This window comes from Ranitomeya imitator, chromosome 10 (assembly GCF_032444005.1).
Source record: "Ranitomeya imitator isolate aRanImi1 chromosome 10, aRanImi1.pri, whole genome shotgun sequence".
In the NCBI taxonomy this organism is placed as follows: domain Eukaryota; kingdom Metazoa; phylum Chordata; class Amphibia; order Anura; family Dendrobatidae; genus Ranitomeya; species Ranitomeya imitator.
In genome coordinates, this window is record NC_091291.1 from 122,266,465 (window position 1) to 122,410,643 (window position 144,179).

A 144,179-nucleotide genomic window follows, 5' to 3' on the forward strand; every position below is an offset into this window, starting at 1 on the left:
ATGGAGATGAGAAAAGTGAGCATCTTTTTCCCACAGAGAATGAATGGAGTGGTATTGTCTGACCACCACAAAAGGGGGCTTTGTCCAGCCCTGTTCTCAAGATCAATGGGAGTCTCAGAGGATGGATCTCCACGTTTCAGCAAGTTATCACCTATCCTACATAGGAGGTGATAACATCTAATGATGAGAATAAACCTTTAATGCAGACCCCCAATACAAATCCTCATATATTTTCATTGGGAAGAGGGGAATAAGCCCGACACTGGTGATAGAAATCATCGGGTTTGCATTTAAATATATATTTGAATCTAATATATATATATATATACATATATACAGTGGGGCAAAAAAGTATTTAGTCAGTCAGCAATAGTGCAAGTTCCACCACTTAAAAAGATGAGAGGCGTCTGTAATTTACATCATAGGTAGACCTCAACTATGGGAGACAAACTGAGGAAAAAAATCCAGAAAATCACATTGTCTGTTTTTTTTATCATTTTATTTGAATATTATGGTGGAAAATAAGTATTTGGTCAGAAACAAACAATCAAGATTTCTGGCTCTCACAGACCTGTAACTTCTTCTTTAAGAGTCTCCTCTTTCCTCCACTCATTACCTGTAGTAATGGCACCTGTTTAAACTTGTTATCAGTATAAAAAGACACCTGTGCACACCCTCAAACAGTCTGACTCCAAACTCCACTATGGTGAAGACCAAAGAGCTGTCAAAGGACACCAGAAACAAAATTGTAGCCCTGCACCAGGCTGGGAAGACTGAATCTGCAATAGCCAACCAGCTTGGAGTGAAGAAATCAACAGTGGGAGCAATAATTAGAAAATGGAAGACATACAAGACCACTGATAATCTCCCTCGATCTGGGGCTCCACGCAAAATCCCACCCCGTGGGGTCAGAATGATCACAAGAACGGTGAGCAAAAATCCCAGAACCACGCGGGGGGACCTAGTGAATGAACTGCAGAGAGCTGGGACCAATGTAACAAGGCCTACCATAAGTAACACACTACGCCACCATGGGCTCAGATCTTGCAGTGCCAGACGTGTCCCACTGCTTAAGCCATTACATGTCCGGGCCCGTCTGAAGTTTGCTAGAGAGCATTTGGATGATCCAGAGGAGTTTTGGGAGAATGTCCTATGGTCTGATGAAACCAAACTGGAACTGTTTGGTAGAAACACAACTTGTCGTGTTTGGAGGAAAAAGAATACTGAGTTGCATCCATCAAACACCATACCTACTGTAAAGCATGGTGGTGGAAACATCATGCTTTGGGGCTGTTTCTCTGCAAAGGGGCCAGGACGACTGATCCGGGTACATGAAAGAATGAATGGGGCCATGTATCGTGAGATTTTGAGTGCAAACCTCCTTCCATCAGCAAGGGCATTGAAGATGAAACGTGGCTGGGTCTTTCAACATGACAATGATCCAAAGCACACCGCCAGGGCAACGAAGGAGTGGCTTCGTAAGAAGCATTTCAAGGTCCTGGAGTGGCCTAGCCAGTCTCCAGATCTCAACCCTATAGAAAACATTTGGAGGGAGTTGAAAGTCCGTGTTGCCAAGCGAAAAGCCAAAAACATCACTGCTCTAAAGGAGATCTGCATGGAGGAATGGGCCAACATACCAACAACAGTGTGTGACAACCTTGTGAAGACTTACAGAAAACGTTTGACCTCTGTCATTGCCAACAAAGGATATATTACAAAGTATTGAGATGAAATTTTGTTTCTGACCAAATACTTATTTTCCACCATAATATGCAAATAAAATAATAATAAAACAGACAATGTGATTTTCTGGATTTTTTTTACTCAGTTTGTCTCCCATAGTTGAGGTCTACCTATAATGTAAATTACAGACGCCTCTCATCTTTTTAAGTGGTGGAACTTGCACTATTGCTGACTGACTAAATACTTTTTTGCCCCACTGTATATATATATATATAGTGAGGCAGTGACCGGTGTTATATGCCAGGGTCGCTATGTGTCCCCCAGGATGTGCAAAGAAGCATATGGAGGCCGTGAGAGAGCATTGCAGTCACAGGCATAGCTGTGATTGTAATGCAAAATAAAAGTAAGTATTGGTCTTGAGCTTGCTATGTGTCCAGGGCAGATATAATAAAACTTTTCTGGGCTTTTATTTTTGAAATGGACTACAGGATGGCAGTGGGGCAGTACATTTCCTCCCCGGCCATGGGTTTTCCATGTGGCCAACGGCCACAGGTTCTTTGGAAAAACCAGTGCAGCAGAGGGTTGGGTGTGTCAGTGTAGAGTTTGCAGCAAGCAGAGCAGATGGCTCTGCAAAAGCTCAGCCTGTGTGAGGGAACACAGAGCCAAGCAGAGTGAACTACCTGGCACCTCACAGCGTGATACGGTGGTGCAGTGCCCTCGGCAACCAGATGCACTTATGGACTGTCGTGTTTCCCGTCTGCGATCCGAAGGATACCGTGTACTGTGCACTATGTGAATTTGGACATTAAGCACGTTTTGCTTTGAACTTTAATGGGTCACTGACTCATCACTGCACAGCGTGGATACCGCTGCACTACAATATATATACAGTATATATATTATTTCAGGCTCAACATAGGATAATAGGGGGCACATAGAAGCTCATGAGGTCCACAATCATAAGTGATTCAGAGTTTTCACAGAGTTACTTAACAGAACTGAATTAGGTATGGTGTTTATATGTAATATGGTTACAATGCCAGCACAAACAATGTTAGTGGGTTCATGTATGTACAGTGTATGAACTCCATGCCCACCATAAAAATGTAAGAGTAGCCGCATAGGCGGTGAAGAGCAGCAGATAGGCTCTGAACATAACACTGTCTAATTTATAGCACAGATTCAGCCATTGGCTGTGCCAGGTTTCTTCTGAGTCCATCTCCTGCACATAGGAACGGATCGAGGTGACCTCTTGTAGGATCTGCTCCATCAATGGATCATCTGGTATTGCTTCACTCTGAAACACTTCGTCCACGCCACAGAGGCTCTCTAGAATACAAAATAAATAGGTTGTCCTATCAGTCAACATTAGGACATTAGGACATAAGGACATCATAAAGGGTGTTGTCCCATTGGAGACATCGGTGACACCATGTGTGAAGTGGCTGTCCATTGATTTGAATGAGTGTTGCATCATAATACACTTCTATAGGGAACATATATGGCCACCGGGAGCTTTTATAGATGATCTGATACCAAATTTTAAAGTTATGACAAATCCATGGATTAAGAGATAACTCACTGATTTCTGGGGTTTAACTGGTGGGATCCACACTTATCCCAAGAATGAGACACGGTAGAGCTCCATCTGAATGGGATCATCAGAGATAATAGAGCACTGTACTCAGCAATCTCTGGCAGTATGGTATATGGTATGAATGGTGATGGTAGTGATTGTATGAATACTCAACCACTACTTCATTTAGTTGGGATTTTGCAAAGCCCTACCCTCAGGATTGATGAGGCTCCTAGTGAACAGACCTCCAGTGATCAGCAAGTTATTGACACATGAAATAGAAGTCATCTAAATCTGCTGATATCAATGGAACCAGCCACCATCTGATGTGCATGAGAGCCTCCCGATTCTCCTCCGATCAATCATGTAAAGGATGGATATGGCCATTGGATTCTCAATGGCTGATTCTTTTTACTTTCAGGGCCCAATGACAAAGAAGTTTGGCAGTGGCTATTTTTTCTGTTGAAAGCACAAGAACATTGGCCAAACTGATGTTCATCAGACAGTTATCTAATGTATAGCCAGCTCTACAGTAATCAGGTTAATTCCAAGAGAAGCTTGCTTTTTAAGGAAGTTTCCTGGTGGACAACTTCGTAATACGTCTTCTGGCATGTTGAAGGGAAGTGATTAAAAACTATAAACCAGTGAAGTTTTCCAAGAACCCATCCAAAGAATTATATATTCTCACTAGTGATTATTTTATTAGTGAGCATGTAGTATACACTTACTCCTCTCCACTTCATTGAGAACACAACCTTTGTATCTACTTCAATGCCATCATACCATTTGCCGTCTTTTTGAGAGTATTACCCAACTAGATGACCTGTTTTCAGTGCAGTTTTAGGTGGTCTCCTCTTAGAAACGCACCCTCACCAATAAAATTTATAACATCAGATTTTAATGACATCACATTTTCAATTTTGTGTTAGCTGACAACCCAATAATCTACCTGCGGTTTCATTGGTGGAACCCATGGAGTTATCTTCTGTGTTGTCATCGTATTGACCGTGTCTTCTCCTGGTCAACATAAGACATTGGGATATCAGAAGAACGCCAGGTGCATCTTTGTCAATGTGAAGGAACTTTATCACCACAATGGATTTTCCAAGGCTTAAAACCATGAGGGCCATGCATACAAGAAAGAACACACCTATAGAAAAACAGATATTGCTTTACACATCTCTCCATTTAGTAGTTTTCCAACCTAGGGGGTCATATAAAAGGTCTTTCCAACTAGTCCCAGTTTATTCCTCATGACTTTTGGCTTTAAAACAAGAGTAGAGAAGTAGAAGTAGGAGATACAGTTATTGGAAATTAGAGATATTTACAATGTCATTACTTGCGATTTGATGGACTCACCAATCAATGGGACACTTAAGGTGGTAGCTGGTAGTTCACCGGCCATGTTGACCCTGAAGACCGTGTACCCAACAAGAATGCTGGTTTTGAACATTATCCGAGTCCCACTATCAGGGGGCAGGTAGAAGCTCATGAGGTCCACGATCATAAGAAGGATGCTAGGAACAAGAATCCCTACGATGTACAGTAGTGGGCGGCGGCGGATAACAAGCTGGAAAACAATATGATATCAGATGGTGATAAATTAACACAAGGTTGAGCATTGCAACTGGGATGGTGCCCTATAAAAGTGGTCACTCACCTCCACGTCTTCCTGACAAGCGGCTAGTGTGGGTCTGCATATGTCTTCACCCACAAATGACAGACTGCTATTCTCTCTTCTGAACAAAAGGAAAATGTACTGTCCCAGAATATAAATGGTGTGAGGGTGTGAACCTCAGACAACTTGGCTCTTTTTTTGGGGAGTCTGTATTTTTATATGGTTAGGTCCAGGGTCTGTATTGATGTATGATAAAGAGGGTCATATGTACTAGTTTTTATTCAAGTTCCTTATGTTAGGGCGTGTCCCATTAAAATGACTGGGTCTCAGAAAAATTACATTTTGCTCACAGTCCCCATGGTGTCACATCTGGTATCTATAGACACAATGTCAATGGTGTCACTCCTCTCCCAATGTAGAAGTGTGTGACACCAAAATGAACCTTAAAGATGTCTCTACACCCTTGAAAATTATCAGCCAAAAGCATTTGGGGGACAGCTATTTCTCCCGACTTCCAGACTCTTAAGTCCCTCCATACACACTGGATGGCTGTCGGATGAACAATGCTTCTGCTGCCATCTTGGCCAACTCCTCCATTCACAGGATCTCTCTTTCGGCCAAGTACTCCTATGTTCTGAATGATTAACATGAAGACCAATGGCTTGTCTCTGGGAAAATAATACAAAGCGCTCGGCAGTCCAAAATAGGATCTACCCAATATCTCCCCCACAGTTGGCCAGTGCCCCCATACACCTTAGAGTGTCGGCCAAACCCCTCAATATTAGTCTAATGCTTATTGGGGTCATTACTTGCTTAGAGAACAAAAGGATTGAGCATTACCCACAAAGATTAGTTGGTCTGACAATCTCTCTAAAATCTGCAGGCCTGGATGACTTTCCTCTAGTGTGCATGTGGTTTTTAGTAAGTGACTCTTCAGATGTCCCTTTTCAAAAGTTGTCAAGAATGATTCACATGAAGGCGACAGAACAAATTACATTGTATTTATCAAAATACATAGGCAATACATAATACATAGGATTAATTAATTTTCAAACAGAATGGGACACCAGAGTAAAGATTAAGAAATCCAACAAAACCCCAAATCAATTTGTTGTATTACGAGAGGAAAATTAAATGTTGGCTATTATCTGCCATTACGCTGGCATTAAAAAAGAACTCCAACAGGGAGCCATAAAGTCCCCTGCCGCGGAGCTTCCATGGCCTTCTTCCAAACTGAATTTTAATTGAAAAATATATATATATAATACAAAAACATCCATCTCGCTGCTTTGGCGGCTGCAGTCACAGAGAGCTGGTGGGGAATATTAATTTATGCAATTAGTCCTTCCCTCTTAATCAGTACCAACAAAAGAAAACTTTTTTAAAGTTTCCATTACATAGCCCCATGTACAAATCCCCCCAATAGCCCAACAAACCCCCCCCCACACAGTCCTGCAACCTCAACCATACCCCCCCATATAGCTCTGCAATCACTTCACAGGTCCCAACTTCAGCAAGACTGACTAACCACCCATCCCTTTTTTCAACACTCAGTACATGTCAGGGATTCTTCATACATTAATTTACGGTATATATAAGGTACTGATCAGCACTCCCCAAGGACTTGAACTCATATCTCCACGTTCATAGGCTGCTGCTCTACCACTGAGCCACAGCTGATAATGAGAGCCAGGGGAGAATTTGGTTATTTTGACCTCTTCTTGCAGGCACTGAACCCAGTAACACAGGATACATATCCATAGAGATACATTGGATATATAACAATGTATTTCTATGGTCCCTGTATACTGAGGTGAAGAAAAATAATTGTTTTTCCTATAATAGTAGTAAAAATAATAATGACCAATGGTAAAAGATATAATTTAATTTATATATCTGTTTTTCCATTGTGATCCGGACTCCACAATGAGACTACTAGACCTCACGTCTCAATGTTCATAGGCTGTTGCTCTACCACTAAGCCACCAGATTTTCACGACAGCCAGGTGAGAATTTGGTTATCTTGACCTCTTATTGCAGACATTGAACCCAGCAACATAATATACATATCCATAGAGATATATTGGCTATATAACAATGTATTTCTATGGTCCCTGTATACTGAGGTGAAGAAAAAGATTTTTTTTGCCTATAATAGAAGTAAAAATAAAAATGACCAATTATAAAATATTTATTTTTTCTCCCGTGACTAGGACTTGAATTCATAGGGTGTTGCTCTACCACTGAGCCACAGATTATCATGAGAGCTGAAAGAGAATTTGGACATCTTGACCTCTATTGCAGGCATGGTCCCCAGTAAGACAATATACATATTCATGCATTGGATATATAACAATGCATTTCTATGGTCCAGGTCCATCTCAAGTGCTCTTTAATGGACTGTATGGGCTGTTCCCTCTTTAATCCATCATCAGTTAAGCAGGTAAAAGGTCTGCAGCTGATTCCAGGTGTGGCATTTGCATTTACAGTCCAACATCATACAGGGAGCAGGGAAAGGGATTAGTGGTGCCTCACCGGAATCCAAATGAACCAAGGTGCCAGGAACAAGTGCCTGGATGCCACTCAATAGCAATAGATAAAGAAGAAAAAAAAAAGTTCCAGCACCAGGTGTCTCTTCATAAAATCTTCAGTATTTTATTCACATGTCAACAAAGAAAACATCATATGGGGACGCAGCCGCTAAACGCCTGACGCATTTTGAACAAAGTCGACCCGAGTATAAGCCGAGACCCCTAATTTTGCCACAAAAAACTGGGAAAACTTAATGACTCGAGTATAAGCCTAGGGTGGAAAATGCAGCAGCTCCTGGTAAATTTCAAAAATAAAAATAGATACCAATAAAAGTAAAATTAATTGAGACATCAGTAGGTTAAATGTTTTTGAATATCCATATTGAATCAGGAGCCCCATATAATGCTCCATACTGTTCATGATGGGTCCCATAAGATGCTCCATAATAAAATATGCCCCACATAATGCTCCAAAAAGTTTATTATGGGCCCCATGAGATGCTTCATACGAAAATATGCACCATACAATGCTGCACAAAGGTTGATTGTGACCCCATAAGATGCTCCACAGAATATTATACCCCATATAATGCTGCACAAAGGTTGATGGCCCCATAAGATGCTCCACAGAAAATGTGCCCCATATAATGCTGCATAAAGGTTGATTATGGCCCCATAAGATGCTCCATAGAAACATTTGCCCCATATGCTGCTGCTGCAATTAAAAAAAAAATGAAATACTCACCTCTTGTCCTGAGCAGACCCCCGGCACTTGCGATATTCACCTGTCCCCGTTCCACTGCTGCGCCGCTTGGGGTAGGGTTGGGATGGCAGTAGATGGGGAAGGGACTTCAGGACTTACAATGAACAGGGGAGGCGGGAGGAGGACATTAAATATGGATTTATGATGAATTGGATGGTGGGGGAGGAGGATAATTTTCCCCAAGAAAGTCCTCCCCCACCCCACATTTCATTATAGAGCTCTGATAATATCATCCCCCACCCACCCCAATTCATTATGACGCTATTAGGGACTTAAAATTTATTCAGGAGTGGGAGAGGAGGCGGTAAGGTGCATAGGACACTTATAAGATGCTATCAGAAACTTGTAATGAATTGGGAGATGGCGGCTCATGCCATTATTCATTATAAGACCCTGATAATGTCTTCTCCCTCCCAATTCATTATGACACTTATCAGGTGCTTATAATAAATTGTGGGGGTAAGGTCACAGGACAGGGACTAAGGCTATTTGCACACATTCACGTTTAACTTTTATGTTTCTGGAGAATAACTGCTATAAGTCTTTAAATCATGTATCAATGCTGATACAGCCATATTATTGGGGAATGCTTGGGTAAAAACTAATCACATCACAACTTAACCATATACATGATTTAGACTGTTGTTCTTTTATCCAGAGAAAAGATTACATGTTTAGTGTCACCATAGTAGGACTGGCCTGGTGGGGTCTTGGGGAAATCCCCAGAGGACCTTGTGACCCCGGCCTATTACATGTACACTGACACTATATACAGAGCTCCTGTATATAATGTCACTGGTGGTCACTGTATTACTTGTACACTGACACTATATACAGAACTCCTGTGTATAATGTCACCAGTGATCCCTGTACTACCTGTACACTGACAGTATATACAGAGCTCCTGTGCATAATGTCACCAGTGATCCCTGTATTATCTGTACACTGACACTATATACAGAGCTCCTGTGCTTAATGTCACTGGTGATCCCTGTATTACCTGTACACTATATACAGAGCTCCTGTGCATAATGTCACCAATGATCACTGTATTACCTGTACCCTGACACTATATACAGAGCTCCTGTATTTAATGTCACTGATGGTCACTGTATTACCTGTACACTGACAGTATATACAGAGCTCTTGTGTATAATGTTACCGGTGATCACTGTATTACCTGTACACTGGCAGTATATACAGAGCGCTTGTGTATAATGTCACTGGTGGTAAAAACAGTGTTGTTAGAATTGTGGCTTGTATTCATGATCAAAATTGTAGTATTCAGTCACTATGTGATGGTAATATGTGGTCTTGTCACGGTATGGTGGTATTTGTCTCCTGTATGTGGTATTATTTGGTCACTATGTGGTGGACTATGTAGTCTAGTTATGGTGTGGCAGTATTTCTCCTTGTATGTGATATTATTTGGTGCCTATATGCTGGTAATATGTGGTATTATTCGGTCACTATGTGGTCTGGTCATGGTGTGGTGGTATTTCTTCCCTGTATGTGGTGTTATTGGTCTTGGTATAGTGGATTGTGTTGTATATGGCAGTCATATGTTCTCTCTGTTATTAATTAGGAGAAGATTCTTTATTTCCATTAGAGATTAGATACTTGGATCACAGCGTCAGAGGGGTTCTCCTGTGAAAAAAGTAATAACCCCTCCACAGAATTAGTGATAACGTATTGATTGGTAGTGGTGGGGGGTCTGACTGCTGGGACCCAGTCGGCAGAAACTGGAACTTTTATCCCCATTAGACTGGAGTGGCATGTCCGACTTGACCACTGATCCATTCATTCACTCTATGGCTGCGAGCGCTGCCCTTGTTATTTTCTGGAAACCCCAAAGAGAATGAATGGAGCTGCGGTCAGACATCCCACCTGCCGCTGCATTTTAAAATGGGGATAAGTGTCCTGTCATGGATAAAACTTCCCCATTCTTCCAATCGGTGCACTTTCTAATGGTCGGACCTAAGCGATCACCTATCCTGTGGAGCCCATGGATCGGTGAACCTTTAATGTAAAATACTGTAATTGTACATATTGAAAATAGGGGGGAAAAAAAGAAAAAAAAATTGCATATAATTTAGCACATTTAATTTTTTTCTGGTACTGTTAGCTATACACAGTGGGGAAAAAACTGTACCTTTAAAGGAGGGTTTTCTGTATACACTATTGTTTTGAAATCCCATTGATGATAATGAAAGGAATAAATCTAATTGGGAATTTGTACATGATGAGCACACAGAAGATGAAATAGAGGCCCTACGGTGTTAGCCTAATTGCTCTGCTGCTCGTCTAACCTTCTGCTGGTTCATTTGATAAGGTTCTCTTTATGATGCTATGAATTTCGGCAGCGCTCATTTATTCCGCACATAATTCTCCCCCCCTTCCTCTTTATTTCACCCTCTGCTCATTTGTGAGCCATTGTCGCAATGATAATGATTTTGCCATTAAAGCTGAAATCACTGCTGCATGAGAGAGCTATGTCCCACGCCGGCCATTCATCTCCCCGCGTTTTCCTCTGGTTATCTTGTCCTGCCAGGGTCGTTGTTAGTTCTGGACATGCCAAAGCGGAGGGTAATAAAGGGGTGTTAGCTTGGAGATGGGTTATCATGACGGGCAGGGGCATCGGGGTTAATTATAATGTAATGGAGAAAATGTATGAATGCCCTCGGCGCTGATGGAGGAAGTCTATTGTGCAAGTTTTGGAGACAGAGTATGGCCATGTTCATGGCAAGACCCAGCGTCCTGCGTGCCATATTGTGTTCTGCTCATCTCATCTGCGTGGGATGTAAAGGGACGTTCCAGAAAAAACACATTTGGGCGTCAATGAACGTTGGTAAGCCCATGGTTAATTCATTGTAAGTGCGGTGACCAGATGCATTCACTCTCCGCACATATGTGCCGCAGGCGGCCATAGACGATACTGGGGCATGTAACATAAAGGCAGCCTTATGATTACGGTATATATTGATTTTTAAAGGGGCTGTCCAAGACTTATGGTAGGTTATAAAGCATCAAAGTGGTAGGGGTCCAACATCATGGATCCTCAGTACTCAGCTGATGCTTATCTGACACCCAGGATCCCTACTATTTAGCTGAGATTGTCCAAAGGACCCCCACTGTTCAGCTGATGCCTGTCCGACACCCAGGACCCAACTGTTCAGCTAATGATTGTTCAACACCCAGAAAGCTATTTCTTTAGCTAATGCATCTCCGACTCACAGGACCCCTACTGCTCACCTGATAATTTTCTAACAGCCGGGACCCCAACTATTCAGCTAATGACTGTCCGATACCCAAAACCCTATTTCTCAGCTAACGGTTGTCTGACACCCAGGACCCCCATTGTTCACATGATGTTTGTCCAACATCTGGGACCCCAACTGCTTAACTAATGACTGTCCAACACCCAGGACACCATTGCTCAGGTAATGCTTTTCCAACACCTGGGAACCCCATTGCTTAAATAATGCTTACCCGACACCAAGGATCCCCCCACAGATCAGCTAATGCCCGTCTGACACCATGTAACCCCACTGTTCAGCTAATGACTGTCCACTACCAGCACACCATTGTTCAGTTGATTCTTACCTGACATCCAGGACCCCCACCATTTAGCAGATGACTGCCCAACACCTGGGACCCTAGTGCTCAGGTGATGCCTGTACGACATGTGGGACCCCCACTGCTCAACTACTGTAATGACTATCCTACACCCAGAACCCCCCGTCACTGCTAATCTGATGACTGTTTGACATCTGGGACCCCCACTGTTCAGCTGATGCCTGTCCAACATCTGGAACCCCGCCACGGCTCAACTAATGACTATTCAACACCCAGAGCCCCCACTGCTCATCTGATGACTGTTTGACACTGGGGATCCTCACTACTCACCTGATGATTGTCCGACACCTAGGACCCTTAGCTGATACCTGTCCAACACCTGGGACCCCCACTGATCATCTGATGACTGTATTACACCGGGGAACCCCACTACTCACCTGATGCCTGTCCAACACCTGGGACCCTCACTGCTTAGCTGATACCTGTCCAACACTTGGACCCCCACTGTTCAGGTGATGCCTGGAGCCAACAGGAGTTCACAGTATATGGAGCCAGAACAGCTCAATACACCACGTAGTGGTTCTTCTCAGGTACTGCAGCTCAGCTCCTATTGATCTGAGAGGCAGTACCGAGAACGGCCACTGCACAGCACCTGGAGCTTGGAAATTGTGGAGTGGAAGTTCCAGATATTTGTAAGAACTAGGCCTTCATATAAGGCTGGCGCCAGCTGTTTTATACAAGTTCGATGTGCCAAAATATAAAATTATTTTGACCACATGTTAAAACGTGATGATTGAGGATTATCAGTTGCTGAACATACCCACAAAAATGAAATAAAAAGAGATCGAAATATTGTATGTACCCCAAAAGGCTATCAATAAAAACTGTTCATCTGAAGAAAGAAAAATAGGTAGCACTTACCAATCCTTAAAATTTATCATTTATTCAGTTATGATTAAAAAGTCTTCTTGGCCCGGGAGTGTGAGGGCAGGAGTGTGCAGGTGCTGACGACGGCCGTTTCGCGTTGGTATATAGTGCTTCTACGGGTCAATCAATAAAAACGCTAACTCGATGCGCATAAAGCAAGCCCTTACACAGCTCTATCGACAGGTAAATAAAAAAGCGACAAGTCTCAGAAAATGGTGACGCAAACCTAATATGTTTCTGCAAAGTTCAGAATTTTTTTTTAACCACTAAAATATAGAGAAAAAAACCTTATAACTTTGGTGTCGCCATAATCATACTGATTGGGAAAATAATATCATGGGGCCATTTTACTGCAGAGTGAACCACAAGAAAAAAAATCCCCAAGAAAAGGACAGTGGCAAAATTGCACCTTTTGCACCATTTCACGGCACTTTCAAAACGACAACTTTTCCCAAGTGAAAAGCAAGTCTTGGACAGCTATCTTGATGGAAAAATTTTAAAAAACTATGACTCTTGGAAAAAGAGGAGGAAAAAAAACAATGATACACCAATGGCAATGGAAAAATTCATAGAGGACGGAAAAGGGAAAAATAAAATTGAGTTTTGAACCCCTCAATTTTCATTTTTGCAATGTGAACAAGACTTAACATTGCCATTTATAGAAAGATAAAATGCTTCTGCTAGAAGAATACGTACAGTACGGTCTGGCATCTCTATCTCCCTGGCCTCCCACTCCTCCATGAAGCCGCGTATTTCCGTGCAATCCCTCTGACAGGTAATGGTGTGTGGCCTAATAGCTGATTCTTGCATTACTTGATGTGCAGCTGCGGACTCCATACAACACTTGCTAGCCTGTTTTGCAGTAATGAGGCTATATGGCTCATATGCAAATTAACGAGCTGTAGCATTTCAGCTTAGAGAAAGACGACATCTATTTGTAATTCAGAGCTGAACCACCAATTCTGGTCCTACGGAAAGTAGATAATAATGGCCTCTATTTGTTTTCATGGTTAACACAGTCTATAGATCGTGAAGGGCTCGGATTACCAAGACTAGGAGTTTCCCGTCTAGTGCAAATCCTCATATTCTCTGTTGTCTAGATACAGTGACCAAAAACACATGTAATTCATCTATTCATACTATCAAAAGGAATACTTGAAATTTCCATGGCAACTTTTAACTATGCGTTTCATATATAAATACAGTCTAGGGATCATGTTTCGCGTAAGTAGACTTATAGGCCATGCCATGTTCTTCAAGTATTGTGTGGCTTACAAGTCTCTATGCATTGACTTGGCACTCTCCAAAAGTTGAAACCTTAACCCTGACACCCCTTTTCTAGAAGCCTCTCATGCAGCCAAATAAGTTATCCTACTTTGCACTGAGGAGGGGCAAATATCCCGAAACATGTGTCTCAACATGGAGTGCCTGGATTGGCTCCTTATCCTAAGGGCTCATTTAGACGCCAGTTTTTCTCGTACTAGTTCCAGTCCATGGTTTTCACATATACCACTTGTAGCTGTGCTCATATATGGGGCTGTTCACATGTTTCTATTTTTCTCGGACGGAGTGGTCGATTTAATAATATGGAGACTTGTCCTAATTTGATCCAAGGGTTGAATCAAAATCGGCAGTGTGAGTTTGATGACATACAAGTGCCGTCCAATTTTCACGGACTGTCAGAAAGAAGGTGGAGAAACCTTTGTTTTCTCCACATAAATGAAAAACTGATGACACTCATCAAATTCTCATCAAATTCTTAGAGTTCCTGTCCTCTCTTCTGAAAATCTGAAGATGATAGATAGATAGATAGATAGATAGATAGATAGATAGATAGATAGAGTGAGTCATCTGACCCAGATTAGCTTAGCATCAGGTCAGACCATGACATGCAAGCATTTCTCCAGGATCAGAATATGCATTTTTTCTGCTGGTTCACATAACAAAAACTTCACTCCTATTCCTGGTGAAAAAAGAAACTGCATATGGTTCACTGTCCCCATCTCTATGAAGAAGACTCCTTTTGCTGGTTAGCAGCTCCAATTTTTGCTACGTATGCACTGCGCATTGACAGTTGATCAGAGAATAATCTGAAATCTGAGAGGGGCATCTGATACAGCATTAGGTTATGAAACAAACCTGAGATGGGCATTGGGCCATAAAACTAATCTGAGATGGGCATTGGGTCATGAAACTAATGTGAGATGTTCATTGGGTCATAAAACTAATCTGAGATGGCCATTGGGTCATGAAACAAACCTAAGATGGGCACTGGGTCATGAAACTAATCTGACATGGGCACTGGGTCATAAGACTAATGTGAGATATGCATTGGGTCATAAACCTAATCTGAGATGGGCATTGGGTCATAAAACTAATGTAAGATATTCATTGGGTCATCAGACTAATTTGAGATGGGCATTGGGTCATAAGACAAATATTATATGGGAACTGGGTCATAAAACTAATCTGAGATCAGCATTGGGTTATAAAACTAATGAACTAATGTGAGATGTGCATTGGGTCATAAGACTAATGTGAGATGGGCATTGGGTCATAAGACTAATGTGAGATGGGCATTGGGTCATCAGAGTAAAATGAGATGAGCATTGGGTCATGAGACTAATATGAGATGGGCATTGGGTTTTGAGACTAATATGAGATGGGCATTGGGTAATGAGACTAATATGAGATGGGCATTGGGTAATGAGACTAATATGAGATGGGCATTGGGTCGTAAAACTAATCTGAGATGGGTACTAGTCATAAGACTAACCTGAGATGTGCATTGGGTCATACAGAAAAACTTATCTGAGCTGGGTATTGGGCCAAAAAATTAATTTGAGATGGCCATTGGATCATAAAACTAATCTGACATGGGCATCGGCGTTGGTTCATGAAACTAATCTGAGATGGGCATCGACATTGGTTCATGAAACTAATCTGAGATGGGCATTGTGTCATAAAACTAATCTGAGATGGGCATTGTGTCATAAAACTAATCTGAGATGGGCATTGGGTCATCAGAAAAATCTAATCTGATACATCAGTGTGTCATGAAGCAAACCTGAGATGGGCATTGGATCATAAGACCAATATGAGATGGGCATTGAAAAGTTAGACAAATGTGAAATGGTCATTCGGTCATATGACCAACCCGAAATAGGTGTTGGAGACATAAGACAAATCTGAGATGGCATTGGGTCATGAAACAAAATTTAGATATGAATTGGGTCATAAGATAAATTTGAGATGTGCACTGGGACATGAGACTTGGGTCTTCAAAAAACCTTGAGATGGACACTGAGTCATGGGACAAACCTGAGATAGGCTTTGGGATACGAGCCAAACTAAATGGACAAAAAACAGAGCTGGAGATCCATGGACTCCATAGAAGCCATAGGGGCTGGCCCAATGGTATACTTGTTCTTGGGGCCGGTTAACGATAATGACATATTAATTTTCATAGTGTTACTTTGTAGTATAATTTAGGCATCATTTGAGAATAATATCGTTTGTAAATGGATCTGTCACCAGATTTTACATTGCCAACTGCATACATTGTTAAATAGATCTCTTAGTCCTGAAAGGGTCACTGTAAGTACTAAGAAAATCTATATCAAAATGGTTGTACACTCATTTTTGAGACTTTAAGTCCAGTGAGAGTGAAAGAGCTCAAGAGTCCAATGGATTTGTGAGCCAAACTCAGTCTCCGCCCACCCAGCCTGACTGACAAGCCCCTCCTTCCTGCTGGGTGGGCGGAGCTTGAACACACATATGATGTTTCATTAACTTGCTAGACTTTGAAAAAGGATTATACAGCCATTCTGACATGGATTTTCAAACTAAGTTCATCAATTTCATCAGGTCGAAGAGATATATTTAATAACGTATGCAGCTTGTATTGTGAAATCTGTGGACATGTCCCCCTTTAAGAATTTTTTTCTTAGTATTTAAGATGATTAAGTTGACTAAAAGATGAAAAATTTTGACATACGTTAAACTGGACCTGAGCGAAGCTTCCGCCATGGGTATGTAAGATCTCGTAGTTGGAGGGAACAGACAGGAGTTCCCACTCCCCATCATTTAGGAATATACTCTTGTCATTGCTGATTTCCTCATAGCTCCTCCAGATGGAAAGATTGAGATCATTCACTAAAACAACAGGAAACTGACATGTTGTATAGGTTCATACTATTAAAAATAGCAAATTTGGTTGATTTTCTTCAAAAATATTTGGGGATTTTGGTGAAATAAATTCCAATGCCCTGGTTATGGAATATACTTTTTTTGCCCCAGGGATCATTACCTGGCCTATAAGACTGCCTATGCCTACAGGCGGTCCCAACAAGAATAAACATCACCCTCCTTAACCCACATCAAATATCTCTACCCCAGCTAACCAGTAGGGCAAAGCTGTCTACAGATGGAGTGAATGGATTTGTTGCAAATCCAGTTTGCATCAAATTTTTAGGAATTGCTCTAACATTTTGAGTTTCACTTTGCATGAATAGTCTTAAATGGCGACCAATATTTTTCACATTGTTGAAGAATGCACTAGCCAGAGAAAGCTCACATGATCTCAGGCGTGTTTCCCCATGAGGCTTTGCAGCTATCACATCACACGTTCTAGCACAAGCAATCAGGAGAGATTATCATAGCCTGTATAAAAGCTGAGGCGGGGAATGCAGCAGCCAGAGAAAGCTTACATGATCTCAGACATGTTTCCCCATAACGCTTTGCAGCTATCACATCACACGTTCTAGCACAAGCAATCAGGAGAGATTATCATAGCCTGTATAAAAGCTGAGGCAGGGAATGCTGCAGCCAGAGAAAGCTCACATGATCTCAGACGTGTTTCCCCATAACGCTTTGCAGCTATCACATCACACGTTCTAGCACAAGCAATCAGGAGAGATTATCATAGCCTGTATAAAAGCTGAGGCGGGGAATGCAGCAGCCAGAGAAAGCTCACATGATCTCAGGCGTGTTTCCCTATAACGCTTTGCAGCTATCACACCACACGTTCTAGCACAAGCAATCAAGAGAGATTATCATAGCGTTTATAAAAGCTGAGGTGGGGAATGCAGCAGCCAGAGAAAGCTCACATGATCTCAGGTGTGTTTCCCCATAACGCTTTGCAGCTATCACATCACATGTTCTAGCACAAGCAATCAGGAGCGATTATCATAGCCTGTATAAAAGCTGAGGCGGGGAATGCAGCAGCCTGAGAAAGCTCACATGATCTCAGGCGTGTTTCCCCATAACGCTTTGCAGCTATCACATCACACGTTCTAGCACAAGCAATCAGGAGAGATTATCATAGCCCGTATAAAAGCTGAGGCGGGGAATGCAGCAGCCAGAGAAAGCTCACATGATCTCAGGCGTGTTTCCCTATAACGCTTTGCAGCTATCACACCACACGTTCTAGCACAAGCAATCAAGAGAGATTATCATAGCGTTTATAAAAGCTGAGGTGGGGAATGCAGCAGCCAGAGAAAGCTCACATGATCTCAGGTGTGTTTCCCCATAACGCTTTGCAGCTATCACATCACATGTTCTAGCACAAGCAATCAGGAGCGATTATCATAGCCTGTATAAAAGCTGAGGCGGGGAATGCAGCAGCCAGAGAAAGCTCACATGATCTCCGGCGTGTTTCCCCATAACGCTTTGCCGCTATCACATCACACGTTCTAGCACAAGCAATCAGGAGAGATTATCATAGCCTGTATAAAAGATGAGGCAGGGAATGCAGCAGCCAGTATATGGTGAATCCTTATAGTGAGAGGATGTCACAGATCATAGCTTAACCAGAGCTAGGGTTAGACAGTCATAAAATATGGAAGACACTGCAAAGATAGCGTGTGACAGCACAACAGTGAAAAAGATTAGTGTGTGTGGAAAAGAGAATAATGTTATACACATCTTTTCGAAGCAGTGGAAGTTGAAATTGGGTTAATAGAAACATCTCACCCAAAAAATGACAGGACATCAACTGGCGGAAATTATCAAGCAGATCAAATAGAGGAGTTGTCCACAATGTTCTGAAGATGATGAAGCTTTTATCGCGTCTTGGAAATACAACGCGTTTTGAGGCTATGGGGTTTCTTTATATAATTCTAGCCTTCTAAATCCAGCATGGTTCTCACCGTGCTACATCCATTACCTGTATGTAAACAGCTGGTGAAGGTCAGGCTGCAGTTCTGTATATCGAAGGGAAAAGCATACGTCTCCAGACTGCACGCCGACACCACCTGCATTGGCTTGTAATTCCTGATGGTTCCAGAAGAGCTCACATACACATAGGGCAAATCCGGTGACTTCCCATCTTCTACACTATAGAGCAAAAATAAACTTTGTTATCCTGATGTACTTTATAACTATAAAATAATCTCATGGATCAAAATAGCATTTTTATATGGACCAGATTATAAATTCCATGTGTCTATCCTTACTGCATTATCCAAAATTATTAAGGATGAGCAAATCAATTCTAAACTAATTGAATTCATGGTGAATCTTTAGGAGTCCATTAAAGGCAGTAAATATGAACAATTTGTATTTCGCTTTGTGCAAATTGCCTAAAAGAAGGGACTACTGTAGCCTGTATAAAAGCAAAAGCAGGAAACGCAGCAGCCATTTTATGGTGAATCTTAATAGTGAGAGGATGATACAGCAAACAACTTAAGGCCCCATACACATTAGACTAATGTCGGCTAAACTTACTAATATTGACAAGTTCGTCCGACAGTCTAATGTGTATGCGGGCGCCAGCCAAATTATGGTTGGGAAAGATGTTGATTGCTCATATCCGATTTTGAACTGCCATTCGTGTTGTACTCCCTTACATAAGCCACCGGCGAATGAAGATACTATACCGAAAGTGTGACAGCAAAGCAGTGAAAGAGATTAATGTGTGTGTGCGTAAAAGAGAATAATACAAATTTTATTGATACACACGTCTTTTCAAGGTAATTGGAGGCTTTGGGGTACTTTTGATTTGCGGTAAATCAATTAGATGTAAATCTAATTTTTAAGACAAATTTGACCGAGCTGTTGAATTCCAGAAGATTTGCTCATATTCATTAATGTTTATTCATATACTGGGCGCAATGGTTTAAACACAGTGTAGTGAAGAAGCATTGTGACGTGGTAATAACTGGGACATACAATTCATTGATGACAATGTCTGGAACCCAAATAGCATTGAGTGGTAGGGAAATTTCTCCAATTCCATCAAACTGACTTGAATTCCAAGCTAGAAATTCATCTTTCCACATCTAGAATAAAGAAAAGTAAATCGGGAAAAATAGAGTTCATTGTTCAGTTTGTCTACACATTTACTAAAGTATTTTAAAGAATTAAAAAAAAATTCTACCAGTACTATAGGTGCTAGATCTTCCTTTCCCTAATTCCCAGATTGCACTGCACAAAGGAGGAGGAGAAAGATGAAGAGACCCACCCCAACTTCTTATAAAGGTGCAAAGCTCCACCCCACTTCCTCAGCTTCTCTGCCTCTATAGACAGATTACACTTGATAACAGGCAGTGGGCAGCAAGTTAGACACGAGGGAGACATCTTGTTGCCAGCACTTAGGGATGATTTTTCAGGGATAAGAACATCATTTTTAAACAAAATAATTTCAGAATATTTAGTTATCACAACTTGCATGAAACTGCAACAATCATTTAAAGTGGTCACCTTTGTGCACATCTTATTAAAGACGTTGTCCAGTACTTTAAAATTGATGGCCAATAATTTGAATAGGTTATCAATACAAGATCACAAGGGAACCCCCACTGATCAGTTGTTTTCTGTGCTAGTGGATCATTCAAATAAGGGGGTGTGCATTGTCCAGCCATGGCCAATGTGAAGTGGATGGAGCTGTGCTGTTCGGAATTGATCACATCTGGCCATCAATGAGAACAGCTGATCAGTGGTGGTGCTGGGTGTTGTACACCCACCAATCTGGTACTGATTACCTATCCTAATGATAGACCATCAGTAATAAAGTACCGGACAACCCTTTTAAGGGTAATTGAGGTAAAAAAGGAGACCCCTATTCAGTACAACCTGTCTATGTACCATTATAAAGAGCCAGTACGTTAATGTTACCTTCATTGGAGCTGAACGGTAAGTTTACGCCATAGGAGAGAAAATATCTGCCCATACGTGGCTTCCCAGACAATCACATCTGATTTGTAAGAGTTAGAGAAGCCAAACCCTTCAATTTATATATTTAACAGATGAGAATGTCGTCTACATACCTGTCGGTACCATATGCTTGTTGTCAGCTTCTGATTTTGCCCATCCTGGAAAACAAGAAAAATCTCACCTTCTTTTCTACTGTGCATTGGAGTTTAGTATCCAAGGAAAAAAGCAAACTAAATGTGTGATCACTGGGTCCTTGGTGATGGGATGAAGCAGTAGTGAGCATGTGCGACCACTGCTCCATTCCTGTTTATAGGAGTGGTGGTCGCACATGCTGACAACAGCTCCAGTAGACCACCAGAGACATATTTCATCTTTGCAGTGGAAATATAACATATATGGCACAGTTTGGGGTGTTACTATATACCAGGGCTTGATTCTATTTATCAAGTTGCCCTCGGCAGCGACATATCCGTTCTCTGCTCCACTCATCTAGTCCAACACTGTAGGGAATATTATATACTATATAATTATTAAATAAGAGGGAGAATAGGAGTCAGTGATCCCAAGCCAGACAAGAAAGGATGCAGAAGAAGGAGGGAGCTGGTTTAACATTGCATGGCTCTTGCCATCGCAGTCTCATTTGAGCCAACCTATTCTGCAGCGCTGTACAGGGATGGTCATCACCATCAGTCCATTTCCTTAACGGAGTACTTACAGTAGATGCACATATCCTAGGGCCAATTTTCTAAGAAACCAAGTAGCCTACCAGCAAGGATATATGCACATGTTGTTTATTTGCAACAGATATTTGCTGCACCAAAAAACAGTATCTTGACAGGAAAAATGGTGCATAAAATGTGTATTTTTATTGCAAGTTTTTATGTGTGTTTTTAATGCATTTTTAAGTGTGTATTTTCCCTATTTACATTTACAGATATACAAGTCTGGAAGACCAATGTTGACAAAAAGTTTAGTATTTAGTTCCATTTTTGGAGCTTAATCCCTTTCTGCCATCGGATGGAATAGTACATCCGATGGCAGTATTCCCCTCTTTGATGTAGGCTCTGACGCTGAGCCCACATCAAAGCTGCGACATGTCAGCTGTTTTGAACAGCTGACATGTGCCCGCAATAGATAAGCAGGTCAGGATTGGTGCACTCTATGAAGGAAAATGGTGCTCGAAGGAAAAAATAGCAATATAAGAAGGAAATAACCTCCGGCACTCAACAAGTCCACACTCAAATGTCCTTAATGCAGATAAATTTATTCATAGGTAGCCAGAAAAAATGGATAACAGACAACATTTTTTGTCTGTTATCCATTTTTTCTGGCTACCTATGAATAAATTTATCTGCATTAAGGACATTTGAGTGTGGACTTGTTGAGTGCCGGAGGTTATTTCCTTCTTATATGTGCCCGCAATAGGCGCCGGCAGAATTGCGATCCACCAGAACCTATTAACTAATTGAATGCCGCTGTCAAACTCTGACAACGGCATATAACAAGCACTTCCGGCCATGCGGCCGAAAATGCGCGCCCCGGTGACCCCGTGATTGGGGTCATCGGTGCGTTGGCACAACAACCAGAGGTCTCCTGCAGACCTCTATGGTTGTTAATGCTGGATTGCTGTGGGCGCCACCCTCTGGTCAGCGTTCATATCAATGCTGTAATTTAGCTACATAGAGGCGATCTGAGCATTGCTCCTATGTAGCTGAGCCGATCAGGCTATGCCAGCTTCTATTCTCCCATGGAGGCTATTGAAGCATGGCAAAAGTAAAAAAAAAAAAATGTTTTTAAAAATATGATTTTTTTTTTCTTTAAATGTATAAAAGTTCAAATCACCCCCCTTTCGCCCCATTCAAAATAAAACAATAAAAAAAAAAACCTACACATATTTGGTATCGTTGTGTTCAGAATTGCCCGATCTATCAATAAAAAAAGCATTAACCTGATCGCTAAACGGCATAACAAGAAGAAAATTCAAAACACCAGAATTACATTTTTTGGTCGCCGCGACATTGCATCAAAAGAGAGTATCTGCACTGAAATGTAATCATTAAAAACGCCAGCTCGGCACGCAAAAAATAAGCCCTCACCCGACCCCAGATCACAAAAAATGGAGACGCTACGGGTATCGGAAAATTGCTCAATTATTTTTTTTTACCAAAGTTTGGAATTTTGTTTTATCACTCAGATAAAAAATAAGCTAGACATGTTTGGTGTCTATGAACTCGTAATGACCTGGAGAATAATATCAGGTCAGTTTTAGAATTTAGTGAACCTAGCAAAAAAGCCAAACAAAAAGCAAGTGTGGGATTGCACTTTTTTTTACAATTTCACTGCACTTGGAATTTTTTTCCCTTTTTGTAGTACACGACATGGTAAAACCAATGATGTTGTTCAAAAGTACAAATCGTCCTGCAAAAAAATAAGCTCTCACAGGGCCATACTGACGGAAAAATAAAATAGTTATGCTCCGGGAAGCGGAGCGAAAAGGCAAAACAGGAAAAAGCTCCGGGGGTTAAAGGGTTAAGGGGTAATGTTTCTCCTTGTGGAGACTGACAAGCCAAGCCTGGCATTTCAGACCAAGGAGACTTATAAGCCATGCATGCTCTTCTGGGGTAACGTTTCTCTTTGTGGCGAGTGATAATCCAAACCTGGCATGTCAGAATGAGGAGACTTGTAAGCCATGCATGCTGGTCTGGGAAATTAAAGGGCCACTGTCACCCCCTCCAGCCGTTATAAACTAAAAGAGCCACCTTGTACTTACCTTGCAGTAATGCTGCATTCTAACAAGGTGGCTCTTTTAGTTTTTGTTTCTGTTATTGCCACAATAAATGTATTTATAATTCTGCTGAAATACCTGTCTTTGTACCTGGAGGCGGGACTGAAGCCTCCTCTTAGAAGCGCCCAACTGCCGTCAGTCATCTGTTGGGTTGATTTTCGCCGCCCCCTCAGCGCTAATATTGTGTGAAATCCGGCGCCTGCGCTCTGCTCTTCTGCCTTGCGCAGGCGCATAGAGCATTATCCATCCGAGCGCTGGTGCTGGGTTCCTTTCTGCGCCTGTGCGGTCAGTGCGACCAGCCTGTTACTGAATCCCCGCCCCGCACTGCGTTATGCAGTATGCACAGTGCGGGGCTGGGATTCCTGGGCATGCGCACTGCGCTTGTCAGACGCTCCACAGGTCCCCTGCCTTCCAGCGTTGTTCTGTGCGGCTGTTCCAAACGCCGGCAAGGATACCTGTATATTCCGGCAACGCTGAAAGGCGGGGGACCTGGGGAGCGTCTGAGAAGTGCAGTGCGCATGCCCAGGAATCCCAGCCCCGCACTGTGCATAATGCATAACACAGTGCGGGGCGGGGATTCAGTAACAGGGTGGCCGCACTGCCCGCACAGGCGCAGAACGGAACCCGGCACCAGCGCTAGGACGGCAAATGTTTATGCGCCTGTGCAAGGCAGAAGAGCAGAGCGCAGGCGCCGGAATTCACACAATAACAGTGCTGAGGGGGCGGCGAAAATCTACACAAGAGATGACTGATGGCAGTTGGGCGCTTCTAAGAGGAGGCTTCAGACCCGCCTCCATGGACAAAGATAGGTATTTCAGCAGAATTATAAATACATTTATTGTGGGAATAACAGAAACAAAAACTAAAAGAGCCACCTTGTTAGACTGCAGCATTACTGCTGCACAAGGTGGCTCTTTTAGTTTATAACGGCTGGAGGGGGTGACAGTGGCCCTTTAAATATGCAAATTGTCTCTTTAGAGAGGAAGTGAAAAACAACTCTAGCGCCACCTATAGGAAGCATCGATCCATGTATGAAATTGGAACCTGTTACTATGAGAAAATGCTTGTGTAGACCAACTCAAAGCATTAGTATGTAAATGGTATAAAATACTAAAAATACTATTAATAGAAGAAAAACATTTCATTAATAATAATAATAGTTGAAAAACAATAAGAATAATAAATAATCTCATCTTGGAGACATAAACCAGTGGCTAAAGAAGTTTGTCAGAAGTGAATTTCTTGGAAACTTGTGCTCCTGAATTGATTACTTGTTTTCTGTGTAGTTGTTTGCGGTTTATCTTTGATTAAGTGGGACGTCACCTTCAGATGACACATTAAACAAATCGCCGGCTCCTCGCACTATTTTAATTAGTTGCTGAGTCATTAATCAGGAGAACGATGTTATTCAGGGGTGCAGACAACGGATCTTCATACTTGTTTTCTACCTGTGACTACATGTTCTCCTTAGGATATTAATGGCGCCATTTTTGTTTTCATTGTTGGGCGTCTTTAGAATGATCCACTTAAATGGAGTCCAGCCGCTCCGTGAGAGGTACAAAGTTTCACTTGTAAAATTAAAGAGCCTTTCCTAGCTATTTTTCAATTTATCGATCCCCATCTTTCAAGAGTTAGAACTTTTTTCATTTTTTATTTTGGGGCTTTATTTTTTTTTTCTGCAGGCTAATAAATGTTCATTTTATTTGCCATATGATATTCTAAAAACTAAAAAAAAAATTATTTACGGGATAGAATGTGTAAAAAGTGTAAATCCATTATTGAAGTTTCGTTTTTAAGACAAATACTATGCAGTGAATTTTATTCTGCGCATTAGGACGGTCATTACAAAATTAATAGATTTGATTGATTTTAATACTTAAGAAATTATAACAATTTTATGGGCATATTATTATAAGAATCAGAACTTTTTTAAATTATTCTAATGCAGTTAGAAAAAGACTTTCCGGAGAAGTTACATCCATTCTTCGTCAACTTACGCAAGTTATAGTTTAAATCATAGAAGAAAAAAAAGATTCAGCAAAGACGACAAAACCGGTAGGGAAGCCGATCCAGGAAAAAGACCGCCCTGTTCTTTCTTAAAGTAGCTTCGCCTTGGAACATCATGTGCTCATACCCTAAGACTACACAGGGGTTTAGAATGTTGCCTCATCCATACTAGGATGTCATACCGGGGGTTATGCTACATGAGACCTTCCTCTATAATCCAGACTGATGAGTAGCCCCCCGCCGACCCAGTCCGTCCGTGTATTACATCACTTGATCGGAACATTTAAAATGTTTAGATCCCTTAGAATACAAGTATTTATTCCCTTTATATCAACGTTTTAGTGGAGCTTAATTGTAATAATCAGATTTAAAAAAAAAATATGACTTACAACATCCAGCACGGCGTGGACAAAGAGGTCAATGTACACCATGGTGGCTTGGCTCCAGTTCTTCACGGGTCTGACACTTTTTCTGTAGTTGATCAGAAGGTTCGTTGTCAGATGAAGTAAGCTGGAATTCTTTATTTGTGGAACATCGATGGCAAATGTCTGCAATGCGGCTGCTGGAAAAAAAAGAGTAGTGGTATTTGTATTACACAAGGCTGGATAATAGATGGAGTCGTTGTATAGGGATTTCTAGCTTTAGTCCTCAACACTGAAACTGCAACACCAAGAAGGAAACGTTGTGGAGTTATGGAAATCACGGGCTGGAGATGTTACTGATCTGCACAGGATGGGAAAAATGGAAACGAAAATTCTCCCACCAAATCAATGTAACGCCGAGCTGTTACTGTACTTGGAATGAAGACTGGAAGGGTCCGGGGTCACCCAACAGCATAATACCGGGAGCTGGACCCGTGTGAAGGTCCTTAATGAAGATGTTCCAGTGACTTCACTTCACCGCTCTCATGGCGCAGAGTAAGATGGCAATGGAGGCTGGAATGGAGGTCTGTCCTATTCAGCGACCAGTCCGGCTTTTGTTTTGGATGCAATGATAGCAAGATATTGGTCTGTAGACCACGTGGGCATGAATAGCCCTAAGGGTTCATCACACCTACTCTCAATATTATGGTGTAACGTACAGTGGCTAGAGCACTAACGTTTTCATTCCAGGTCTCTAACCACTTGGCGTTACATGAACTTGGTCATGAAACTAGTGGTGCGGCCATTTCACCAAAGTGTCCCAGGAGCCATTTTCAACACAACAAGACTCATGTTGTTCGTGCTACTGTGAGCAGCCTGCATGGCCTAAACGTGCCACCATGTTCTGCAGCATCTTCTGCTTTGCATTTAATCAGGGAGCAGCCAGCAGTGGATCTTGATGATTTTCCCAAGAGCATTCAGCATGGAGAACCCTCCTCAGATGATATAATAACCTCACTGACCGCAGCCGAAGCTGTAAGTGCAGGGATTTCTGCACATGGCTCTCAAATGCCAGAATAAACCGAGAAGCTTTGACCATTTTGTTTACATTTTTCTATCATTGGCAGGTGAGTAAGAGCTCATCTTGTGTTTTCCATCATTCCATGACTTTTCCTTCTTAGGGCAGGTGCAGATGATGGTTCTCTTTCCTTCTAGGAAACTTCTAAGAGAATCGGTCCAATTATGCCAATCCCAGTCTGATCAGACTTTGATCAGAGGTTGATCAGAGTGAGAGGTGAAGAGAAAAGAAAAAGAAAATAAAGTTTCTCCACTTTCTGGTTCTATAAGTCTGTGAAATTCGAACCGCACTCGAATATAATCCGAGCGTGGTCCGATTTTTTTCACGGACCCATTGACTTGAATGGGTGATTGTCATTTGATTCTGGGAGGAAATTGTGCATCATGCGATTTTTTTTGTTTGACCACTCAGACATGTGCATAGCCCTATAGAGTAACATGGGTACATGTGTGATTTGTCAAACCCACGGATAGCCCTTAGTGATACAATTTCAATGTTGAGAAGTGTAGTTCTGGAAAGATAAAGAGGTTGTCTAGGAATAAGATTTTTTTTTAATCTTGTAACTTGGATTTTGTAAACACATATTAATCACACTCTGCCAGGAGAGTGTCACATTCCCCTGGAAGACCTGGAGTTAGATGGTCGTGTTGGGTAATGAATGGCAGGTCTTTACAGATGGTGTGATTTGTGTCCCATATTAAATGGATTTAGTTTCTTCTGGTGCTTAAGAGGTTAACTACCCTTTCTATGCTGGTCAGAAACATGCAGCTCCATTTCAGCTGCTTCTGATCTGGTCATTACCTCTTCCTATAAAATCTGGCCAGACCTTCTTGTCCCTGCCGGTGAAAGATTTTTCTTGCTGTGCTGTGTGCTAAAGCTAAGTGGTTGGAGTAGAGTTGTTGTAGTGTTCTGTGGTTTGTACGTGTGTTTATCTCCTGGTCCCTGTTCCCATTTAGTTTATTCCTCCCTGTCCCTATCCTCTTCCGTATTGTTGGTTAGTGCTTTTGTATAATACAGGTTTTCTGTTATCCCTGTTTTGTCTTTGTGTCTTGTTTACCTTACATTTCTGTCCCATGCCTCATGGGGTGGGGATGGGGACAGATCAGAGTTTATCAGGAGCATAGTAAAGTCAGAGACTCAGGCCTCTCTACCTTCAAGAGTACCTCTGGGAAAGGGATAGTTAAGGTCTCAGTTCCATGGACAGTTTGAGGCCCCCCTTCCTTCCTGAAGACCATCACGTTTCCGTCTGCTCACATACTCACATACTATGTATTATGTATGTGATTTTCCAACGCTCTGGCTTCCACCGCTGTCTCAGTGACCACACATGACATCAGTTCCTCATAGGACATGCACTTCAACCAGTGCGAATGCGCTGTGGGAAAGAGTGCTTCAGCCTGCCCATGTACGCAACATCTTTTACAATGACACGTGCAATGTGGAAAGGCTCGAGTGTGGGAAAATCACATGCAAGATGTGCGGGCCATGATCGGGCATATCGCCCAAAGGCATGACCAAGCGATTAGTGTATTCACACTGCCTCATTAGTGAGTCAGAGGACAGGGTGTCCATTACCGACTATTGGATGTAGCAATTCTTGAAGTCAATATCGACCCTCATGACTGAGGATATAAAAACAGAATCTCCATATGAAGGAGGCTGTGCCTGGGTTTCTGACCCCTCATCAGTGCAATGTAGGAGAATGGTTGCCTTTAATAGTGTTCTAGTGGGTACAGTTTACCTTCAAGGAGAACACCAAAGGGGTAGGGAGAGTTAATGTTCCCCTGAGATAAAACTCCTCCTAAATAAGAGCCGCTGCAGCAGCTGTAGTTTTATATTCTGCAGCTGCCAGAGCAAGGGACTGTAACATATACACAGCAGCTGCTTCAGAACCTCTTCCCAAAGTCAAACAGTGACTGGCATGGGACAAAGGAATGTCCTATCTAAAGTAATCCGTGACAGAGCCCTAAAACCGGGAGAGCTGGCATTACGAGGTGATAAGTATCATTTATAGATTTGCCAAATACATTCTTTTCTTGATGTTTATGAAATTATCAGCAAATGTTACAGATATGTATTATAGTGTTACATTTATAAAATATAGTGAGAGTAATAGTACAGCACTTACAATATTGGAGGTAGTAGTAGTAGTTTGCAAGTAATACAATGTATCTTAATAAAATATTACACGGCGATAAACCAGATCAGATTTTCAATATACGAAGATTTAAAAAAAACGTTACAATTTAGCTCTTAATAGAAATGTATTGTGTGATGAAAAGTGAAACAGTTTGGGACATATTTTGTGATTTTTCTGCCTGTGTTTTCAAGACTTCTGCTTGGTGTCTGTGAGTAAAATATTGTATATTGGTAAAAGATCTAAAAAAAAATATTATTATCATTTTTTATTAGTTAATAATAATAATAATAATAATAACAATAAAACAGTATTGATAATAACAATAATAATATAATAATAAAAGACAATAATAATATTAAAAAGGAAAAAAATATTATAAAAATCATAAAATCAAACAATAATAATAATAGTAATAATACAAGACAATAATAATAGTAAAAATAATAACATTGATAATAACAATACTAATAATATGATAATAAAATAAGACAATAATAATATTAAAAATGAAAAAAATATTATACAAATAATAAAATAATAATAGTAATAATAATAATACAAGATAATAATACTAATAATACAAGACAACAATAATAATAATAACATTGATAAAAATAATAATAATAATAATAATAAAATAAGACAATAATATTAAAAATGGAAAAAAAATATTAATTATAACAATAATAATAATAATAAAATAATAATAATAGTATCAATAATAATAATACTGTGATTAGTGATAATATTAGCAATAGTGTATCATTGTCATCAGCCGCAAGCATCGCCAGTAGTACAATTTAAAGGGACAGCTCTCCTATAACTACAGGGCATTTTATCACATAGATAGGCCACAAAAGACAATTTTGGAATCTAATAATCGTATTGATTGAAGGCCCATTACTCACATAAATGACTGTATATTTATATTTCTACATCTAAAATATCCCAAATATCAAAGAAAACCAATATTTTCCGATATATAGTCACATATAAAACTTTTCTAAGTGTAAAGGTAAAATAAGTGAATGTGATTTTCTGTTACCTCCATATAGAGCACATACCTGATAGCAGGATCACGGTCACTGATACGTCCGCCATCGGAGGAGTTAGTTCCTGGACCAGGCTGGGGTCTCTCTCTCGGTATTCTAGGGGCAGCTTCTCGCTTAGTTCTTCCACCACACTTTCCCATATACAGACTCTCCAAGGCCGCCGCGCTCCTCGTAGGAAGCGTCTACGGTTACCTGTAAATGAGCAAACTCCCCTTCTACCCTCCTCATTGTGAGTAATCCTATTAAAAGGCAGATTTGATCTTTTCTAACAGAATCTCTGATACCACAAGCTCTCGAAAAGCTCCAAATGAAGAGCTAATTGGATTTGGTGCAGATCTTTTACCTGCGGCTTAGGTCCAGCCTGTATACGTATGACTTTCATGCCAGGCAAATATAGCATCTGCTACAGAAAAGATAAAGACATCTGGGATCAATGTGACCTAATGGAAGGAGCGAAGGACGATCTTAATGGGGGAAGAGTGGAAACAAAATCTATATCTCAGCCTCCAAAATAAGAGGTGGAATCAGGTGTCAACATTTCCTCCATAAAGACAAGGCACCATAGATCATGTACATATATATATGGAGAAAAGTGTAGACGCACGTCTTACTCACTGAATTCAGGTTTCCCCTTCAGTCGCATTGCCCCCCAGTGTATAACATCCGACCCCTCACCCTCCAGTGTATAACATACGGCCCCATTGCCCCCCCAGTGTACAACCTCCAGCCGTCAGTGTATAACATCGGACCTCTCGCCCCTAGTGTATAACAGCCGGCTCCTCACACATGGCATATAACATCCGACCTCTCGCCCTAGTGTAGGACATCCGGCTCCTCACCCCTCAGTGTATAACATTCGGCCCCTCTCCATGGTGTATAACATCTGTCCCCTGGTGTATAGCATCTGGACCCTCACCCTCCAGTGTATAACTTTCAGCCGCCAGTGTATAACATCCAACCTTTCACCCCTAGTCTATAACATTCGGCTCCTCATCCCTGGTGTATAACATCCGACCTCTCACCCCTAGTGTATAACATCTGGTTCCTCACCCCTCGTGTATAACCTCCGGCCCCTTGCCCCTAGTGTATAACCTCCAGCCACCAGTGTATAACATCCGGCTCCTCACCCCTGGTGTATAACATCCAACCTCTCGCCACTAGTGTATAACATCCGGCTCCTCACCACTGGTGTATAACATCCAAGCTCTCGCCCCTAGTGTAGGACATCCGGCTCCTCACCCCTCAGTGTATAACATCCGGCCCCTCTTCCTGGTGTTTAACATCTGTCCCCTGGTGTATAGCATATGGACCCTCACCCTCCAGTGTATAACCTTCAGCCGCCAGTGTATAACATCCAACCTTTCACCCCTAGTCTATAACATTCGGCTCCTCATCCCTGGTGTATAACATCCGACCTCTCACCCCTAGTGTATAACATCTGGTTCCTCACCCCTCGTGTATAACCTCCGGCCCCTTGCCCCTAGTGTATAACCTCCAGCCACCAGTGTATAACATCCGGCTCCTCACCCCTGGTGTATAACATCCAACCTCTCGCCACTAGTGTATAACATCCGGCTCCTCACCACTGGTGTATAACATCCAAGCTCTCGCCCCTAGTGTAGGACATCCGGCTCCTCACCCCTCAGTGTATAACATCCGGCCCCTCTTCCTGGTGTTTAACATCTGTCCCCTGGTGTATAGCATATGGACCCTCACCCTCCAGTGTATAACCTCCAGCCGCCAGTGTATAACATCCAATCTCTCGCCACTAGTGTATAACAGCCAGCTCCTCACCCATGGTATATAACATCCGACCTCTCACCCCTAGTGTATAACATCCGGTTCCTTACCCCTCGTGTATAACCCCCGGCCCCTTGCCCCTAGTGTATAACCTCCAGCCACCAGTGTATAACATCCGGCTCCTTGCCTCTAGTCTATAACATCCGGCTCCTCACCCCTGGTGTATAACATCCAACCTCTCACCCCTAGTGTATAACATCCGGCTCCTCACCCCTGGTGTATAACATCCAACCTCTTGCCCCTAGTGTATAACATCCGGCTCCTCACCCCTCAGTGTATAACATGCAGCCCCTCTCCCTGGGGTATAACATCTGTCCCCTGGTGTATAGCATCTGGACCCTCATCCCGGTGAATAACATCTGGCTTGTCGTCCTCCCGATGCATAACATCTGGCCCCCTCATCCGCCACCCTCCCTGGTGTATAATATCTGGCCCCACTGCCTCCACTATATTCCAACCAGTCCCTTTGTGCCTCGTGTATATCCTCCGCCCCCCACCTGTCATCTACATTTACTAACGTGACAGATCGGCCGGTGGTTCAGAGCTCACGGATATCGGCGCGGTACTTTAATAGGAGCCACTGAGGTAACAACTCCGTCCATGACATTTCTTCCTCCTGAATCTTCCCCATCACCTGTGAGTGATATTATTGAGAAGTGGAAGGAACCGCAGCAACTCAGCCACAAAGTGGAGACCCCGTAATGTTACAGAGTGGGGGGCCGAGTGCTGAGGTCGGAGCAGAGGGAAGATAAGTCACCAACGCTCTGCGCTAGGACTTAACATTGGTCAGTGTGCAGTCCGTCCATGGGCAGCTTACTGGATAATACGGTCACGGCCGGCCTTAGCTATGTGCGACCTGCGCCATCACACGGGGCGTCATCTGTCAGACTGCAGTGGGGGCGACTTCCCGACTTCCTCCCGTCATTGCCTAAGGGGTAGATGTCCTCCATTTGGCCGCAGGCCCCCAGGACGAGCACACACCTCACACTGACATTTGCGGTATGTATCTGTGACGTAAACCTTCACCATAAAACCTTTTTAGGATGCACATAAAGAGCTAAAAACAAATCGGCTTCTATCCAGTAATCTTAAATGCCTGATTGTTTTTTAAAAGTAATTAAACAGTAATGACCCTTCTTCTCCGGCATCTTCGCTTGATTAATTGCTGAAATGAAAATGAGATTTTTAATCAATTTTTAGGAGATGCTCCTTAAACCCCTGAACTGCAGGATGCACACGTCGCAGAAGTCACCGGAGAGCGGGCAGTGGTGATATAGGTGAGGAGACATGGAGGGAGCAGAGACTTCCCCGGCATGGTAAGACTTCGGTCACATCACATCTGGGGCGTCCGCCGGGAAATCACCCAGGACTGAACCTGAGACATTGACTTACACTTCCAATGTACATACATCATGGATAATAATAACAATAATTTTTATTTATATAGCGCCAACATATTCCGCAGCACTTTACAATTAAGCGGGGACATGTACAGACAATAAATTCGGTACGAGTTAAGACAATTTAAACAGTGACATTAGGGGTGAGATCCCTGCTCGCAAACTTACAATCTACAAGGAAATGGGGGGACACAATAGGTGAAGGCTGTGTGCACACTTTGCTGTTTTTTTGCGTTTTTTTCATGGTTTTTCCCGATAAAAACGCTATAAAACCGCAAAAAAACACGCATACAATAAGCATCCCATCATTTAGAATGAATTCCTCATGTTTTGTGCACATGATGCGTTTTTTTTTACGCAAAAAAAAGCATCGCGGTAAAAAACGCAGCATGTTCATTAATTTTGCGGTTTTTTTTGCGAATTTCCAACTACAAAACACATTGGGAAATGTCCAGAAAAAAACACATCAAAAACGCACCAAAAACGCATGCAGATTTCTTGCGGATTTCTTGCAGAAAATTTCAGGTTTTTCTCAGGAATTTTCTGCAAGAAATCCTGAACGTGTGCACATAGCCGAAAAGTGCTTGTTATTTCAGGTCTGGCAATTATAATAAATAGGGAATTTTCATACAAAGCTGCATGATCCGGTCATCAGCCCGTGTGTTTAAGTGCAATAGTCAAGTATCAAGTGCAGTTATCGTGTGCATGGAGGGTGTGGAGTCAGATGAATAGTAGGGTGCAGATTCACATGCAGATAATATTTGGAAGGAGGGAACAGGACAAAGTTAGTTTACTGAGTAGTTGATGTGGTAGGCTTGTTTGAAGAGATGGGTTTTTAAAGCGCGCTTGAATAAGTCGGGGCTAGGTATCAGTCTGATCGTCTGGGGAAGTGCATTCCAGAGAGCTGGCGCAGCACGAGAGAAGTCTTGGAGACGGAGGTGCGAGGTTCGGATTACGGGGGATGTTAGTCTTAGGTCATTTGTAGAACGGAGGGCATGTGTAGGGCGATAGACGGAGATGAGAGAGGAGATATAAGGCGGTGCAGAACTGTGGAGAGCTTTGTGGGTGAGAGAGATGAGTTTATACTGGACCCTGTAGCGAATGGGTAGCCAGTGTAATGACTGGCACAAGATGGAGGCATCGGTGAAGCAGCTGGACAGAAACATGACCCTGGCTGCCGCATTCAAGATGGATTGGAGAGGAGAAAGTTTGGAAAGAGGGAGACCGATCAGAAGAGAGTTGCAGTAGTCCAGATGAGAATGAATAAGAGCGACAGTAAGAGTCTTAGCAGTTTCAACGGTGAGAAAAGGTCGGATTCTGGAGATGTTTTTAAGATGCAGGTGACAGGAGCGAGTGAGTGATCGGATATAGGGAGTAAAGGAACGTTCGGTGTCAAATATGACCCCAAGACAGTGGGCATGTTGCTGGGGAGTTATGGTTGAACCCTCCAGGGTAATTTCGATGTTGGGTAGAGTGAGGTTAGTAGAAAGGAGAAACACAAGTAGTTCCGTTTTGGAGAGATTTAGTTTCAGGTAGAGGGAGGACATGATGTTAGAGACAGCAGACAGACAATCCTTGGTATTTTGAATTAGAGTGGGGGTGATGTCGGGGGAAGAAGTGAATAATTTGGTATCATCAGCATAGAGATGATACTGGAACCCAAATCTGCTGATTGTTTGTCCAATAGGGGCAGTGTATAGAGAGAAGAGGAGGGGGCCTAGGACTGAGCCCTGCGGAACCCCCGATAGTAAGAGGACGAGGAGAGGAAGAGGAGCTGGCAAAAGATACAGTGAAGGAGCAGTCAGAGAGGTAGGAGGAGAACCAGGAGAGGGCTGTGTCCTTGAGGCCTATGGAGTGGAGCATGGTGAGGAAGAGCTGGTGATCCACAGTGTCAAATGCGGCAGAGAGATCCAGGAGAATCAGCAGAGAGCAATGACCTTTGGATTTAGCTGTTATTAGGTCATTAGAGACTTTAGTGAGGGCAGTTTCAGTGGAGTGTAAAGAGCGGAAACCAGATTGTATGCGGTCAAGAAGAGAGTTATCCGAGATATAGCGGATGAGATGGGAGTGGACCAAGCGTTCCAGGAGTTTAGAGATGAAGGAAAGGTTAGAGACAGGTCTGTAGTTAGCCGTGCAGTTCTGGTCCAGGGATGGCTTTTTAAGTAAAGGGGTAATGATGGCATGTTTAAATGAGGAGGGAAAGATACCTGAAGAAAAAGAGAAGTTAAATATTTTAGTCAGGTGAGTGGTGCCACTGGTGACAGAGAATGCAGGATATGTGAAGGAATGGGGTCACTATTGCAGGTTGTAGGCCGAGCAGAAGTGAGGAGCTTGGAAACTTCTTCTTCTGAAACAGGCTCAAAGATGTCTAGTGAGCCTGAGGTGCGGAAGGAAAGGGGATCCAGGCACTGAGGAGATTGGGCTGAGATATTCTGATGGATGTGGTTGATTTTTTTCTGAGAAATAAGAGGCCAGATCGTCACCGCTGATGTTGGTGATGGGGGCCTGTACTTTAGGTTTCAGGAGGGAGTTTAAGGTTTCAAAAAGTCATTTTGGGTTGTTGGAGAGTGAGGTGATGAGGGTGGTGAAGTAGGATTGTTTGGCCAGAGAAAGGGCAGAGTTATAGGTTTTGAGCATGAACTTATAGTGAATGAAGTCTTCTGCTAAGAGAGATTTTTTCCACTGCCGCTCTGCACACCTTGAGCAGCGCTGAAAAAAGCGTGTTTGCATAGTGTGCCAGGGCTGCCGTTGTCTGTGTCGGGTCTTTCTGCGTGTAGAAGGTGCTGCTTCATCCAGGGCATTCTTCAGTGTAATATTGAAGTGTGACAATGCTAAGTCTGGACAGGAGAGGGAGGAGATGGGGGCTAGAGATGTGTGGAGGTTGTCCACAAGCTGCTGGGTATTAATGGTACGTGTATTCCGATAAGTGTGGTAAGTGGGGGTGTCCCGGGTGATGAGACAATTCTTGACAGAGAAGGAAAGAAGGTCGTGGTCCAAGAGCGGGAGAGGGGAGTTAGTAAAGTTATGCAGCGATCCGGGACAGGAGAAAATCAGGTCCAGAGTATTCCCGTCCTCATGCGTAGGAGAATTAGTAAACTGTGAGAGGCCGAATGAAGAAGTTAGAGAGAGAAGATGAGAGGCAGATTGGGAGAGGGGATCATTGATGGGGATGTTAAAGTCTCCCATGATGAGGGCAGGGATGTCACAGGATAGAAAGTGAGTAAGCCAGGTGGTAAAGTGGTCTAGAAACTGGCAGGAGGAGCCCAGAGGGCTACATATACCACGGATATACTGTGGTTGTAAAATATTAAGATGCAATATTTGACTATTAGCTCCTCATAATAATTCATTATCTTGTGTTGCATGGACAAATTAAAGGGGTTGTCAATTTTCTTTACTGAAATGTTTGGCTAAAATTAATTTATGCAGTTGGGTTTGATTCAACATTTTGCACCGTTTCCCTTCTAGAGCGTCTGTGTTGCACTGTCTATTCCTGGATGAAGAATGGGTTAACTGAGAACCTGTCAGTGGGCTCATTCTGACAATCCATGAGAACCAACTCTCACCTCTTGGAATACCCAACTCCTCTTTTGAGTAACCGTCCCGGTGCGCCCTCTCACTCATGTCGCAAGAATGATGTCATGCAAGAATGGCTAATCAAAGGAAAAGCCTGGAATGCTCGGAGGTTGGAGGCAGATCTCAGGGATCCCATCTGATGGCCATAGATTACTAACTTGGCCAAAGGACTCTCTAACTCACTGTGTAATGCTTCATTTCTCCTATGGTGGCGCTGCAGATCAACTGAACGATCTCTGGCAGAATCCCTGACAGACATCAGGTCATTGGGGATCTCAGAAGCAAGACATGCTGTGGGCAGCTTATCATTGAAGCACGATTCTATGCAGATGTATGTGTCTCCATGGTTACAGAATACACAAAGTGTCATTCTACATTCTATATTTCCTCTACTTTTTGCAAAATCAGATTTGGCAGGAGCAGCATTCACAAACTAGTTGGATATTTTTTTATTATAAATGTCTTAGCTTTTTTTAATTAATTTTTGATGCACTGAAGCAATGTAGATGGACATATCATTTAAAGGGGAATTATCATCAAGTAAAAAGTGCCCAGTTTTTTATTTTATTCCATTCCCGTTGCTCTCACTGAGTATTACTTTTTTTGCGTTTTTAAAATCCAACGTAAGGAACCAGAGATATAGGCTTTTCCGTTTAGTGCTAATTCTTATGGTACTTACTAAGAGGGCGTGGCTCACAGATCCTCTGGGGCGTGTCTTTATGCTGCCCTGCATAATGACCCTGTGAGCCACGCCCCCTTAGTGCAGACCATACACATTTTCATCAGATACAAAGGCTCGTATTTCGGGAACCGTATGGCGGATTTAAAAAATACAAAAAGCGGAAAACTCAGAGGAGCAGTGGGAATAAAAGTAGAAAAAAAAAACTGGACACTTTTGATCTAGTGACAGGTCTCCTTTAAGATGCAAACAGTATACCTTATAGGAAATGAGTGTAGTATTATCTTACAATAATATTGTTATTAATATTATTTAGTTATTTAATTTGTTAACATTTATTTTTTCATATTTTTTTTAATGTTTTCGAAGTCATGTAATAGGTGAGTAACACATCTAGCCGGCTTCTGAGAATCCGAGACAGTCAATCAATTCACTTGGCCCAATTACTTGGAAAGATTGTAATGGTAAACAGATTATAACAAAGCTAAATGCAGCGGTGTGAGCGCACAGACACTGCCACGTTGTAAGCGAGGCACGCAATCTCAGCCGTAACTAGGAAAACAACATGAAATCGATCGGAGAAGAAAATCATTGCACATAACGTCTGAGATTTGATTTAGCGCTGAGTAGATTATTACTGATAATTTGAAAACTTTAAATCAGTTTAGGGACTCACTGCCATTTTCTCGTTTGAAGCCGATCACCAACTCGAGAGTCCGTCACGTTAACATCAGGGACCGGTTATTGATGTGCTGCATAGTATACATGACATAACTGGACTTGTACAAGGGCCATTTCATGTAGATATACCTGGAGTCCAAGGGGCGCCGCTGCAAAATTTGGGCCTCGGCCCACCTGCATGTTGGAGATATGTTTGTGCCCTTGTCGTGTTCTAGATCCTATAAATAAATAGGTGTTCGCCCCCCATGTAGTAATGTCTCCTGTCCTGCATCCTTCCTGTAATAAATTCTCTCATCCTTACCGCTTCTTGTAATAATGTCCCCCATATTTACCCCTTCTTGTAATAATGTCTTCCATCCAGAGCCCCTTCCAGCAATACTATCCCCATCCTGGCCCCTTTCTGTAATAATCTCCTGCATCCTATATTAATGTTCCCCATCCGGAGCCCCTTCCAGTAATAATGTCCACATCCTGGCTCCTTCCAGTAATAATGCCCCCATCCTGGACCCTATCCTATACTAATGCCCCCATCCTGGACCCTATCCTATAATGCCCCCATCCTGGACCCTATCCTACAAAAAAGCCCCCATCCTGAACCCCATCCTATAATAATGCCCCCATCCTGAACCCTATCCTATAATAATGCCCCCATCCTGGACTGCATCCTATAATAATACCCCCATCCTGGACCCCATCCTATAATAATGCCCCCATCCTGAACCCCATCCTATAATAATGCCCCCATCCTGAACCCTATCCTATAATAATGCCCCCATTCTGGACACCATCCTATAATAATACCCCCATCCTGGACCCCATCCTATAATAATGCCCCCATCCTGGACCTAATCCTATAATAATGCCCCCATCCTGGACCCCATCCCATAATAATGCTCCCATCCTGAACCCCATCCTATAATAATGCCCCCATCCTGGACCCCATCCTAAAATAATGCCCCGCATCCTGGACCCCATCTTATAATAATGCCCCCATCCTGAACCCTATCCTATAATAATGCCCCCATTCTGGACCCCATCCTATAATACCCCTATCCTGGACCACATCCTATAATAATGGCCCCATCCTGAACCCATCCTATAATAATGCCCCCATCCTGGACCCCATCCTAAAATAATGCCCCTATCCTGGACCACATCCTATAATAATGCCCCCATCCGATAATAATGCCCCCATCCTGGACCACATCCTATAATAATTCCCCCATCCTGAACCCATCATATAATAATGCCCCCATCCTGGACCCCATCCTAAAATAATGCCCCTTTCCTGGACCACATCCTATAATAATGCCCCCATCCTGAACCCCATCCTATAATAATGCCCCCATCCTGAACCCCATCCTATAATAATGCCCCCATCCTGAACCCCATCCTATATTAATTCCCCCCCATCCTTTCTTCTGCAGTACATTTGTAAAGCAACAAATACTTATTCTTACCTTCCCTGCTCCCATGACATATGGCATCTTCCTCTATAGCTGGAGCAGAAGCCTGCAGTTGATTTTGGGAGCTGAGATCCCAATCTGCACATGTGCCCATTTTCACACAGTCCACCGCAGTGAAAATGATAGGAAGTGTAGGGACTCCACCAACATTTTATTAAAGCTTGGGGCCTGCGGCAACCTCGCACTGCCGAACACCCCCTCCTCCCAGCTCGGGGTCCGCAGCATCACCCCACTCCTATCACTGCCACCGGTGCCATGATCCTGCAGTAGTGACTCAGCCTCCCGGGAACCCGCTCCACCGCAGCCGCCCTCAAAGTGTGATACCGAAAAATCGGACTATAAGACGGACCACTATTTTATGAAAAACTATTTTTTCCTATTTTCCACCCCAACATTTGGGGAGCGTTTTATGGTCCGGTGCATCTTACAGTCCGCAAAATGAGGACATTTTTTGGCCACATGAACATTTCAATAAAATGCAATAAGAAGCATCATATCTACCTAAAAATTTTATCAGTAAAAACCTAGCCCCATACCCCAACAAATTAAAACGTTATGGGTCTCAGAAAATTGCCACTAAAGCACTTTTTGTTCTTTTTTTTTTACAAAAACTTAAAAAAACGATTGTGAAATTGAACTGTTTTTGCAATTTCAACGCACTTGGAATTTTTTTTTTCCTGTTTTCCAGTACACTTTGAGGTCAAATGAATAGCGCCATTTAAAAGTACAACTCGTCCTGCAAAAAAAAAAAAACCCTTATACGGCTATATTGACGGAAATATAAAAAGGTTATGGCTCTGGGAAGAGGGGGGAGGAACAAACAAAAATGAAAAAAAAAAAAAAGGAAAATGGCCTGAGGGTCAAGGGGTCAAAATCCAGCGTCCCCCCAATCCTTCATTTCCTTGACATCTTATTCTGAAGACCCCTATTCACATGAGTTAGTTGTCAGCAGGGCTCGCTGTTTGTTTCAATAGGCAGAAGAAAGTGGGCCGTTGTCAGACCCCTCGGAGGTTAGTTTATCTCATCCGGTAACAAAGGGTCGGCCATTTTGAATTCCAATGGTGGGCAAACCTTTCCCATTTGAGGACATTGGTCGCTTTGGGTTTTTCGTGACTTATCTAATGACTATTGATGGCTGTAGTCAAAATCGGTGATGGAAGCTCCAACACGGAGAAGGACGGGGGTCATCTCTCCAAAAAGAGGAGACGGTCAATGACAGCCACAGCCGCCTCCGACCATGTCTCCGTTATGATTTACCAGAAATAATATCTGGTTGCACATTAGGGGACGGTCATTAAAAATCACAAATGCAATTTTAATACACAAATGTGATTATCGGCCTGGAAAGCTCAGCCGGCATCGACGAGGGATAAGTACCTGATTAACATTTGCTATTATTCATGATCACATTTTCTTTCATTTTTATTGGAGACCCCTCCCCAACCCCCACCCCCATGGGAATAATGATTTAACTACACATTATTCCTATTTATTCCTAGTTATGTTGCATTAACCTTGAAAAATATACTGGGCTCAGTTCTAATTAAGTCAGCGTGGTAAGGGTCAATGATTACCAAATAATGGAGACAGCGCTAAGTACATTCAATCAATGCTAACTGTGTGTACGGGAAGGGGAGCTGACGTCTCCAGCGCATGGGAAGACGACGAACCCTACAGCTAATTAGGAAAAAATACAAAACTAAACATGGGTTTACAGAAAAAGATATATCCACCTCTACTGGGGGTCCTACCGCCATACTGGACACGGTATATCAGAGGAGCTATGCTAGCACTTGGGTAGTAGGGGCCTCGAAAATCCACTCTGGGAGTGAGGAGGTTGTCACATGAAAACGGTATTCCGTGCCAAGTCTCATTACCAACCGTGATGTCCATCAGCTAAAAGTGAAATCTCGGAGACTTTTCTCTAGGACTTTTATGTGTTTTTTATTCAATTTCATGCAGTATTTGAGCGAAACACAGAAATAGAAACACATAACGGGGATTTGTTGTCTCCCTAAGTCACAATTTAATTGTCTCCTCCATACATCTGTGACCTCGTCTCCCGGTACTTTCCTGCACGCAACCTCCGATCCTCACAAGATCTCCTTCTCTACTCCCCTCTTATCTCCTCTTCCCACAATCGCATACAAGATTTCTCTCGCCCATCACCCCTACTCTGGAACTCTCTACCACAGGGGTCCCCAACTCCAGTCCTCAAGAGCCACCAACAGGTCGTGTTTTCAGGATTTCCTTAGTATGGCCCAGGTGATGGAATTGTTGCCTTTCTAGATGATGGAATTCTCACCTGGGCAATACTAAGGAAATCCTGAAAACATGATCTGTTGGTTGCTCTTGAGGACCGAACTTGGGGAACACTGCTCTACCACAACATATCAGACTCTTGCCTACTGTGGAAACCTTCAAAAGGCACCTGGAGACCCACCTCTTCCGACAAGCCTACAACCTGCAGTAACTACCGATCAACCAAACCGCTGCATGACCAGCTCTACCCTCACCTACTGTATCCTCACCCATCCCTTGTAGATTGTGAGCCCTCGCCGGCAGGGTCATCTCTCCTTGGGGACCAGTCGTGACTTGTTTTGTTCCAGACAATTGTACTTGTTTTTTATTATGTATACCCCTCCTCACATGTAAATCGCCTTGGAATCTTCATTGTGCATCTCCTAATCCATGCTCTGCTACGTTTTCACAGAAAGTCTATTAATCTACTCCACTCTGCTATAATGCTGGTCTCTGCTACCTCTCCATAGTGAGGATCTTAATCTTCTCCTCTTTGTTACATTGCTGAGCTCTGCTACCTCTCCACAGTAAGTCTCTAAACCTACTCCACTCTGTTACATCGCTGGGCTCTGCTGTTTCTCCATAGTAAGTCTCCTAACCTACTGCATTCTGTTACATCACTGGGCTCTGCTACTTTTCTATAGTGAATCTCTTAACCTGCTCCACCCTGCTACATCTCTGGACTCTGCTACTTCTCTATAGATGGAGTCATTATATGAGGATGGGGGTTATTATTACAAGAAGGGGCCAGGAAAAGGGACATTATTACAGGATAAGGGACTTTACTACAGATAGGGGCCAGTATGGGGGGGGGGGGGGGGGCATTATTACAGGATGTGGTACAGAAAGAGGCCAAGATGGAGAAAATTATTACAGAGAGGGCCACAATGAGGGACGTTATTACCGGATTGGGGCCAGGATGATGGACATTACTACAAAAAGGGTCCAGGACAGGGGAAAATATTACAGGATGGGGTTCGGGACAAGAGATATTACTACAGAAAGGGGCCAGGATTGGTGGACATTATTACAGAAAGGAGCCAGGACGTGGGGCATTATTACAGGATGTGGTTCAAGGACAAGAGACATTACTACAGAAAGAGGCCAGGATGGAGGAAATTATTACAGAAAGGGCCAGAATGGGGGATTTTATTTCAGGATGGGGGCCAGGACGAGGAACATTACTGCAAAAAGGGGACAATATTTGTTATGGCTGGCAATCAGGCAACACAGCGTGCAGTAATCAGCGCACATACAGAGATCTGGCAATAACCAAAAACAATAGGACAAGCTCTGAGACGTGGAATCTCTGTAGACTGCAGTACCTGATCTATCCTCACACAACTATAAGCAGCAGTGGATTGCGCCTAACAACTACCTATGCAACTCGGCACTGCCTGAGGAGCTGACTAGCCTGCAGATAGAAATACAAGCCTGACTTACCTCAGAGAAATACCCCAAAGGAATAGGCAGCCCCCCACATATAATGACTGTTAGCAAGATGAAAAGACAAACGTAGGAATGAAATAGATTCAGCAAAGTGAGGCCCGATATTCTAGACAGAGCGAGGATAGCAAAGAGAACTATGCAGTCTACAAAAAACCCTAAAACGAAAACCACGCAAAGGGGCAAAAAGACCCACCGTGCCGAACTAACAGCACGGCGGTGCACCCCTTTGCTTCTCAGAGCTTCCAGCAAAAGTTAATAGCAAGCTGGACAGAAAAAACAGAAAACAAACTAGAAGCACTTATCTAGCAGAGCAGCAGGCCCAAGGAAAGATGCAGTAGCTCAGATCCAACACTGGAACATTGACAAGGAGCAAGGAAGACAGACTCAGGTGGAGCTAAATAGCAAGGCAGCCAACGAGCTCACCAAAACACCTGAGGGAGAAAGCCCAGAGACTGCAATACCACTTGTGACCACAGAAGTGAACTCATCCACAGAATTCACAACAGTACCCCCCCCTTGAGGAGGGGTCACCGAACCCTCACCAGAACCCCCAGGCCGACCAGGATGAGCCACATGAAAGGCACGAACAAGATCTGGGGCATGGACATCAGAGGCAAAAACCCAGGAATTATCTTCCTGAGCATAACCCTTCCATTTGACCAGATACTGGAGTTTCCGTCTAGAGACACGAGAATCCAAAATCTTCTCCACAATATACTCCAATTCCCCCTCCACCAAAACAGGGGCAGGAGGCTCCACAGATGGAACCATAGGTGCCACGTATCTCCTCAACAACGACCTATGGAATACATTATGTATGGAAAAGGAGTCTGGGAGGGTCAGACGAAAAGACACCGGATTGAGAATCTCAGAAATCCTATACGGACCAATAAAACGAGGTTTAAATTTAGGAGAGGAAACCTTCATAGGAATATGACGAGAAGATAACCAAACCAGATCCCCAACACGAAGTCGGGGTCCCACACGGCGTCTGCGATTAGCGAAAAGCTGAGCCTTCTCCTGGGACAAGGTCAAATTGTCCACCACCTGAGTCCAGATCTGCTGCAACCTGTCCACCACAGAATCCACACCAGGACAGTCCGAAGACTCAACCTGTCCTGAAGAGAAACAAGGATGGAACCCAGAATTGCAGAAAAATGGAGAGACCAAGGTAGCCGAGCTGGCCCGATTATTAAGGGCGAACTCAGCCAACGGCAAAAATGACACCCAATCATCCTGGTCAGCGGAAACAAAACATCTCAGATATGTTTCCAAGGTCTGATTGGTTCGTTCGGTCTGGCCATTAGTCTGAGGATGGAAGGCCGAGGAGAAAGATAGGTCAATGCCCATCCTACCACAAAAGGCTCGCCAGAACCTCGAGACAAACTGGGAACCTCTGTCAGAAACAATATTCTCAGGAATGCCATGTAAACGAACCACATGCTGGAAGAACAAAGGCACCAAATCAGAGGAGGAAGGCAATTTAACCAAGGGCACCAGATGGACCATTTTAGAAAAGCGATCACAGACCACCCAAATGACCGACATTTTTTGAGAAACGGGAAGGTCAGAAATGAAATCCATCGAAATATGTGTCCAAGGCCTCTTCGGGACCGGCAAGGGCAAAAGCAACCCACTGGCACGTGAACAGCAGGGCTTAGCCCTAGCACAAATTCCACAGGACTGCACAAAAGCACGCACATCCCGTGACAGAGATGGCCACCAGAAGGATCTAGCAACCAACTCCCTGGTACCAAAGATTCCTGGATGACCGGCCAGCACCGAACAATGAAGTTCAGAGATAACTTTACTAGTCCACCTATCAGGGACGAACAGTTTCTCGGCCGGACAACGATCAGGTTTATTAGCCTGAAATTTCTGCAACACTCTCCGCAAATCAGGGGAGATGGCAGACACAATGACTCCTTCCTTGAGGATACTCGCCGGCTCAGATAACCCCGGAGAGTCGGGCACAAAACTCCTAGACAGAGCATCCGCCTTCACATTTTTAGAGCCCGGAAGGTATGAAACCACAAAATCAAAACGAGCAAAAAATAACGACCAACGGGCCTGTCTAGGATTCAAGCGCTTGGCAGACTCAAGATAAGTAAGGTTCTTATGATCAGTCAAAACCACCACGCGATGCTTAGCACCCTCAAGCCAATGACGCCACTCCTCGAATGCCCACTTCATGGCCAGCAACTCTCGGTTGCCCACATCATAATTACGCTCAGCAGCAGAAAATTTCCTGGAAAAGAAAGCACATGGTTTGAACACTGAGCAACCAGAACCTCTCTGTGACAAAACCGCCCCTGCACCAATCTCAGAAGCATCAACCTCGACCTGGAACGGAAGAGAAACATCAGGTTGACACAACACAGGGGCACAGCAGAAACGACGCTTCAACTCCTGAAAAGCTTCCACGGCAGCAGAAGACCAATTAACCAAATCAGCACCCTTCTTGGTCAAATCGGTCAATGGTCTGGCAATGCTAGAAAAATTACAGATGAAGCGACGATAAAAATTAGCAAAGCCCAGGAATTTCTGCAGACTTTTTAGAGATGTCGGCTGAGTCCAATCCTGGATGGCCTGAACCTTAACCGGATCCATCTCGATAGTAGAAGGGGAAAAGATGAACCCCAAAAATGAAACTTTCTGCACACCGAAGAGACACTTTGATCCCTTCACGAACAAGGAATTAGCACGCAGTACCTGGAAAACCATTCTGACTTGCTTCACATGAGACTCCCAATCATCAGAGAAGATCAAAATGTCATCCAAGTAAACAATCAAGAATTTATCCAGATACTCACGGAAAATGTCATGCATAAAAGACTGAAAAACAGATGGAGCATTGGCAAGTCCAAACGGCATCACCAGATACTCAAAATGACCCTCGGGCGTATTAAATGCCGTTTTCCATTCATCTCCTTGCCTGATTCTCACCAGATTATACGCACCACGAAGATCTATCTTGGTGAACCAACTAGCCCCCTTAATCCGAGCAAACAAGTCAGAAATCAATGGCAAGGGATACTGAAACTTAACAGTGATCTTATTAAGAAGGCGGTAATCAATACACGGTCTTAGCGAACCATCCTTCTTGGCTACAAAAAAGAACCCTGCTCCCAATGGTGACGACGATGGGCGAATATGTCCCTTCTCCAGGGACTCCTTCACATAACTGCGCATAGCGGTGTGTTCAGGTACGGACAAATTAAATAAACGACCCTTAGGGAATTTACTACCAGGAATCAAATCGATAGCACAATCACAATTCCTATGCGGAGGTAGGGCATCAGACTTGGACTCTTCAAATACATCCTGAAAGTCCGACAAGAACTCTGGGATGTCAGAAGGAATGGATGACGAAATAGACAAAAATGGAACATCACCATGTACTCCCTGACAACCCCAGCTGGTTACCGACATAGAGTTCCAATCCAATACTGGATTATGGGTTTGTAGCCATGGCAACCCCAACACGACCACATCATGCAAATTATGCAGTACCAGAAAGCGAATAACTTCCTGATGTGCAGGAGCCATGCACATGGTCAGCTGGGCCCAGTACTGAGGCTTATTCTTGGCCAAAGGTGTAGCATCAATTCCTCTCAACGGAATAGGACACCGCAAAGGCTCCAAGAAAAATCCACAACGTTTAGCATAATCCAAATCCATCAGATTCAGGGCAGCGCCTGAATCCACAAACGCCATGACAGAATACGATGACAAAGAGCACATTAAGGTAATGGACAAAAGGAATTTGGACTGTACAGTACCAATAACGGCAGAGCTATCGAACCGCCTAGTGCGTTTAGGACAATTAGAAATAGCATGAGTAGAATCACCACAATAGAAACACAGTCTGTTCAGACGTCTGTGTTCTTGCCGTTCTACTTTAGTCATAGTCCTGTCGCACTGCATAGGCTCAGGTTTACTCTCAGACAATACCGCCAGATGGTGCACAGATTTACGCTCGCGCAAGCGACGACCGATCTGAATGGCCAAGGACATGGACTCATTCAAACCAGCAGGCATAGGAAATCCCACCATTACATCCTTAAGAGCTTCAGAGAGACCCTTTCTGAACAAAGCCGCTAGTGCAGATTCATTCCACAGAGTGAGTACTGACCACTTTCTAAATTTCTGACAATATACTTCTATATCATCCTGACCCTGGCATAAAGCCAGCAGATTTTTCTCAGCCTGATCCACTGAATTAGGCTCATCGTAAAGCAATCCGAGCGCCAGGAAAAACGCATCGACACTACTCAATGCAGGGTCTCCTGGCGCAAGAGAAAACGCCCAGTCCTGTGGGTCGCCGCGCAAAAAAGAAATAATAATCAAAACCTGTTGAGTAGGATTACCAGAAGAATGAGGTTTCAAGGCCAAAAATAGCTTACAATTATTTCTGAAGCTCAGGAACTTAGTTCTGTCACCAAAAAACAAATCAGGAATCGGAATTCTTGGTTCTAGCATCGATTTCTGATCAATAGTATCTTGAATCTTTTGTACATTTACAACGAGATTATCCATTGAGGAGCACAGAGCCTGAATATCCATGTCCACAGCTGTGTCCTGAAGCACTCTAATGTCTAGGGGAAAAAAAAGACTGAAGACAGAGCTAAGAAAAAAAAATGATGTCAGGATTTTTTTTTTCCCTCTATTGGGAATCATTGGTATGGCTCCTTTTACTGTTATGGCTGGCAATCAGGCAACACAGCGTGCAGTAATCAGCGCACATACAGAGATCTGGCAATAACCAAAAACAATAGGACGAGCTCTGAGACGTGGAATCTCTGTAGACTACAGTACCTAATCTATCCTCACACAACTATAAGCAGCAGTGGATTGCGCCTAACAACTACCTATGCAACTCGGCACTGCCTGAGGAGCTGACTAGCCTGCAGATAGAAATACAAGCCTGACTTACCTCAGAGAAATACCCCAAAGGAATAGGCAGCCCCCCACATATAATGACTGTTAGCAAGATGAAAAGACAAACGTAGGAATGAAATAGATTCAGCAAAGTGAGGCCCGATATTCTAGACAGAGCGAGGATAGCAAAGAGAACTATGCAGTCTACAAAAAACCCTAAAACGAAAACCACGCAAAGGGGCAAAAAGACCCACCGTGCCGAACTAACAGCACGGCGGTGCACCCCTTTGCTTCTCAGAGCTTCCAGCAAAAGTTAATAGCAAGCTGGACAGAAAAAACAGAAAACAAACTAGAAGCACTTATCTAGCAGAGCAGCAGGCCCAAGGAAAGATGCAGTAGCTCAGATCCAACACTGGAACATTGACAAGGAGCAAGGAAGACAGACTCAGGTGGAGCTAAATAGCAAGGCAGCCAACGAGCTCACCAAAACACCTGAGGGAGAAAGCCCAGAGACTGCAATACCACTTGTGACCACAGAAGTGAACTCATCCACAGAATTCACAACAAATATTACAGGATGGAGGCCAGGACCAGAGACATTACTACAGAAGGTGGCCAAGGATGGAGGACATTATTACAGAAAGGGGCCAAGGATGGAGGACATTATTACAGAAAGGGGCCAGGACACGGGCATTATTACAGAAAAGGGAAAGGTCGGGGACAATATTATATGGGGGGTAAACTCATATGGCTTTATAAGCTCTAGAACCCTACGAGAGCCCATACATCTGACCAACATGCAGGTGGGGGCCCAGGTCCAAAATTTTCAGTAGGCCCAGCAGACTCTAGTTATGCCACTGCCATAGACAAAAGATGCAGTTTTCCATAATCTATATAACAAAAAAATATATATAAAAAACCCACAAGTGATAACACTATATATATATATATATATATATACATACTCTATACTTCATTCATTTTATAGTAGTCAAACTTTTCTCTGAGTTTCCGCACACGACTGGCACATGGCATTGTGGGAAAACACATTGGGTGGTAACACTTCGCTGCTATTCCCGACAGTAAATGGGCTGAATGCACACAAGTGTTGCTTTTATGGCATCGGCCTCCCCTCGCACCGTATAAAACGATCGCCTGGCATGAATATCAATCAGATGACTACCTGCATTAGAGGGCAGAGCGGCAAAAATCATTGCTAATTTACACTAATGCCGTAAGATCCAATTTCTGCTGCCCGTCAACCTGTAACTGAAGAGATTTAACATATTCCAAACCCAATTAAGTCTCATTATTTACTATGAATAGCGTTACCGGGATGATGTCTATGACCAACGTTTTTAGCACAGAGTGGTTTAAATGACTTCGAAGCCACAAAAACAAAGTCATTTAGCGGTTTCTAAGTGTTAGGAGACATATGAGACGCCTCACGGAATATCATAGACATGGGGACGGGTCATTAGCCCGATATAATGTATAGGACTTTCTGAGGTCAGTGCTTACTATGGAGTATTGAATGACGAGTCTGCCCTTGCCGGACACTTTATGGTGTCCCATGTGTCTTCAGGGTCTTCCAACACCCCGACCCCTTGTCTCAGCAGGGTCCTAATTATTTCCCCTTGTAATCTGCATTCTGACATGTGCATAGTAAAGTCTAGAATTGGACCATTTTTTTCCTTGTGCCAAAAGTTTGTCAGGAAAATCAGGAACTTACGATCTGTAAAAGCTGTATGAAAAAAAAAAGCAAAATGTTTCTATCGGAGAAAATCCAGCACTTTATTTCCAGTGTGAGTAAAATCCCAAAATTTTATTGAAAAATCCAAATTAAATACACTGCTCAAAAATTAAAGGGATCACTAAAATCCCACATCCTAGATATCACTGAATGAAATATTCCAGTTCTAAATCTTTATTCATTACATAGTGGAATGTGTTGAGAACAATAAAACCTAAAAATGATCAACATAAATCACAACTAATATCCCACGGAGGTCTGGAGTTGGAATGATGCTCAAAATCAAAGTGGAAAATCAAATTACAGGCTGATCCAACTTCAGTGGAAATGCCTCGACAAGGAAATGATGCTCAGTAGTGTGTGTGGCCTCCACGTGCCTGTGTGACACCCCTACAATGCCTGGGCATGCTCCTGATGAGGCAGCAGATGGTCTCCTGAGCGATCTCCTTCCAGCCCTGGACTAAAGCATCAGTCAGGTTCTGGACAGTCTGTGGTGCAACGTGACGTTGGTGGATGGAGCGAGACATGATGTCGCAGATGTGTTCAATCGGATTCAGGTCTGGGGAATGGGTGGGCCAGTCCATAACTTCAATGTCTTCATCTTGCAGGAACTGACACACTCCAGCCACATGAGGACTGGCATTGTCCTGCATTAGGAGGAACCCAGGGCCAACCGCACCAGCATATTTTCTCACAAGGGGTCTGAGGATCTCATCTCGGTACCTAATGACAGTCAGGCTACATCTGGTGAGCACATAGAGGGATGTGCAGCCCTCCAAAGAAATACCACCCCATACCATTACTGACCCACTGCCAAACCGGTCATGCTGAAGGATGTTGCAGGCAGCAGATCGCTCTCCACAGCGTCTCCAGACTCTGTCACGTCTGTCACATGTGCTCAGTGCAAACCTGCTTTCATTTGTGAAGGGCACAGGGTGCCAGTGGTGAATTTGCCAATCCTGGTGTTCTGTGGCAAATGCCAAGCATCCTGCATGGTGTTGGGCTGTGAGCACAACCCCCATCTGTGGATGTCGGGCACTCAGACCATCCTCATGGAGTCGGTTTCGAACAGTTTGTGCAGACACATGCACATTTGTGGCCTGCTGGAGGTCATTTTGCAGGGCTCTGGCAGTGCTCCTCCTATTCCTCTTTGCACAAAGGCTGAGGTAGCAGTCCTGCTGCTGGGTTGTTGCCCTCCTATGGCCCCCTCCACATCTCCTGGTGTACTGGCCTGTCTCCTGGTAGCACCTCCAGCCTCTGGACACTACGCTGACAGACACAGAAAACCTTCTTGCCACAGCTCGCATTGATGTGCCATCCTGGATGAGCTGCACTACCTGAGCCACTTGTGTGGGTTGTAGAGTCATTCTCATGCTACCATGAGTGTGAAAGCACAACCAACATTCAAAAGTGACCAAAACATCAGCCAGAAAGCAATGGTACTGAGATGTGGTCTGTGGTCCCCACCTGCAGAACCACTCCTTTATTGAAGGTGTCTTGATAATTGCCAATAATTTCCATCTGTTGTCTATTCCATTTGCACAACAGCATGTGAAATTGATTGTCAATCAGTGTTGCTTCCTAAGTGGACTGTTTGATTTCACAGAAGTTTGATTTACCTGGAGTTATATTCTGTTGTTTAAGTGTTCCCTTTTTTGAGCACTGTAGTATACACATAAAAAAATACAGGACATCCTGGAGATAGTAGAAAAACCTACGCGTTTCGAACTGACATTTGCACGTGGTTCTTATTTATGGCCATGAATAAGGATATCCACGCGTTTTGAACCGGCATTTGTGTGTAGTTCTTATTCATGACCATGATTAAGAATCCCTTTGCGCTTCAAATCCAGGACTCGATTTCCAGTGTCAATAAAAACAAAATGTTTTATTGAAACTTCCACATGACCGGGAGATAACAGCAAAAACTTACGCATTTCGATCCAGCATTTGTGTGCAGTTCTTATTCATGATCATGAATAAGATCCCTATGTGTTTCGAACGGCATTTACGTGCAGTTCTATTTCACGGCCATTAAACACACGCATTTTGAACCAGCATTGTGTGTGGTTCTTAGTCATGGCCATAAATAAGAATCCATATGAGTTTTTCATCCAGTGGAACCAGATTTCCAGTGGGAATAAAAACAAAAAAAGTTTATCGAAACATCCAAAATAAAATAGTAGAATCATTAAAAATAAAACAGGACATTCTGTATATAGCAGCAAAAACCATCGCCATTCGAACTAAAATTTGTTCGGTTATTATTCATGACCATTTATAAGAACACCTACGCGTTTTGAACCGGCATTTGTGTGCAGTTCTCATCCATGGTGACGACTAAGATCCCTTACGCGTTTCGAATCCAGCACTTAATTTCCATTGTGAATAAAACCAAAACCTTTTATTGACGTATTCAGATTAAAATAGAAGAATCATTAAACAGGACACCCAATGCTTTTCGAACTGGTATTTGTGTGCATTTTTTGACTTATAGCTATGAGTAAGAACAGCACATAAATGCTGGTTTGAAACGCATAGGTTTTTATTATTATCTAATTTGGTTGTTTCAATGAAAGTTTTTGCATTTAATCAAACTCGAAAACCAAGTGCTGGATTGGAAACGAATAGGGGTTCTTGGTCATGACCATGGATAAGAACTGCACACAAATGCCGGTTCAAAATGTGTCGGTATTCTTATAAATGGCTATGAATAATAACTGTAATGCTGCCGCCATGCAGTATCGAAGAACCTTCACCACGAGGTGCCGGTGGAGTAACAAAAGTTTGCACAAACAGTGTAGCACCGCAGTGCGGCAGCGCAGGCGCCACCAGTTGGCGAGAGAGTGGTCAGATGAGCCGGGTCAGAAACGGTCAGGAAACGCAGTACCAGAGGAAACAGCAACACATGTGGTCAGGTACAAGCCAGAGAAGTCGGAGCCAGTCGGGAGCAGAGAAGCCAGAAATGTGAGACAGTCTAACAAGTCAGAGGTCAAGCCGGGTCAGATAAAGAAGCTTAACCCCCTCATGACCAGACCGGGGAGAGAATAACAAGAAACAAACCCCAGCCTGGATCATGACAATAACCACACACAAATAACAGTTCGAAATTCGAAGGTTTTTTCTACAAGCTACTCGACTATTTCAATTTGGATGTTTCAATAAAAGTTTTTATTCACACTGGAAACTAAGTACTCGATGCAAAGCGCGTAGGCTCCTTAATCTGAGCCATGAGTAAGAACCACACACAAATTTTGGTTTGAAACGCGTAGGTTTGTGATACTATGCTTTTTTAATGTTTATACTATTTTAATTTGGATGTATCAATAAAAGTTTTGGTTTTTATTCACGCTGGAAATCAAGTGCTGGATTTTTACTAACGTTCTAAGTCCCATCCATTCCCTTTTTTTTCTGAGCACTTCCCTCGGATCTATCTAAGCATTTGAGAGCTGAGCTGAAATCACACTTTTTTTTTCTATTTGATAAAGTTTCTGTATAATTTTTTATACAGTTCCAGCATTTGTTTTCCCTGCATTTGTTAAAAATGTGAGTATTTGTCTTTCTGTCTGGAGAGGCTGCACTGCATGGCTTCATTTCTATCACTCCTTAATAAATAAAGCTTCATATTTCATAGACTCGTTCCCCAAATCTACGTGTGATGCTGATAAATATTCCCTGTAACATGGTCCTTGGGTGGAAAATGTAGGTGGAAGAGATCAGGGCCATGGAGGGATGGATTCTTTATCAGTGGAAGCGTTACAGTAGACGACCCCATTCATCCCCTCTCTCTTTACACACTTTTACCCTCCGACAATTTAACATTTGGAAAAGTAAACCAAATGTATAATGGAAATTTAGAAGAATATTTGGCTTTTGTAATGTTCTGTAGTCTGTTCACACCACGGATGACTTGGAGGAGGGTTTACTGAGCGGATACATGGCATGACTGATACACCTTTACACTGGGGTGACCCATCCTGGAGAATCGGGCGAGTGCGATCACAGAGTGAGAAGATGGAAAAAAAATGTCCGAGAAAACTGCACCACAAGCCCCCAACAACCTAATATCATATTCCGATATCTCTGGAGGAAGGCGCAGCTGCTGGGGACAGATTCACTCCGAGAAAAAAGAGCCATGAGCCGAAGATTGTGTGTGAAGACTCATTACACGCGAGATGAATGGAGGACGTCCGGGGACAAGACTCTGCTCCGAGACTCCTGCTGTAATCCAAGAACCCGCGGTCCATCGCTGATGGGAGCGAAGTGCAAAACGGCCAAGGAGGCTGCAGCAGTGTAAAGTCACCGCAAAAAGGAAGAACTCCCTCCTCCGAGTCTAGGATTTTATCAGGGCCCATAAAAAATGGGGCCGGATGTTATGCACCGGGGGGCACTGGGGCAGGATGTTATACACCAGGGGGCGAGGGGCAGGATGTTATACACTAGGGGAAATGGGGCCGGATGTTAGACACCAGGGGGCGAGGGGCAGGATGTTATACACTAGGGGAAATGGGGCCGGATGTTATACACCAGGGGGCGAGGGGCAGGATGTTATACACTAGGGGAAATGGGGCCGGATGTTAGACACCAAGGGGCGAGGGGCAGGATGTTATACACTAGGGGAAATGGGGCCGGATGTTATACACCAGGGGGCAATGGGGCTGGATGTTATACACCGGGGGGCAATGGGGCCGGATGTTATACACCGGGGGGCGATGGGGCCGGATGTTATACACCAGGGGAAATGGGGCCGGATGTTATATACCAGGGGGCAATGAGGCCGGATGTTATACACCCGGGGAAGTGGGGCAGGATGTTATACACCAGGGGGCAATGGGGCCGGATGTTATACACCGGGGGGCGATGGGGCCGGATGTTATACACCAGGGGGCAATGGGGCTGGATGTTATACACCAGGGGGCGATGGGGCTGGATGTTATACACCAGGGGCAATGGGGCAGGATGTTATACACCAGGGGGCGATGGGGCCGGATGTTATACACCAGGGGAAATGGGGCCGGATGTTATATACCAGGGGGCGATGGGGCCGGATGTTATACACCAGGGGCAATGGGGCAGGATGTTATACACCAGGGGGCGATGGGGCCGGATGTTATACACCAGGGGAAATGGGGCCGGATGTTATATACCAGGGGGCAATGAGGCCGGATGTTATACACCCGGGGAAGTGGGGCAGGATGTTATACACCAGGGGGCGATGGGGCCGGATGTTATACACCAGGGGGCAATGGGGCTGGATGTTATACACCAGGGGGCGATGGGGCCGGATGTTATACACCAGGGGCAATGGGGCAGGATGTTATACACCAGGGGGCGATGGGGCCGGATGTTATACACCAGGGGAAATGGGGCCGGATGTTATATACCAGGGGGCGATGGGGCCGGATGTTATACACCAGGGGCAATGGGGCCGGATGTTATACACCAGGGGCAATGGGGCAGGATGTTATACACCAGGGGGCGATGGGGCAGGATGTTATACACCAGGGGGCAATGGGGCCAGATGTTATACACCAGGGGGCAATGGGGCCAGATGTTATACACCAGGGGGCAATGGGGCAGGATGTTATACACCAGGGGGCGATGGGGCAGGATGTTATACATCAGGGGGCAATGGGGCCAGATGTTATACACCAGGGGAAATGGGGCAGGATGTTATACACCAGGGGGCGATGGGGCCAGATGTTATACACCAGGGGGCAATGGGGCCAGATGTTATACACCAGGGGGCAATGGGGCCAGATGTTATACACCAGGGGGCAATGGGGCAGGATGTTATACACCAGGGGGCGATGGGGCAGGATGTTATACATCAGGGGGCAATGGGGCCAGATGTTATACACCAGGGGAAATGGGGCAGGATGTTATACACCAGGGGGCGATGGGGCCAGATGTTATACACCAGGGGGCAATGGGGTCAGATGTTATACACCAGGGGGCAATGGGGCCAGATGTTATACACCAGGGGAAATGGGGCCAGATGTTATACACCAGGGGGCAATGAGGCTGGATGCTATACACCAGGGGAAATGGGACCGGATGTTATACACCAGGGGCAATGGGGCAGGATGTTATACACCAAGGGGCAATGGGGCAAGATGTTAAACACCAGGGGGCGATGGGGCCAGATGTTATACACCAGGGGGTGATGGGGCCGGATGTTATACACCAGGGGAAAAAGGGCCGGATGTTATACACCAGGGGGCGATGGGGCCAGATGTTATACACCAGGGGGCGATGGGGCCGGATGTTATACACCAGGGGAAATGGGGCCGGATGTTATACACCAGGGGGCGATGGGGCCAGATGTTATACACCAGGGGAAATGGGGCCGGATGTTATACACCAGGGGGCGATGGGTCCGGATATTATACACCAGGGGAAATGGGGCCGGATGTTATACACCAGGGGCAAAGGGGCAGGATGTTATACACCAGGGGCAATGGGGCAGGATGTTATACATCAGGGGAAATGGGGCTGGATTCTATACACCAGGGGCAATGAGGCCGGATGTTATACACCAGGGGAAATGGGGCCAGATGTTATACACCAGGGGCAATGGGGCAGGATGTTATACACCAGGGGAAATGGGGCCGGATGTTATACACCAGGGGCAATGGGGCTGGATTCTATACACCAGGGGCAATGGGGCCGGATGTTATACACCAGGGGCAAGATGTTATACACCAGGGGCAATGGGGCCGGATGCTAAACACCAGGGGCAATGGGGCTGGATTCTATACACCATGGGGCAATGGGGCCGGATGTTATACACCAGGGGCAATGGGGCAGGATGTTATACACCAGGGGAAATGGGGCCAGATGTTATACACCAGGGGGAAATGGGGCCGGATGTTATACACCATGGGAAATGGGGCCGGATGTTATACACCAGGGGGCAATGGGGCCGGATGTTATACACCAGGGGGAAATGGGGCCGGATGTTATACACCAGGGGGCAATGGGGCTGGATGTTATACACCAGGGGGAATTGGGGCCGGATGTTATACACCATGGGAAATGGGGCCGGATGTTATACACCAGGGGGCAATGGGGCCGGATGTTATACACCAGGGGAAATGGGGCCGGATGTTATACACCAGGGGGCAATGAGGCCGGATGCTATACACCAGGGGGCAATGAGGCCGGATGTTATACACCAGGGGGCAAGGAGGCCGGATGTTATACACCAGGGGAAATGGGGCAGGATGTTATACACCAGGGGGAAATGGGGCAGGATGTTATACACCAGGGGGCAATGGGGCTGGATGTTATATACCAGGGGAAATGGGGCCGGATGTTATACATCAGGGGAAATGGGGCTGGATGTTATACACTAGGGGAAATGGGGCTGGATGTTATACACCAGGGGGCAATGGGGCTGGATGTTATACACCAGGGGAAATGGGGCCGGATGTTATACACCAGGGGGCAATGAGGCCGGATGTTATACACCAGGGGGCAATGAGGCCGGATTTTATACACCAGGGGGCAATGAGGCCGGATGTTATACACCAGGGGGCAATGAGGCCGGATGTTATACACCAGGGGGTGAGGGGCTGGATGTTATACACCAGGGGGCGAGGGGCTGGATGCTATACACCAGGGGCAATGGGGCAGGATGTTATACACCAGGGGCAATGAGGCCGGATGTTATACACCAGGGAGCGAGGGGCTGGATGTTATACACCAGGGGAAATGGGGCAGGATGTTATACACCAGGGGGCAATGGGGCTAGATGTTATACACCAGGGGAAATGGGTCTGGATGCTATACACCAGGGGGCAATGAGGCCGGATGTTATATACCAGGGGAAATGGGGCCGGATGTTATACACCAGGGGAAATGGGGCCGGATGTTATACACCAGGGGGCAATGGGGCTGGATGTTATACACCAGGGGCAATGGGGCCGGATGTTATACACCAGGGGGCAATGAGGCCGGATGTTATACACCAGGGGGTGAGGGGCTGGATGTTATACACCAGGGGGCGAGGGGCTGGATGCTATACACCAGGGGCAATGGGGCAGGATGTTATACACCAGGGAGCGAGGGGCTGGATGTTATACACCAGGGGAAATGGGGCAGGATGTTATACACCAGGGGGCAATGGGGCTAGATGTTATACACCAGGGGAAATGGGTCTGGATGCTATACACCAGGGGGCAATGAGGCCGGATGTTATATACCAGGGGAAATGGGGCCGGATGTTATACACCAGGGGAAATGGGGCCGGATGTTATACACCAGGGGGCAATGGGGCTGGATGTTATACACCAGGGGCAATGGGGCCGGATGTTATACACCAGGGGGCAATGAGGCCGGATGTTATACACCAGGGGGCAATGAGGCCGGATGTTATACACCAGGGGAAATGGGACCGGATGTTATACACCAGGGAAAATGGGGCCGGATGTTATACACCAGGGCAAGTGGGGCCGGATGTTATTCACCAGGGGCAATGGGGTTGGATTTTAGACACCAGGGGAAATAGGGCCGGATGTTATACACCAGGGGGCAATGAGGCCGGATGTGATACACCAGGGGAAAAAGGGCCAGATGTTATACACCAGGGAAAATGGGGCCGGATGTTATACACCAGGGGAAATGGGGCGGATGTTATACACCCGGGGAATTATGGCCGGATGTTATACACCAGGGGGCAATGAGGCCGGATGTTATACACCAGGGGGCAATGAGGCAAGATGTTATACACCAGGGGAATTAGGGCCGGATGTTATACACCAGGGGGCAATGGGGCTGGATGTTATACACCAGGGGAATTAGGGCCGGATGTTATACACCATGGGGCAATGGGGCTGGATGTTATACACCAGGGGGCAATTGGGCCGGATGTTATACACCAGGGGGCAATGAGGCCAGATGTTATACACCAGGGGAATTAGGGCCGGATGTTATACACCAGGGGGCAATGAGGCAAGATGTTATACACCAGGGGGCAATGAGGCCGGATGTTATACACCAGGGGGCAATGAGGCCGGATGTTATACACCAGGGGAAATGGGGCCGGATGTTATACACCAGGGGAATTATGGCCGGATGTTATACACCAGGGGGCAATGGGTCCCTGGTTATAGGGCCCTTCCCAGCCTAAGAATACCAGCCCGCAGCCCCCCCAGAAGTGGCGCATTCATTAGATGCGCCAATTTTGGCACTTAGCCTTGGGTCTTCCCGATTGCCCGGGTGCGGTGGCATTCAGGGTAATATTTTTTGGGGTTGATGTCATCTGGCATTAGGCCCACAAGTTAGTAATGGAGAGGCGTCTATCAGACACCCCCATTACTAACCCAGTATCCCCCAAAAAACACAGAAAAAAATACTTTATTTGAATAAAGACTCCCCCACACTGTCCCTCGCTCACCAATTTATCAAAAATGTTCCCACAAAGCTCCTCCAATGCAGCCCAGGTTCCCCGATGTCTCTGACTTCTGTGAACAGCAGTAAAGTGACCGCTACTCACTGGTGCTGGGCAGTGACAACAACTCTCATCAGAGCCGCTCACATCCATCCGCCCGTCCATCCACCCCACCCGCCTATCCATCCCACCCGTCTATCCATCCTGCCCGTCCATCCATGCGTCCTGCCCATCCATCCATCCCACCCGTCCATACATCCAGCCCGTCCTCCATCCATCCATCCTGCCGTCCTCCATCCATCCTGCCCGTCCTCCATCCAGCCGTCCTCCATCCATCCTGCCCGTCCTCCATCCATCCATCCAGCCCGTCCTCCATCCATCCATCCTGCCCATCCATCCATCCTGCCCGTCCTCCATCCATTCTGCCCATCTATCTATCCATCCATCCTGCCAGTCCTCCATCCATCCATCCTGCCCGTCATCCATCCATTCTGCCCATCATCCATCCATTCTGCCCATCTATCTATCCATCCATTCTGCCCGTCCTCCATCCATCCATCCTGCCCATCCATCCATCCTGCCCGTCCTCCATCCATTCTGCCCATCTATCTATCCATCCTGCCCGTCCTCCATCCATCCATCCTGCCCGTCCTCCATCGATCCTGCCCATTCTCCATCCATCCATCCTGCCCGTCCTCCATCCATTCTGCCCATCTATCTATCCATCCATCCTGCCCGTCCTCCATCCATCCATCCTGCCAGTCCTCCATCCATTCTGCCCATCTATCTATCCATCCATCCTGCCCATCCTCCATCCATCCATCCTGCCCGTCCTCCATCGATCCTGCCCGTCCTCCATCCATCCATCTTCCATCTATCTGGCTCGTCCTCCATCCATCCTGCCCATCCTCCATCCATCCATCCTGCCGTCCTCCATCCATCCTGCCCATCCTCCATCCATCCTGCCCATCCTCCATCCATCCATCCTGCCCGTCCTCAATCCATCCATCCTGCTCGTCCTCAATCCATCCATCCTGCCCGTCCTCCATCCATCATGCCCATCCTCCATCCATTCTGCCCATCTATCTATCCATCAATCCTGCCAGTCCTCCATCCATCCTGCCCGTCCTCCATCCATCCTGCCCATCCTCCATCCATCCATCCTGCCAGTCCTCCATCCATCCTGCCCGTCCTCCATCCATCCTGCCCATCCTCCCTCCATCCTGCTCGTCCTCCATCCATCCATCCTGCCCGTCCTCCATCCATCCTGCCCGTCCATCCATCCATCCTGCCCATCCTCCATCTATCCTGCCCGTCCTCCATCCATCCTGCCCGTCCTCAATCCATCCATCCTGCCCGTCCTCCATCCATCCTGCCCATCTTCCATCCATTCTGCCCATCTATCTATCCATCCTGCCAGTCCTCCATCCATCCTGCCCGTCCTCCATCCATCCTGCCCATCCTCCATCCAGCCAGTCCTCCATCCATCCTGCCAGGTCCTCCATCCATCCTGCCCATCCTCCCTCCATCCATCCTGCTCATCCTCCATCCAGCCCGTCCTCCATCCTGCCCGTCCATCCATCCATCCTGCCCGTCTTCCATCCATCCTGCCCGTCCTCCATCCATCCTGCCCATCCTCCATCCATCCTGCCCGTCCATCCATCCATCCTGCCCGTCCATCCATCCATCCTGCTCGTCCTCCATCCATCCATCCTGCCCGTCCTCCTTCCATCCATCCTGCCCGTCCTCCATCCATCCTGCCCATCCTCCATCCATCCTGCCCGTCCATCCATCCATCCTGCCCGTCCATCCATCCATCCTGCTCGTCCTCCATCCATCCATCCTGCCCATCCATCCATCCTGCCCGTCCTCCATCCATTCTGCCCATCTATCTATCCATCCTGCCCGTCCTCCATCCATCCATCCTGCCCATCCTCCATCCATCCATCCTGCCCGTCCTCCATCGATCCTGCCCATTCTCCATCCATCCATCCTGCCCGTCCTCCATCCATTCTGCCCATCTATCTATCCATCCATCCTGCCCGTCCTCCATCCATCCATCCTGCCAGTCCTCCATCCATTCTGCCCATCTATCTATCCATCCATCCTGCCCATCCTCCATCCATCCATCCTGCCCGTCCTCCATCGATCCTGCCCGTCCTCCATCCATCCATCTTCCATCTATCTGGCTCGTCCTCCATCCATCCTGCCCATCCTCCATCCATCCATCCTGCCGTCCTCCATCCATCCTGCCCATCCTCCATCCATCCTGCCCATCCTCCATCCATCCATCCTGCCCGTCCTCAATCCATCCATCCTGCTCGTCCTCAATCCATCCATCCTGCCCGTCCTCCATCCATCATGCCCATCCTCCATCCATTCTGCCCATCTATCTATCCATCAATCCTGCCAGTCCTCCATCCATCCTGCCCGTCCTCCATCCATCCTGCCCATCCTCCATCCATCCATCCTGCCAGTCCTCCATCCATCCTGCCCGTCCTCCATCCATCCTGCCCATCCTCCCTCCATCCTGCTCGTCCTCCATCCATCCATCCTGCCCGTCCTCCATCCATCCTGCCCGTCCATCCATCCATCCTGCCCATCCTCCATCTATCCTGCCCGTCCTCCATCCATCCTGCCCGTCCTCAATCCATCCATCCTGCCCGTCCTCCATCCATCCTGCCCATCTTCCATCCATCCTGCCCGTCCTCCATCCATCCTGCCCATCCTCCATCCATCCTGCCCGTCCATCCATCCATCCTGCCCGTCCATCCATCCATCCTGCTCGTCCTCCATCCATCCATCCTGCCCGTCCTCCATCCATCCATCCTGCCCGTCCTCCATCCATCCATCCTGCCCGTCCTCCATCCATCCATCCTGCCCGTCCTCCATCCATCCTGCCCGTCCTCCATCCATCCTGTCCGTCCTCCATCCATCCATCCTGCCCGTCCTCCATCCATCCTGCCCGTCCTCCATCCATCCATCCTGCCCGTCCTCCATCCATCCTGCCCGTCCTCCATCCATCCATCCTGCCTATCCTACATCCATCCATCCTGCCCGTCCTCCATCCATCCATCCTGCCCGTCCTCCATCCATCCATCCTGCCTTTCCTCCATCCATCCATCCTGCCCGTCCACCATCCATCTATTCTGCCCGTCCTCCATCCATCCATTCTGCCGATCTATCTATCCATCCATCCTGCCAGTCCTACATTCATCCTGCCCGTCCTCCATCCATCCTCCATCCTGCCCGTCCTCCATCCATCCTGCCCGTCCTCCATCCATCCTGCCCGTCCTCCATCCATCCTCCATCCTGCCTGTCCTCCATCCATCCTGCCCGTCCTCCATCCATCCTGCCCGTCCTCCATCCATCCTGCCCGTCCTCCATCCATCCTGCCCGTCCATTCATCCATCCTGCCCGTCCTCCATCCATCCTGCCCGTCCTCCATCCATCCTGCCCGTCCTCCATCCATCCATCCTGCCCGTCCTCCATCCATCCTGCCCGTCCTCCATCCATCCTGCCCGTCCTCCATCCATCCATCCTGCCCGTCCTCCATCCATCCTGCCCATCCTCCATCCATCCATCCTGCCCGTCCTCCATCCATCCTGCCCGTCCTCCATCCATCCATCCAGCCCGTCCTCCATCCATCCATCCAGCCCGTCCTCCATCCATCCATCCTGCCCGTCCTCCATCCATCCTGCCCGTCCTCCATCCATCCATCCTGCCCGTCCTCCATCCATCCTGCCCGTCCTCCATCCATCCATCCTGCCCGTCCTCCATCCATCCATCCTGCCCGTCCTCCATCCATCCTGCCCGTCCTCCATCCATCCTGCCCGTCCTCCATCCATCCTGCCCGTCCTCCATCCATCCATCCTGCCCGTCCTCCATCCATCCATCCAGCCCGTCCTCCATCCATCCTGCCCGTCCTCCATCCATCCATCCTGCCCGTCCTCCATCCATCCTGCCCGTCCTCCATCCATCCAGCCCGTCCTCCATCCATCCTGCCCGTCCTCCATCCATCCTGCCCGTCCTCCATCCATCCATCCTGCCCGTCCTCCATCCATCCATCCTGCCCGTCCTCCATCCATCCTGCCCGTCCTCCATCCATCCATCCTGCCCGTCCTCCATCCATCCATCCAGCCCGTCCTCCATCCATCCTGCCCGTCCTCCATCCATCCATCCTGCCCGTCCTCCATCCATCCATCCTGCCCGTCCATTCATCCATCCTGCCCGTCCTCCATCCATCCTGCCCGTCCTCCATCCATCCTGCCCGTCCTCCATCCATCCTGCCCGTCCTCCATCCATCCTGCCCATCCTCCATCCATCCATCCTGCCCGTCCTCCATCCATCCTGCCCGTCCTCCATCCATCCATCCAGCCCGTCCTCCATCCATCCATCCTGCCCGTCCTCCATCCATCCTGCCCGTCCTCCATCCATCCATCCTGCCCGTCCTCCATCCATCCATCCTGCCCGTCCTCCATCCATCCTGCCCGTCCTCCATCCATCCATCCTGCCCGTCCTCCATCCATCCTGCCCGTCCTCCATCCATCCATCCTGCCCGTCCTCCATCCATCCATCCTGCCCGTCCTCCATCCATCCTGCCCGTCCTCCATCCATCCATCCTGCCCGTCCTCCATCCATCCATCCTGCCCGTCCTCCATCCATCCTGCCCGTCCTCCATCCATCCTGCCCGTCCTCCATCCATCCTGCCCGTCCTCCATCCATCCTGCCCGTCCTCCATCCATCCTGCCCGTCCTCCATCCATCCATCCTGCCCGTCCTCCATCCATCCATCCTGCCCGTCCTCCATCCATCCATCCTGCCCGTCCTCCATCCATCCTGCCCGTCCTCCATCCATCCAGCCCGTCCTCCATCCATCCTGCCCGTCCTCCATCCATCCATCCTGCCCGTCCTCCATCCATCCATCCTGCCCGTCCTCCATCCATCCTGCCCGTCCTCCATCCATCCTGCCCTCCATCCATCCATCCTGCCCGTCCTCCATCCATCCATCCTGCCCGTCCTCCATCCATCCATCCAGCCCGTCCTCCATCCATCCTGCCCGTCCTCCATCCATCCTGCCCATCCTCCATCCATCCATCCTGCCCGTCCTCCATCCATCCATCCTGCCCGTCCTCCATCCATCCATCCTGCCCGTCCTCCATCCATCCTGCCCGTCCTCCATCCATCCAGCCCGTCCTCCATCCATCCTGCCCGTCCTCCATCCATCCATCCTGCCCGTCCTCCATCCATCCATCCTGCCCATCCTCCATCCATCCTGCCCGTCCTCCATCCATCCTGCCCTCCATCCATCCATCCTGCCCGTCCTCCATCCATCCATCCTGCCCGTCCTCCATCCATCCATGCTGCCCGTCCTCCATCCATCCATCCAGCCCGTCCTCCATCCATCCTGCCCGTCCTCCATCCATCCTGCCCGTCCTCCATCCATCCATCCAGCCCGTCCTCCATCCATCCTGCCCGTCCTCCATCCATCCTGCCCATCCTCCATCCATCCATCCTGCCCGTCCTCCATCCATCCATCCTGCCCGTCCTCCATCCATCCTGCCCGTCCTCCATCCATCCTGCCCGTCCTCCATCCATCCATCCTGCCCGTCCTCCATCCATCCTGCCCGTCCTCCATCATCCATCCATCCTGCCCGTCCTCCATCCATCCTGCCCGTCCTCCATCCATCCATCCTGCCCGTCCTCCATCCATCCATCCTGCCCGTCCTCCATCCATCCATCCAGCCCGTCCTCCATCCATCCATCCTGCCCGTCCTCCATCCTCCATCCGTGCACACACACACATTCCTCCGTAGCTCTGCGGGGCAGACAGCTGGGGCCGGTGACGTCACGCTGTGACCCTGCGCGCTCTCCCGCCATCCATGTCTATAAATAGGCGGGGTCACAGCGGGGAGAAGGCGTGGTTGTTGCTGTGGGCGTGCTCTACGTTGAGCGGCCGGTAGATGTCAGTGCAGAGGTCGGGGACACGCGGTGTGCCGGGAGATATGACCGGTGATAACGGGGCGGCGGAGCGGCAGCCGGGCGAGGAAGCGGCAGAGAAGAGGGACAGTGCCCCGGACAGCTGCACGGCCAAGGTGGGGGCGGAGGACCGTACATGTCATATAGCACCTCTCAGGACTACAACTCCCAGCGTGCAGTGTGCGGGGCTGTAACCCCGTGTAGTAGTAGTGCGGAACCGGCGGCGCGGGGTGCGGAGCCCCTGTGTGTACAGAGTGTGTGACAGTAGTGTTAGTGTATATATACTCTGCACCCCCCCCCCCCCGGTCACTGTATATACCGTGTACACTCTGCCCCCCTGTCACTATATACTGTGTATACTCTGCACCCCCCCCCCCCCCCCCCCGGTCACTGTATATACTGTGTATACTCTGCACCCCCCCCCCCCCCTGGTCACTGTATATACCGTGTATACTCTGCCCCCCTGTCACTATATACTGTGTATACTCTGCACCCCCCCCCGGTCACTGTATATACTGTGTATACTCTGCACCCCCCCCCCGGTCACTGTATATACCGTGTATACTCTGCCCCCCTGTCACTATATACTGTGTATACTCTGCACCCCCCCCTGGTCACTGTATATACCGTGTATACTCTGCCCCCCTGTCACTATATACTGTGTATACTCTGCACCCCCCCCCGGTCACTGTATATACTGTGTATACTCTGCACCCCCCCCCCGGTCACTGTATATACCGTGTATACTCTGCCCCCCTGTCACTATATACTGTGTATACTCTGCACCCCCCCCTGGTCACTGTATATACCGTGTATACTCTGCCCCCCTGTCACTATATACTGTGTATACTCTGCACCCCCCCCTCCCCCCCCCCGGTCACTGTATATACTGTGTATACTCTGCACCCCCCCCCCGGTCACTGTATATACCGTGTATACTCTGCCCCCCTGTCACTATATACTGTGTATACTCTGCACCCCCCCCCGGTCACTGTATATACCGTGTATACTCTGCCCCCCTGTCACTATATACTGTGTATACTCTGCACCCCCCCCTGGTCACTGTATATACTGTGTATACTCTGCACCCCCCCCGGTCACTGTATATACTGTGTATACTCTGCACATCCCCCCCCCCCCGGTCACTGTATATACTGTGTATACTCTGCCCCCCCCCCCGGTCACTGTATATACTGTGTATACTCTGCACCCCCCCCCCCGGTCACTGTATATACCGTGTATACTCTGCCCCCCTGTCACTATGTACTGTGTATACTCTGCACCCCCCCCCCCCGGTCACTGTATATACTGTGTATACTCTGCACCCCCCCCCCCCCCCCGGTCACTGTATATACTGTGTATACTCTGTGCACCCCCCCGTCACTGTATATACTGTGTATACTCTGCACCCCCCTTCCCCCCGGTCACTGTATATACTGTGTATACTCTTCACCCCCCCCCTGGTCACTGTATATACTGTGTATACTCTTCACCCCCCCCCCTGGTCACTGTATATACTGTGTATACTCTGCACCCCCCCCCCGGTCACTGTATATACGGTGTATACTCTGCACCCCCCCCCCCGGTCACTGTATATACTGTGTATACTCTGCACCCCCCCCCCCGGTCACTGTATATACTGTGTATACTCTGCCCCCCTGTCACTGTATATACTCTGCAACCCCCCGGTCACTGTATATACCGTGTATACTCTGCCCCCCTGTCACTATATACTGTGTATACTCTGCACCCCCCCCCCCCGGTCACTGTATATACTGTGTATACTCTGCCCCCCTGTCACCGTATATACTCTGCACCCCCCCGGTCACTGTATATACCGTGTATACTCTGCCCCCCCTGTCACTGTATATACTCTGCACCCCCCCGGTCACTGTATATACCGTGTATACTCTGCCCCCCTGTCACTATATACTGTGTATACTCTGCACCCCCCCCCCGGTCACTGTATATACTGTGTATACTCTGCACCCCCCCCCCCCTGGTCACTGTATATACTGTGTATACTCTGCCCCCCTGTCACTGTATATACTCTGCACCCCCCCGGTCACTGTATATACCGTTTACACTCTGCCCCCCTGTCACTATATACTTTGTATACTCTGCACCACCCCCCCCGGTCACTGTATATACTGTGTATACTCTGCACCCCCCCCCCCCCCCCGGTCACTGTATATACTGTGTATACTCTGCACCCCCCCCCCGGTCACTGTATATACTGTGTATACTCTGCACCCCCCCCCGGTCACTGTATATACTGTGTATACTCTGCACCCCCCCCCCCCGGTCACTGTATATACTGTGTATACTCTGCACCCCCCCCCCCCCGGTCACTGTATATACTGTGTATACTCTGCACCCCCCCCCCCGGTCACTGTATATACTGTGTATACTCTGCACCCCCCCCCGGTCACTGTATATACTGTGTATACTCTGCACCCCCCCCCCGGTCACTGTATATACTGTGTATACTCTGCACCCCCCCCGGTCACTGTATATACTGTGTATACTCTGCACCCCCCCCGGTCACTGTATATACCGTGTATACTCTGCACCCCCCCGGTCACTGTATATACCGTGTATACTCTGCCCCCCGGTCACTGTATATACTCTGCACCCCCCCGGTCACTGTATATACCGTGTATACTCTGCCCCCCTGTCACTGTATATACTCTGCACCCCCCCCCGATCACTGTATATACCGTGTATACTCTGCCCCGTCACTATATACTGTGTATACTCTGCACCCCCCCCCCCCGGTCACTGTATATACTGTGTATACTCTGCACCCCCCCGGTCACTGTATATACTGTGTATATTCTGCACCCCCCCCCCCGGTCACTGTATATACTGTGTATACTCTGCACCCCCCCCCCGGTCACTGTATATACTGTGTATACTCTGCACTCCCCCCCCCCCCCCCCCCCCCCCTCCCCCGGTCACTGTATATACTGTGTATACTCTGCACCCCCCCCGGTCACTGTATATACTGTGTATACTCTGCACCCCCCGGTCACTGTATATACCGTGTATACTTTGCCCCCCGGTCACTGTATATACTCTGCACCCCCCCGGTCACTGTATATACCGTGTATACTCTGCCCCCCTGTCACTGTATATACTCTGCACCCCCCCGATCACTGTATATACCGTGTATACTCTGCACCCCCCCCCGGTCACTGTATATACTGTGTATACTCTGCACCCCCCCCCCCCCCGGTCACTGTATATACTCTGCCCCCTGTCACTATATACTGTGTATACTCTGCCCCTCCCCCGGTCACTGTATATACTGTGTATACTCTGCACCCCCCCCCGGTCACTGTATATACTGTGTATACTCTGCACCCCCCCCCCCCCAGGTCACTGTATGTACTGTGTATACTCTGCCCCTGTCACTGTATATAGCGTGTATACTCTGCAACCCCCCCCCCCCCACCCCCCCGGTCACTGTATGTACTGTGTATACTCTGCACCCCCCCCCCCGGTCACTGTATATACTGTGTATACTCTGCACCCCCGGTCACTGTATATACTGTGTATACTCTGCACCCCCTGTCACTGTATATACTGTGTATACTCTGCACCCCCTGTCACTGTATATAGTGTGTATACTCTGCACCCCCCGGTCACTGTATATAGTGTGTATACTCTGCACCCCCCGGTCACTGTATATAGTGTGTATACTCTGCACCCCCCGGTCACTGTATATAGTATGTATACTCTGCACCCCCCGGTCACTGTATATACTGTGTATACTCTGCACCCCCTGTCACTGTATATACTGTGTATACTCTGCCCCCCCTGTCACTGTATATACTGTGTATACTCTGCCCCCCCGGTCACTGTATATAGTGTGTATACTCTGCACCCCCCGGTCACTGTATATAGTGTGTATACTCTGCACCCCCCGGTCACTGTATATACTGTGTATACTCTGCACCCCCTGTCACTGTATATACTGTGTATACTCTGCACCCCCTGTCACTGTATATACTGTGTATACTCTGCCCCTGTCACTGTATATAGTGTGTATACTCTGCACCCCCTGTCACTGTATATAGTGTGTATACTCTGCACCCCCCGGTCACTGTATATAGTGTGTATACTCTGCACCCCCCGGTCACTGTATATAGTGTGTATACTCTGCACCCCCCGGTCACTGTATATAGTGTGTATACTCTGCACCCCCCGGTCACTGTATATACTGTGTATACTCTGCACCCCCCGGTCACTGTATATACTGTGTATACTCTGCACCCCCTGTCACTGTATATACTGTGTATACTCTGCACCCCCTGTCACTGTATATACTGTGTATACTCTGCACCCCCTGTCACTGTATATACTGTGTATACTCTGCACCCCCTGTCACTGTATATACTGTGTATACTCTGCACCCCCGGTCACTGTATATACTGTGTATACTCTGCACCCCCCGGTCACTGTATATACTGTGTATACTCTGCACCCCCCGGTCACTGTATATAGTGTGTATACTCTGCACCTCCCGGTCACTGTATATAGTGTGTATACTCTGCACCCCCGGTCACTGTATATAGTGTGTATACTCTGCACCCCCCGGTCACTGTATATAGTGTGTATACTCTGCACCCCCCGGTCACTGTATATACTGTGTATACTCTGCACCCCCCCCCCCCCCCCGGTCACTGTATATACTGTGTATACTCTGCACCCCCCCCCCCCCCGGTCACTGTATATACTGTGTATACTCTGCACCCCCCCCCCCCCGGTCACTGTATATACTGTGTATACTCTGCACCCCCCCCCCTCCCCCCCCCCGGTCACTGTATATAGTGTGTATACTCTGCACCCCCTGTCACTGTATATACTCCATCCCCCCCCAGGAATATTGTACCCAGGGCCTGGAGGAAAGTCTCCTCTCCTCCAGACCCTGGGTACCATCCGCACATGAAGCGCTCACTTTACGCATTGTTGTGGGCATAGCCATATACGTAAAGGCATAAAGGGAGCGTTTCAATGCAATCTTATGGCGGCGGAATCGCCGATATTCTGCAGAAATAATGAACATGCTGCGGATTTTACCGCTATGCGATTCTGCAGAGGGAAAATCCGCAGCATGGGCACAGCAGCTGCGGAATCCCATAGGATTGCATGGGAATGTGTTGTGTTTTTTAAAGCGTTTCCGCTGCAGCAAAAACCGTGGCTGAAACACCTAAAGTAATGTGGGCACACAGCCTTATAGGACATTAAATAACTTCCCAAATTCTTCTGAAAAAAAATCTTCCCCACAAACTGCATTGAACTACTGTGCCCAATTTATTATATATTTTAGGAGTCTGAGTCGGTGCGTTTTATACTGACTCCACGACTCTGACTTCACAGCTCTGCTGGGCACAAGATCAGACCTTTGTATTTGCACTCTAAGCACTTTATTTAGGCGTTTGGTGGCTTTAAGGAGTCCTGGTGGGGATCAGGAAGGTCGGCCAACGTGGAGCAGGGGCACCGTTTTGCTACCCAGGGTGCCAGCCTCTGCTGCTAGGAAGGGCTACATATAGGGGTGACGCACCATCTATTTTTGCTGGACTCTTCTATTTTGTGATTTATTCATTAGCGTTAGATCAGTGCGCTGCTTCTGTTTTATATCCCAATGGATAAATTCTATGGGGTTATCATTACCAGACCCGCTAACTCCTGTTTTTTTTTTTTTTTGTTTTTTTTTTTTTGAAGAAGGAAAAAATTTGGTATATTTGGACTCTTAGAAATATCAAATAAGTTATTTTTTTTATTTTTGAAGGTTTTTTTTTATGCTTCATACTTTGTTTTCCTCACTAACACCCCATTATATTGTTTTGGTTTTTTGAAGGTTGACATAACCGCGCAAGTGGATGACGAATGTGCGGGAATAGGGTGCTGCGACTGCGCATCACAGGTCAGTGACTTGCTCGCAGTTGGCTGTTTTACCCAGCATACTGTGAATTTTTCCTCACCCCAATTCCAGGAAAAAGCTTTAAAAAAAAAAAAAAAAAAAAAAAGCCCTGCCTGCTTGACTAACATTGTAGTGAGTGTATTGAGGTTATTCTCACATTGCACTTGCCAAATTGAAACGCAGATGTGAGCGAACCCTTGGGGGGTAAAAAAAGTGTGATCTGAAGATGCTAACCATGATATTACGAATGGTCGTCTGAGAAACGTTCTGCCGCTCTACAGTAAACGTATTTGGGCGCAGAATTAATCAAGATCTGCTGCTGGCGGCTCCCTTTGCTTTTATTGACAAATGACGTCCGGAGATGCTGCAGCCCATGGTGGCACGCTCGGGTCACGCAGGCTGCTCGCAGAAGCAGAGCCTTCCTCAGGTGCCCATTGATGGCAGCCGAGGCTAATGCCAGAATTTCTGCACACGGTGCTCATACTCCAGAATGAGTATATTCTGATGGTTTGAATATTTTTCCATTAAAAATAAAATTGAGTTTTCACCCACTTTTTTTTACATTTTTTTTAAATACACCTTTACCAGTACATTCTATGTTAATTGATGCCGTCATTTTGCATAAAAACTTGTATGGCTGTCAACAGTAGTAAAAATTAAATTATTATTTTATTTTATTATTATTATTATTATTATTATTATTTATATTCTTATTATTTATATTCTTATTATTTATATTCTTATTATTTATATTCTTATTATTTATATTCTTATTATTTATATTCTTATTATTTATTTTATTATTTTATTATTTTATTATTTTATTATTTTATTATTTTATTATTTTATTATTTTATTATTTTATTATTTTATTATTTTATTATTTTATTATTTTATTATTTTATTATTTTATTATTTTATTATTATTTTATTTTATTATTATTTTATTTTAGCAGAAGTGAGTGGTTAAAAGAGAAAAACCTCATTAGAAATTGATATATTCAGGACAGACTTGCATTCTAGTTTTGCATTTAGATGTTAGATTTCCAGACTTTATTATTGCAGTGAAATCCTGTTGTTTCTGATCTTATTCGCATACATTGTATTTTAAGGTTCGTTACTGGGTCTAAAATCTTAAATATTATTTATTTATTTTTTTTTATCATGTTGTACGGTGCTACAAACCTTCCGGGCCATGTAAAATAAATGGTAACGAGCGGCAGAGCCGTGCAGCCGTCCATCCGGAAGAAGATGGATGTATTGTGCCCAATATCACTGCTGCAGCCTCGGTGATGGGAGAGCGGCACCTCATTGTGCAGCAGGAATGACAGACACAAATGGCGTGTGTAGCCGACCTTAAAATAGCTCATCTGCATTCCCTCGCCGCCTTATATGTCCCAGCGCACAGACCAGCCCGGACGTTCCCAGTCTGACGTCCAGATCCTCCAAAGCCGTTCTGTCTGCCGAGGCTGCTCCGGACGTGCGAGTCCGGCGGTGCAGACACATTCCCGTGTCACAATGTTGCATAATGCTGCAAGAAAATATCCTGCGCCAATAAAATCACAAAATATTCGGTAACAAAATCAAATCAATTTGCAAGCTTGATGCAAGAATTTTTCCCATATAAAATAATAAGATATAAATTATTATATAATAAAGTATAATATATAATATAATTTTTTTTTTTTTATATTTAAAAATATAGTATTTTTTTTTCTCTTTTTATCTAGGACCGTGACATGCTGGTGAACCAACTGAGGGAGATCACAGGGATCCACAACCCCGGCCTGCTCAGGGAAGCACTCAGGGTCAGCCACATTGCAATTTGTCAAGCTGAGTGTTCGTTCTCATCTGTCACCTTCCTTCCTGGAATGGAGTTTTGTTGTATCCTGATGCATCCCCCCCCCCCCCAATTAAAAAATTAAAGCATATGGGGGTTGGGGTCCCCATCTGTAAGCGCCTCTAGGACGGTCATCAGTCATTGTATAGAGCTCTTCATCAGAACGGTCGCCATGTAATCTAGGGGGGATGTCTGGGATCGGTTGTATTCTGAAAACTGTCTTTATTGTGAGGTTGTCTATTTATAGGGGTATTTTGGTTGAAAGCGGAGTAGGGTGGAAGAGAGGTTTGGGGGATGGTAATGCAATGGCCATGCCACCGTTTCATGAGCCCCCGTCTCCCAGACTAGCGCCCTGGTATCCACCACATGCCTAATGGTAACCTCGGGGCCCCATCTGTTCTCCTCCAGTATTGAAGCCATATTCTCCCTGCGGCTGCTGGACTTGGTCTTGCAGGGCTTCTGGACCACCAATGGTTATCGCCTATCCATAGATCCGTAGATCAGGGGATGGCTTTTAGATGCTATGCTGAGGCACAATGCTAGAATAGAGCGGCCATGCTCATGCTTGACTCCGGAGTGTAGAGTGCTGCCCTCTATGGGATGAATGGAGCGGTAACTGAGCATGCGCACTGCCGCGCCATTCCAACAGGGATAGAAGTGCTCCGTACTGGTGATGGGTGCTGGTCCCAGCAGTAAGACCAGTCATGGAGCGGAATGGAGCTGTCTGTGTAGCACCCAACAGAACCCAGAGGTGATGCAGTTTCTAGAAGAAAGCAGCCATTTTTTCCAGTTCTTGACCTTCCCCTTTAAATGCCATAACAGTGATTGTTGTAATCCCGTTTCTGCTCTTCTCACAGGCCAGTAATGATGACGTTATAGAGGCTGTCAGCATTCTCACCGACGCGTGCGAGTCGGACCCCAAGGTGCTGGTCACCAAGCCGTCCAACCCGGAGGAATGCGACACAGTTGTCCAAGATGCAGATTGTACGTCCTCATCCGAGGTCTCTTATTAGACGCGCAGTTGGTAGGAGCCTGGACGTGGCCTCATTGTGCCGCTTCCAGCCTCCTTGTATGTATTTCTATGTCAGCACCTGCACAACAGGTAATTGGCTAGCAATTAATTTTGTCATATTAGAGATTCTCAAGCTTGTTCTTCAGGAGCGCACTGCTCCCCTGCCACCTTTCATCCTTCTGGGAGGTGCTGTACTCCTGATTGACAGTGTAAGCTGGTGGTGCGAACCGTGAGGTCTCCAATACTGCTAGTACAGGCAGTTTTGCCTCCTTGGCAGGGGCACTGATAATTATGGGAAGATCCAGGGGGCTTTTGCACCCTGCTGCTTGGCCGTATTTGGGAATCTCTTACCTGACCTTTTTTAGTGTTTTAATGCAGTGGGCTCTATTGAGCGGCTACCTGTGGCTAATAAATGAGCAGTATAGACTGTTTTGGTTTTTTTATAATTTTTTTTTTTTTTTTTCTTCAGCCACTATTGACTCCAGTTGTGAGACAGACTACCTCCAGAAAGCAATAGCTCTCAGTTTACAAGATGTCAAAAATCAGCAGAAGGAGACAAGCGATTCCAGCAGGTATGGAAACTTGGTTGCAAGACCAGAAGCTGGGACTCTCCTTTGTCCAGGTGTCACGCTAGCGACTTGGCTGTAAAAATAAACGGGTCACTGGGAGAGGTGGTTGAGTCGTTTGTGGCCTGCAACAGGGAGTCCAAAATTGGTGCTTTTTTTTTTTTTTTTTTGCAGTTGTAGCATATTGGTCATGTTCACAAACCAACCCTATTGTCACATATATTGATATTGTCCAACTTTTGCACACTTAAAGAGCCAAAGGTTGTTCAAAACTTTGAAATAAAAAAACAAAAAAAAAAACCCACACCGCAATCGCCTCCGCCCATTGTGCTCCGCTTGTCATGGGTGAAGCCGGTCGGTTCCTGTTCCGCTGGCCGTCTTGTGATGCCAAACTGAGGACTGGTGCCCTGGACCCATTAACAGTGTCACTCATAGACCCCCCCCTGTAAGTGCAGTGTGACACCATAGTCTCCAGGACATTCAATCCTACTGTGTAACATTGGTCTTTGGGCAGGACCGTGATATCCCGTGACCATGCCCTCCTTCTTGCTTCTCCTGCCACCTTAATGCTGTTCTCCAGGTCCACTTATCAGGAGGACTACAATGTATTGGTAAGCTTCACCAGTCCCTATCAACTAGAACAGGACTTCTCATTCTTTTTCTATTGGCTCCCCGCTGGCCCTAACATTGAGATATCTGCACCTCCTTACGTCTCATAATGGCCATGATCTAAGCACCGTGGAGGCAGTTGGGTTGCTAAACCAGACGTGGCCATGCCGGTCACTGCTTGCATGTTTGCTGTCTACTTCTTATCCACTTTTCCGTTGCACCAGTTTGTGTTAATCTCGCCCAGGTGGTTTTGGTTTGAAGATGATTCCAGTAGTTCAGGTCAAGAAGTTTGGGATGGCTGGAATCTCATCCAGTTGTGTCCTTCAGTTATTTTTATTTTTTTCCGTATCTTGTGCATTTTAGATCTAACGACCTTTACAATCTTGACAATAAAAGCCGCTCTAAGAGGAAACGCTGCGAAGTGTGGGGAGACGTTCCTAACCCGAATGAGCTGAGGAGAAGCGGGGACTGGCCTGTAGGACTGAAGAACATCGGGAACACCTGCTGGTTCAACGTGGTCATGCAGGTGCCACACATCACCGTTCACTATTGCACACAGATTCCGACCTTTTTTCTATTGCAGACTTATGACCCTTTTTAGCTCCGATTGTGCCAGCTTACGATGAGGAACCGTTGATCTCCGCAGTGTAGATGGCGGCTCATGCTTGACCATCACGCCGGGTAATCGGGCAGAGCCAGATAAACCATTTGTACCAAAACGTTGACTGAAACTTGACATCAGTCACTTTTGCAGACCGATGGTGTAAATCATATGGAAAGTTTGAAAACTTTTGTCTTTTTCTGGTCCACAAACTTAATTGTATGAATGGAAGTTCTGGAAAAGGTTTTGTCCTTCAACTTGACATGATGTGGCCATTGTGGGCACAAACGTGCATGGCCGCTGATCCGTCATTCAATCGTGATACTTTTGGTCCAAACCGATGGGGGTTGGTAGTTAGGAACCATCGTATCTGTATTTGTAGTATTTTGGCACTTTATTTTAGTATTTTTTTTTTTTTTTTTTTTAGTAGATTCTTATTGTGAGGCCCCCTTGTCTACAGTTGTACGACTCTTAATTGCTAATTACATGACTTAGTCGGAGAGGGATGTTAACGTGAGATAAAAGGATAAAAGGCAGGGAACATTTTAACGTTTTTAGCTTCAACCAACTTTTTTTCCTAATTCCGCAGAGAGAATTTGTCACCCTGACTGTTCAATGGTCGCGTTTACACTATTTGATTGCTAAACTGGGGGAAGAAAAAAAGCGGAGGGGAGCCGCCACAGTATGGGGGGTCGCTGAGTGACTGGGGATTGGCACTGAGCGCTCCACTTTGCTTCTTAAATTGAATGACTGTTAAACTGGTTGGTTTTGGCGTTCGTAGTGCTCAATTAAAATCGAGCCTTTTTTTTTTGTTTTTTACTAGGTATCCTGGGAGCGAGTGATGAGGATAAGCCGTAGTTGTTGCTGTTTATTAGCGTGACTCTGAGAATAGAAATAACCCCTTCAGTTTGATTGGTTCCCAGCTGGGTTTGCCACAGAGCTCCTTTCAGAGCCGCAATAATGTGTAAACCTAAACTACCAATTAAAACCGACGCTCGTTTCCTTTATTTAAAATGGTGAGGTTTACTTAAAGCCCGAGCGAGAGGGAAGTCTGCGGCCGTGCGGTTGAGGAGCTGCAGCGCTCAGATGTTGTATTTCATGCGGCGATTTACTTGTGTCGATTTCCTTTATTAATTATACGTTTTTATATCTTCAGTCGCTCTTCCACCTGCCCGAATTCCGAAGACTCGTCCACGGCTACAGGATTTCACCGAACATTGTGGACCGGTGTCGGACCCGCAACGTAAGTTTCTCTATCGCCTTTCATTGGGGGACACAGGAACCATGGGTGTATGCTGCTGCCACTAGGAGGCTGACACTATGCAAATAAAAAAGTTAGCTCCTCCTCTGCAGTGTACACCCCACCGACAGGAAGTAGGATATTCAGTTTAGCTTAGTGTCAGTAGGAGGTGGACACGGGTCTTTCATTAGACCCTTATCTACCTCAATGTGCGTCGTTTCTTTTCAGGTTTTTCCGGAGGGATACAGGGTGAACAGTCACACCTGTAGTCCCACTATACGGACTATGAGTACGGCGTGTACTGCCACCCCGTATCCTCATAGATCCCTCTCCAGGACCAAGATCCTAGCACACAAGCGTGCTCAGAAGTCCGGTCCTGGCTCCGTCCCCCACCCACTCGCCCACCAGAGCCTGTCGGTCGGAGGAGACGAGGACGTCCAGCTCCACGGACGTCTAAAACCTTCCTGGTTAGTACCGGCGTGGGATGTTTAGGTGAGTATTTTCCCTCCCCACCCTGTGGCTTCCCTGGATCCTAAAAAGGGATTCCTATTTGGGGAGTTTTCTGGTGCGGGTCGCATCTCTTTTCGGCCGCGCCACTTCCGTGGATGCGGCCTCCCTGTCCCCTGTTCCGGCGCGGCTGCCTTTGCGGACCGCCGCGCCGCTTCTTGTCCGGGCGCGCTGTCTGCATGGCCTTGCTCAGGGGGGACATTTCCGCCTCGGGTCCTGTGGGCTTCCCAGCCCCGGCTTCAGCGCGGCCCTCGGTGGCTCCCCTGCTCCGGCCGCTGTGTGCGGCCGTTCATTTCCTTTCAGCGCGGCGGCTTTGCCAGCCGCCGCATCGCTTCGGCCCTCTGTGGCTTCCCTGCTCCGGCCGTTCGTTTCTTTTCGGCGGCTTTGCCGGCCGCCGCGTCGCTGGTCGGGCCCCCTGCAGCTGCGTCCCTCTGGCCGCTTGCAGCGCCGTGCGTCCTCCCTCGGCGTGGCGGCTTGCCGGACCGCCGCGCCGCTTTGAACCTGCGGCTGCGCTGCACCCGCCGCTGTGGGCGGCCGCTCGCCTGTCGCCTTCTGCGGCGCGCTGTTTGCCGCTTCGGCCCTTCCATGCCGGTCACCGATCGCTAATTTAGGCCCCGGCTTCTGCCTGGGCCTACTTCCGGTGCTGGACTCCACCCCTTTCTTCTCTCATCGGGCGGGCTTTTCTCCCGCCCGACATTTTCACTGCGGCCCGCCTTCTCTCCGCCCACCGGCGCCATCTTGGGACTCCTTTACATGCACCTCAATCTCAGGAGCCCATACCGCGGTCACATCCGCAGATCGAGTCCAATTTGCGGCAGGAGCCCACATCACCCTCCTGCCTAAAAGACGACTTCTTACCGGAGGCCCATCCTATCAAGCCGAACAGCGTCCTCCGGATCCCGTTTTTCGTCTACCGTGAGTAGTTCTGCTCTGCAGATTGACACTCCCCTCTGCCCCCCCCCCCCCCCCCCTGCCCCCTAACCACTCGGGCAAAAAGGGGGCCATTCTCGTCTTCCTACTCCTGCAGCAACCCGATTGTGCCTACCGCCCAGGATCCCCCGGCCAATCCGTCCGAGAGTGATACCCCCATCCCAGGCTGGGCCTCCTCTCTGTTTCAATCGGTGGCCAATCTAACACGGGTGTCTCAACCCTGGTGTCCGTGCTGGATCGGTTACCCCCGCAGTAGCCACCGGGTCGCTGGAAGCTCCGTCCGAGCCCTCCAAGGCTAGCTGCAAAAGGTCCAGACAGGAATGACAGTCTGAGTCTTCTTCTCGCTCCATCTCGACACTCGGTCCTCCTCTGCAGTCGGCGTCCTCCCGATCCTCCTTCCCTGAGTCAGGCGAGGCTTTCTATGATACGCCTTCGAAGGATAATTTGGGGCCGGTTTCGAACCAAATCGCTAACATGAGGGATATGGTTCAAAGCCTCATTGGAGCGACCAATCAGACCTGTGGCATCAAAGATTCCTCTACGAAACCCGCAGATCAGGCGGTTTCGTTTAGACGGTCTAATCTACCTCCCAAGGTATTTGCTCCTCATCCTGAATTCGAGGAGCTTCTGGCCAGAGAAAGAGCAAATTCGACCAGACGTTCTCAAAGAGACAAGCGTCTTGGAGTCCCAGATCTCTTTCCTCCGGATCTCATTGCCAACCGGAATGAGAGGCGTTAGAGAACGACCTCTCCCCCTGTGGATCCGTCGGCTGCTAGACCTGCCACCAACACAGTCCTTACGCTGTCCGGTGGGCGGCTCTGAAAGATTCCATCGATAGGACCATGGAATCCTTCGTGAAGTCGGCTTTCAAAACTGCCGAATCATCCCAATGCCCAGCCTTGGCTTCTATTTGGGTTTCGAAGTCTGTATCCGAGGGGCTAAACAACTCCGTTAAGGCATTCAAGCTGGAGCTCCATCAGGCCGGCTGGCGGAACTTGCCACCCAGATTACTCACGCCGGGGAATATTTTGTTCCCTGGATGTCGCGTCTTCTGCCGCACAGGCGCCCAGTAATGTTGTTGCCAGCTGTCGCACTGTTTGGCTCAAGAGTCATCAAAGAAGTCCCTTACGAGCCTGCCTTTTCAAGGTTCACGTCCTTTAGGTTCCAAGCTGGACCAAATTTATTAAGGACGCCACTGGCGGCACCAGTCCCCTTCTCCAGACCTCGCCTACTTTCCCTTTAGGCGGCTACTTCGGTCTTTTTGACTTTTTTCGTAGTTTTGCGGCATCAGATTCCTCTTCGCAGAGGCCACAGGCACGTTAAGAGAAGGTATTCTTCGACTCACTCTTTTCTGGCGTGCCCGCTACTCCTAAGGTGGATTCTCCAGGTCCAGGACTGGAGGTTCCACCTAGGCATGACCCACGACCAGACCCCAGCCCGTTTCTCAGGCTGGGCAACCGTCTCCTGTTCCTCAGGGACGTCTGGGTCTCCTCAGTAGAGGGCGCATGTGCCAGGGCACTTGTATCCTCTAGATACAAATTCTTCATTTCACGGTCCTGGGATCGTTTTCTTCAAATCCCAACCTCCAAGAGACCCCGCTCTAGTCCCGGGTTTTCTTTACGGCCATTGTTTCCCTCCTTAAATCTGGGGTAAAGGTTCCCGTCCCAGAACAGGAACGGTTCACAGGCTTCTCTTCGAATCTTTCTGTACTGACACAGGACAACAAGGTTCGTCCCAGTCCGGATCTCCATTTGCTGAACAGGAAGTTTCGTCGGAGACACTTCAGGATGATATTCCCTCGTTCAGTAATCACTTTCATGGAGGCTCAGGAATTTCGGTTTCAGGCTCCCGAAAGTCTATCCATCTTTCCCGACATTCTAACCGTTGCGGGTGGCTCGTCAACAGGAAGAAGTTCCGTCTTGTTCAGCGCCTCGTATCTCCGGGCATGTTCTTCGACTCTTGTCGGACCAGAGTCTTCCTTCCCGAGGACAGGATATCCCTCCTTTGTCAGGAAGTTCGCTTGCTCCAGGGTTCTCGGCTCCCCTCCTTTCCGATGGGCCTTAAAGACCCTAAGGAGGTTTGGTTGCAACATCGGAAGCAATTTTCCCTTCGCCCGTTTCTTTCAAGACTTCTTCAGCAGGCTATTTTATCGCAGGGGACAGGTCTGTCTTCTCCCTGCATCGTCCGATCCGGCTTTCTCCCAGGTCAAATGGTTCCTCGACTTGTGGCCGAGGTCACTTCTCTTATCCCAGAGTAGATCCTTCACAGCATATCCTTCCTTCCAGTTCCCTGGCAGGTGGCGACGACGGACGCCTGTCCGCTCGCGGAGGCGCGGGGCTTTGTCTCCTGTTCTTTCAGGGTGGTTGGTCGGCGCAGGAACCCTCTGCCGATCAATGTCCTCGAGTTCCGGATCATCTTTCTGTCTTTCCTTCACTGGGTAAGGATTCTCAGCAGCCTGCCAATTCGAATCCAGACAGACAATGACACAGCTGTGGCATATGTCTACCACCAGCGGTGGACTCGGCGTACGCTGGCCTCGGCCGAGATTCCAGGATCCTCCTTTGGACAGAGGCAACAGTCCTGGTGAGCTCCGCAGTGCATGTCCCCGGCGTGGACATTTAGGCCGCCGACTTCCTCGGCCGCGAGGGCCTCGCGGCAGGGGAATGGTACTTCAGGAGGTTTCCTATTGGATTACTTTTCTATGGGGGACTCCAGAGGTGGTCCTCATGGCGTCCCGATTGAACAGGAGGTCCCTCGGGTCGGCTCAGGGTCCCGTGTTTCTCTCACAGTGGGGTTGACGCTCTGGCCATTCCTCGGTCGCAGTTCGGGCTCCCCTATTGGTTTCCATGCCTTCCCTTTCTTTCCAAGCTGTCGAAAAAGGATCAAGGCTGGATGGGTGCCGGTCATTCTGATCGTCCCGGATTGGCCCAGGAGGTCCTAGATTGCAGACATCGTCAATCCTCTCGCGGACACCCCTGGTGTCTTCCAGGCGGACCCGATCTGCTGTCTCAGGGTTCGATTTTTCACCCGAATTATCGGTCGCCCAGTTTAACGGCGTGGCTGTGAACTCCACAGTTCTAAGAGCATCCGGCCTTTCGGCCCAGATGGGTCACTCTATAGTCCAGGCTGGGATGCCTTCGTCTTCTTTCAGGATCTACTATCGCACCTGGTAGGCTTACTTTCGTTGTTGCGAGTCCAACCGCTTTTCAGCTATGTTCTTTTTTCCCTGCCTTCCATTTGGTTTTCCTTCAGGCAGGACGGGATTCGGGCTTCGCTCTCAGTTCCCTATAGGGCCAGGTTCCTACGCTCTTCTTCCCTTTAAGAAGACGTTATCTTCTCAGCCACAGGTTAAGACCTCCCTTCAATGAGTGGCCCACGCTGTCCCTCCCGTACAGGGCCTCTGGATTCATGGGATTTAAAGGTTGGGTTGGTGGTGCTTAGGGGTTCCCCCTTTTGAGCCTCTCAGGGAGTTTTTTCCCTGTCAGTTCTATCTCGGAAGGTGGTTTTTCTCAGGTCCATCTCTTCGATCCGCCGCATTTTTGAGTTGGCGGCCATTTCTTGCCGACCTCCTTTCTTGATTTTAATCCAGGACAAGGTGGTCGCAGACCTCTGCCTTCCTTCCTTTCTCGAGGTGGTTTTCATCTTTCCACCTCAACGAGGACATCGTTATACCTTTCCTTTTGTCCAGCTCTGACTCTGGAGTGATCGTTGAACAGGCTGGGTCTCGTCAGGGCAGTGAGGATCTCCCTGGCTAGCACAGCCGCTTTCCGAAAGATGGATTCTCTTTTCGCCATCCCTGATGGCGTGCGTAGAGGCCTGCCGGCTTCCAAGGCGACTATTGCTCGCTCTATCAGAATGGCAATTTTGGAAGCTTCCGGGTCAAGAACAAGAGTGCCTCCTGAGATAAGGCTCACTCTATCCGGGCAATCGGCGCTTCCAGTGCGGTATGCCACGGGGTTATCGCTGATGGCTTTGCAAGCGGCAACCTGATCTTCCATCCACACGTTTCGCCGAACTACGGCGGACTCCAGCCTGGGCAGAAGGATCCTGCAGGCAGCAGTGGTGAGTCCTCGGACCTGATGGAAGTCTGTTTTCCCCACCCCAGGGACTGCTTTGGGACGTCCCATGGTTCCTGTGTCCCCCAATGAAAGGCGATAGAGAAAACAGGATTTTTGGTTGCTTACCGTAAAATCTGTTTCTCGGAGCCTTCATTGGGGGACACAGCTCCCTCCCAAGTTGAACAGCTCTGTTTACTATTTACGTTTGTGTTCTTTGAACACTCTTTGAGTGTTTGAAACTGTTAATCTGTGGAGCGCCGTGGAATTTGTCGGCGCTATATATAAAGTTTATTATTATTATATTATTATTATAGTTCTCTTTTACACGTTGCTTCTCCTACTGCTTTCTCACTAACTGAATATCCTACTTCCTGTCGGTAGGGTGTATACTGCAGAGGAGGAGCTAACTTTTTTATTTGCATAGTGTCAGCCTCCTAGTGGCAGCAGCATACACCCATGGTTCCTGTGTCCCCGAATGAAGGCTCCGAGAAACAGATTTTACGGTAAGCAACCAAAAATCCTGTTATCTAGGAAAGAATGGCGTGGCCCCTTATTCTGCGCAGCCCACTACTCGGGATCATTGTTAAACCTTCAGAAATCCCAAGAATGGGGTCCTGCAAGGCTCTGTCCGAATGGACAAGGTTGAGTAACAAGCGCCCAGCACTGCTCGTGGTGCTCTCCGACAGTCCAAGCGTCCCCATCTAGTTACCTTGAGAACCTCCTTCAGAGATGGTTGACCCATATTGCGTTGAATGACCTAAAAGTTCCCCCTACATACTACCAATGTACAGTGGACCACCAATAGGTAGTGGGGAAATCCCAAGGCTAAGGTCCAGCACTGCCCTATCCAAATGGAGAAGGTGGTCAAGCCTCAAGTCCGAGTGCTTTTTCTTTGTGACCTCCGGCAGTCCAAGGATCTCCAACACTTGTTCTTTACTTGAGAGCCACCTTCACCAGTGTGAAGACCTAGAAGGGCACACATTGGTCAGACTTGGAGTTTGTAGAAGCCCCAGTCTGCTGAATCTTCAGAGAAGCGGTGATATCGCTCCCTGGCATGGAGGCTGACTACCAATATGAGGCCTCCACTTTGGAAGGAGCAGGCTTAATGTCTGCAGTCCTGAGGATGCCAATAGGTCAGAGCGGTGTTTGCTTGAACAGGTGGCCGTGAGTCACAAGCTGGCGACCCTTGTATATGCCCCAGTCTGGTGGCATCCTAGTGCCACGTTCTCAGGATTGGTAGGTTGGACACCGCCACTGATCAGTTATCACTCATCCTTGGAATCACCCTTTTTAAAAGGCCCCTTTAAGGGGTTTTCCAGGGCTGAGATATTGATGACCAGTCTGTAGAATTAGTTCTCATTAGCCCCTTCGGATGAAAAATTGATTATCCAAAACGGAGATTAATGCATTACCCAAAAGATATCTGATCGATTCCTTGCTTTCAGAAAACCATTTTAACTTTAAAGTATTGTTATAAAGCTATACCAGCATGTCCCGTTCTGTGGCTTATAGTGGTCCTGGTCCTCTTCCCACCCCACTGATTTGGATAAATTACTTGTATGGCACCCTGCAAGTTCCAAAAAACAAATGGGGAATGTCGCGTTTAATCAGACCTGCGTTTCACACAGATTTTATGGCAATTTTGACACTTAAACATTTAAAAAATAAAGCTACAACTAAGGCTGGTTTCATCTGCAGCGTTTTTACCGCAAAAAAAGCATGCTTTTTTTCCCCCCCTATCTTTAACATTAAAAACGCATGCGTTTTTTTGTATACGCGTTTGGTCACGTTTATGAACGCATGCGTTTTTTTCTGCATGCGTTCATTTGCAGAAATGCAACATGTAGTAGTTTTTGCGGCGTTTTTTTTTTTGCCGCAAAGAAACGCATGCGTTTTTCGTGGCAAAAAAACCTATTGATGTCTATGTAAATGCATGCGTTTTTAAGCACATGCGTTTGCGTTAAAAACGCATGCGTTTTTATTTAAAAAAAACCCCAGAAAACACACTAATATGCCACCCCCCCACCATAAAGGTGATAAAGGGATCCTAACCCTAAAGGGATCCTAACCCTAATGCCTTTAGGGTTAGGATCCCTTTAGGGTTAGGGTTATGATCCCTACCCCTAACTATTTCTGTTTATAGTGGGTTTTTTACTTTATTTTGATGATTGGCAGCTGTCACACATTTCTCAGCATGCGTTTAAAAAACGCAAACTCATGAAAAAACGCATGTAAACGTGTCAAAACGCCGCGTTTTTTTCACCACATGCAAAAACGCATGCATCAAAAAACGCAGCGTTTGCACGCGTTTACATGCGTTTTTTCACCATGCGTTTTTTTTTAAAACGCATGCGTTTTGAAACGCAAGTGTGAAACCAGCCTAAGTCTAAATTTTTATTTTTTTATTTTTTTTTTCCCTAAACCCCTTCCAAAATCCAAACATTTTCTAAAAGTTGACGCCTTCGAAAGTTACATAACTTTGCTCCAACGTCTTAATACAGCAGAAGACAGATGACCACAAGTAATTTGTTGTTTCAGGAAAATCGGAACATCGCGTTTATGCATGAACTCCAGTACCTCTTCGCCTTGATGGTTGGCTCCAATAAAAAATATGTTGATCCCACGGCTGCCCTGGATCTGCTGAAAGATGCGTTCCTGTCCGAGGAAGCACAGCAAGTAAGAAACAGACTGCGGGGGGTAACCTGGTGTTCGGGCAGGAAAATCTGCACTAATGGAGATTTAAAGGGTCTTGTAATCAGTCTATTGGTTTGGGGTTGCATTGACGCCTACCAGAGTTGCTGCAGTTTTTCCATCCATATTTGCTGATTCTGCTGAACTCTGATTGGCTGCAGTGGTGATCTCACCGCTGCAGCTGATCACGACCAGAGCAGCAGCATTGATCTGGGAAGGGGAGGGTTGTTTTTTTTTTTTTTTTTTAACCTGTGCCAAAAGGCACTTAATGGGTACCCCAGTTAACTAATTGGTGGTTGTGAAGACGCAGCTGATACGATTTACATTGATTCTTCCGATCACATGGTGCTCGCTGAAGGCTGCGTAACCCTGAAAATGCAGCGTGGAAGCCGCCATGCTGTTTGCCGTCTCCTCGCGTCCCCAGACTTTCTCTTGCTCAATTCCAAGAAAAAAAAAAGCATTAAAGATGGTGGCCGGTCAGGAACCTGTTAAAAGCAGAACTGGGAGCACTGGTCTCCTCTTGTCACTGTGGGAGAGGGCACCAGAGCCCAAACTCAGTCCGATCAGATATTAGCCAAACATTCCCTTTAAATACTCGAGGCTATGGCCATTTAATGTTTCCGGAGACCTGGTTTTGGCGCTGACGTTCTGCTCTGGAGGCCTCCATTATGAGGTCGCTTGTGCTATTCTTGGTGTATGAGACATCTGTGCTGATCTCCTATTATAACTCGGAGTCAGCACTTGTGTGAAGGGGATCGAAAGCCAAAGATCTTCCACGCCGTCTTTGGATATCTGCTTTGTGCTCCCCAACAATAGGTAAAAAAAAAAAAAAACTTCGTAAACACATAATCAGCAAACAACTTGCTGTATAAATCAGGTTTTTATTAAATAATTACCCCCCAAAACAATTAGGAATGTTAAGAGTCACCTTAGCCACTGTAACTTCCAGTTTCAGGAACTTCACATGCACATTAGCAGCAATAGGGGCCTGTATTGAAGCATCTAATGAGCGTGTGCAAAGGTCACTGGGAAGGGAGGGGCAGCTGTGACCTCTCCTGTTGCAGTCCTGTCTGATAACGAGACTGCTGTAAAGAACAGGGGTAATGGCTCTGATTCGTGAAGGCTTTTTTTCAGGAAACCAATGTTCTTCACACCAGTCTGGAGTCAGCTGCTAGGGATTCATGAAGAGGTGCGTGCTCACACAAGAAATGGCAATAGCGTCACTAAAATCCTACTCCAGTCCTTGCCGGAGTAAGACTTGTGGTGTAGCGAACGCCACCAATCATCATGAATTTAACAAGCGGTGTCCCCATCCCACCTTGTCTGAGGTGGGCAAAAAACTTCACAAGCGCCAAGTTGCAAAATTTGAGTGCAGCCTCCAGTCGAACCAAAACGTAGTACCTTTTCTAAAGTTTACACCAAAATGCCGGTGTAAAAGCAGTGTGACATTGGCCAGACTCTGTATCTAAATGCAGATTGATAAATGTATTAAATCTGGATTTAAACAGTTTATTTTCTGGTGCATTTCTCCTTTTTTTTTTTAAAAAAATTTTTGTTTGTTTTCCACATTGCATAAACTAATGACTTTATTTTTTGCTTGCTAGCAAGATATCAGCGAGTTTTCCCACAAATTGCTGGAGTGGCTGGAAGATGCCTTCCAATTGACTATTATTGGAGAGTAAGTTATTCCTACTTCTGTTCACTCGGGGAACTTGTGTACATATGTGATTAGGTTACACCCCGCCCTTAAAGTTTATAGACGGATGGGAGGGGGAGGAAACTGTTGCAAAGAGACAAAGCGCAGTGATGCTTTGTGTTAAGTTTCTTACCCCAGTGCTGGATTCACAGCTACACTGCTTAGTACATACGTATAATATCCTCCATGCTGCTGTTGCTTCTGACCATGAGCTATGTAGACAGGATAGCAGGAATCCCTTAGGTCTATGCAGCGTTTTGGAGAAGAGATCAGCTAGCTTCTACCCACCTGCTCAGAGAACTGAAATATAAAGAGCCTGCAGAGGGGGGAACTGTAGAAAATTGTAGGATGCAAGCCATGTAATGGCCAGAACGTTATTCCTCATGTTGCATATACAGGAAGGCTTATATTTTTTTCAACAAAATCACATGGACGATGTTTTGCCTTACACAATTATATTACATTCTTGATGGTGTATATGCAGTATGTGATATAGAACCACTTGCCTGCATTTTCCATTGTGTAGGAGGACACAAGACAAGACAGAAAACCCTATGGTGCAACTCTTCTATGGTACATTTCTAACCGAGGGATATCTGGAAGGTATGTGGTTCTTGTCCGTGTGCTCCTGTCTCCCAACTGAGCAGTGTAGCTGAGACTCCATCTTTCCTTGGCTGTTTTTTACATCTGTGCACAGGATGGCTCATGTCACTGCTAACTGTCAGGATCACCAGGTCAGTCATCAGTTTTACCCATGTTGAACTAGACTTTAAAGGGGTTTTCTTTATCGCCTCTCACTGGGGGACACAGGAACCATGGGTGTATGCTGCTGCCACTAGGAGGCTGACACTATGCAAATAAAAAAGTTAGCTCCTTCTCTGCAGTGTACACCCCACCGACTGGCGTTATACTCTTCAGTTTAGCTTAGTGTCAGTAGGAGGTGGACACGGGTCTTTCATTAGACCCTTATCTACCTCAATGTGCGTCGTTTCCTTTACAGGTTTCCCGGAGGGATACAGGGTGAACAGTCACACCTGTAGTCCCACAAAACGGACTATGAGTACGGCGTGTACTGCCACCCCGTATCCTCATAGATCCCTCTCCAGGACCAAGATCCTAGCACAGAAGCGTGCTCAGAAGTCCGGTCCTGGTTCCGTCCCCCACCCACTCGCCCACCAGAGCCTGTCGGTCGGCGGAGACGAGGACGTCCATTAGCCCCTGGACGTCTCACCCCCTTTTAAGGTTAGTACCGGCGTGGGATGTTTTTAGGTGAGTATTCTCTCCCTTCCCATCCCAGATCTTTGTTAGGGGGGTTCTTGTTAGAGGCTCCCTGTCGTTTTCTTACCCGGTCATTGACTGTATCTTCCAGTGACGGCCGGTATTCTTTCTCCTCCCTTTCTGACAGGGGCCTTCTGTCTCAGCGCGGGGCTCCTTTTAGGCCACCGCGCTCTTATCCCCTGTGGCCGGATCCCTAGACCGGCGGGGACACATCCTCAGCGCAGCAGCCCTGCAGGCGGTCGCGCCGCTTCTCGCTGCGGCGCATTGTTCTGGCGCCGCAGGGGGTTGTTATCTGCGGCCCCTTCTGCGGCGCAGCTCTGCAGGCGCTCGCGCCGCTTTCCCCTGCGGCGCATCGCTCTGGCGCCGCAGGAGGGTGTTTTCTGCTGCGCCCTTCAGCGGCGCAGGCCGCGGCGCCTGCGGCTCAGCCTTCCTCTCACCGCATCGTTCTGGTGCGCTATTTCGGCGCCGCGGCCTCTTTTCTCGGCCGCCGGTGCCTAATTTAGGCCCCGGCTTCGGCCGGGGCCTACTTCCGGTTTGTCGGCCTCTCCATTTCCGCCCCTGCAGGCAGGCTTTTTCCCGCCCGACATTCTGCGCCCTGCCCACCGGCGCCTCTGCGTCTGGCTCAACCCCCTTCCTCGTGGATCTCTCGGCCGGTGTGCACCGCTTCTCGCAGCAGCAGCAGCCCTCGCAGTGCCTCACACAGCGCGCCACGCTCCTTCACTCGCATCTTCTGTGGCTCAGCATCGCAGAATCAGCACCTCAGGGAGTCCTCCGCCGAGGACAAGTGGGACATCTTCCAGGACCGGGTCCGTGAGTAGCTGCACTGCAGACTGACACCTTTCTCTGCCCCACTGTCCCCTAACCCACTGGCATCTTCAGGGATCTCTCAAAATGTCTTCTAAAGGGGCCGCTCTCGTCCCCCTACTTCTTCATCTTCTGCCTTAGTCACATACTTTGCATGTTCGTCCTGTAACAGCAAACTTCCCTCAGGTCAGTCCTCCCCGCTGTGTCGGTCCTGCAGCAACCCAATTGTTCCCACCGCCCAGGATCCTCCGGCTGTTCCGCCCGAGAGTGATCCCCCCCCATCCCAGGATGGGCCGCCTCTGTCACAATCGGTGGCCGATTTAACACGGGTATCTCAAACCCTGGTGTCCGCTGGATCGGTTACCCCTGCAGACCCCTGCCGTGGCCAGCGGGTCGCAGGAACCGCCGCCCGAGACCTCCTTGCTAAGCTACAAAAGGTCCAGACAGGAACGTCGGTCGGAGTCCTCTTCACGTTCCATCTCTCCGCACGGCCCTCCCCCGCGGTTGGTGTCCCACCGATCCTCCTCCCCTGAGTCAGGCGAGGCATTATCTGATGCGCCCTCAGAGGATATTTCGGAGCTGGATCCTAACCAGATCGCCACCATGAGTGAGACGGTCCAGAACCTCATTTGGGCTATAAACCAAACCTGTGGCATTCAGGATCCCGCTACGGAACCCGCAGATCAGGCGGTTTCGTTTCGTTTAGACGGGCCAAACCACCTTCAAAATTTTTCGCTCCTCATCCTGAATTCGAGGAAATCCTGGCCAGAGAGAGAGAGAATCCAACCAGACGTTTTCAGAGGGGAAAACGCCTGGGGGTGTTATATCCGTTTTCACCAGAACTTACCGCCAATTGGACGGTCTCTCCCTCGGTGGATCCCCCTGTTTCCAGGCTGTCCACCAACACGGTGCTTCCACTGTCCGGCGGAGCGTCTCTGAAGGATTCTAACGACAGAGTTATAGAATCCTTCGCGAAATCTGCCTTTGAAGCGGCTTCAGCAGTGCTATGCCCAGCCTTTGCTTCCACCTGGGCTTCAAAATCCATCTCAAAATGGGCCAAGGATCTACGGCGAGGTATCCTTGACGGGGCACCTCCCGCGCAATTGGCGGAACTTGCCAACCAGATTTCCCACGCTGGTGAATACCTGGTTTCCGCCTCCCTGGATGTCGCGTCGTGTGCGGCTCAGGCTTCCAGCAATGCCGTTGCCATCCGCCGGACCGTTTGGCTCAAGGCCTGGCAGGCGGACTTGTCCTCCAAAAAGTCCCTCACTAGTCTGCCCTTCCAGGGCTCTCGTCTCTTTGGTTCCCAGCTGGACCAAATCATTAAGGACGCCACCGGGGGTACAAGTTCTCTTCTCCCAGGCTAAACCTCGTCGCCCTCCTCCTAGACGGCAGTTTCGCTCTTTTCGGCCTTTTCGGCGCTTCGCTGCGTCAAACTCCTTTTCCCAGCAGCAACAGAGGCCACAGGCACGTCAAGAGAGGAAGGCGGTGTCCTTCAGGCCCACTCCGTCCTGGCGTCCTCGCTTTTCCCAGGGTAGATCGTCCAGGCCCAGGACTGGAAGATCCACCTCCGCATGACTCTTGGCAAGACTCCAGCCCAACTCCCAAGTTGGGGGGCCGTCTTCTCCGTTTCAGGGACGTCTGGATTTCCGCAGTAGAGGATGCATGGGTCAGGGAAGTTGTATCCTCGGGATACAAAATAGAGTTCGCCTCCCGACCCAGGGATCGTTTCTTCCAATCCCGTCCTCCAAAAGATCCTGCTCTGGTTCCGGGCTTCTTCGCAGCCATCGCTTCTCTGCTCAAATCCAGGGTAATCGTTCCCGTCCCAGAAAAGGAACGGTACACAGGCTTCTACTCGAACCTCTTTGTGGTACCGAAAAAAGACGGCAAGGTTCGTCCCATTCTGGACCTCAAATTGCTGAACAGGAGGGTTCACCTGAGACACTTCAGGATGGAATCCCTTCGTTCAGTAATTGCTTCCATGGAGGCTCAGGAATTTCTATGCTCTATAGATATCCAGGACGCCTACCTACATGTTCCGATATTTCCCGGACATCACCGTTTCCTGCGCTTCGCAGTGCAACAAGATCATTTTCAGTTCGTCGCCCTGCCGTTCGGCCTCGCAACCGCGCCAAGGGTGTTCACGAAAATCATGGCGGCGCTGATGGCCATCTTAAGAGTCAGAGGCTTGGTTCTGTTTCCATACCTCGACGACATCCTCATCAAGGCTCCGTCCTTTGCTCAGGCCCACGAAAGCCTGTCCATTGTTCTCGACACGTTATCCCGTTTCGGGTGGCTGGTCAACCGGAAAAAGTCCTGCCTTATTCCTTCTCAGCGCATCATCTTTCTGGGCATGCTTTTCGACACTCATCAGTCCAGAGTCTTCCTTCCCAAGGACAAGAGATCCACCCTTTGTCGGGACATACGCTTGCTCCAGGGTCCTCGGCCTCCCTCCCTCCGATCGGCCATGAAGGTTCTGGGGAGGATGGTAGCTACCTTGGAAGCGATTCCCTTCGCACAATTCCATTCTCGACCCCTTCAGCAAGCCATTCTGTCTCAGTGGGACAGGTCGGTCTTCTCCCTGGATCGGCCGATCAGACTCTCCTTTCGGGTCAAGCGGTCTCTCAACTGGTGGCTGACGTCACCTCTCATCTCCCAGGGCAGGTCCTTCCTTCCGGTTCACTGGCAGGTGGTGACAACGGACGCCAGCCTGATCGGCTGGGGTGCGGTTTTTCGCCACCTGACGGTTCAGGGCCGTTGGTCACCGCAGGAGTCTTCTCTGCCGATCAACGTCCTCTAAATTCGGGCCATCTTTCTGTCCCTCCGCCATTGGGAAAGGATCCTCAGGGGCCTTCCAGTCCGGGTCCAGACGGACAACGCCACGGCTGTGGCATATGTCAACCATCAGGGGGGGACTCGGAGCTCCTTGGCCCTTGCCGAGGTATCCAAGATCCTCCTTTGGGCAGAGGCAATGGTTCCGGTGATATCCGCGGTGCATATCCCCGGCGTGGAAAACTGGGCCGCCGACTTCCTCAGCCGTGAGGGTCTCGCGGCAGGGGAATGGTCCTTGCATCCGGAGGTCTTCCATCAGATTTGTCTTCGATGGGGAACTCCGGATGTGGATCTCACGGCGTCTCGAATCAACAGGAAGGTTCCGCAGTTCGTCTCCAGGTCCCGCGATCCTCTCGCAGTGGGCGTCGATGCTCTGGCCATTCCTTGGTCACAGTTCGAGCTGCCCTACCTGTTCCCACCCCTTCCATTACTTCCCAAACTTTTGAAGAAGATCAAAGCGGAAGGGGTGCCGGTCATTCTGATCGCCCCGGATTGGCCCAGGAGAGCTTGGTTCGCGGAGCTCGTCAACCTTCTCGCGGACGCTCCCTGGCGCCTTCCAGACAGGCCCGATCTGCTGTCCCAGGGTCCGATCTGCCACCCGAATTCTCGGTCGCTCAGTTTAACGGCGTGGCTGTTGAGACCGCGGTTCTGAGAGCGTCCGGCCTTTCGGACCGGGTGATTCACACCATGATTCAGGCTCTGAAGCCTTCTTCCAGGATCTACTACCGCACCTGGAAGGCCTACTTCCGTTGGTGCGAGTCCAACCGCGTTCCGCCTATGGTTTTTTTCCCTGCCTTCTCTTTTGGCCTTCCTTCAGGCAGGGCTGGATTCGGGCCTGGCTCTTAGTTCCCTGAAGGGTCAGGTCTCGGCGCTTTCCATCCTCTTTCAGAAGACCTTGGCCTCTCGGCCACAGGTTAAGACCTTCTTTCAGGGGGTAGCCCACGCCGTCCCGCCGTACAGGGCCCCTGTGGAGGCATGGGACCTAAACCTGGTACTGGACGTTTTAACGGTTTCTCCCTTTGAACCTCTTAGGGAGATTCCTCTATCAGTTTTATCTTGGAAGGTGGCTTTTCTTGTGGCCATCACGTCCATTCGCCGCGTTTCCGAGCTGGCGGCACTGTCTTGCCGCCCTCCGTTTTTGGTCATTCACCAGGACAAGGTGGTCTTCCGACCCCCACCTTCTTTTCTTCCTAAGGTGGTTTCCACCTTCCACCTCAACGAGGACATCGTTCTACCTTCCTTTTGTCCAGCTCCGACTCATCCTCTGGAGCGATCGTTGAACAAGCTAGACCTCGTCAGGGCAGTGCGGATTTATCTGGATAGAACATCCTCTTTCCGGAAGACGGATTCCTTTTTCGTCATTCCTGATGGCACGCGCAGAGGCCAGCCGGCTTCTAAAGCGACTATTGCTCGATGGATCAGAATGGCTATTTTGGAGGCTTACCGGGTCAAGAACAGAGTGCCCCCTCCTGGGATTAAGGCTCACTCTACCCGGGCAGTCGGCGCCTCCTGGGCGGTGCACCACAGGGCTTCCGCCCTACAGCTTTGCAAAGCGGCAACTTGGTCTTCCATCCACACGTTCGCCAAATTTTACAAGGTCCATACCTATGCATCGGCGGACGCCAGCCTAGGCAGAAGGATCCTGCAGGCGGCAGTGGTGAGTCCTCTGACCTGATGGAAGTCTGTTTTTCCCGCCCTTGGGACTGCTTTGGGACGTCCCATGGTTCCTGTGTCCCCCAATGAGAGGCGATAAAGAAAACAGGATTTTTGGTTGCTTACCGTAAAATCTGTTTCTTGAAGCCTCCATTGGGGGACACAGCTCCCTCCCAATGTTTTCTGTTATCTGTTCTATGACTGTTCTCACGTTACAGTTCTCAAGTTTGTGGTTATGGTTTTTCAACCTTGTTTCATTATCTCCTACTGCTTTCTCACTAACTGAAGAGTATAATGCCAGTCGGTGGGGTGTACACTGCAGAGGAGGAGCTAACGTTTTTATTTGCATAGTGTCAGCCTCCTAGTGGCAGCAGCATACACCCATGGTTCCTGTGTCCCCCAATGGAGGCTTCAAGAAACAGATTTTACGGTAAGCAACCAAAAATCCTGTTTTTTACGGCATTTATAGGTTTCCCAGAGCAGCATGCATGGCTTGTAAGTCTCCTCACTCTTGACATGCGAGACCTGGCTTGGCATTCCCCAAAAGGAGAAACGTTAGCCGTTAGACTATTTTTAAAGGAGAAAAGAACTTCCTGATGGCACGGAGTCTGACGATTGAGACTCCCACCAACTCTGAAGACTGAGCCCCTCTGAGAGGAGGTTGCTCCTCCATGCCATATTTTGTCTAGCACTGCCTCATACTCTGGATTGGTTGCCGTCCCATCATGGTGGTTGTGTGCACCCCTCTATGGCACTCCCGGGACTGCATTAGTTACTCCAGCACTTAACGGTACAATAGACCTTGAATGGAGCGCCCTTCACTCGGGGTTGGGTTCAGTAGAGCCATGCTTCTGGGATCAGTGGCAGTCCATGTGGTCGGCCATGAGCAGCCTGTGATCTCCGATCTTCATACAACTCCTTTAGCTCGTCCCTTTGTTTCACCAGATAAAACCTTTTCCAACACTGAAACCTTCGGGCAATATCCCCTGCAAGTGAACGGCTTCAAAAACCTAAACGAATGCCTGGAAAGCATCACGGTGGAGGGAGAGATCGAGCCCATGCAGAACGGCAGAGCCATGCAGTACAGGCAAGAGGTCAGTAGGTCGTGTGACTGAAAAAGACGTAAAGGTCTCAACACGCCGAGCAATAAATATATATAAACTTTAATGCACTCCTTTTACCGTGAAGGCCAAAAAAGATCTACCTCTCCCTCTGCTGGTCCTGAGTTGGTGTCATGGCACATGCCCATGGCAGGCAGTCTTGTTATATGTAATGGGGTGGTGACTGCCTGCTAGGCCATGGTGGACTCTACACATAGTTACGGGTAAAAAAAGTCTCAATTTATGTTATGGGGACGAACTTAATCGTTGGGCATCTGACTTCTAAAACGCCCAGCGATCCTGAGATCACGACACTGGAACCCAAAAAATGCAGCCAGGTCGTCACTCCATTCATGAACCTGCCCGGAATCACCGAGGGTTCTATTCGGTAGTCCCATAGACCATCAGTGGAGTATGGGGCTGCAGACCAGTGGTTCCAGAGCACCAATCTCATGATCGCTGAAGGGCTTGGCAGTTGGGCCAACAAGTTAGTTCCCCATAGTATGGATGGGGGGATAGCATTATTTTTTTGGGGAGGAATAACCGTTTTGTATAATTGCTCATCCGGCCCTCTTGGAGTTTTGCTCTTCCCACATGTCTGTCTCCACAGCGATGGTTTATAAATCTTCCCCCGGTGTTGACCTTCGAACTTTCGCGGTTTGAGTATAATCAATCGTTGGGGCAGCCGGAAAAAATTCACAATAAGCTGGAGTTCCCGGAGATTATTTATATGGACAGGTACGTTGGTAAGAATGGATTCTAAGTGCTCGTGGGTGTAATGTGAAAGACTCGCATGGACTAGACGTTTTCTACTTCCGGCACAGGCTACACACGGTCTACAAATATTGGCATTATCGCCATGTTTATGAAGGGTTATCGGGTTTGCACACCCAGCATGGATAAGATGTGTCCCTCGGGTTACATCTGCATGGACCGCCTTTCCTTTCCATCTTTTCTAGTTTTCGGTTACCTCTGAAGTTCTGAGATTACTCTCTCTTTTATTTTTTTTCAGGTTCCTATTCAAAAATAAAGATCTGATTAGAAGGAAGCGGGAGGAGATCAAGACACTGGCTCAAGACATCGATCTCCTCAATCAGAAGCTGGAAAGGTAAGCAAAGATCAATAACCTTCCTGCACTAAACATTCAGATTGGTGGGATCCTCCCTAGAGGATGAGGAAACTACCGTAACTGGATTTCTAAAAATGAGAACCATACTGTGAAACATGTCCCAACTGCTGCCCTGGTCACCACATTCTTGGTGATGGCACATCTTCTCATGGATGAGGGCTTGTACATAACACTTTCAATGATGTTCAGGTCAGGGGACTGTGAGGGCCATTGTAAAACTTTTAGCTTGCGCCTTTTGAAGTCCTTTATTTTGGATTTTCACGTGTTTAGGAACATTATCCACTTGTAGAAGCCATGCTCTTCCTCTTTTCACTTTTATTACAGATGGGGTTATGTCTGTATCAAGAATTTAGTTGAAATTTTCATTGAATCCATTCGTCCGTCTACCTGTGAAATGGTACCCGTGCCACTGGCTCTAACACAACCCCAAAGCATGACTGACCCATCCCCATGCTTAGTGGTTGCTTGAAGTTTTTTGTTTGTTTTCCCTGAAAATCTGTGCCCTTTTTTCTCCACCCATGCCTTTGATTGGCCCAAGAGTTCTATTTTAATCTCATCGGTCCACAGGACTTTGTTTCCAAAATGCATTAGGCTTGTTTAGATGTTGTTTTGCATACTTCTGACTCTGAATTTTATGGTGAGGACGAGGAGAGGTTTTCTTCTGATGACTCTTCCATGAAGGCCATATTTCTGCAGGTGTCTCTGAACAGTAAAACAATGTACCCCAACTCCAGAGCCTGCTAAATCTTTCTGAAGCTTTTAAGTCAAGCGTGGGCTCTGATTTGCCTCTCTGGTAATCCTGTGAGCGGCTCACTGAAACTTTCCTTGGTTTTCCAGACCTCATCTTGACCTCCCAAAAGTAATTAAGTTATGGTAGGTATCAGGAACAGCAAACCAAAGAAAGGGCAACTTGAAAATGGTTTATCTTCTTGTAGCCTTCTCTTGCATTGTGGGCCTCTACCATTTTCCTTTGCAAAGTCTTGGGCAGCTGCTTAGAAGAACCCAATGGCGCTGTGGTTTTTTTGGCACAAGGTTAGAGGCTGGGTTTTAAGATCTGAAACCTTGGTCAAAGTTTCCTCTGGCCCATTTTTTTCCTTTTTGGAACTGTATTTTAGGAAAGTCTCTCTAGCCCTTTTTTTTAGCAATCATTTAATCTTTAATGTAATTGTTCACATGGGATCACTGGTTGTCCTAGTGGTTATACTCACCAATCTGCAAGCTGTGGACAGGTAGAACTTCCTGCAGCCATTGTGGTGTCCAATGGAACAACTGGGAACCATTTGTACACTTATGACCTTGGTTAGCGGCTCGCGCTAACTTCTAGTCCCGGCCGTATTCGGTCACTAATTTTTCTCTGAATTCTGTTTATCAGGTACCTAAAATACGGCTCTGGCAGCAGCCACTGCTCCCTCCCAGATATGCTTCGCTACGTGCTGGAGTTCGCGAGCACGAAGTCTGCGGCAGGAAGCCCTGCTGCGGCGGCGATGGATAGCGCAGGGCTTTCAGCAGACGACTCCAGCTCCTGCGATACTCAACCACAGGAAAAAGGGTAATTTAATTTACGGTAAAGTACAAAGCTATAAAATAGATGTTCGCGCTAACCTTGTAAATGAAGCGCCGCACAGCCAAAAGCAATCTTCTCCATGCTATTCGACGCGGATTACAAAGCCTGAGCTTCTTTCCTTTTTGTTTTATGTGGATTTCTTTCTTGGGCCAAGATGTGAGTTACGTTGTTTGTATCGTCTCCGACAATAAAACGTGCTCCGCTCTCGTCACACAGGATCCGCCATCAGTGGCCATCTTTTATACTGTTAATCTTCATGGTTATATTGTACGGTCTCGGTACTTTTACTGTTCCATGGTCAGGAGATGCCCCCTTATTAGGTTTGGAGACATCCCATGGAGGAAGACTCCTTCTCTTCTGGCTTTGGCAACTATGTGCAATAAGTCAGGCCATTTATTCCCATTAAGTTATGACCCCTCCAAATGTAACTCCTTCCTCCAGAGATGGGCACTAAAAGTGACAATGCCCAAGGTCCTTTCAAATTATGGCGGTAGGAAATGCTTTAATCTGGCATGCGTTTTTTTTTTTTTACATTTGCATGCCAGGTTAATGGGTAGAATACCTGATGGTACTGAAGCATTTACCATTATTTTGCACTAATCAGTGGAGATTTGGGTCTGACTTTTACTGTACAGGATATTTCTAGTTGAATCTAAGCCTGACTCTGGGGTCTTGTGTGTATTGTGTCCAGGTTGATAGACATCACCTGCAATGAACAGTTGGACAGTGACTCCACAATCTACGGCTCATCCACAGAAACGGCATCCTCATTACCTTCTCAACAAAGCCACTCCGCAGCCGGCAACTCTCCAGCTCCCCGGACCATCACCATGGAGGAGCTCCAGTCTGTGGAGGTCTGCTTACAGAGGTGGAAAACTGAGGTCGAACAGGACATGCAAGGTGAGGGGGGTCAAATGAGCCTCTGGTTATGGGATGGTCACTAGGCCACCATCCCATAAGATCGTGGCATTCACTTCACATCTCATGCTCCACATTGGTCGTATGCAGACATGGGGGAAACGCTGGCCTGATATGTGGGGGGCTGGCTGAGTGGCCCTTTCAATAACTAAGCCAGCCCCATGCTATTCTTATTCATAGACAAGGCAGGAGACCAGCTCCGTCATGTGCATGCATCTGGCCATGTGCGGTCTGATGAGAAGCTGTATTTCTATGATGCGGAATGGGGAAATACCTGCGCCAAAGTCGTGCAAAGTGCAAAAAACGCTCTTCTACATAGCAGTTTACTTCCAAAGAGCTGCAGATGATGCGCAAACTTCTGCACCAAATACTTCACGTGTGCACGTGGCCTTAGAGGAATGGGGCCACTTAGTGCAACTGATCCATGCACCATAATTAGTATCATTAAAAGAAAAAAAAGATAAATCCCAATCCAGCCCCTCGTGCCCGAGCAGCAGGTATCACGCACCTGTCCAGGTACCAAATCTGTGAAAGTGATGTAATTGGGGTAGGAGAAGGTTGTTACCTGCAGAAATCATGCCTCATACTCCCCTCTGGATATAGAACTGAGCAGCGTCTGCTTAACCCTCTGAGTCCCAACTCCCTTGTCTCATCCCTTCCTCAGTCTGCAGCAACATTAATATTCTTTACTTCTTTCTGAAGACTTGCAGAATTCAATTGCCCAAATCCGCAAAAACATTGAAGAGGCTTACCAAGATCCGGAGCTATTACAGGTAACGATACATGGATCCTCTTTGCTTTTTTTTTTTTTGTGTTAAATAGATCTTTCTTTTAAAGAAAATGTTGAAGAAAACTTAGTTGGCAAAACTTATAAAATAAATAATAAATATCTTCTGCTTGTCATGCAACGTCCATATGGGCAGGTTGTCTGCTATTGCAGCACATGGGAATGTTCTACATCGGTGTTTGTTCCACTCCTGGCTTTGGCCTAATCCGGATACGTCTAATAGAAACCCGTCACCACTTGTGTATTTTTCACCCTCTCCTGGCTTTGGCTGTGAACATGGCGTTATCAGAATATCCCTCTTTCTAGAGGTTACATATGGTGTCGTGGTTTAGTCGCTTGATCACTATGGGTGGGGGGGTTTCTTTGTGGAATAATCAATGAAGCGTGGCCAGGAAACAGCTGAGAATTCAGCCTGCGTGAGAGCGGGAAACGTGGTGGGTTTATACGGCAGAAACCGTGCGGGGACATGACGAACTATCACTAGGGCCTGGGACTTACAGGCTTCTGACTGCATGCCGTCATCTTGCCCTGCTGTTCCACCAGCGTCATTACCCCGTCATTCAGATCCCGTCCGTCCCAAAATAATATCCTGAGCTCATGCTGAGTCAGCGGGGAGCCAACTGTCAGCAGGAGCGGTCCCTGATCTCTCAGTACCGACAGATCGGCACCTGTTGGTTCTTGAGCCCAAATTAAGGTTAAATAGTCCTGGCTAAGTCCTTTACATTATTGCTGTGATGTTAAATCTTTTTTTTTTCTTTTATTTGGTTAGGTTCCATACAGGCTTCATGCAGTGCTGGTTCATGAAGGCCAGGCCAACGCCGGGCACTACTGGACATATATATACAGCCATACCAGGCACTGCTGGTTAAAGTACAATGACATATCTGTTACAGAAGCCACTTGGGAAGAGCTCAAAAGGGACTCCTATGGAGGCGTGCGAAATGCCAGCGCTTACTGCCTCATGTACATAAATAATAAGCTACCTTATCTCATTGAGGGTAAGTAACCATCACTGAGAGATCAGGTTACAGCTGTATATTGAAGATTATGGAAGGGGAAGGTGGGAGAGGCAAAAACAGACCGAGACCTGCTTCTTTTTTTTTTTTTTTTTTAGTAAATTTTATCTTGGCCCAGAGCTGTACTCGCATCTACATTGCTCAGTACTGCTGTGTAATGCTCTCCATGCCTCTGTTGTGGCTTTGATGGAGACAGAAGAGCTTGCATAAGAGGAAAGAGCAGGAATCCCACATGTCTGTGCTTTGTATGGAAGAAATCCTAGGTAGTCTCCAGTCGCTGACTTACAAAATGAAAGAATGCAGAGGATAAAAAAAAGTAAAATGCATAAAATTGCCATAAATAATATTCATGTGAACGCCTGTTGTATTGGTTTGATTGCTCCTAGCCCTCTCTGCTCTTCCAGACATGCACATATTACTATGGAGGAGGGGGGACCCCATATTACACATTCCATAGCTCAGCAAACCCCCAGCATTGAAGGGTCCGTCCACGTGAATGGGCAGCTTGACATCCAGTAAGGTTGTAATTCTACTTAACCATTTTATTTATTTTTTTGAAGACCTTGAAACTGGACAACTGGAAGATAAAATCCGCAATCTTCCTGGAGGCTTTTCCCGCTGGATTAGAGATGAGAACCTAAGGTTCGACCAGGAGGTGGCGGAATGGGAGGAGGCCCACTCCTGTAAGATCCCACAAATGGAGCCGCCGCTCACTTGTGAAGAGGACACCCTGTCCGGTGGTAAATCCCCCTCCAAAGTATAATGGCAGCACCTTTTGTGAAGATTTGCGGAATATTTGATTCCATAAAAAAAAAATGCAGCTGTCATTTAACACACTGCCCTCCTTTATTATAAGTTTTTCCTGCAGTGGCCACCGATCGTGCAGGAAGTAGCAGCTCAATGATGGTTTCATAGAGGGTTCCTGGGAAGAACTATTAAGGAGCTGCAGTACTTCTCCAATTTGGAAGATGTCAGTCACCCCTTAGTATTGGGGCCTCATGACCAGGCTGAGCTTCATATACTAGGGGGAAAAAAATGAATTGTATGAAGTCTTTAATTTACTCTCCTATCCTTGCAGGCTCGACGCAGTTGAATGAGGAGTATCGCCAAACCTTGTTGACGTCCTCCATGAGCATCAGAGATCAGACTGACCTTGCCATAAAAAAAACTGCCGACTGCTATAAGAAAAACGGGGTAGAAGCGGCACTAGAAGAGGTAAATTAACTCTTGAGCTCCTGTCTTGGAGTAGTTGGGTGGTGTGTATTTTCATGGCGGTGTCCTGCACCATATGCATCAGGTCACTGGGCAGTGCTGATGCCTGCCATGAACCATGCACAATCTGGCACTTATGCCGGGTGCCATGGGCTCCTTCATTCTGAGAAAGAGTCCCATAGACGATGCACGGAGCATCTACTTGAACATACAGTGGCCACTCCATTGGGACGAGGCCTCTCTCGCTACCTTCTCACTTTTTTTTAAGCACAAACTGGCGATGTTTCTGGTCATGTCAACTGGGCAGCTACTTCTCTGCTCTGTCAACTGGACACCTGGTCTGGTTTGTCAGTGTCACTGCTGAAGTGGAAGATCTGCTCTAACGTGAGGTCAGTGGAAGCTGAAGAGTTGCCACCTGAGCCAGGAGAGGTGGTCACAGAACAGGCAGTTGGTAGCGGTCTTGACACGTTGGAGGGAAATCCAGATCTAGGATAACCACTTTAAACATAGATCTAAGTATGATTGCTTGGGTGTAACCACCAGATCCCAAGGAAAAACGGTCCCTAGTGCATGGAGCCATAGTGAGCATGTCACCAGTCAAAGTTTAGACTGTGAATGGAGCGGTCATCGCACGTGATCCACAAAGGGGATCTAGGACCACCAGTGTCATGTTCATAACCCCAGGGATCAAGCATTTATCACCTTCTCTAGGTAACGGGGTTATTACGAGTTGGTAATTAGATTGGTGCGCTCTGTAGAGAGGCTGCAAGATGAGGCCAACGTGTGCTGTTTTTTTTTTTTTTTTTTTTTTTTTTTTTTTTTTTTTGAGCATGAGATGTGCATGCATTTTAAAATCTGGAATCGGTCAGTGTTCGCCATGTTGGTCTAGCGGGGAGTTTGTTTGATTTGTCATCACATTCGACTTAAACGGGGGCCTCCTGAGAATGGGGGTGCTATGCACATCTGACATAAGTGGCTGGCCCGCCGTCAGCAAGTTGTCATACGGGATAGATAATGCGACTTCTGTCTTGTCTTTATGCAATCTTCTTTTCTTAACCCTTTTCCTATCTGTCCCTATCTATTTTTTTTTTTTCTTGTTGTGCCGCTGTCCCAGCCGTCCGATCCTGAGCCAGAGGAGGCCGGTGAGCCCGAACCCACGCTCTGCGATCAGACGGGGGAGAAGGAGCCGCAGCCCAGCTCCCAGATCTCCGAAGTGGAGATTCCCACAGTGGGAAAGATACTGGTTAGAGCCGACGCTGATGGATATAACGAGGAGGTAGAGGCGTAGGGCCGGCCATGTAGCGCCAATGCTCGGCACGTACATTCTGTAACTGGTAATGATGACACTTCGGAGAACATAGCGGCTCGTTCTGGGATGGGACTAATGTTTCTCCAAGTCGTGTTTTTTTTTTTTTTTTTTTTTCTACTTTTCTTTGGTTTGTCACCCTGACACTTTTCTCTCCTCATTCGTCTGCGACGCTAGATGATGCTGTGCCCCGCCATGCAAGGTGTCATCCTGGCCATACTTCAAGCCCGCCAGGTCTTTGATCGAGATGGGCCTGAAGCCGGGCTTGTGAAGGTATTCTGAGCTGTGCCGTGTGCTAATAATCTGTGAAATCTGAGCTCTTTGCTGCTGTGAACTCTAACGTGTGCACTCGTCCCTATTCTACTGTCCTAACACCCATTGCATCTTTGAAAAAAAAAAAAAAAAAAAACAACAAACTTAGGTTTTTTTTGTTTTTTTAAATAAAATCTGCCAAAACTAAAAAAAAAAAAAAAAAATGCAGAAGTGGACGTCTTCAAATTGCTGTCCACTTGTGTGTAATCTGTCTACAGAGACATCAAGACTGATTACAAATAATGTGGGGGTGGGAGATGGGTCTTGTTGCTCTTACAAGGGGGTGGAAGGTACACTGAATATTTTTTTGCCATAAAGAAACTTGAGAAAAACCTATAAAACTTGAGCTGAGGCCAACGTTCAGTGCAGACCAGCTGCTGGATAATGGCGAAAGTAATGTCTATGGTCAATTGAGAAGTTCCAGTGCCTATAGTGCTGGCAGAATGCTGATGGCCAACCAAAAATGGTGGCGGTGTGAGGTTAAAGGTGCTCAGTCAGTACAGTTCCTGGACATATTAGACTGACGTCCTCCAAAAGGGGTGAAGAGGATGAGCGCATCCAGCCCAGGCTTCTCTGAATAGATACAGTAGCTGGGGGAATGTTCCAAACTTCTGAGAATCAAAACAGAAGTCGGGAAGCTGCTAATGTACGGTTGGGTGGACATCATTGGATTCTCTACATTATCGATCTATATAAAGCAAAGCTGCAGGCGGTGGCACATAACGCTGCCATTGTGCTGGGGCAGAGTAATGTGCTGGCCGTGCCGCCAACACACTGGCTTCTCCCATCCTCCATTGCTCCGTGGTCGTTCCTTTCTGTGCTCCAGGATGTTTCCTCCAATGCATTTGCATACTTGGACCTTCACGTTGTGGACTCTGCCGGCCGAACTACCAGAGCAATTACAAAAGGAGAAATTGCAGAAGTGGTTCTCGATCTATGCAAACTAATAGGCTCAGGGTGGGGTATAGTAAATAGAAAATAACCTATACTCTTAACTTGTAATGCTCTTCTAATGTGTGCCCTTAAATCACTGTCTGCCGGGAAGTGTGACATGATCACTCCACTGCAGCCAATCTGTGATCGACTGCAGTGGTCACTTGGCACCCCTTCTGCCACATGTTAATACAGCCTTAAGACCTTGGAGGTTTGTATGTGTTCGTATGTGTGTTTGTGTGTGTGTGTAAAATATATATATATAATTTATTTTGCACTCCCTCTTATTGTTTTGTTTGACTTAAATCTGCAGAATGTCGATTCTTTCAGCATTTTTTTTGCCGCAGATTTCTCCCATCCCAATGAGGGTGAGAATCTGAACAAAAAATGCACCTATTTTACTGTTTTGTTTTTTTTTGTTTTTGTTTTTTTTCTGCTAAAAATTGCAGAAATTTCTGCACCATGTGCACGAAGCCATACACCCCCTGCTCCAATAAGATGGCGGACCACTTTAATATGAATGAGTGCGAAAAATGGAGAAAAATTAAAAAATCAGCGCTGTAACACCAGTGGCGCTGGAATGTCAGGGGCACTTAGTTAAGTTTTTTGCAAGGTCCAGCTGAGCAGATGCCAGTAGGGGGCCGCCTGTGGGCGGTCGGGGTCTGTAGGGGGCGCGTAGCCTGGCACCTGTGTGGGCTTCGTGCCACCTTGAAGCGATTACTTTGCTCGGCGTCTTTAGCTGCTCTTGTTCTGTGAAGAGCACTGTCAGCGCCACTATTGTTCATCTGCAAAAAAAACATGCAAATGTGTTTTGGAGCTGGTTTTCACATCTATTTCTGTCGCCACATGCATATGCAGAGCCGCTTGGGTTCCAACAAGATAATTTTAGGCTGCACCGTGCAGATTCATCCCGCGCTTGACGTAAATTGGTTTCCAGCGCTGAAAAAAAAAAAAAAGTAACAGATTATGTCTGCGGCCCTCAAAGAAGCCTTCACTTTTGAGCTTCCAAATCCGTTCTCATCCAGACATTTTCATTCCCAGCTCGTGGTAATTAAGCGGCTGCACCTCTGAGGTAAAGACACCGGCGTGCGAGCCGCTCGTGGACCCCCGAACTACCGGCCGCGCAGCTCCTATTGGCGCGTCATTCGCTCATGAGGACAGCGGGGAAGGGAAACCAATGACCTCCACTGTCGGTTTAGCTACTAGTACGAGTTACTGTCCACCTCATCCAGGAGAAGACACTACACCTTTTTTGATTTCTCCATTAAAATGATTCGGGTCACTTTTTTACTTTTTTCCTTTTAAAAAAAAAAAAAACTTTGTTTTTCGAAAATCAGTTTAGGGGCGTTCATGTACTAAAACATTCATATTTAGTCCAATGGGCCCTACAGGATGTTCAGTTTGCGGTCACTGCTTGCATGGCCCCGAATAATCCATCCTCCTCAACGCTTAAAGGACCTCGCTTGGTTGTATTTCTTCAGGTGCCTGTGGGGTTGTCCTCAGTGACAGACCCTCTTTCATCAGTGGTCTTCTGGTCTTGTGTAACTTAATCTGGATTGTCACCTCAGATAGTGATGGGAGAGAACCTGGATTCATGGATCTTCTTGACTGTCCATACTTGATGTAGGGTGCTCTGATGCTTACTATGCCAATGGCATCAATGCCCCTGAGGTCCAGCACCAGGAGGAGCCCCCCAGGGTCTACTGCACCAGTGTAAGGTCTGACAATGCCTGGGGGTTTCATCCTGGTACAAATTGTGGACGTTTTTGTGACCCTCCAAGGATTTGCTTCTCACAACCATCACTGACCCACCACCAAACTCGTCCTGTGGGATGATATTGCAGGAAGCTTAACGCTCTCCATGGTGTCTCCAGACTTCTGCATCTGTCACATGGTCAGTGTCAACCTGCTCTTATCAGAGACCAGGGCGCCAATGGTGGAACTTAACGATGCTTGTTTGTTAGCACTGGTCACACTACAGGACCTTGTCAGAAGCAGATGCCATGAGAAGTTTTCAGAACCAGGTGGACCAGAAACCTGCTGTAGAAGGGTTTGTAGAGCTCTGGTGGTCCCACGAGGGAGAAGATACTGTTTCAGTTGACCTTTTACAGTCGGTGTCTCTGGTCTGTTGGGAGGACATGAGGCTGAATCTGTGTAGGGCTTGTGAAGGCTCTGATGGCACCAGGTGTGTCCAGAACTGATCTGGATGGTCTTCACTTTCTGCCACCTCTGGCATGTATGGTGTGCAATAAACTCTTTGGAATTGGCTAAGATTGCAGATACTAAATCCTAATTTTCCAGTTCTTGGGATGACCCTCTTTTTTTTTTTTTTTTTTTTTTTTTTTTTACATGGTCCCATCTCCACAGGCTTTCCGAGAGGAGTATTCCAGACTGCACGAGCTTTCTAAAGAGCTGCCATCTCCTTCCAGAGACCCCCGCCTGCAGCACATGCTGGTCTACCTGTTTCAGAACCAAGCCCCCAAACGCATCATAGAAAGAACCCTACTGGAGCAGTTTGCGGATAGAAACCTCAGCTATGATGAGCGGTGAGGAGCACGGCTTTTCCAACTTTGTGTGAATGTAGGAACATTGGAGTCACTGGGAAGGGGAGCTGGATTTACTGTAACTTGGTGCAGCACGTTGGGTTTTCTTCTGGGGTCCGGCACCCTATAGCGATTCCTGTAGCTACTTCCACATTTGGCATCTTGGTGGTTTTGTTTCTCCAGGTCTATAAGCATTATGCAGATGGCTCAAGCAAAGTTGAAAGAGATTGGGCCCAATGACATGGACATGAAGGACTATCAGGTGAGGTGTCGAAGTAGAAGTTCTTTTGGTTCAGATCTATCCACACAATACACAGAAAATCAGCAGTGCAGTTTTTGTTGCAGAAATGTGACACATTTGTTTAGCAGGGTTGTGTGTAGTTTTTTTTTTTTTTGTTTGTTTTTTTAACAAATGTGACTGCTCTCCCTCCTGATCCAGAAGTGGCACGAGGATTACAACCAGTTCCTTAAGGTGTCGATCTTCCTGATGACTGGACTGGAGCTCTACCAGAATAAGAAGTAAGTGACCCAAAGTTTGATTTGGGCTTTAAGTAGATTTCAACTTAGATTGCAAAATTGCTACGTCTTAGTCTGTAAACTGGGTTTGAGAGAACTTGGTCCCTCGCTGCCAAAACTGATTTTGGAATCTCTGAAATAAGTTTTTTTTTTTTTTTTTTTCTTTGCATTTCTAATTATGCACTATTGGCTCTGCTACACAAGCGTATTATTCTGTGGATCATCATCGTTGTGGCAATACCATATTTACACTGCTCAAAAAAAATAAAGGGAACACTTACACAACCCAATGTAACTCCCAAGTCAATACACTTCTGTGAAATCAACCTGTCCAGTTATGAAGCAACACTGACTGTGAATCCATGTCTCCTGCTGTTGTCCAAATGTAACAGACAAGGGGTAGAAATGATAGGTTATTAGCAAGACAACCCCTATAAAGGAGTGGTTCTGCAGGGGGTAACAACAATTTCTGTTATCCTTTTTGGCTGTCTCGGTCACCTTTGCATTTAGTCACTTGCTCTCACCTCTAGAGGTACAGTAGCATGAGGCTGTGTCTACATCCCACAGAAGCTGCTCAGGTAGTGCAGCTCATCTAGGATGGCACATCAATACGAGCTGTGGCAAGAAGGATAGCTGTCTGTCAGCAGTGTCCAGAGCATGGAGCAGATATCAGGAGAAGGGCCAGGAGACATGGAGGGGGCCTAAGAGGGTAACAACCCAGCAGCATGACCGCTATCTCCTCCTTTGTGCAAGGAGGAGCAGTACCAGAGCTCTGCAAAATGACTTCAAGCAGGCCACTAACATCCTTGCCTGCCCAAACTGTCAGAAACCGACCCCATGAGGGTGGTATGAGGATCCGACTTACACAAGTAGGTGTTGTGCTTACAGCCCAACACCGCAGGGCGACTGGCATTTGCCAGAGAACAAGATTGGACATTGGTGCCCTGTGCTTTTCACCGATAAGAGCAGGTTCACACTGAGCATGAGGCAGACATGACAGGTTTGGCAGTGGGTCAGTAATGGTGTGGGGAGGCATTTCTTTGGATGGAGGGCTGCACAACCCTCCATGTGCTAGACTGAGGTACCCTGACTGCCATTAGGCACCAGGATGAGATCTTCAGACCCATTGTGAGACCATTTACAGGTGCACTAGGCCCTGGGATCCTTCAGCCACATGAGGCCTAGCATTGTCATGCATCAGGAGTGTCAGCAGTTCCTGCACAATGAAGGCATTGAAGCTATGGACTGGCCCGCCTGTTCCCCAGACCGGAATCCAATCGAGCACATTTGGAACATCATGTCTTGTTCCATCCACCAACGCACCAGACTGTCCAGGAGTTGAATGACTGCTTTGATCCAGGTCTGGGAGGAGATCCCTTAGTAGAACATCCGCCGTCTCATCAGGAGCATGCCCAGGCATTGTAGGGAGGTCATACAGGCACGTGGAGGCCACACACAATACTGAGCATCATTTCCTTGTATTGAGGTATTTCCACCGAAGTTGGATCAGCCTGTAATTTTAATTTCTACTTTGATTTTGAGCATCATTCCAAATCCAGACCTCCATGGGATATTAGTTTTGATTTACATTGATCTTTTTTTATTTTTTTTTTTTTTTTTTAGCCCATTCCACTATGTGATGAAAAAAAATTTGCAACTGGAATATTTCATTCAGTGATTTCTAGGATGTGGGATTTGTGTTCCCTTTATCTTTATGAGCAGTGTATATAGTTCTGGGTTTTGTTATTCCTTTGTCACCCAAAGAACCTAGATTTATTTTTACATTTTTTTTTTTTTTTTTTTTGGAGCATCTTTTTGGTGAATGCAGCGCTGCTCGACCTCCACTCCGTTCAGACGAGGCTCCGCCATGTTGTACTGCGTTTATACAGGGAGTAAAGTAACAGCCCATCACCAGGGGCTTCTAAAGTCAGAGCGATGGCGGACACTTGTTTGGCTTATTTTCAAGAGGGGAAATTATATGATCAGACCACTCCTAGTATCCACTATCAGGGGGTTGGGTGTTAAAACATAATGTAGGGCCCTAATAGTTTAGAAATTGGTAAAGGAAACCAGTGACTGTTCATGTAACTCCTGGTCTCTACACTCCTTGTCTACAAGTAGCTGAAAACCTTCGATAGGCATTGGGAAAATCCTCCAGCCAGAAGTGCAAGTAACAAAATATATAATTTTATTCCAAAACTAAGAGAAATGAACATCTCCAAATATACATCCAATACGTGAAGCTACGCGTTTCACACCAGGACTCGTGAGATTTCCTAAAACTGAGTCGTTTCGACCTTTCATGGACGCCCTCCTGGCCCGGGTCTGAGCTGCAGTAAGATCTCTTCCTTTCTCCCCAGATATCAGGAGGCCCTCGTGTACCTGATGTACGCCTATCAAAGTAACAGCGCCCTCCTGAGCATCGGAGCCAACCGCGGGATGGACGAAAAACTGCTGGGGCTGTTCAGGCGGAGGTGCCTCGTCGTACGTATCCCTTTCATCATGTCCTCCTGACGTGGTCTTTACATATCATCCTTGTATACCACAAGAAGGGAATAAACAGACGCTGGAGAAAGCGTTCGTGTTTGGTCTTTGACATGCCGTCCGTCATCTGGGCTGAATGAATTATTTTTTTTTTCCCAGTCCGGTCTTATATTGTTCCAATGACTGAATGTACCTTGGAATTGTTCTTTACTACAGTAGATTTTTATTTATTTCCATTATTCCACTCTGGATTTTACAAATCTGTAATGAAAATGACCGCCTACTCTGGATTTTCATCGCTGGATTTGTTAATCCTTAAGTGGCCGTTGGTTAAAATGTTAGGATTCCCTAAAGTCTAACTTCTTGTCAAGGATCCGCTCCCCTCGCATGTGGAAGTCTTCAAATGTAATCGGATATAGATTTATTTATTTATTTTTTTTTTAAAGGACTTAAGCAAAAAAGCATCTACGTTGTTCGAGAGTCGGGTAGAAGATCAAATCTGCGAAGCCATCAGCATAATGAACAATGTGATCATCCCGTGCGTGCACCTGATCGGCAGCAACAAGGCCTCTGAAGAAGACCTGGCCGCCGTCGAGGAGATGCGGAGCAGCTGGTGCTCGTACCTCATCCAGGACATGGATGGTGAGTCCCCCGCTCCCCATGTGACGCTCATTCTTGGTGATCGAAAATAAGTACCGTAACTTTAAAACCTGAATTTTTAGATTCCGGGTTTCATTAAATAAATGCATTGCTGTATGTGACCCTGAAACGGTCATTGTTGCAAAAAAAAGAAACTGCAGACAACATGGCTGTAGATAGATCTGATTGGCAGGAGATCAACCCTAGTGCAGTAAAGGTAGTGGGGGGGAGGCTCCTGCTGCAGCCAAATGTCTTACAGGAAGGTGAGGAAGTGGCTGCTCTGTCAAAACACAAGATTTGGTGTTCTGCCTCTATTTTGGGTTATGCAATTTTACTGCACCCAATATGCTTGATTCAGAGATCAGTTTGACCCCTTTGTACCCCCATGTGGATGGTGCCGTTAGGATTATGGCTGCTGCTTATTCTGTAATATGTATAGTATGTAAACTGCATGCGTGACTGATTTGAGCATGCGTGATTACAGCCAAGTCGTCTGCTATGCTGTTTGTACATCTACATGACACACTATGGATGTAGTATATAACGTCTGCCCACAATCATCCTGCGCTGAAGCAAACATGGCGGAGAAATGAAATTGAGTTGCCCACGGGCACGGAGCACTTGGGGGTTTCTTCTCCAAATTGCCCATCTGTCTGCACACCTGGCGCTCGTCCAGACACTAGTCGCTCACTGTCCTTACCAACTCATTATTACACTTAATGCCCTAAAAGTTCTCCCTGACCCCAGACCTGGTGTATGAGCGCAGCTCCGGAGGGAATCAACGCCGTCCATCTTTCAGACCTGTGATCATTGATGCATAGCTGGGAGATGGTCGTGCCCTTTGCATTTTTTCCTGTGCAGCCCACTCTGTAGCATTGTTTTCCGTTGTGTGTACATACATTGCTAATCATTGCTGTCTCTCTTCACTAGATTACGTTGGATTAAATAAATAGTATCTGAGCCGGTCTTCTGCTAGCGAGGAGAGACAGCGATTAGTTGGGGGGGGTCTCTCCATCTGGACTACCTGGGAGAAAAAAAAATCAAAACTTATGGCGTGTTTCTTGGACATGTCAGAAGTTTTCTGTAAGTGCAGCTAAAGCTTCACCTTCTTGTTTTAAATCACTGATGTGTGCAGATCCACCGTGGTGCTGGGTGGAGGGCATAGTCTTCCTAATGTTGTTCTTTGGCCTTTTAAAGGGATTGTCTGCTTTGTTCCTGAAATGGGGAAACACCAGACCACCGACTGGCTGTGGGCGACTGTAACGCTGCTTTGTTAATCTAAAAAAAAAAAAAAAGCTTGCATGTTCCAAATTGTATTTATTTATTTTTTTTAAAAGAAGTTCTATGTGCAACACATGTGACATAATTGGAACCAGATCGGAACGCAGTGCACGGACCGGTCGCGGCTTTTTATACGAGCATGACTGCTGCATAGAAAGAGGTTATGGCGCGTTGTGGTCCGATCAAAGTCCGTCTGGCTGCACCCTCAGTTTTCCTTGTGCTGCTCACTCCTGCGAGCGATGCTGCCTCCATAGAGGTGTATTGAACGCTGGCACAATACTTGCTGATAGAACTTGTGCATATGTCAGGATGCATGCAGTCATTGGCTCTGCTCCCATCCAAAAGTGAGTGGTGCCAGAGAACCTGTTTATTTTATTTTTTTTTTTCCCCCTAATGATGGACTTACTAGTCAGTTCAGGGGATTACCTGGGAATAAAAGGTCTTGTATAATCTATAATTCGCATGTTTGTTATTCTTAAGGATGCAGAGACAAAACTTTGACCTTTAGCTGCTTTGACTTTCACGCCGTGCCGTTCCCCCTCCGCCGTCGCCCCCTTTTTTCAGCTGCACGAGCGGTTGACGCAGTAATAACCCGTGTCACTTTTAACATCCCTGCATATTTATTGACTGACGGCCCCCACTCTTCTCTTCCTAAGGAAGATTAAAGCATAACGATTTCAGTTTATGGCACATTAGAATACACATTGTCCCTCCAAGCCCGTGCGAAGCGAGATTAATGGGCTGTCAGAAATCTGTCTCTGCCGGCAATGAATTCCAGACATAAGAGTCTCCGGCATGCCGGGTAGGATACAAATTAGCACCGAGCAGTACTTATTAGACAGTGAAGAATTCATATGTATTATTTTATCGTTGCACCATGCCAGCCACGTTCCCGGCGCCCCCCCCCGCCCAGGACACCCGGTACGCCGCCATGTTTACAACCACATTTAACTAGAAATTCATCATCTCAAAAAATATATTCCCCATGAATGAGTGTCATCAACCTGGCAAATTGTCTGTACCTTCATGGTAACGCTATCGTCCGGGCAGATACAAGAACCAATGAAAATTTTATTTTTGGGGGGCTTAAAAAGCGTGCTCGTTTGTACGGAGTCCAGTGAACAGTGTAGATTTTTTTTTTTTTCCTAAGTGTTTAGGCTTTTAAGAATTTTGGACTGATCTTACAAGGGTATTGTGCCATCTTATCCATAGTGCTAGATTAAGGGGCGTGCAACCCCATTTAGCTTCTGAAACATGGGCGCCCTACCTCCTGTTGATATGAAGCAGTGGTCTTGTGTGTACTACCGTGCGTTTTTGCTTTTTTGACTCCATGTTTAATGGTCTAGTTGAACTTTTCCGGCACCAGCTGAAGTCCTGTGATCACAGCAGCATAGGCGCTGATTCACACAGGCCTTCAGTGACCCGACTATGGCTCCATCTCTAATGTTGGAGACCATGTTGTCCACTTCCATTGACAGCGGCTGATGGCTCTCCTAACCATCCTGTGGTGGAGGGCATCTCCCGAAGTCCTAATAAACATTAGATGGTTAGCCAGTCCTGATGGTACAGTTGCACTCACTACTCAGACCTTAAATTCCTGCCACCCATTAGAAATGTGTTGATTTCTTCCACTGAAGACCCTTCTTCTTCTATATTTTTGGTGATGACTGTAACTTTCTTGCCTCGACAGAAAATCTACAGCACAGGCTCGGCCAGTTTCTCCCACGGCTCTTGGACTGTTCCAGCGACGTTGTCATTTTAAAGGAGCCGCCGAAGATACGACCTCACTCCCCCTACGACCTGTGCAGTCGTTTTGCAGCCATCATGGAGTCCATACATGGGGCTTCTACAGTCAAGGTGACATAGGAACCACTAGAAACTGAGCAACCTGGTCTCCTCCACCGTGGTGACCTGTGGCCTTGGGAAGATGCCTTATGTACGTGACTTGGGGACGAATGGATTTCACGAGACGTTTTTTTTCTACGGTCGTGGCGCCTGGATGCGGTGACCGTGCGTGTGAATAAAGCGGTTTAGTGCCACACTGGACCTGTAGGGATTAGCCTCCTTATAGTCTGATGGGTTGGGGTGCACCACCAAAAGTTGGGGAAACTTTCTGCACTTTTCTCTGTATTTTATAGATGAATTTTCTTTTTATTCCTTGGTTGCCGATGTTGAGTGACATGTCTGAACGTGACCCACGGGAAGTTTATTATGCCAAGTGCCTAAATAGTTGGTCCCCCCCCAGCTCCTGCTATTTTGCACTCTTTTTATGGGTGCCCTGTGGACTCGACACATGGACATGAGTTGATTATAGCTGATCCGGAGGGCAAACTGGAGGAGCCCTGGCTTTCTGCAGATAGGAGCTCCTCTCGGATTGCTCCGCTCTAAATAAATCCAACATCCGGATCCTGTGCCAAGTCGCTGACAGGCGCTGACTGGGTAATTTTGGAGAATTTTTAGCCTGTGGGTGTGGGTTTTTTTTTTCTCTACAATCACGCAAGCAGCTGCACGATTCAGTCTCATCGGGTGGAAGCAAAGACTAGTGTAAGAAGCCAAACCCCATCGGATCTGGCAACCAGGGGCTCTTGGCTCTTCTTTTTTGGAAACCGAAGGAACAAGTGAATATCAGGGAAATTTTTACTACTGGCATCTGAACAATGCACCCATCACCGGGGGGGCAAAAAATAAAATCGTTGACTTTGTCTTTGCTTTTAATTGCTCCTTCCATTTCTGTTTTTAGAGACGTGGGTTCCTTTATTTCTCCATGAGAAGTGTGAACCGGCGTTGATGTGCCTACAGAAATGGAGCCTATGTGTTATTGCCAATGTTGATGCCGGCTGTGCCAAAACCCATTGTCTGGTGCACACGTGTGAGCGGCGATCATCCCCCGCTGCTCCACATACAGGGGGATGGGCTCCGCTCCCGACACTTGTACAATCTATAAATGGCCGACCGCCCCGTATTAGTTTTTATATGTGCAATAAAGTATTTATGTTTTTATCTTGACTTGTATTTGTCATGTATTGCAAAGTGGGGGGGGGGGGGTCTCTGCTCCGGAGACTCAGTATCATGATTATATGGAGTGGTGGTCTAATGCGCTGCCATAGGAGTCTATGGATGTAAAAATGTGGGGTCTGTGCTGCTGCTGTATGGGGCTCGTTTTCTGTGGCCATTTTGGCTTAGGTTTTTGCTCTTTATTGCACTTTTTTTCTTTAAACTTTATAAAAATCGCATGAATAGTCCCTAGATCAGAATGTCTCTCCAGATGCAACCGTGACGGCTTCATGTCTTTCTTTATAGCTGTCACACTGTTCTTGGGAGCCGCCGGCCAGTCTGTGTACTGGGGTTCAATCTGTCTGACTGAGCCCTAACGAGGAGACCGAGCTGCCATAGTGCTGTCACTTCTCTGGCGGCATCCGGAGCCCCCCCGGCTGTGCAGGGAGCAGCAACGGTACTATTCAAGCAAAGGTGCTGCTGCAGTTCCCTGCAAAGCCTGGAGGGGTGCCACTGTGCAAGCTGAAATTTAAAGGGACTCTGTCACCTGAATTTGGAGGGAACAATCTTCAGCCTTGGAGGCGGGGTTTTCGGGTGTTTGATTCACCCTTTCCTTACCCGCTGGCTGCAATATTGGATTGAAGTTCATTCTCTGTCCTCCATAGTACACGCCTGCGCAAGGCAAGATTTCCTTGCGCAGGCATGTACTACGGAGGACAGAGAATGAACTTCAATCCAATGTTGCAGCCAGCATGCAGCCGGCGGGTAAGGAAAGGGTGAATCAAACACCCGAAAACCCCACCTATATGGCTGAAGATTGTTCCCTCCAAATTCAGGTGACAGTGTCCCTTTTTAAAAGGAGACATACCACTACATAAGCACTGTATCACCGCCATGGTCTGTCCATTTGGGGCTGATTTCTGGGACCCCCACTGAGCTGGTGACTGAAATATCTAATCCCAACTCCCATCATTGGGATATTCAAAAAGGAGTTGAAGAGATGATGAATGGACTGCCCGTTCTGTGGGTGACTGACATCTATATGATTGGGACCCTTTTGTACTTGGTCCCATTTATAGTTAATGTTTCCATCTTGGGTAGGAGCAAGTACCGTTCACAGGTGGAGGACCACCCATGTAGACCAGAAAGCCACCCCATATTTCAGAAAGAAAATCCAGACTGTCGCTGCACTAACAATGGGGTGAATTGTAGCTCCCTATGAAATAGTACACTATGTTCGCCCCTATATTATAACTTCCAAGCACCACTGATCGGAGGCGGCATTCCTAAAAGTCAATATCGACCCTCGCTACGTGACTTGGGCCAAGGCCAGCACAACACGCGGTCAGCGCTCCTCCCTGCCCATCCCACAAGATCACAATTAAATGCAGAGGAACGCTGATCCACTGTACCTGCAGTGGCCATTGCTTCTTCCAATAGGGGGCGGTAGAGTCCCTGCCCTATGTGCGTTCCCAGAGGAGCATTGCAGGGCCTGGAATAGGCGCAGACATGGTAAAAATGCAGATTATAGAGAACAGACCCAGGTGCCGGGGCTTACTGATGATCACTAAAAAGAAAAGTAACTACAATATCTAATGTCATTGTGTCCAAGAACTTGTTGGATATTAAGTGACTACAAACACACAAAGGGATTTTGATTATCTTATGCCACCTAGTGGAGATAAATATAAAACATGCAGAAAAAATTTCAATAAATGTGTGTATAAATTAGCATATACATAGTCATGGCCAAAGGTGTTGGCACCCTTTTGAAATTGTTCCAGAAAATTATTGCAATTACATGTGGTGTTATACATGTGTTTATTTCTTTATCGCCTCTCATTGGGGGACACAGGAACCATGGGTGTATGCTGCTGCCACTAGGAGGCTGACACTATGCGAATAAAAAAGTTAGCTCCTCCTCTGCAGTGTACACCCTACCGACTGGCATTATACTCTTCAGTTTAGCTTAGTGTCAGTAGGAGGTGGACACGGGTCTTTCATTAGACCCTTATCTACCTCAATGTGCGTCGTTTCTTTTTCAGGTTTTCAGAAGGGATACAGGGGGAGCAGTCACACCTGTAGTCCCACAATGCGGACTATGAGTACGGCGTGTACTGCCACCCCGTATCCTCATAGATCCCTCTCCAGGACCAAGATCCTAGCACACAAGCGTGCTCAGAAGTCCGGTCCTGGCTCCGTCCCCCACCCACTCGCCTTCCAGAGCCTGTCGGTCGGAGGAGACGAGGACGTCCACCAGCTCCAAGGACGTCTAATATCTTCCACGGTTTTAAGGTTAGTATGACGGCGTGGGAGGTTAGGTGAGTATTTGGGGGGGCCTCTTGGAGTCCCTTCCTTTCCTGCTATTTTGTGCAGCGAGGCGCCTTACAGACAGCCGCACTGCTATTTCTGCAGCCGCACTACTATCCCTGCGGCCGCACCTTTTCTGTACTGGGCGGCATGAGGGACTAATTCCGGGGCCCATCTTTTGCGCAGCAGCTCTTATGTCCAGCCACGCTGCTTCCCCACAACAGTGTTCGCTCTGCCTTCTGCAGCTCTAATCGGTGCCGCATGCTCTTTCCTCTGCGGCGCGGCCCCACTACAGGCAGCCGCGCCGTTTTTCTCCACGGCGGTCGTACCTTTTTAGGTGTGCCGCGGTCCCTCCTTTTCAGCGGCCACGGTCGTTTCCTGCAGCCGCCGGCTTTTAATATAGGCCCCGGCTCTTCCTGGGGCCTACTTCCGGCGCCCCTCTGTTCATGCGGCGGCTGCCGCGCCTGTCAGACGGGACGTCCACACTTTTTCCTTGGCGCCTGCACCCATGTCAGCGGTCACCGGCTTCTAATTTAGGCCCTGGCTTTTCCCGGGGCCTACTTCCGGTGCCGCGCTCCGCCCACTTCCTGTTTCATCGGGCGGGCTTTTCTCCCGCCCGACATTCTGTGCCCTGCTCACTGGAGCCTCTGTCTGGCTCCGCCCCCTTCCTCCAGGGACAGTGTCTGTGTGCTCACCGCTTCTCAGCTGCAGGAGCTATCGCAACGCGCCCGCATCTTTGCCACCGCACTCTTCGGTGGCACAGCACACGATCTGCGCTGAATCAGGGAGTTCTCCACCACAAGTGGGACATCTTCCAGGACCTGGTCCGTGAGTAGCTGCACTGCAGACTGACACCCCCCTCTGCCCCACTGTCCCCTAACCCAGAGGTCCCCAACTCCAGTCCTCAAGGCCCACCAACAGGTCATGTTTTCAGGATTTCCTTAGTCTTGCCCAGGTAATAATTGAATCACCTGTGCAATGCAAAGGAAATCCTGAAAACATGACCTGTTGGTGGGCCTTGAGGACTGGAGTTGGGGACCTCTGCCCTAACCCACTGGCATTTTCTTCAGGGACCTTTCAAAATGTCTACCTCTAAAGGGGGCCGCTCTCGCCCCCCTACTTCATCTTCTGCCTTAGTCACGTACTTTGCATGTTCGTCCTGTAACAGTAAACTTCCCTCAGGTAAGTCCTCCCCGCTGTGTCAGGCCTGCAGCAACCCGATTGTTCCCATCGCCCAGGATCCCCTGGCTGCTCCGCCAGAGAGTGATACCCCCATCCCAGGCTGGGCCTCCTCTGTCACAATCGGTGGCCGATTTAACGCGGGTGTCTCAAACCCTGGTGTCCGCGCTGGATCGGTTCCCCCTGCAGTGACCAGCGGGTCGCAGGAACCGCCGCCCAAACCCTCCTTGATAAGCCACAAGAGGTCCAGACAGGAACGTCGGTCTGAGTCCTCTTCCCGCTCCATCTCGCCACACGGCCCTCCCCTGCGGTCAGTGTCCCCTCGACCCTCCTCCCCTGAGTCAGGCGAGGCATTCTCCGATGCGCCCTCGGAGGATATTTCAGAGCTGGATCCTAGCCAAATCGCCACCATGAGGGATATGGTCCAGAATCTCATTGGGGCAATAAACCAAACCTGTGGCATCAAGGATCCCTCTACAGAACCCGCAGATCAGGCGGTTTCGTTTAGACGGGCCAAACCATCTTCTAAGTTTTTTAGCTCCTCATCCTGAATTCGAGGAAATCATGTCCAGAGAGAGAACCCCACTAGGAGTTTTCAGAGGGGAAAACGCCTGGGTGTGTTATTTTCCCTTCACCATGACAGCGCCGCACGTGAGAGATGGCATCCGCCCCCAGGAACAGGAAACCTGTAGCAGAGATATAAGAATGGGGCGGCCCCTCTCTCCTCAGTTTGGTTTCCTGTTCCTGCAGGTGGACGCCTGTCGCAGAGCTCCTACCTCCGGAGGGATACTCCCTCTGATGAGTCCGGTCCGGAGGCCGAGGTCCGCGGGGAAGCCAGCCGTAGTCGGCGGCATCGCGTGCGGTGCTGTCCGGTGTCGGGCTGCTGGGTCCGCGCCATCCCTTTCCTCGCTGGACTCCCCGGCGACCGCTCTGTGCAAGAGGCCGGTCCGGAGTTGCGGGGGCGTGTCCCTCACTGACGCTGGCGCCGAAGTGAGGGATGACGACTTCCGGTCGCAGGAAGTGATGTCACACGCCGAGGGAGCCGGTGTGCTGGACACTTCCGGGCGGAAGCTGATCCAGTGGCGCGCACACCGCTCCTCTATAAAATACGGCAGCAAAGAGGAGTCGCTGGTCCTGCTCTTCAGACGGAGATGACTGTCACGATTCCCCTGACCGCTGTCACCACTGGGTCAGGATTCACACCGTGACCGTCACCCCTACGTCACGGATCAGGGTGACTTTAGGCCAACAGACGGCTATCACATGTGCAGGGGGGCTTATCTTAGTTATCCCTCCACTGCTAACAATGTGATGAAAAACCACACACAAGGCTATTGACCTCTTAGTTTACAGCAGGGGCTTATTCTAGGTATCCCACTGCTTTTCTATATACCACGAACTGCAGGGATTTATGTATATCCCGCTTACAGTTCCACTTAACACTTGCAGCTCTCTGGCGCCCCCTTACTCTCAGGTCAGATTAGGTACTGCACCCTGGGTAATTAGTCGCCAGAAAGGCTGCCTGCTATGTACTGGCTATTGGGCACGCTGCAGCGACGCGATAACTACTCCCACACAGGCAGGAACAATAATTATCAAACCCGCAGTTGCTTCAGCAGAATCCAACCGTCAGCACACTTTCGCTGCCACCAGCTTCGATTAAACGGGTCCGAAGCTAACCCAACACAACAGTAACAGTAGCGTATTTTCCCTTCAAGAGACTTAGGGTACGGTTTAGAGCAGGAGAACGAACTAATATATAATAGTATATCCCATTCAAAATAACTAGGCAGTGCGTTATGAAAAATAGTTTATAAAGAAGTTATACATGAGACAATTGCAAATATGTACAAGGGTAATTATAACATAAAGGGAATAAATGAGAAAAGCAACACTTACATGTTTAAAGCATGACAAGCAACCAGGCTAGTGCAGTTTCCATACATCCCAGTCCATGGGATGTACCAGCTCTTCCAGGACAATAGGACAAAGCAGTCCAGAAGGAGAAATCAGCAAAAAGTGACTCCTCAGAGCCTGCCAGACACTTAAAACATTAAGGCTGTGACATCACAGAAAGGCTGGCTTATCCAGACCCTCCTCTTTCTACATTCTGCCTAAACTTTAAACTATTCTCTCTAATTTCTATAACCTCACTACAAAACATGACAGAGTCATAAAAAGCTCATCATTCATCTCAGATTAACGTGAGCATTCTAATGAGATCAAATATGTCCTATCTGGGATACATATTTACAGAGAAAACCCTACTTCTTTACCAGATGGAGTTAGAAGCCCGAGATTCATGGGATGTGTAAATACACGGAGTGAGACTAAGAATATATATTTTCGTATTTCTAGCTTAAATCGTTTGCCTAATATCTAACAAAAACTAAACAAAGAATCTTTCATGAATTTTTGGAGCCATTTTCCTGTTCTAGCTGGAGCGAGATTCTACCCTGGCCGTAAATTCCTCTCGGCCATAAAACTTCCCCCAGTGCAGGGGCAAAGCAGCTCTTGGCTGAATGAAAGGGAAGGGGGGCTTGTTAGCCCACAGCCTTGAGCAAGAGAACTACTTATGATATTTCATACCATATCGTGACACCTCCCCCTTTTGGTGTGCGCTAGGGAGGCAGGACCTGATGGTTCTCCTCCATGCGCACCTCAGCAGGTTCACCCTGGTGGGCCAACCCATCACCATTGCCATGCTCTGGCTCCATGGTGCCTTCGCCTACCCGGTGCCCCAGGTAGGGAACCTCCCTCATGCCCATCTGACACTTTCCCGGCTTGATAGTCAGTCCTGCTTGGTGAATTCGCCTGAGCACCTCCTCAAGATGCTGCAGGTGTTCCTTCCAGGAGGGACTGAAGATGGCAATGTCATCCAAGTACGCCACGGCGTACGTCTCCAGTCCCTGAAGCAGGCGGTTGACCATCCGCTGGAAAGTGGCAGGGGCATTCTTCATGCCGAAGGGCATGACCGTGGACTCGTACAGTCCAAAGGGTGTGATAAAGGCGGACTTCTCCTGCGCCTCGGGGCTCAGGGGAATCTGCCAGTATCCTCTACTCAAATCCATTATTGTCAGGTATTTTGCGCCAGCTAACTTCTCAAGCAGCTCCTCGATGCGCGGCATTGGGTGCGCGTCCGAGGCTGTGATGGCGTTGAGCCCCCTGTAGTCCACGCAGAACCGTGTGGTCCGGTCCTTCTTTGGCACGAGAACTACAGGCGATGCCCACGCGCTCTTTGACCGTCGAATCACCCCCAGCTGTAACATCTCATCGATCTCTTGGCGCATAGTCTGCTGCACCTGGTCAGAGATTCGATAGGGTGTTCGCCGTAGTGGGGCGTGATTCCCGGTGTCCACCTCGTGGACTGCTAACTCAGTCCTCCCAGGTCGGTTGGAGAACACGACCCGGAAAGGTTCCAGGGTGGTTTGCAACTGCACCCGCTGGGGTTCAGTTAACGAGGCGCTTACCTCCACATCCTCGATGGACCCATTGGCCTTGGCTTGGGCCAGCAAGTCCAGGAGGGTGTCTTCCTCACCGTCTTCGGGCAAGCTGCAGACCGGTAGGACGAAAGGTTCACGTTCGTGATGAGCCTTCATCATGTTGACGTGAAAGGCCTTTCGCCTACCCCGAGCGTGGTCAAGCGTGACCACGTACGTGACCGGGTTGAGCTGTTGGTGGACGACGTACGGGCCCTCCCAGGCTGCCTGAAGCTTATCCGTTGGTACGGGGACCAGCACCCACACCTTTTGACCCACGTGGTAGGTCCGCTCCCGGGCGTTCTGGTCGTACCAGTGCTTCTGATCAGCCTGAGCCTGCGTCATGTTGTCATGCACCAACTGCGTCAAGGTCTGCATCTTGTCACGGAAGCGCATGACATACTCCACTATGGACACTTCAGAAGGGTTCGGCTCCTCTTCCCAGGATTCTCTTACCAACCCAAGGGGTCCCCGAACTCGCCTGCCGTACAGGAGCTCGAAGGGGGAGAACCCCGTCGAGGCCTGCGGAACCTCTCGGTAAGCGAACAGCAGGTGTGGGAGGTACCGCTCCCAGTCGCGCCCTTGAGTCTCAACCAGCATGCGTAGCATCTGTTTGAGGGTACCATTGAAGCGTTCACACAAGCCATTGGTCTGTGGGTGGTACGCACTCGATACCAGGTGCTTCACCTGCATTTTCTTACAGAGAGCCTCCATTAGGCGAGACATAAATTGGGTCCCTTGATCAGTAAGCATTTCCCTGGGAAATCCTACACGTGAAAAGATGGCCAACAGGGCATCCGCCACCTTATCTGCCCTAGTTGACGACAGAGCTACTGCCTCTGGGTACCGGGTAGCATAGTCTACCACAGTAAGGATGTATTGCTTTCCAGAGCTGCTGGGGACGGCCAGCGGGCCCACAAGGTCCACCGCGATCCTCTGGAAAGGCTCTTCTATCACTGGCAAAGGGATCAGGGGAGCCTTAAGAGCAGGCCCTGCCTTCCCCACTCTTTGACAGGTGACACAGGAGCGGCAGTAGTTTGACACATCTGTCCCCATCTTAGGCCAATAGAAGTGTTGAGACAGCCGGGCCTTAGTTTTGCTGATCCCCAAGTGTCCAGCTAGCGGGATCTCATGGGCAATCCGCAACAACTCACCCCGGAATTGCTGCGGGACGACCAGCTGTCTTTCCCTCAACCACTCCTTTTGTGATTCTCCGGGTACTGTCTCCCGGTATAACCTTCCTTGTTCCCAGAACACCCTCTCCTTATCAGTCACGGAGGTGGGCGTCTCGGCGAGTTGTCTCAAACTCTCTAGGCTCGCATCTGTGTGCAGAGCGGCCTGAAACTCCTGGCTAGGGGAAGCCAGAAGCGACGTCAGGGTCCCTTCCCCACGGGAACCCTCTTGGACCTGCTCTGGGTCCACCTCTGGTTCAGTCACAGTGATGACTGAGGAGGGTCCGGAAGGCAGACAGTTATCTGCGTTCCGGGCACTCTGACTGCGGGTGACAGCAGCTACGTAGGCTGTCTCCCCGGGGGTTTCTACAGGCCCATCAGCCGGCGCTGCTATGGGCTCTACCTCCCCATCCACCCCCAACACTCCAGGGGCTGTGCTACTTATGGGCCAGTTACCTTCCTCGGTGGCACTGGTCACTTTCATGGCGTCACCTTCCTCACGGTTCCCATGCATCTCCCCATTTCCTGTAGCACCGACACTTGCCCCTGTTAGGGGTTCCTCAGCCGTCTCACTCCGCAGAGCGACGTGGCTGGGCACACCTGTACCTATGGACACATTAACCTTCACAGAAAAATCATTATCAGGTTCTGCTGGCACAGGTACAACATTTTCACCATCAATCCTAGGGAAAAAATGGTTATTAGATGCATCATTACAAGATAAAGCATGGTCAGGTAACACATGCAATTTCCCATCATCATCATCATCATCAGGGTTAACGTTACCCTTATTAGTAGATTGGGGAGGGGTGTCAGGGACGTAGTATGCAAACATCCTCCCCAAATCAGTTCCCAACAAAACATCAGTGGGCAGATTATCCGACAGCCCCACTTCCTTCACCCCGCTCCCAGCACCCCAATCAATAAAAACCCGGGCCATCGGTAAGGGACAGCTAATGCCCCCAATCCCAGTGACAGTTAGGGTTTTCCCCGGAATGATTTCTTCAGGGGCCGCCAGTTCGGGTCGGGTGAGGGTTCGTTCAGCCCCGGTGTCCTTGAGGCCTGTAGCAACATGGCCTCCCACAGTGACGGGCTGTACGTTGTCACACACCCTCCCAACCACACCACCCACCAAAAGAACTGCTGCATTAGGCCCTGGGGCCTTGGCTGGGGGGTTCTTCGGCCTGTCTGGACAGAAGGTACTGATATGCCCAGGCCGCTTGCAGGTGTAACACGCGCGAGGTTCGGTGGTAGGTCTGGTGCTGTTGGCCACAGGGACAGGACCTCTGGTGTGTTGGCTGGCAGGGGTACTGGCGTTGGTTGCAGGCTTACCCCCTCTCCAGCTGGTGGTGACTGGCTTCCGCACTTCCGATCTACGGTTGGCCTCATAGGCATCGGCAATCTGTGCTGCTTTCGTCACGTCTTTGGGTTCTCTGTCCATCACGAACTGTCGCACCTCAGCTGGGCAAAGATGAAAGAACTGGTCTTTGATCATCAGGTCTCGCAGCTGTGCAAAGGTGGTCACTGACAGTCCTTGGGTCCACTGGTCAAAGTGGGTCCCCAGTCCATGCACCACATCACTGTAACTGTCGTGTGGGCCACGTTGGAGGGTCCGGAACTTTCTACGGTACACCTCGGGTGTAAGCTGGTACTTGGCTATCAGAGCCTGCTTGATGGCCTCATAGTCTCCATCTTGTTCTTGAGGGAGGGCAGCAAACGCCTCCAGAGCTTTACCTTTCAGCCCTGGTGTCAGGTATCGGGCCCATTCATCTGTAGGCAGCTGGTACTGCCTGCAGGCTTTCTCAAAGGCCCGCAGAAAAGTGTCCAAATCTCCGTCCTTCTCCATAACAGGAAAGTGATCAGGCCGGGGCTTCGGTGTCTGAGCGCTGCTAGGCTCACGGTTGGTCTGAGACAACCCCTGCATTTGCAGTCGGGCTAACTGCAGCTGGTACTCCCGCTCAGCTTGCCGCTCGGCTCGCTGGGCCTCTCTCTCAGCTCGGGCCTCTCTCTCGGCTGCCTGGGCCTCCTGCCGGTATTGCTGAATCAGCTGCCGACGTCCCTCATGGTCGTCAATGGGGAATTCTTTCAAGGCCGCCTGCAGGTGGGGGTCCAATTCGCCCGGATTACTAACAGGGCCAGCATTCAGTGGTTGGACCTCTGCTGCAGCACCATGTTCGCTGGTGCTGGCTTCTGCGGCCTCTGAGCTCTGAGATTGGTCTCGAGCAGCTTCCCATTGCACCAGATCTGCGACCAGTTGGGCTTTGTTTTTGCTTGCAAAGTCAATGTGCTGTGTCTTGCATAAGGCAACAAGGGTGTCTCTGGTCTGCTGCTCATAAAAGGTTTCTCCCAGCCCAACCATGGTTGCCAAATAAAAGATAGGATAGAAAAACGAAGAGAAAGGGAGGGGATAATTACCAGTACGCAATTGTCTCACAACTAAAAAGCACTGAGTTCGTTCTCCAAACTTATTTGCGCAGAGTCCTCGCAAGAACTTTCTGCAAGTTTTTAGTGAGAGGAATGATTACTCAAACCAAATCACTAATGCTCTAAGATATCCCACCGCCTTGCCACCAATTGTCACGATTCCCCTGACCGCTGTCACCACTGGGTCAGGATTCACACCGTGACCGTCACCCCTACGTCACGGATCAGGGTGACTTTAGGCCAACAGACGGCTATCACATGTGCAGGGGGGCTTATCTTAGTTATCCCTCCACTGCTAACAATGTGATGAAAAACCACACACAAGGCTATTGACCTCTTAGTTTACAGCAGGGGCTTATTCTAGGTATCCCACTGCTTTTCTATATACCACGAACTGCAGGGATTTATGTATATCCCGCTTACAGTTCCACTTAACACTTGCAGCTCTCTGGCGCCCCCTTACTCTCAGGTCAGATTAGGTACTGCACCCTGGGTAATTAGTCGCCAGAAAGGCTGCCTGCTATGTACTGGCTATTGGGCACGCTGCAGCGACGCGATAACTACTCCCACACAGGCAGGAACAATAATTATCAAACCCGCAGTTGCTTCAGCAGAATCCAACCGTCAGCACACTTTCGCTGCCACCAGCTTCGATTAAACGGGTCCGAAGCTAACCCAACACAACAGTAACAGTAGCGTATTTTCCCTTCAAGAGACTTAGGGTACGGTTTAGAGCAGGAGAACGAACTAATATATAATAGTATATCCCATTCAAAATAACTAGGCAGTGCGTTATGAAAAATAGTTTATAAAGAAGTTATACATGAGACAATTGCAAATATGTACAAGGGTAATTATAACATAAAGGGAATAAATGAGAAAAGCAACACTTACATGTTTAAAGCATGACAAGCAACCAGGCTAGTGCAGTTTCCATACATCCCAGTCCATGGGATGTACCAGCTCTTCCAGGACAATAGGACAAAGCAGTCCAGAAGGAGAAATCAGCAAAAAGTGACTCCTCAGAGCCTGCCAGACACTTAAAACATTAAGGCTGTGACATCACAGAAAGGCTGGCTTATCCAGACCCTCCTCTCTCTACATTCTGCCTAAACTTTAAACTATTCTCTCTAATTTCTATAACCTCACTACAAAACATGACAGAGTCATAAAAAGCTCATCATTCATCTCAGATTAACGTGAGCATTCTAATGAGATCAAATATGTCCTATCTGGGATACATATTTACAGAGAAAACCCTACTTCTTTACCAGATGGAGTTAGAAGCCCGAGATTCATGGGATGTGTAAATACACGGAGTGAGACTAAGAATATATATTTTCGTATTTCTAGCTTAAATCGTTTGCCTAATATCTAACAAAAACTAAACAAAGAATCTTTCATGAATTTTTGGAGCCATTTTCCTGTTCTAGCTGGAGCGAGATTCTACCCTGGCCGTAAATTCCTCTCGGCCATAAAACTTCCCCCAGTGCAGGGGCAAAGCAGCTCTTGGCTGAATGAAAGGGAAGGGGGGCTTGTTAGCCCACAGCCTTGAGCAAGAGAACTACTTATGATATTTCATACCATATCGTGACAATGACCGAACCAGCGGTAGATCCGGAGCTGCTGATGCCTGCGCCTAAAATGTCGGAAGACACTCAAGCTGCAGGGGTACCCAGGGTCCTGGAGGGGTGAGTGCCTTTGTAAGGCAAGCTACGCACACACTGATACCTGTACACTGTGTTTTGTAGGAAGGGAAAGCCACCTCCAAGCAAAAGAATAGGGTCTGTCCACTATGTAAAGAAAAACTCCCTAGGCTATACAACAAAAAGATCTGCCAGCCCTGTATTGACAGAACAGTTGCGGAGGAATCTTCTTCCCTATTACAAAACATTAAAACAATCATACGGGAGGAAGTTAAATCTACAGTTAAAGAACAGTTGAGACATCACACAAAGGAGACCCCCCCCCTCCCCCAACAAGTGAACAAGGGTCGGATGTAGATTCAGGGGATGAGCCGGGAGCCTTAACCCCCTCTGATGCCTCAGATTTAGACTCCTCAGATGAGGAGTATGGCCGCCCATGCTTTCAGTCGGAGGACATTGGAAAGCTGCTCAAACTTGTCAGAACGACTATGGGAGTAGAGACCCCTAGAGAACCACGGACAATCCAAGACACCATGTTTAGCAACTTGGAGGAGAAGAAGCGAAAGTTTTTCCCCTTCCATGATAACATAATTAAATTAATAAAACGTGAGTGGAAAAAGCCTAATAAAAAGATGTCTGTCCCTCAGGCATTAAAACGCAAATACCCCTTTGATGAGGAGGTCTGTGAGAAGTGGGATAAGGCGCCTAAGTTAGATGCAGCCATCGCCAGCACTTCTAAGGGGGTTGCGTTACCATTTGAAGACATGGGAGCCCTAAGGGACCCCCTCGACAAAAAAGCAGATGCTTTTCTAAAGTCGGCTTGGGAAGCAGCGACATGGTCATTTAAACCCGGGGTTGCTGCCACTTGCACGGCACGTGCTATGGTCAAGTGGTTAGAGGAGTTAAGTGACCAAATCAAAAACAAATGCCCAAGAGAGAGGCTTCTGGAAGCATTGCCCTCTCTGCAAGGCGCCGCAAGATTCCTAGCAGACGCCTCGATAGATTTAGAAGTGCCGCACGCGTGTGTGCCTTATCTAATTCAGGAAGGAGAACATTATGGCTGAAAAATTGGACGGCTGACTTCCAATCAAAGGTCAAACTCTGCGGAGTACCCTGTGAAGGGCAATACCTTTTTGGCAAATCTCTAGACGAGATCCTTGAGAAAGCGTCGGACAAAAAGAAGCGGTTTCCACCCCCTTCCTTTCCCAGGCGCCGATGGGATACCTCTCGTTCGTCCTTTCGTGGTGGATATAGAGGGACCCGCGGCCGATCAGATGACAGGTCTAGTCGAGGCAGACCCTGGAGAGAGCGAAAGGAAAGGGGATTCCTTTTCAACAAACCTCCCCCCAAGCCTGATCCCAAAAATCAGTGACGCCAGCATTCCGGTGGGGGGAAGACTCCGGCGGTTTGTCCATCACTGGGCAGCACTGCCGGCTTCTCATTGGATAACAAATTTGTTGTCAGAAGGTCTAAAGTTCAAATTCTCCAACCTCCCACCAAATCGTGTAAAAATGACCCAGGTGGGGGGAAAAAATCAGGCCATATTAGAAAGAGAAATTTATCTCCTCATGCAAAAAGAAGTGTTAGTAGAAGTACCCCATCAAGAGATAGGGAAAGGGTTCTACAGCACTTTATTTCTAACACCAAAACCAGACGGCTCGCTGAGGGTAATATTCAACCTAAAAGCCCTAAACCATTACATTCAAATAGACAAGTTCAAGATGGAGACTTTAAAGACCGCAGTAAAAGTACTCGACCCAAACTGTTACATGGTGGTGATCGATCTTACAGACGCTTACTACCATGTGCCAATTGCCGTCCAACACCAACAATACCTAAGATTGGTGGTAAATCTGGGAAAAACCCCCGTCCATCTACAATATCAATGTCTTCCTTTTGGGGTAGCCATTGCGCCCCGTATATTCACAAAAATTATTTCCGAAGTAGCATCTTTCGTCAGGAAAGAAGACATAATGTTGGTACCCTATTTGGACGATTTTTTGATAATAGCAAAAAACAAAGAAAGTTGCAAAAGTGCGGCCGCAAGGGTGCTGGAGGTACTGACCAATTTAGGATGGATGATAAACCTGAAAAAAATCAAGGCTTGTCCCAACTCAAACCCAAGAATTCCTCGGAATTGTGTTAGATTCAGTCAAGCAGGAGTGTGTCCTCCCACAGAGGAAAGTTCAATCTATCCAACAGAGGGTAGAGTCATTCCAATTACAACAGACTATCTCTCTGAGAAACGCAATGTCACTCCTAGGGGTCCTAACGGCAACGATTCCAGCAACGCGATGGGCACAAAGCCACACACGGGAGTTACAATGGCAGATACTAGCCGAACAAGAAAAAAATCCATACAATCTGAATCGGAAGATTCTTCTGTCACCAGAAGTTCAAAACTCACTAGAGTGGTGGCTGAAAACAGAAAATCTAACCAACGCAGTGCCATGGTCAGTACGAGATCCAGTAGTCATTACTACCGATGCGAGTCCGTGGGGTTGGGGGGCACATTTGGGAGATCAGGTCCTACAGGGTCAATGGGGAAGCCCAATGACAACAGCGTCCTCCAATCTAAAAGAATTGTCTGCGGTGAGACTAGCACTTCTTCATATAGGGGAAAGGATTCTGGGAAGACATGTGGTAGTGTTATCCGACAACAACACAACAATAGCTTATATAAACCGCCAAGGGGGCACAAGATCAACATCCCTTATGGCAGAGGCCAAATAACTTTTTATATGGGCCGAAAACAACCTTCTTTCGCTAACCGGAACATACTTGAAAGGATCAGAGAATCAAGTAGCCGACTACTTAAGCCGTCACACGTTACATCAGGGGGAGTGGTCCCTGAACCAGCAAGTATTTGGGAAAATATGTGCCAGCTGGGGCGTTCCAGACGTAGACCTGTTCGCCACAAAACAAAATCGGAAGGTGAAGAGGTTCTATTCTCTGAACCCAAGAGAGCACCCGGAGGGGGTAGACGCGTTCCTGTATCGGTGGAACTTCCATCTAGCATACGCATTCCCCCCAATACCATTAATCCCGGCAGTCCTCAGGAAAATTCGGGAGGACAAAGCACGAGTGATCCTCATAGCTCCCTTTTGGCCGAAGAGAGCTTGGTTCACGTGGCTCAGGCGCATGTCTATCTCGGACCCGTGGATCTTTCCGGATGCTCCGGATCTCCTATACCAAGGGCCAGTTCAACATCCCCAAGTTCACAGATTGCATCTCACCGCCTGGAACTTGAAAGGGGACTTCTGTTAGCAAAAGGATTCTCAAGCCCTTTGGTGACCACATTGCTTGCTAGCAGGAAAAAGGTCACCTCAGACAAATACCAAAAAATCTGGCAAAAATTCCTAGATTTTTCGGGACGACAGTTGTCTGACTCTGGTCAACAGGTCCCAGTAAAAGAAATTCTTGAATTTCTCCAAAAAGGGTTGGAAAAAGGTCTGTCTACTAACACCTTAAAGGTGCAGGTCTCTGCCCTTGGTGCACTGTTCGATCAAAAACTTGCTGACCACCCTTGGATCTATAGGTTCATTCGAGCCTCCTTTACTTCCAGACCCTCAAAATTAATACCTAAGATAGCTCCCTGGGATTTGAATTTAGTTTTAAAGGCTCTTACCGTTTCCCCCTTTGAACCTCTGGATTCTATATCAATAAAATCCTTGACTCTAAAAACGGTTCTCCTAGTTGCCTTAACGTCTGCCCGCCGTACTTGTGAGTTACAAGCTATGTCGGTGAACCCTCCTTACACTACTTTCCATGATGACAAAGTAGTTATTAAAACCGACCCTGCCTTTCTTCCGAAGGTCAATTCTAAATTTCATAGAGACCAGGAAATTATTCTGCCCTCTTTTTGTTCCCAACCAAAATCCCAGGGAGAGAAGACCTTCCATTGTCTCGATGTCAGACGCTGCCTCCTTCAATACTTAGAGGCCACAAATTCCTGGCGTCAGTCATCGGCCCTTTTTGTCACCTATCAGGGGACAAACAGGGGAAAAAAGGCCTCAAAGGCAACTATTGCACGGTGGTTGCGTACGGCTATTTCACTTTCGTATTCTTTTTCTGGTCAAGTTCCCCCACAGGGTGTTACGGCTCACTCCACGCGTGCTATAGCCACTTCTTGGGCGGAAAGGGCTAACGCCTCGATAGAACAGATTTGTAAAGCGGCAGTATGGTCATCACCCTCTACCTTCTTCCGACACTATAGGTTAGACTTAGGTCAATCAGACTTGTCTTTTGGGAGAAAGGTGTTGTCTGCTGTCGTCCCACCCTAGGAATCTTCTATTTTTTCCTCTCACGTGCGGCGCTGTCATGGTGAAGGGAAAAATGATAATTACTTACGGGTAATTTGATTTTCCGGAACCATGACAGCGCCGCATTAATTCCCGCCCTATCTTGGTGATGGTTGTGTGATTCACAAAAAAAAAAAAAAAAAAAAAAACTTATTGTATATGGATAAATGTATATATGCAAAGCATGTGTGTACACAAGAGCTAACGAAATGGCTATACAAATGTAAATATGATACATAACTGTGTACTAACAAAGCGGTCATCTTACATACTCTGCAAACAAACTGAGGAGAGAGGGGCCGCCCCATTCTTATATCTCTGCTACAGGTTTCCTGTTCCTGGGGGCGGATGCCATCTCTCACGTGCGGTGCTGTCATGGTTCCGGAAAATCAAATTACCCGTAAGTAATTATTATCCTTTTCCTCCAGAACTTACCGCCAATTGGACGGTCTCTCCCTCGGTGGACCCCCCTGTTTCCAGGCTGTCCACCAACACGGTGCTTCCACTGTCCGGCGGAGCATCTCTGAAGGATTCTAACGATGGGGTTATAGAATCCTTTGCAAAGTCAACCTTTGAAGCAGCTTCAGTGGCTCTATGTCCAGCCTTTGCTTCCACTTGGGTCTCAAAATCCATCTCAAAATGGGCCAGGGATCTACGTCGAGGTATCCTGGACGTGGCGCCTCCCGCGCAACTAGCGGAGCTTGCCAACCAGATTTCCCACGCTGGTGAATACCTGGTCTCTGCCTCCCTGGATGTCGCGTCTTGTGCGGCTCAGGCTTCCAGCAATGCCGTTGCCATCCGCCGGACCGTTTGGCTCAAGGCCTGGCAGGCGGACTTATCTTCCAAAAAGTCCCTCACTAGTCTGCCCTTCCAGGGCTCTCGTCTCTTTGGTTCCCAGCTGGACCAAATCATTAAGGACGCCACCGGGGGTACAAGTTCTCTTCTCCCCCAGGCTAAGCCTCATCGCCCTCCTCCTAGACGGCAGTTTCGCTCTTTTCGTCGCTTCGCTGCGTCAAACTCCTTTTCCCAGCAGCAACAGAGACCACAGGCACGTCAAGAGAAGAAGGCGGTGTCCTTCAGGCCCACTCGGTCCTGGCGTCCTCGCTACTCCCAGGGTAGATCCTCCAGGACTGGAAGATCCACCTCGGCATGACTCTCAGCAAGACTCCAGCCCAACTCCCAGGTTGGGCGGCCGTCTTCTCCTTTTCAGGGACATCTGGATTTCCGCAGTAGAGGACGCATGGGTCAGGGAAGTTGTATCCTCTGGATACAAGATAGAGTTCGCTTCCTGACCCTGGGATCATTTCTTCCAATCCCATCCTCCAAGGGATTCCGCTCTAGTTCCGGGCTTCTTCGCAGCTATCGCTTCTCTACTCAAATCCGGGGTCATCGTTCCCGTTCCAGAAAAAGAACGGTTCACGGGTTTCTACTCGAACCTTTTTGTGGTACCGAAAAAGACGGCAAGGTTCGCCCCATTCTGGACCTCAAATTGCTGAACAGGAGGGTGCGTATGAGACACTTCAGGATGGAATCCCTTCGTTCAGTAATTGCTTCCATGAAGGCCCAGGAATTTCTATGCTCAATAGATATCCAGGATGCCTACCTCCCATGTCCCGATATTTCCCGGACATCACCGTTTTCTGTGCTTTGCAGTGCAACGAGAACATTTTCAGTTCGACGCCCTGCCGTTCGGTCTCGCAAACGCTCCAAGGGTGTTTACGAAGATCATGGTGGTGATGATGGCCATCTTGAGAGTCAGAGGCCTGGTCCTGTTTCCATATCTCAACGACATCCTCATCAAGGCTCCGTCCTTTTCTCAGGCTCACGAAAGCCTGTCCATTGTTCTCGACACCTTAGCCCGTTTCGGGTGGCTGGTCAACCGGAAGAAGTCCTGCCTTATTCCTTCTCAGCGCATCATCTTTCTGGGCATGCTTTTTGACACTCGTCAGACCAGAGTCTTCCTTCCCAAGGACAAGAGATCCACTCTTTGTCGGGACATACGCTTGCTCCAGGGTCCTCGGCCTCCCTCCCTCCGATCGGCCATGAAGCTTCTGGGGAGGATGGTATCTACATTGGAAGCGATTCCCTTTGCCCAATTACATTCGTGACCCCTTCAGCAAGCCATTCGGTCTCAGTGGGACAGGTCTGTCTTCTCCCTTTATCGGCCGATCAGACTCTTCTCAGGTCAAGCGGTCTCTCAACTGGTGGCTGACATCACCGCTCATCTCCCAGGGCAGGTCCTTCCTTCCAGTTCACTGGCAGGTGGTGACAACGAACGCCAGCCTTATCGGCTGGGGTGCGGTTTTTCGCCACCTGACGGTTCAGGGCCGTTGGTCATCGCAGGAGTCATCTCTGCCAATCAATGTCCTCGAAATTTGGGCCAATTTCTGTCCCTCCGCCACTGGGAAAGGATCCTCAGGGGCCTGCCAGTCCGGATCCAGATGGACAATGCCACGGCTGTGGCATATGTCAACCATCAGGGGGGGACCCGGAGCTCCTTGGCCCTTGCTGAGGTATCCAAGATCCTCCTTTGGGCAGAGGCAACGGTTCTGGTGATATCCGCGGTGCATATCCCCGGCGTGGACAACTGGGCCGTCGACTTCCTCAGCTGCGAGGGCCTCGTGGCAGGGGAATGGTCCCTGCATCCGGAGGTCTTCCATCAGATTTGTCTTCGATGGGGGACTCCGGACGTGGATCTCACGGCGTCTCGAATCAACAGGAAGTTCCGCAGTTCGTCTCCAGGTCCCGCGATCCTCTCGCAGTGGGCGTCGACGCTCTGGCCATTCCTTGGTCACAGTTCGGGCTGCCCTACCTGTTCCCTCCCCTTCCTCTACTTCCAAAGCTGTTGAAAAAGATCAAAGCGGAAGGGGTGCCGGTCATCCTGATCACCCCGGATTGGCCCAGGAGAGCTTGGTTCGCGGAGCTCGTCAACCTTCTCGCGGATGCTCCCTGGCGCCTTCCAGACAGGCCCTATCTGCTGTCTCAGGGTCCGATCTGCCACCCGAATTCTCGGTTGCTCAGTTTAACGGCGTGGCTGTTGAGACTGCGGTTCTAAGAGCGTCCGGCTTTTCGGACCGGGTAATTCACACCATGATTCAGGCTCGGAAGCCTTCGTCTTCCAGGATCTACTACCGTACCTGGAAGGCTTACTTCCGTTGTTGCGAGTCCAACCGCGTTCCACCCATGTCTTTTTCTCTTCCTTCTCTTTTGGCCTTCCTTCAGGCAGGACTGGATTCGGGCCTGGCTCTTAGCTCCCTGAAGGGCCAGGTCTCTGCGCTTTCCGTCCTCTTTCAGAAGATCTTAGCTTCTCGGCCACAGGTCAAGACCTTCCTTCAAGGAGTAGCCAACGCTGTCCCGCCGTACAGGGCCCCTGTGGACGCATGGGATTTAAACCTCGTACTGGACATTCTGAGGGTTTCTCCCTTTTGAGCCCCTTAGAACCGATAGCGGAATCTCCCTATCTTGGAAGGTGTCCTTTCTGGTGGCCATCACGTCCATTCGACGCGTTTCAGAGTTGGCAGCCCTGTCTTGCCGTCCTCCGTTTTTGGTCATTCACCAGGACAAGGTGGTCTTTAGGCCTCCACCTTCTTTCCTTCCTAAGGTGGTTTCCACCTTCCACCTCAACGAGGACATCGTTCTACCTTCCTTTTGTCCAGCTCCGACTTATCCTCTGGAGCGATCGTTGAACAAGCTGGACCTCGTCAGGGCAGTGAGGATCTACCTGGATAGAACGTCCACTTTCCGGAAGACTGATTCCTTTTTCGTCATCCCTGATGGCACGCGCAGAGGCCAACCGGCTTCTAAAGCGACTATTGCTCGCTGGCTCAGAATGGCTATTTTGGAGGCTTACCGGGTCAAGAATAGAGTGCCCCCTCCTGGAATTAAGGCTCACTCTACCCGGGCAGTCGGCGCCTCCTGGGTGGTGCACCACAGGGCTTCCGCCCTACAGCTTTGCAAAGCGGCAACTTGGTCTTCCATCCACACGTTCGCCAAATTTTACAAGGTCCATACCTACGTTTCGGCGGACGCCAGCCTAGGCAGAAGGATCTTGCAGGCGCCAGTGGTGAGTCCTCTGACCTGATGGAAGTCTGTTTTTCCCGCCCGTGGGACTGCTTTGGGACGTCCCATGGTTCCTGTGTCCCCCAATGAGAGGCGATAAAGAAAACAGGATTTTTGGTTGCTTACCGTAAAATCTGTTTCTTGGAGCCTCCATTGGGGGACACAGCTCCCTCCCAATGTTTCTGTGGTTATATGTTCTATGACTGTTCTCACGTTTACAGTTCTCATGTTTATGGTTTTGGTTTTTCAACCTTGTTCATTATCTCCTACTGCTTTCTCACTAACTGAAGAGTATATTGCCAGTTGGTGGGGTGTACACTGCAGAGGAGGAGCTAACTTTTTTATTTGCATAGTGTCAGCCTCCTAGTGGCAGCAGCATACACCCATGGTTCCTGTGTCACCCAATGGAGGCTCCAAGAAACAGATTTTACGGTAAGCAACCAAAAATCCTGTTTTCCTGTTTTGTATTGGAACCACACAAAAAAGACAAATTGGACATGATTTTACACGCAACACCAAAAATAGGCTCCAAAATTGTGAGTAATAAACTTTTGTTTCAAGCATGTGATGCTCGTTCCAACTCACCTGTGGCAAGTAACAAGTGTGAGCAATATGAAAATTGCACATGAAACCAGATAAAAAGAGGAAGAAGTTGATTCAAACTTTGCGTTGTGTACACCACACTAAGCATGGAGGACAAGATCTCAGGCGACTAACTTCAAGTCCTCAGACCGTTTTCTGATGTTACTTTGTCCACGGTGAGCCACATAATCAAGAAGCTTACAATCCATGATGCACTAGAACTAATCTCCCTGGATGTGGACGGCAGAGAAAAATTTTAAAGGTTGCACCGCAGGATCGTCCAGATGGTGGATAAGCAGCCACAATCAAGTTCCAGAGAAACTGAAGCTGTCCTGCAGGCGTAGGGTGTATCAGTGTGAGCGTGAACTATCCGTCCACGTGTGACTAAAATGAAACACTATGGCAGGAGATCCAGGAGGACCCCACTGCTGACATAGAATGATTTTGGCTTAATGCAGTCTAGCTTTTTTTTTAGAGAGTCTTGCGGACAGATGAGACCAAGATGGTGTTTTAGTAAAGCACATCATTCTACTGTTTACCAAATAACTGAATGAGGCTTACAAAGAAAATACACAGTACCTACAGTCAAATATGGTGGAGGTTCAAGATATTTGGGGAGTTTTGCTGCCTCTGATACTGGGGGCCTTGACTGTGTATGAGATTCCCAAAGGATTTTGGGTCACAATGTAGTGGCTAGTGTCAGAAAGCTGGGATTGTGTCATGGGTCTTCCAGCAGGACAATGACCCCAAACATACTTCAAGGAGCACCCAGAAATGGATGGAAACAAAGCGCTGGAGAATTCTGAAGTGGCAGCAATGAGTCCGGATCTAAATCCAATTGAACACCTGTGGAAAGATATTAACATTTCTGTTGGGAGACGGCGCCCTTTGAGTATGACAGACTTGGAGCACTTTGCAAAAGATTGCTCCAAAATTCCAGCTGAGAGGTGTAAGAAGCTTGTTGATGGTAATAGGAAGTGATTACACCCCCTTTGGAATAAATAGCTGCAAACAAATTTTAAGTTGAGGGTGCCAACAATTCTTGTCTGGCCTATTTCTAGTTTTTTGGATGAAATTTTGTCCGATTTGCCTTTTTTTTTTTTTTTTGTGGAAGTCATCATACTATTTTAGGGCTCTTTGGAGGGCTATTTGGGAGCCATTGTACTATTTGGAGGGCTTGTGGAAGCCATCGCACTGTTTTGGAGTGTTCTATATAAGCCATCATGCTACTTTCAGGGGGGGGGGGGGGAGAGTATCATGCTATTTTGAGTACTATGTTGAGACCATTATGCTATTTTAGGGAACTTTGTGAGGCCATTATAGTATTTGGAGGTTTATGTGGGGACCATCATATGATCTGGAGCGTTATGTAGGGGCCATCATGCTACTTTGGGGGAGGGTGTCATGCTATTGCAGGGCTATCGTCCTATTTAAGCTGAGGGTGGGGGATCATACTCTTTGGAGGGCTTTGTGGGGGCAAATTATACTGTTTGGAGGCTGTGCTGGGTCCATGTAGGACTTCTGCTATGGGGCGCTATTATTTCTATGTACGCCACTGCTCAAACGCATTCACAATAGGTTCCATAGTGTACGAATACGGAGCCCCAGTACACGGCTATAGAATTCCACGTATTGGGTGATGACAGCGCCCCCTACTTGATGTGAACGGGAATAAGCGTCCACGTGGCAGAAACGCTGCAGATTTTCTATAGCGGCCGCAGATTACTGAACATGTATTGGGTCAATTCTCTGTGCAGATTTCACCCTTCGCAATTCATCAGGTGAAATCTGACCAATTCAGAACAGATTTTTTTTTTTTTTTTTCTTTGTTGAGTGCAGACGTAAATTATTAGCGGCACATTTTTAATAGAAACTAAACAGCAAAATATTTGTAGGAAGAAGAAAAAAAAAAGAAAACCTGGGTAGGATCCGTCTGTATCGGCACCATGTAAAGCACAGTAGTCGTCCTCCTGTTACCAGACCGTGGCCATTAAGAGCCTTTTAATATCCGTTCCTACTACCAGTGACTCCGAGCGCAGTCCCGGCTTTCGCTAAGTCACCGCCAGAAGGAATTATCCGATCCTGCCAGTCAAGAAAAAAAACAAACCCTGTTTAATGGGAATGTTTATGTCTCTCCGCAGAGTTAAATCACTCGTGACAGCAGTATATTATAAAAATAATAATAGCTTTTTAGTTATCAAGCACCTTATGAGTAAAGAACCCCGAGGGAATAAAAGAAAGCCAAATTCAGCTAGGAAAAAAAAAAGAAGCAAAATGTGCTATTAAAGCCCGGCCTGTTAACGTATGCAAATTGAAACAATGTGCGGAGATTTATTTTGCTGTTATTTGAAATTGTGTGTACGGGGCGAAGAGGCGACGCGTCTGCCCGCATCACGTTCCTGGGATACTAAGCAAGTGGAGTCTAATAGGGTTTTAATTTCTTTGTAAATTCTTTGCACGGATATATTGCAAAATTCAGGAAAAATGAGTCCGTAGGTCGGTCCTAGGTTGTGTAGGACTACTAGTCCCAGCACACTGCATATTACAATATCATCTCATTCCGCTAAATGGAGCATGCACTCGGGACAACCTGTAACTTCTGTCCCATCGTATTACCCCTGTGTGCGCCATGTGCCACAACAGTGGCTAAACGAGAGTGCATGTTGGTCAGCTGTATGAGTTCTTGTAGTATTATAATTACATGTGTCTCCCCCATCATAATGTACAAATGTCTCCCATCCCTTACAAATGTCCCTCCATCCTGGGTCCCTACAAATAATAATGTCCCCCCATCGTGGGTCCCTTCCTGGTAATAATGTTCCCCATCTAGGCCCCTTACCTGTAAAAATGTCCCCCATGACTGTATAATGTACTCCATTCTGGGCCCCTTCCTGGTAATAACGCCCTTCATCCCATGTCACTTCCTGGTAATAATGTCCTTCATCCTGGGCCCCTTCCTGGTAAGAATGTCCCCCATCCCGGGCCACTTCCTGGTAAGAACGTCCCCCATCCCGAGCCCTTTCTTGGTAAGAACGTCCCCCATCCCAGGCCCCTTCCTTGTAAGAATGTCCCACATCCCGAGCCCCTTCTTGGTAATAACGTCCCCCATCTTGGCCCCCTCCTGGTAATAACGTCCCCCATCCTGGGCCCCTTACTGGTAATAACGTCCTTCATCCCTTGGCCCCTTCCTGATAACGTTCCCCATCCCGGGCCCCTTCTTGGTAATAACGTCCCCCCATCTTGGCCCCCTCCTGGTAATAACGTCCCCCATCCTGGGCCCCTTACTGGGAATAACGTCCTTCATCCCGGGCCCCTTCCTGGTAATAACGTCCTTCAACATGGGCCCTTCCTGGTAAAAAAAAAAAAAAAAAAACAAACAAACTCCCCTATCCCTAGCCACTTCCTGGTAATAACATCCTCCCTCCATCCCGGGTCCCTTTCTGGTAATAACGTCCCCCATCCTGGGCCCCTTACTTGTAATAACGTCCTTCATCCCGGGCCCCTTCCTGGTAATAACGCTCCCTGTCTCTGGGCTCTTTCTGGTAATAACGTTCCCCAACCTGGGCCCCTTCCTGGTAATAACGTCCCCCATCCCGGGCCTCTTTCTGGTAATAATGTCATTCATCTCTGGCCACTTTCTGGTAATAACGTCCCCCATCCCAGGCCTCTTTCTGGTAATAACGTCCTCCATCCTGGGCCCCTTCCTGGTAATAACGTCCTTCAACATGGGCCCTTCCTGGTAAAAAAAAAAAAAAAAAAAGCTCCCCTATCCCTAGCCACTTCCTGGTAATAACATCCTCCCTCCATCCCGGGCCCCTTCCTGGTAATAACGTTCCCCATCCCAGGCCTCTTTCAGGTAATAACGTCTCCCATCCCGGGCCCCTTCCTGGTAACAACGTTCCCCATCCCGGGCCTCTTTCAGGTAATATCTTTCCCCGTCCCGGGCCTCTTTCAGGTAATAACGTTCCCCATCCCAGGCCTCTTTCTGTTAATAAAGTCCCTCATCCCGGGCCTCTTTCTGGTAATAACGTCCCCCATCCCGGGCCTCTTTCTGGTAATAACGTCCCCCATCCCGGGCCTCTTTCTGGTAATAACGTCCCCCATCCCGGGCCTCTTTCTGGTAATAACGTCCCCCATCCCGGGCCTCTTTCTGGTAATAACGTCCCCCATCCCGGGCCTCTTTCTGGTAATAACGTCCCCCATCCCGGGCCTCTTTCTGGTAATAACGTCCCCCATCCCGGGCCTCTTTCCGGTAATAACGTCCCCCATCCCGGGCCTCTTTCCGGTAATAACGTCCCCCATCCCGGGCCTCTTTCCGGTAATAACGTGTCCCATCCCGGGCCTCTTTCTGGTAATAACGTCCCCCATCCCGGGCCTCTTTCTGGTAATAACGTCCCCCATCCCGGGCCTCTTTCTGGTAATAACGTCCCCCATCCCGGGCCTCTTTCTGGTAATAACGTCCCCCATCCCGGGCCTCTTTCCGGTAATAACGTCCCCCATTCTGGGCCTGTTTCCGGTAATAACGTGTCCCATCCCGGGCCTCTTTCTGGTAATAACGTCCTCCATCTCTGGCCCCTTCCTGGTAATAACGTCCTTCAACATGGGCCCCTTCCTGGTAAAACAAAAAACTCCCCTATCCCGGGCTTCTTCCTGGTAATAACTTCCTCCATCCCGGGCCTCTTTCTGGTAATAATGTCCTCCATTCTGGACCCCTGGGTCCCTTCCTGGTAGAATATCATCTATCATAGGCCTTCCTTGTAATAACGTCCCCCTTTCTGGAATACAATCCCTCCCTCCTGTAATAATGTTCCCTGTTCTTCTCAAATACATTTAAGAAAAAAAACAACTCTTCTTACCTTCCCCCACTCCCCTGTCAGGCAGCGTCCTGTTCTGTAGCTGGCGCAGAGACCGACGGCTGACTTTGACGTGCTTGCTTTAGCCAACGCATGACATCTAGCTCTCTGCTGGCTGTGGGGCCTCTGATTGGTCAGCGGCGTGTGCTGCAGTGCAGGGAGCCGTCAGGTCTCCGTGCCACAATACATTGCAGCTGAATGTGCAAGCTCGGATGCAATCCAGCTGAAACTAGGCGCTGGCAATTGGCGGAGCCCCTCCCATATGGGCCTGGTTCGTTATGCCCTTGGCCATGTCCTACCCTTTATCTAAGAGGACCATTGCTCACATGCCATGACGCATGGTGCAGTAACTTTTCATTCCAGATGCCATGATACAGATCTGTACAATGCAGATCCATAGGGCCGTGGTGATTGGCGCGAAGGGCTCTAAGACGCGATGTTTCCAAATTGGACATTTTAGGATTTTTTTTGTTTCAAACAATTATACTTAAATGCATGTATTTTTCAGTAAAATAAAACATGCAATTGGGTTTCATAAAAAAAAAGTTTTGGTTTAAAGAGACCACGATGGATGAACACAGAACTTAATCACTTGATTACTTGTTGAAAAGGAAAAAAAGAAATGTACCGTATATTAAATGGAATAAGAAGGGCATATCTAAAGAAGAATATAATGCTGTCTGCAGGCAATGCAGGGCAATTTTTAGAAGAGCTAAAGCCAGTAATGAAGTGATGCTTGCAAGGGAGACCAAAAGCAATAAAATAGGATTTGGGGGATATGTCAAAACCAAAAGAAAAGTAAAAGGATTTTTACAGCATGAGAAGAGTGAAGTGATCACAAATGATGTTGAGAAGGCCAAACTTTTACATTACTATTTTGCATTTGTGTTCTCTAAGAAAGCAAATGTAATATCAACAGATCTTCACGGTGCCATCAAAGGAATACAAGAATCCACACAATCTACAGACAGAGAGATGGTGAGGGAACACTTTGCTATTTTAAATTAATTTAAATCTCCTAGTCCAGATTAATTACATCCTAGGGTACTGAAAGAATTAGAGAAAAATTGCAGAACCGCTAGCCAGAATCTTTGAAAAATCTTGGAGAATAGGAGAAGTCCCAGAAGATTGGGGGAAGGACAAATGTTGTCCCTATCTTCAAAAAAGGAAAGAAAACAGAGTCAAGAAATTACAGGCCAGTGAGCCTTACTTCTATACCAGGAAAGATCTTTGAACAAATTATTATACAGCGTGTATGTACAGTAAGTACTTGGATAAGAATACAGTAATTAACCAGAGCCAGCATGGGTTTGTAGCAAACAAGTCATGCCAGACTAAACTAATTTCCTTCTATGATGGAATCACTGACTGGCTAGATCAGGGAAATGCGGTAGATATAGTATATCTTAACTTCAGCAAAGCATTTAGTAAAGTATCTCATACTAACCTTATTGAACAAATTTTCAAATAAGGGATTGACAATGCTATGGTTAGGTGGATTCATAACTGGCTCAATGATCATACTCAAAGAGTTGTGACTCAATTGGAAGAGTCTTTCAAGTGGGGTACCACAAGGCTCTGTCCTGGCCCCAGTATTGTTCAACATTTTTATTAATGATCTAGATAAGACCACTGAAGGTAAACTAATTAATTTTGCAGATGATGCAAAGCTAGGAGTGATAGCAAACACTAGATGGAGTAATCATACTTATTCACTGTACTTTTTTACATATCCCACAATCCTTCTCTATACATGGTATTTCCAGCACTATTGATGTTCGACATGCTATCTGTATGAATGTGTGTGTGTATGTGTATATATATATATATATATATATATATATATATATATAATATTCCATATATACTCGAGTATAAGCCGAGACCCCTAATTTTGCCACAAAAAACTGGGAAAACTGAAGGACTCGAGTATAAGATTAGGGTGGGAAATGCAGCAGCTACCGGTAAATTTCAAAAATAAAAATAGATACCAGTAAAATTAATTGAGACATCAGTAGGTTAATAATAATAATAATAATCGGTTATAATAGGTTAAGTGTTTTTGAATATCCATATTGATTCACGAGCCCCCTGGCAGCTTCTCAGTGACAGATGGTCTCTGGGCGCTGGCAGCTTCTTCCTATGTTCAGCAGTCACGTGGTACCACTCATTAAAGTAATGTATATGCGGCTCCACCCCTATGGGAGTGGAGTCGCACCCATATTCATTACTTTAATGAGTGGTACCACGTGACCGCTGAATATAGGAAGAGCTGCCGGCGCATGGAGACCATCGGAGACGCAGGGACAGCGCCAGGAGCAGGTGGGTATGTGACAGCCGCCGCTCCCCCGGGACAATGACTCAAGTATAGCCTAAAAAATGTGCTGAAAATCTTGGCTTATACTCGAATATGTATATATATATATATATATATATATATATATATATATATTGCTCAAAAAAATAAAGGGAACACTTAAACAACAGAATATAACTCCAAGTAAATCAAACTTCTTTGAAATCAAACTGTCCACTTAGGAAGCAACACTGATTGACAATCAATTTCACATGCTGTTGTGCAAATGGAATAGACAACAGAAGGAGATTATTGGCAATTATCTAGACACCCTCAATAAAGAGTCGTTCTGCAGGTGAGGACCACAAACCACATCTCAGTACCAATGCTTTCTGGCTGATGTTTTGGTCACTTTTGAATGTTGGTTGTGCTTTCACACTCGTGGTAGCATGAGACGGACTCTACAACCCAAACAAGTGGCTCAGGTAGTGCAGCTCATCAAAGATGGCACATCAATGCGAGCTGTGGCAAGAAGGTTTGCTGTGTCTGTCAGTGTAGTGTCCAGAGATTGGAGGCGCTACCAGGAGACGTGGAGGAGGCCGTAGGAGGGCAAGAACCCAGCAGCAGGACCTAGCGGTGCAAGAAGGAACAGGAGGAGCACTGCCAGAGCCCTTCAAAATTACCTCCAGCAGGCCACAAATGTGCATGTGTCTGCACAAACGGTTAGAAACCGACCCCATGAGGATGGTCTGAGTGCCCGACGTCCACAGATGGGGGTTGTGCTCACAGCCCAACACCGTGCAGGACGCTTGGCATTTGTCACAGAACACCAGGACTGGCAAATTCGCCACTGGCACCCTGTGCTCTTCACAGATGAAAGCAGGTTCACACTGAGCACATATGACAGATGTGACAGAGTCTGGAGACGCCGTGGAGAGCGATCTGCCTGCAACAACCTTCAGCATGACTGGTTTGGCAGTGGGTCAGTGATGGTGTGGAGTGACATTTCTTTGGAGGGCCGCACAGCCCTCCATGTGCTTGCCAGAGGTAGATTGACTGCCATTAGGTACCGAGATGAGATCCTCAGACCCCTTGTGAAACCATATGCTGGTGCGGTTGGCCCTGGGTTCCTCCTAATGCAGGACGATGCCAGACCTCATGTGGCTGGAGTGTGTCAGCAGTTCCTGTAAGATGAAGGCATTGAAGTTATGGACTGGCCCACCCGTTCCCCAGACCTGAATCCGATTGAGCAGATCTGGGACATCATGTCTCGCTCCATCCACCAACG

At 47.5% G+C, this 144,179-nt stretch overlaps 2 protein-coding genes across 3 annotated transcripts; one reads left to right on the forward strand and one right to left on the reverse strand.

Annotated features, from left to right (window-relative positions):
- Nucleotides 1–2,746: 2,746 nt before the first annotated feature.
- HTR3B (5-hydroxytryptamine receptor 3B) lies at nt 2,747–37,076 on the reverse strand. The gene is made up of 10 exons (XM_069743018.1): nt 37,019–37,076; nt 30,265–30,444; nt 26,010–26,182; nt 20,942–20,986; nt 19,845–19,954; nt 18,841–19,010; nt 16,672–16,829; nt 4,619–4,829; nt 4,209–4,409; nt 2,747–3,012 (listed from the first exon to the last, which is right to left on the reverse strand). Exons 1-10 carry the CDS (start codon nt 37,074–37,076, stop codon nt 2,747–2,749), a joined length of 1,572 nt encoding a protein of 523 aa, XP_069599119.1.
- Nucleotides 37,077–65,594: 28,518 nt separating this feature from the next.
- On the forward strand, nt 65,595–114,602 carry USP28 (ubiquitin specific peptidase 28). 2 transcript variants are annotated; one of them, XM_069742271.1, is made up of 27 exons: nt 65,595–65,726; nt 71,477–71,542; nt 73,270–73,347; nt 74,237–74,363; nt 74,861–74,963; nt 75,930–76,092; nt 77,324–77,410; nt 85,441–85,578; nt 87,198–87,271; nt 87,816–87,892; nt 94,802–94,950; nt 95,567–95,694; nt 95,969–96,064; nt 97,458–97,634; nt 98,341–98,549; nt 99,270–99,340; nt 100,124–100,352; nt 100,931–101,110; nt 101,449–101,585; nt 102,697–102,858; nt 103,066–103,161; nt 106,501–106,679; nt 106,860–106,938; nt 107,116–107,195; nt 109,553–109,676; nt 110,123–110,318; nt 113,287–114,602. In XM_069742271.1, exons 1-27 carry the CDS (start codon nt 65,595–65,597, stop codon nt 113,460–113,462), a joined length of 3,513 nt encoding a protein of 1,170 aa, XP_069598372.1. In that variant the 3' UTR covers nt 113,463–114,602. The 2 variants fall into 2 exon arrangements, with proteins under 2 accessions (XP_069598372.1, XP_069598373.1); XM_069742272.1 differs by lacking the exons at nt 102,697–102,858; nt 103,066–103,161.
- The last annotated feature ends 29,577 nt before the right edge of the window (nt 114,603–144,179 follow it).

Excerpts from the sequence above, each read along its gene's own strand:
- HTR3B (XM_069743018.1), bottom strand. The coding sequence starts at position 37,076 with ATGAGTGAGAGGGCGCACCGGGACGGTTACTCAAAAGAGGAGTTGGGT. Across the intron at positions 30,445-37,018 it reads GGAGTTGGGTATTCCAAGAG|GTAACCGTAGACGCTTCCTA; the intron begins GTGAGAGTTGGT and ends GCTCATTTACAG. Across the intron at positions 4,410-4,618 it reads CTTAAGTGTCCCATTGATTG|GTGTGTTCTTTCTTGTATGC; the intron begins GTGAGTCCATCA and ends GTTTTTCTATAG.
- USP28 (XM_069742271.1), top strand. The coding sequence starts at position 65,595 with ATGTCAGTGCAGAGGTCGGGGACACGCGGTGTGCCGGGAGATATGACC. Across the intron at positions 73,348-74,236 it reads TGCTCAGGGAAGCACTCAGG|GCCAGTAATGATGACGTTAT; the intron begins GTCAGCCACATT and ends CTCTTCTCACAG. Across the intron at positions 77,411-85,440 it reads ACCGGTGTCGGACCCGCAAC|GAAAATCGGAACATCGCGTT; the intron begins GTAAGTTTCTCT and ends TTGTTGTTTCAG.